Source organism: Akebia trifoliata, chromosome 5 (assembly GCF_017979445.1).
Source record: "Akebia trifoliata isolate Shusen 1 chromosome 5, ASM1797944v1, whole genome shotgun sequence".
Lineage (NCBI taxonomy): Eukaryota > Viridiplantae > Streptophyta > Magnoliopsida > Ranunculales > Lardizabalaceae > Akebia > Akebia trifoliata.
In genome coordinates, this window is record NC_141379.1 from 1271602 (window position 1) to 1396117 (window position 124516).

The 124516-nt window shown below is 34.5% G+C and overlaps 9 protein-coding genes across 14 annotated transcripts; 3 read left to right on the top strand and 6 right to left on the bottom strand.

Moving 5' to 3' along the window:
- The first annotated feature begins 1804 nt into the window (after window positions 1-1804).
- Window positions 1805-7761, top strand: LOC147400833 (gamma carbonic anhydrase-like 1, mitochondrial). Its single transcript, XM_086441865.1, has 2 exons — window positions 1805-2224; window positions 7121-7761. Exons 1-2 carry the CDS (start codon window positions 1870-1872, stop codon window positions 7498-7500), a joined length of 735 nt encoding a protein of 244 aa, XP_086297991.1. The 5' UTR covers window positions 1805-1869; the 3' UTR covers window positions 7501-7761.
- Window positions 7762-11530: 3769 nt separating this feature from the next.
- On the bottom strand, window positions 11531-16657 carry LOC147400834 (uncharacterized). Of its 3 annotated transcripts, none has more exons than XM_086441868.1 (3): window positions 16306-16656; window positions 13770-13893; window positions 11531-11664 (listed from the first exon to the last, which is right to left on the bottom strand). In XM_086441868.1, the coding sequence occupies exons 1-2, from the start codon at window positions 16455-16457 to the stop codon at window positions 13815-13817; spliced, it is 231 nt and encodes a 76-aa protein (XP_086297994.1). In that variant the 5' UTR covers window positions 16458-16656; the 3' UTR covers window positions 11531-11664; window positions 13770-13814. The 3 variants fall into 3 exon arrangements, with proteins under 3 accessions (XP_086297994.1, XP_086297995.1, XP_086297993.1); XM_086441869.1 differs by lacking the exon at window positions 11531-11664 and adding an exon at window positions 11997-12947 and having other exon boundaries at window positions 16306-16657; XM_086441867.1 differs by lacking the exon at window positions 11531-11664 and having other exon boundaries at window positions 11997-13893; window positions 16306-16654.
- A 12503-nt stretch (window positions 16658-29160) lies between these two features.
- On the bottom strand, window positions 29161-30237 carry LOC147400835 (AP2/ERF and B3 domain-containing transcription factor At1g50680-like). Its single transcript, XM_086441655.1, has one exon. The coding sequence runs from the start codon at window positions 30235-30237 to the stop codon at window positions 29161-29163; it is 1077 nt and encodes a 358-aa protein (XP_086297781.1).
- Window positions 30238-40014: 9777 nt separating this feature from the next.
- Window positions 40015-47586, top strand: LOC147400836 (CBS domain-containing protein CBSCBSPB5-like). Its single transcript, XM_086441870.1, has 15 exons — window positions 40015-40255; window positions 40573-40740; window positions 43188-43356; window positions 43463-43595; window positions 43690-43860; window positions 43943-44021; window positions 44140-44253; window positions 44392-44458; window positions 44578-44683; window positions 44783-44841; window positions 45552-45661; window positions 45746-45882; window positions 46896-46981; window positions 47079-47168; window positions 47269-47586. The coding sequence occupies exons 2-15, from the start codon at window positions 40613-40615 to the stop codon at window positions 47446-47448; spliced, it is 1629 nt and encodes a 542-aa protein (XP_086297996.1). The 5' UTR covers window positions 40015-40255; window positions 40573-40612; the 3' UTR covers window positions 47449-47586.
- A 7512-nt stretch (window positions 47587-55098) lies between these two features.
- LOC147400837 (calmodulin-binding transcription activator 4-like) lies at window positions 55099-76726 on the top strand. Its single transcript, XM_086441871.1, has 12 exons — window positions 55099-55480; window positions 59436-59561; window positions 59728-59843; window positions 60612-60700; window positions 62074-62119; window positions 62606-63035; window positions 64957-65108; window positions 65451-65885; window positions 67232-67911; window positions 68449-69031; window positions 74795-75094; window positions 76349-76726. The coding sequence occupies exons 1-12, from the start codon at window positions 55468-55470 to the stop codon at window positions 76445-76447; spliced, it is 3069 nt and encodes a 1022-aa protein (XP_086297997.1). The 5' UTR covers window positions 55099-55467; the 3' UTR covers window positions 76448-76726.
- Window positions 76727-77640: 914 nt separating this feature from the next.
- Window positions 77641-80704, bottom strand: LOC147400838 (nuclear transport factor 2B). The gene is made up of 2 exons (XM_086441872.1): window positions 80298-80704; window positions 77641-77948 (listed from the first exon to the last, which is right to left on the bottom strand). The coding sequence occupies exons 1-2, from the start codon at window positions 80592-80594 to the stop codon at window positions 77874-77876; spliced, it is 372 nt and encodes a 123-aa protein (XP_086297998.1). The 5' UTR covers window positions 80595-80704; the 3' UTR covers window positions 77641-77873.
- A 1300-nt stretch (window positions 80705-82004) lies between these two features.
- On the bottom strand, window positions 82005-85743 carry LOC147400839 (mediator of RNA polymerase II transcription subunit 30-like). Of its 3 annotated transcripts, XR_015178279.1 has the most exons (4): window positions 85179-85743; window positions 83615-83716; window positions 82800-83140; window positions 82453-82721 (listed from the first exon to the last, which is right to left on the bottom strand). XR_015178279.1 is itself a non-coding variant. In XM_086441874.1 (3 exons), the coding sequence occupies exons 1-3, from the start codon at window positions 85509-85511 to the stop codon at window positions 82348-82350; spliced, it is 534 nt and encodes a 177-aa protein (XP_086298000.1). In that variant the 5' UTR covers window positions 85512-85727; the 3' UTR covers window positions 82005-82347. The 3 variants fall into 3 exon arrangements, 2 of the variants coding, with proteins under 2 accessions (XP_086298000.1, XP_086298001.1); XM_086441874.1 differs by lacking the exons at window positions 82453-82721; window positions 82800-83140 and adding an exon at window positions 82005-82446 and having other exon boundaries at window positions 85179-85727; XM_086441875.1 differs by having other exon boundaries at window positions 82453-83140.
- Window positions 85744-87478: 1735 nt separating this feature from the next.
- On the bottom strand, window positions 87479-93831 carry HK3 (histidine kinase 3). The gene is made up of 11 exons (XM_086441873.1): window positions 92471-93831; window positions 91883-92152; window positions 91440-91609; window positions 90818-91030; window positions 90535-90721; window positions 90385-90436; window positions 90051-90280; window positions 89827-89925; window positions 88464-89608; window positions 87983-88342; window positions 87479-87811 (listed from the first exon to the last, which is right to left on the bottom strand). The coding sequence occupies exons 1-10, from the start codon at window positions 92963-92965 to the stop codon at window positions 88078-88080; spliced, it is 3126 nt and encodes a 1041-aa protein (XP_086297999.1). The 5' UTR covers window positions 92966-93831; the 3' UTR covers window positions 87479-87811; window positions 87983-88077.
- Window positions 93832-103918: 10087 nt separating this feature from the next.
- Window positions 103919-110444, bottom strand: LOC147400841 (cell division protein FtsZ homolog 1, chloroplastic-like). 2 transcript variants are annotated; one of them, XM_086441876.1, is made up of 6 exons: window positions 110108-110444; window positions 107828-107927; window positions 107518-107747; window positions 105304-105471; window positions 104964-105218; window positions 103919-104373 (listed from the first exon to the last, which is right to left on the bottom strand). In XM_086441876.1, exons 1-6 carry the CDS (start codon window positions 110381-110383, stop codon window positions 104128-104130), a joined length of 1275 nt encoding a protein of 424 aa, XP_086298002.1. In that variant the 5' UTR covers window positions 110384-110444; the 3' UTR covers window positions 103919-104127. The 2 variants fall into 2 exon arrangements, with proteins under 2 accessions (XP_086298002.1, XP_086298003.1); XM_086441877.1 differs by having other exon boundaries at window positions 104964-105197; window positions 110108-110440.
- Window positions 110445-124516: the final 14072 nt, after the last annotated feature.

The window sequence follows — 124516 nt, forward strand, 5'->3', positions numbered from 1 at the left end:
ATTGTTCGTAGACCATGCAACAAAATGATGTTGGCGGATGGTCGGATTTGGGTTTTATTTTCAACATGGGCTTTAAGATCAGTATCACGTGATGAAATTGCACAAATTAAGGTCAAAGCGGCATGAAGAAGAGCGAGAGGAATTAGTTTGGCATGTGTAAATGCTTGTGGCTTGCAATTCTGATAGTGAGGGTGTAGAAAGAGACACGACTATGAGCATTAGACAAGTGTGTGTCTCACTTCAATCCTCTAGCTTATAAATAAAATATCCTTAAACGAATAAAGGATATATTTTTTCAATTTTTAAGTAATGATGATTGAACGACCATTAACTTGATTTAGATAAAAAATAATATTATCTTAATATTATGTTACTTAACAATCTTCAACATTAAGATTTTATATTTTTCAACCTTCAAACCTCAAGTGCTATGAGTCTAACTAGTCTTGATTACTTAGTAAGATTTCAAAATCTTATTAACAGTCATTGAACTCACTTTGTAGGATCCAAAAACATGATCCAGTGCCACGGGATTGTAGAGGATAAAATTCTATGAATTTTGAAAAAATATATTATTTTTCACCGTTGAATTTTAATTTTAAATTTAAGAGTTTCGTGGAAGTTCAATAGTCATCCATCTTCAAAATTTAAGTCCAAACAAAATTGTTTTTCAATTTTTTTTAATATCATTTTAATCTGAATTTTTTCATAAAATCTAAGGGCTGTGGTGTTGGATTGTCAATGTGGTTATTCATTTGAGCTCAATGACCCTTAGAAAATCTTACTAAGTTAGTAAGAAAAGTGCATTTTCAAGTGCTATCATGGTAATTTGAACTTTAGATTATGAATTTCATTTTGATAGAAGACATTTAGTAGGGCTTGAAGATAAGGGTAGGGGTGTTAATGTATAGTAGAAATTCGAATTTGAATTTGAAAAATCGGATATTATCCGAAATTTTTGGATTCGGATGTTATTTTAAAATTCGAATAAATTTCGAATACGAATTCGGATGTTGCGAAATCCAATCTGATAATATTTGTTCCGATATAAAATATATATTATGTATTCATGTTTTACAATAAAATTTTTATATATATATAAAGTGTTGTGTATTCATGTCATACAACAAAACAAAACTTTTAAATCTTTATCTTTTCTCAACAGAAACGCAAGAACCAATAGATTAAAAATCGGTAAGGTGGGTTTCGACTATGCGAGTTCCATACCCACTGTCTTCTCCGGCCGGCGAGCATCCATGTACACATTTTCTCTCTCTCTCTCTCTCTCTCTCGGTAAAATCCTTTTTTTTTTTTTTTTTTTTACTGTACAAACTCCATAACCATCGTCTTCTCCGATCGACGAGCTTCGATAGATACTCTCTCTCTCTCTCACACACACACACACACAAAATAAAACCCCATTTTATACGATTTTAAGACTAAAATAATTGAAAGATTTAAAAAAAAAATGAAAATCAATTTGTTTTTTTTTACAGATTGAGAACGATGGTATTTTATAAGATTTTTTTATCGGATCGGATATTATCGGATATCCGATAAATTTTTCAAATTCGAATTCGAATATTTGTTAGTGATATCCGATCGGATTCATATTCGAATTCGGATATAGTACTATCCGATCGGATAGCTATCCGTTGACAGCCCTAGATTAGGGCATCTAGGTCATTTTTATTAACCTTTTAAAGTATTCCAAGGTCAAGGGGTACGACATCATTTTGAAACACACAGGGGTATCCCAGATATCCACTAAAAGGTTAAGGTGTTGCTCTCAAGTCTAAACTCTAGAGTAAATTACTCCCAAATCCATTTAACACCTCTCTCTCTTCTGAGCACTGTTAGAAGATAAAAATGGTAGCTTTAGCTCGCTTGTCCAGAACCCTAAAAACTTCTCTTTCATCTCAATCTCTCCTCCTCTCGCGAAATCTCTCCACAACAACATCACCAACAACAACTGAAGATCGAGTGAAATGGGATTACAGAGGCCAGAGGAAGATCATCCCATTAGGGCAATGGCTCCCTAAGATTGCAGTCGACGCTTTTGTCGCACCGAACGTCGTTTTAGCTGGCCAAGTCACCGTATACGATGGATCTTCGGTTTGGAGCGGATCGGTTCTTCGTGGCGATCTCAACAAGATCACAATCGGTTTCTGCTCAAATGTGCAGGAGCGATGTGTTCTTCATGCTGCTTGGTCATCACCTACAGGTTCGTTTTTATGGATTTTCTATCTAATTTGTTATATTTGATTCTTAGTTGCTTTTTTTTAGGCTTAATTCGTGTGGAATTATAGTGAAAAACGAAAAATATTGGGAAACTCCGAATGGGAGTAGAGGTTGATGAATCTGAAAAGATGTATAATTGCTTTGAAACTGCAGAAAACGAGATTAATTGGGATCTGTAAAGAATGCATATTATATTTGCGAACCCATTTCAGAAATAGTTCTATCTTTGCCAAGGTAGCAGAACATGTTATAAAAAAACGATGATTTTTATAAGCGAAAGCACTAGGAAAAAATTGGTGAAAACCAAGGAACATATCAGATGCCAGACACAAAGCAGGATTGAGTCAATAGATTCAGTGTGAGAGGGAGGCAATACAAAAGAGGTGATCCTTCATGGAAAACAAGAAGATTGGCACTCATTTTCCCTCGGCCCCTCGCGTTTATAAAAGCAGACCCCACTTTAAAAAATGAAAATACCGAGTTCATTTGGCAACCTCTTACCGTATGCATTCATAACAAATCGGTAACAAGTTCCCTGTTTTTAGGAATGGGTTTGGGAAGTGGTCACTGAATGGACACACTTGGTATTTTCGTGAGGGTGCGTTTTGTGAACATATGGGGAGTAACGAGTCTGAGTCAAAGAATAAAAGAAGTGCCAGAAAGAGTCTGACTATATGATCTTCTAGTTGTAAATCCTGTTTTTTCTATTGATAGTGAGTCGTTATGTATTGTAACGAGTAGGAAGGGTGAGAGCTAGTTATTCTTGTAAGGTGGAAATTGTAGTTGTTCATAAATATGAAGATGTTTTATAGCTAATACAGTGAATGTAAAACTATTATTGAAGTTTGTCTTAAAGGAGATACAACTCCCTTGAAGTTTTTGAACTTGACAATTGCAATCACCATGAATATATCATCCTCTTGACCATATGACTGAGGATCATATCATTTAGTATCAAAATTCTTTCTTGAGCTAAGAGTGTTGGGATCAATAGAGTATCTAGGTCATGAAGCTAGAGGGAAAATCTCCTTAAAGAGGTTCTTTGGAGGAAGACCCTCTCAAAGTGGCCACTTTTGTCTGAATAACATTTAAAATTTCATTGCTGTCGTTGGAGTATCTAAAGAGGATTTGCTTACTGGGGTTTAGTGCTATATGAGCTGAAGGCTTTGAGTTCAATCAAGGATCTGGATGTTGTGAAATCAAAGGTTATGACGAAAAATCCCCTCGAAATGGTCACGTGTGTTTCGTAAGTTTTATTGCTTTTATGTGATCTTTAGAGGATGGTTGTGCTTATGGAGGATTTCATAACCTTGAGGACAAAGCCATTTCTAAGTGGAGTGGAATGATGAAAACCAATGTAATGATATTGGTAGTGGTGGGGGAATGGATGTGGCATATGTGGTGGTTACTTTAGTAAAATAGATAGTTATAGTGTTTATTTGTTAGTTGTTCAAATTTAAATAAAAGAAGGATTTATTTAGTTAATTTCGCAAGCTAGTTATAATGATTAGCAAGAGGCATGTGTGGTGCACGCCATCCTCTAATAATGGAGTTGCTTTCTCGGAAATGCTACATGGATTTAAAGATAAATAAATTATATTTTTAATCTTATTTATATCAATTTTAATGGTATTATTGAATTTCAAATCATCGTCATTGTTGTAGCCTTATCCCAAATCTTTGGGGTCGGCTAAATGAATCTCGTTCCTCCATTCCACTTTATCTACAGCCACAACTTCTGTTATTGGAAGTGTATTATAGAATTTCAAATCAAGATAAATACAAAATTCACATTTGGTTAGAACTAGTTAATAATGGATATCATGGAAAGATCTCCCTGGAATCTATATCTAACGGATCCATTTTTATTTCAAACTGAATTATAGTTGAAAATATATGAGCATTTACAAATCTCAATTAAAAAAGAAGGTTTGATAAAAAGATGCAATTTAGTTTTTAAAAATATATAAAATAAAATATAGGAAGCTCCAGTAATTTTCCCCTTGGAATCATGAGCTAATTCCTTGGGACGTTGATGGTGGTGAATCTTGATTTGAGTTCACCATTGGCTGATCTGGACCACCACTAGGTTTTGAAACTCTATGAAGGTCATGATTTGGTTAAGATTCAAGTCAATCCATCTAAGGTTTTAAATTTGGTAAAACTTAAAATTTTCTTTTCTTGGTTTCAAGCAATTTTGAAATTTCTAATGTCAAAAGTTCAACCAATTTCATCTCTCTCTCTCTCTCAACCAACTGTTGTCAAATCCCATACAAATATCAACCAAATAATTGGCAATTCGAGATTTCTTCAGTCTTGGCTAAGACCAAAACTAATGTGGATCCAGTATCTAAAATCATGGATACATCAAAATCTTAGCTATTAAGTGACTTGCTATCCTCCTTATTGTTTTTGGGCGAGTTTAGTCTAATCTAGGTTGGGAGTTGGGATTATGGGAGAAACTTATTTAGCAAGCACTACTGACCTGTGAGGTTTGGGTTAAACCTATTTCCATGTAGGTTGGAGTCATTCCAGTTTTTCAGGGAGTAAATAAACAGGGCAACTTTGGGGGGCCCAAATCTAGTTTTATGGCTTGGCTACCCCTTGTGCATTGTCTTCAGCTATTGATTTGTTCTTCAGGGGAAAAGGGTTGTGGATGCACGGATGGGCCATTGGGAATCCTTCATCCAAAAGTCAATTTTGTTTAAGAATGTTGGATGGAGGTCAATGTCTAGTGCATTATGTTTCGATCATTGAATACAACTTAACCATGCAATTCTGTTTGATGGTCAAAGAAGATACAAAACTATCTTACAACAAATACATTACTTCTTTCCTTTTAGTTGTATTCTTTCATTCTAGATGTATTTCAGCTAGATAGGAGATGGGTCCTACAGGGTTGCATGCTGGAGTTGAGTATTAACAATTGACAATATCCCTGGTGTGACATTTTATTGCACCCCTGCTTTCGTGGTCATGCTAGACTGACTTCGGAAATCCCATGGTTAATTCTAGTTGACAAGGTTAATTGTAACTCCCTTCATGCTTCAAACTCGTGGTTAAACATAATGATTTGTATAATTATGTATCGTAACAATAGGTACCATAATTTGATCCTACTGATATGAAGCATGAGGTAGTGAGTACTCTATGTATCACACCTATTCTAATGTATCATACTTCCTTTGCTTCATATTGTGTTTCCACGACCTTGCACAAGGAGGTAATTGGTGCAGATAATGAAAGTGGGGAATTGTCCATTCTCAGTTATGATAGAAGACTTCAGCAAGATTTTCATAAATTTAGTTACGAAGGCATTGTACTATTTTGACATATTTAATTAGAAACCTCCTTTTGATAACAATTATTGTTTAGGTTCTTTTTGATAACTTTCACATTCACATCTTAAATTATCTACATATTTTGGTGTGATTTTTAGTTGTTATTTGTATCCTATTGATAATTTTGGTCAGTACTTTAATTAAGAACTTTATGGTAAAGTTGAAAAAATTTGTACAATTCTGAACCTTGTGAAGAACTATGCACCATTTGAAATGTACCTTTTGAGCAGGGCTAATCCCACTTTAGCTAGATTGTTTTTTTTTCCATCCATTTGAAATGAACTTCTTGTCCTAGGACTTATGAAAAAAAAAAAACATTCTTGTCCTAGGATTCCTATATGGCTTGGATAGGTTTTGAGGGACCTTCGACCTCACTACGGTTATGCATATTAATTGCTGGAACTTATCCTCCATACTGGTTCGGTTCCTTAGCTTAATTACCAACATCAGTGGCTACTAATGATCATTATGTTCTGAGGAATTAGATTGTGCTCAACTGTTTTTTATCTTTAAATATCCTTGCCAGTTTGTTGTATTCTCCACAATTGCTGGTCCATTTTTCCATTCAACCTCATTTAGTTAGTTGTAAACCTTATCAATTCCTTTATGTTTTCAGATCGTCCCTCTCCATGAAAACATGCCTCCAACAACTAATACCTGAATTCATCATCATCATCGGATCTTTTCTTATTACGCCAACATCATTTTCTTAATAAGTACATCCACATCAATTTTTGGCCATTTAACTCTAGCAAGAACTATATATTTGGTCAAGGTATGGATTCATTTCTATTCTTACAACATCCACATCATTGTTGGTTTCCTCTCATCCTTTTAGAGCCTTCAACTTGCCGCAAAAGTACCTTGTTGGTGGTGCCATCATTAATCTTTGTTTTACAAGCCCAAATCATGTCAATTGACTTCCTCTTATTTTACATCCTATTGGAGGTATTCTTAGATTGCATAGAAACCTCATCATATCTGATTCTATAAACACTTTTAGATATAAAGCATAGCTGGTTCTTTCTCCTTGTAGACTATCACACTTCCTTGGAAAGTCGGAATTAGGCGAACGGTCTAGGAAAAAAATCAATTGGATGGTAAAAATCATCCAATCGAGTTTTATTATTTGTCTAAAATATTTCCCAGGTTGGACTCTGCTTCCTGCATATGCGCATAAACTATTTTTTTGACTGTTATCCTGGTCCATAAGGTGATGGGGTCCATAAATCATCCAGATGTTCATGTAGATTGTAAGGGAAGTACAAATCTACCTCGGAATATTGTGGCATTGATCCAATGGCAATGCTTCAAGGGCACCAAACAAGTTGATTATTTTCTTGCAAGGGAGTTTCGCTATTTCTATTTTGTTTATGGATTGGATTTGGCTTTTATGTTTGATCTATAGATTTGGTTTTGACATATAAGATGATAACTCACTGTTAGGCAAGAACAATTGATGTTCTAAAATTTCATTTGTAATCTCTCTGTTTGTAATCGTATAATTTCTTTTTCCTTTAATGCTTCCAATTTTTCAGGGCTTCCTGCGGAGACATCCATTGACAGGTTTGTGACAATTGGTGCATACAGTCTCTTACGGTCCTGCACAATCGAACCTGAGTGCATTGTTGGGCAGCACTCCATCCTCATGGAAGGTTCATTGGTGGAGACCCATTCAATTCTTGAAGCTGGATCTGTAGTTCCTCCAGGCCGAAGAATCCCAACCGGGGAACTATGGGCTGGGAACCCAGCAAGGTTTGTTCGAACTCTCAGCCACGAAGAAACCTTGGAGATCCCCAAACTTGCTGTTGCAATCAGCGATCTGAGCAAGAACAACTATTCACCAGAATTCCTACCTTACTCCACAGTTTATTTGGAGGTCGAGAAGTTGAAGAAGTCTTTTGGGATCCGGATTTGAAACACTTGCATTTTTTTTTTGCATATCTCAGTTGGAAGTATCTTCTAAGAAGAAATAAGCCCACCTACTACTACTCTCTTTAAACAAATTTATTTTTTTGCAAGTTTGGAGTACTATTTGTGGTTGGGATCGATTGAGATGGACGACCAACCGACCAACGAAAGAACCTTTGGAGTTCAGTCCATTGGTCTGTGTACCCTTTTTTAAAGTTATTCGCCTGGATTTCTTGGAACTGCTCTAAACAAAGTTTAGATTCTAATATTTTGAAAGTTTGAGGTATAGTTTTAAGGGTAAAGTTTTTGTAAGTTTTCCTTTTCTCATGCCGAAGAATTGGGGGTTCTTGCATCATGTCTCCTCCTTTGCAGGAAAGAAGATTGTTCAAGTTTGAACTTTTGTGTATTGGGTCCATAAATGATTGACCAAACATTCATGGGCAAAGAGATCATTTAACTGTGCATATGCTCGTGCACATAAGACTCCAAGCCTAACCCATGTCATGACTCGCAGAAATCGATCCAACTAATTGAAAAATGGTACCCGAAACTAAGAAGCTTTGAATTCAAGATTACAAAATCCAATCCAGTTATTGGTGTAGCTTGGTTTGCTTGTGCATATATATAATTATAATTATAAAAATTCCAACTAAAAAAGAAATAATCTAAATCTTAAATACAAACAATGAAAAAAATTATTTTGTTCGCCGAACTTAATATTTTGGTTCATCAAATCCAATCAAAATTTGGTGGTTCGGTGGGTTCGGATTCTTATCCATTTAGAACATAGTTTGATGAGGATCTGAGAACCCAAAAAGAAAGTCACATCAGATTCAGGGGTCGCTTAATAGAAAGAAAATGTCGGCAACAAAGCAACATTAACTAATAGTTCTCCAGATTTGAATCTAGAGAACCAACCAACCAACCTTAAGCTACGAATATCAAAATTCAAATTATGGGTCCACTCAACTGTGCGAATTAGATGTGGTACCAAATCTAAAGGTTTTATTTTTATTTTTATTGTCCTCAGCCGTTGGTCATAAATACTACTCAATGAACCAAAATTCCTTTAGTCCAATTGACCCCAACAAATTTTACCGAACCCCATGTTGAAATATTGCATCAAAACCTTTTTGTTGATTGCTTATCCGATTTTTTTCCAACTTTACCTAGTTTTGCTGACTTTTTCCGATATTTTCTCAAACCCCAACTCTGTCACTATGATTGTTTTAATTTGAACATTAAAATGGTTATTGGTTGGGTGTAAGAGTTCTTTACTTGTATTACTTGAAATAACTTGACGAACTATGTTCGAATCTTTAAGATCTGAGGGTGAACAATTTGTACCTACGAAAACGCCGAGATAATTATATACTCATAAGTTTGCCCCAAAAAATGAAAAGTAATCGAATCCAAAAAATGAAAAGTATATAATTATATATACTCATAAAACCCATAAAAAAAATATGTATTTTACATATAAAATGAAAAATAATACTTAAAACTGTTAAAATAAAAAATAATCTGTGATTTTTCAAAACTTTCGTGATTTTTTTTTCAAAAAAACTTGATTCAATCACGAATTTTTCAAAAACAAATAGCAGTTTGTTGTCACTGTTGTAACAAATATAAAACCATCCATCCAATTGGTGGGCACAATTTGGTTGGATGATAACACAATCTATTTGATCAACTTCAAAGTTTGGTGGTACATAACACCACAATATTAGTGATTTCTGCTCACAAATTCTTTTTGTCACAATGCTCACAAACTCTCTAGTGCGAGCCACCTTAAACCTAAGAAGGGTAGTTTTGTAAATTGGGGATGCATTCAATACACTCAAACTCATCTGATTCATAAATCCTAAATTCTTTGAGCGCTAACGGTGAGTAAATTTTTTTGAGTCATATTTTTTGACACAAAATTTTTCACTTGGTGAACGTGGCAAGGGCACAAAACCATAGACCTTTTTCTTCGGGATACACAAGGAAAAAAATCTACGGTTCTGTGCCCTTGCCGCATCAACCGAGTCAAAAATTTTGAATCAGTAAATCACTTGTGATTTTTTTTCCCATAATATCATTACTTATTTTTAAACTGTGAAACTAGTAACACAAATGATGAGAGAGAGAGGAATCTCATGAAGAATGAGAAAGCCAGTGAGATTATACCAAACACTAACGTTAACACCCTAACTGCATGTCCTACACCATCTTGAAAGGTCACACACACTGCTTAATTTATTTTAGAAGAAAAACAAAAATAACGATTAGGAAACTTTTCACTAAAACATAGAGAAAATGGGACCAGGATTAGGTTATGTATATGTAAGCAAGGCTAGTTGGCGAATATATGGTTTCTCTGTGTCTTTAGTGGGTGCAAATTAAATGAACCAAAGCTTCCCAACCTATAAGTGAAGCTAGAATATTATGAAATACACATTTGGTAGGTTCAAGTCCACAAATTTTTTTTTAATTATTATTATTATTTTTTTGTGATCATAAATTATTTTTCTTAGTAATGAACATAGAGAATATTAGATGGTATTAATTATTTTAATGCAAATTTTTAAATTAATTTTCTCATTAATTATGTAACAAAATATGCCTGCATAATTTAAAAGATTATTTTTTAAAAAGACTTGCCTCATTTGACTTTCTGGCTTAGATTCAGTCTTACTTTTATTTTATATTGCAAGCAAGTGGCATGTTACATTGTCAATGGATCGGAATCGGATTGGGTTAATAACGAACCAATCAAAATAAGAATCGGATTGGATCTCGATATTAGGATTCAAGTTCAATAGAATCGAGTCTGGATTATGTCGATTGGATATACAAAATATAAATAACTTTATACGCATAAAGAATGTATAAAATATAATTTACACTCCCAATTCTATTTCATATCTGCCCCTTATCAGTTCGGAACATAATTGATCCAAAACCAATCCGATAGGTTATCAAATCCTTATCAGAACCAAAATCCTTAGTCCAAATTCAAAGTTATAGGATCAGATTTCCATTATCAGTAGTTGATGTGATACACTTCAGACAGTATTTTGTTCTTGTTGGCCCATATATGCACTATGTTACCTAATAATTCAATTATCAACCACGATGAGTGGCGATTATGATTAGGTCAGCTCGATGATCATTGTTATTTATCAAGATGGAGCTAATAATTTAGCAACCTTTATAATCATTATTAAAAATAATAATTACAGTGATTTAGATATACCCCCAAAGGTTTTATTGAATATTTGAGATGCCCATGTTTTCAAATCATTGAAATATAGCAAATGACATAAATGCCTTTTATCTTCTATCTCTACTTAAAAACCCTTGATTTTAATTCAAGGTAAAAAAATTTACTCTCCAACAAGATTCCTTCCTACACTTTGAAATCTCAAGGAAAAAAAAATATGATTTTTGAAAAAGTTAATCAAATTTTCGATTGAAAGGTCGAGGGTTTTCGATAAACTGCCAAAGAGAGAGAAGACGATGGATTGAAGATGAGTTCGAATAATTTAAAAGGACATTTACCATAGAAGTTGAAGAATACATATTTTGAGAGAAGAATCGAGTGATTTGGTAAGAGTATGCAGATGAGGGCAATGAGGTTATTTTTTTATTAATCTCTCATATAAGAATGAGGTCAAAGGGTATATCTGTCAAGTTTAAAATATTCTCCGAAACAGTTAGGGGTATGATGTTTAAATCACTAAGGAGACAAAACAAGGAACCTTCTTGAGAGACAATGTCACCAAGACGTCAACCACGACATAGAAAACCAAATCTAAAAACCATCTTAAAAATTATATTTTCACACTCCTCACAGAAACAAAGATTTGGACATCTCAACCATTCTTATTTTTTCTAACGAGTCCTTCATTTATACGTTTTCCCTCATATATATTTCCAAGCCAACCCTTCTTCAATGCTACTTAGACTTCTTCTTCTTCTTCATGGTAGACCATGGTTGCTCACCACCATCACCGCAATAGTTATCGTTGTAACTATTATGTTTTTCGATAACAGAAGACTGCGGCTCTGGACAGAGCCGAATGGAGGAATAGGATTGGTTTAGCCGACCCCAAGTCTTTGGGAAGTCTTTGGGATATGCGTTTGATGATGATGATGATGATGACGATGACAACTCCTCATACACCTGCACCATGAAAGGCAAGTGCAATATTTTTTCATCTTTGTACATGTATCCATGTTCTGGTTGTAAGGATTGAGAGCGAAAATGGGGATGTTGGCATGGCTCAATCAAATCAAAGCTCCCTAAGAGTTGGGCTCTTTTATCTGATTGAGCCGTGCCAATATCACATTTAATCACTTTCCTTGCTAACTTCCTGCTTCGAATTTATAATTAACTGTTGGCTAAAGGTCTAAAAGGCTACTGCCCGTAATTATCAACATCATTGATGAAACAGAATATTTCAGAGTTCGGGAGGTGGGTCTAAAAAAAGTTGAAATTTTGGGGAAATTTTTCTAACAAGGCCTAAATTATTTTTGTCTGTGTTAAATTAATTAGAAGATTCAAAACATACACAATTATGATATACAATTTTTTAAATAGATTGATTTTGGGTATTATAGTGTAATTAATATCAATTCATCTATTGATTTTTATTGGATAAAACTAAATAAAATCTATGACCCTAATTGCTCACAACTAAAGGATAGAGGAGACAAGGATGTTAAAGTCTAAGAAGGATATAGTTAGAAATGAAAACATTCAAGAAAATTTAAGACCAAAGCGATAAATTAAAAGAAAATCAATCCGATGATTAGTTCACACTCATTGAAAATCGATAACAATCTCAACTAATATAAAGATATACATAATAAAGGTATACATGATAAAGGTCCTAACGAGGGATATGAAGATTAAAAATCAATTAAGTCATGAAAACATATCCAAAGGCACTTGAATTAATGGAAAACACATATTTAGAGGAAAATGAATGGAGGGACATGATCTGTTCTACCAATCTCGGAATAAGATTTTGACATTGGTGATGATGACTACTCAAATAACTCTGATGATATATCAAACCCATTTCATTGCTCACTCCAGTATTTCTATATTTTACCTCATCCCGTCATCTCCAGGTCTAACTTTTCCATATTCTTTTATTTTCATACAGTTTAAGGGCCACCCTTCTAGTAGGCAATCTACAGTTGTAATCTCTGTCAATGGTTTTGTTCAATCTTCTCAGTAGCATCTCCTCTTATACTATATGTCACGCTTATGTCCTTTCTAGTTTCTTCTCTTATTTTTTGTTTTGGGCAACGAATGTTGGTATGTTAACTTTGCCTGCTTGACACTACCCTACGTCACAAGTGCCCCTCTAAGAATTTATCCAGGGTTGACTACTTTCATGATTTGATCTGTTTCTAAGTCATAAGGTTCGCCATGGACCACTCGTGCCCTAATCAATCCTGTAAATGCAAGTATTTGGTTAGAGAAGATGCAGTTTCATTTGTAAAAGTATTGCATTATGGGAAAAATGCACGAACTGGTACAAAGCTCCCCTCACATGGGCCACAGCCTTTAGAGTCAAGTCATCAAAACTTTATCACAACAAAAAAAATGTAAATCGGTTGAAAAACCATAATCCTCCATTCAATTCTGCCTAAACTGATGTCTAATGTTAATTCAAATGCTGACATCTGCTTGCTCTCTCAATGATCCTGTGAGGGATGATTTGTGAATTGAAGCAACTGGAAGAAATAATGGCATTCTTTGGAAATATAAAACAAGATTGATAATTACATCTAGGTGAAGGAAAATTTTAGAATACTATAGAAACGTAAGTTCGAAGGATTGACAAGGAAAGCAAGGGGAAGAGGACCAACTATGCAGTGGGCTCCATCTGGATTTTCTAGGTCCATTGGGCAATCACAACTTGAGAGGGAATGATCGGATGAACAAGGAAGTTCACATTGGATGGTTGTGATGACCAAATTAGGCCGACTTTTGAGTATTTACATATCCAAAATACAACCCACTATACATTTGATATGTTCTGAAGATTAAGAGTCTAGATTGCTAATAATGTCCACAACACTCCCAAGATTTATCCTTACATGAAATCAGGATTACCAACATAACAAGTGGAAGTAGTTCTGACAAGTTAGAATGCATACTTCCTTTATTTCCCATATTTCATTTTGATTTGGCAGAGAAAGTACATCACATGAAATTAAAAACAAAACTCGAAATGAGAATATGAACTAAAAAAATAATTTCTGCATATTTACTCTGAGCAGCCTGGATTTTTAACAAATTGCATGCCCGTGGAAAACTCAGTGCTTGTCCTCTTTTGGAATATCTTTCTGAGCAACTTGTGATTCCACCTCCTTAGGTTTTGCTTTCTCAGTCAGCCTGAAATGATATTCATCACAGGGTTGTATAGGATATATATGTGATATTATGGAGAAATAGTTATCATAGATTAACCATAAAAGCTACCATTCATATATAAACAGCAGCACCGGAGTCGATATATGTTTGCAGGCTTGAAATGAAGGTTTAAATATCCTAGAAGACAACACTCAAATTATCGCATAAGTACTACCAGATGTGGTGCATGGTGTAGCTGCCAAGTGATCTCTGACCCATAAAAGGATCCACCTGACAGCCTCATCTCTCTTCAATGAGGCTAAAACGTCATTCTCTAACCTGCGCTGGATAGTACTGCTACAGCCATGTAATAAACAACTTGAACGCCAATTATCGAAGGAATCACAGGGGAGACTCAGATTTTCTTCCTCTTTTGTTCATTTTCTTTTCTTGATATGCAAAACATGAACCATATGCTGACAGTTATAACCTTTTAAATAGATAGTTTTTGCATGAAAACTTATGATAAATGTAAGAACGCATTATAGCCTACATACTCTGTTATATAACTTTATTGTCATTAGAAGGAAATGGTATGTCTGATCTCAAAATGGAAGAGTGAAACTGCAGTTCGGTTTTTCGATTTCTCAAGAAAATGTATTCATAACTTTGAACATCAAGGGATAAATGTCCATTAAATATTTCTTGAGGTGGTCCATTACAATATTGCAAAAACCCAAACTATAACACGAAAACATAAAAATTCTTGATCATGCATTTATACTATGGCTAAGAATGAAATATTCTTAAGAAAATTTTAGCATTTACATTCATCATAGTCTTATAAACTTCTGACACAGAAAGTTACAGGTCTATTTTCAATTAAGTGGCAGTGGTCTTGCCAAATCCCCTTTCTTGTCTGGGTACATACTTTGGAAAAAAAAAATGATAAAAGAATAGGTCACAGGGATGGAAAACATTTTGTGGGAGGTTTCAAACATGCCCTCTTTTACAGAAAAAGTCTCAAATAAAAAAATGCGATGAAACTACCCCGGTTGTAGATTGATTAATCTTTTAAGGACTAAAAAATTATGCACCAACTAGGTGTCGAAATTAACCTAACTAATATATTAGATTTTAAATTAGATAAAACACAGCCAAGGTCGCCCATTTCATTCTCTCCAGGTTCCCCAAATTGACCAACTTATTGCTCCTTAACCCCATCCTATTTTTTTCTTTAATGGGAGTCAATGGGAACAGTGAAACAAGTTTCCATTGGTCATTTTACTCCATTATCTTGAAGGCCAACACATCATCATCCTTTAAAAGCAAGAGGGCAACAATTACAATGGCAATTTTGGATCAATAAGCGGTTAATGCCCATAGGTCATGAGTTCGATACCCAGTATGAGCATTAATTCCTCAAGGTCCACCTGCAAGAGCAAGCACCCTCACTTACCTGGTGCGTATGATGTGCGGGTGTTGCACATGCCCCAGGACTAGTCCTTGGACAAGACCATGGTCTATGGACTGGGCAAAGCCCAGATAAATAAAAAAGGTGTGCTCTTTTCAGACGAAAGTCCCTCCCACATAGAGGAGGCCTGGGTAGATCACCATATCTCATTACTGAACCTCAATGACCCTGAAAGATAGAGGAATGGATCATATCTTGGACCCATTCCAGGATTACCCAATCTTATTCAAAACAGACCCAATGATCTGAATGAACACGAAAGTGAGTAGGTGAAGGCTTATGATTCAGGTTCACCCTAACCATTACTGTTTTTATTTTATTTTATTTTGATGGGAAAGCTAGACTTGAACCGACGACCTCAAAGTTGCTTTGCTATGTGTCAAACCAACCGAGCTATGCGTCGAAGCTCAAAAAGATAAATAATGTATGAAGAATGTTTCATGATGCATAAAGGAATGATAATTAAATAAGAAATTAACAGATAGAAATCCAAAACCAGGTTTAAATTTACATATCAGAACCAAAGACAAGCCAACCAATGTGTTTCTACTTTCTAGTCGATAGAATTCTTCAAAAAAGAAGAATTATCAGTCCCTGCTCCATGGATGGTAGATTACATTGCAGAATTCCACAGATTCAGGTGCAATTTTTGCGTTCAATTTTGTTTCTTTTAATTCATGTTTCCTGAATTTTAGATAAAATTGATTTAAATTCTACCGCTCTCATATTAAAAATTTAAATTCTAGTATTTTAGTCTTTCTTTCTTTCTATGTTGTCAGACCCTAATCACTCCAAGGAATTGTTACAGGTTCAAATCCAATCTAGAACATAGAAAGAAAATTAAAACTTTAAAAATTAAAACTTGAACCCTTTAAATTACAACATGAGTGATGAAACAGAATAAATCATGAATCACACAGAGTCACGATGAATCGATACCAAATTCATAACGACAGAGAATGAGGAAGAGTAGGGTTTACTTAGAAGCAGAAACAGATTCTTCTTCAAGCCATTTTCTAATGTGACGAACGTTGCGCCTGAAAATCACAGCAGATTGTTTGACATCGCTCCTCAGGAGAAGAACTACAGCGCTCACTCCAGCCACTGTGAGGATGAAATTCGTCAAGGCCATTGCTATAAACCCTAATTATTGATCTTATCTGAACTTAAACCCTACAAAACTTAACTGCAACCACCATGTATAACTCTAACTAGAGCTTTTCGAATGAAGAAGCCATGAATGAGAGCTTCCAGGAATAGTTCTCACCATTGAATTGGGGCTGTGTTGTTACCTCGTCACCATTCTACGACTACAAACCATCTTGGGAGAGATTCTATTGGCACACCAACTGTTAATTAGAACACACAAATCCTTTTGAAATGAAACTGTAGCTTGCATATAGATTGGTGTGTAATAAGTAAAACTTGTTGTGTAAATAGAATCTTTAAAATTACATCATAAGTGAATTTGTTATTTTAGTAAATTACATATATAACCTCATCATTAACTTAAGAGGACTAATGTTAAATAACTGGATTTCCCCAACAAATTAAACTAAATGTTCAAGTATTTTGAAGACTGATTTGGATATGGTTGTGTATACTCTGTAGCGGAAGTTTCCTGTAAGACCCTTTGAACTGTTTTAAGTGCATCACATCTGTGAATCAATAAAATCCAACACTTTAAAAGTTCATTTTTAAATACTAAGATCTATCAAAAAAAAAAAAAACAGATCCAAACCACGATCACAAGAGGGTTGAGATGCTACCTTTTGTATATTTGTCTCTCTCTCTCAGCAACAAAGAGAGTGTAATAGGATTCTACAAGAAACTTCTGCTATATAGGATCCGCTTCCTTTAGATATGCCCCTCCATGTTTTGTTGAATAATTAAGATTGTCGTTATGTGATTTTTGAATTCGAAAATCACCTTTACAAGAATTTGAAGTCGTCACTATTCCTTTTTGTAAAAGGGTATATAAACGATCATTTGAAATGCATTTTTAGAAGAAAAAAAAATGTCATTTTGACGTCATAGTGACTTTCATACAAATTATGACACCGAACCACCTAGGGTTTAGGTAAGGGTTCGGTTAGAGAGATGGAAAGGTGTTAGGCACCCATTTCTCTCCATCAAACGATGATAATCTTAAAAGCTTAGTCATTTTTAAAATAAAGTGAAAATAAAATAAAAACAGAATTGAAGGATCGACAACTTGTACCCTAAGAGAGAGATTTGATATTGGCATAGACTATAGGGATCACCTCATTGAAAGGGATGATCCTTATAGAAATCTTATCTTGGGAACATACTTTTTGAAAAGTGTTAACTAATAGTTGCGAGTTCATTCTCATGGGTTAAGAAAGGTCCAATCATCAATGTCTTCAAAATTAGTTGAGTAGGGTGTGTGCAAATCGTGCTTAAAGATTCAAAATGACTTTCTTTTGAAGATGGTTATAACCCTTACACTTTTGACTAAATCAAAGTCCGATCTTTAGAGGATTTCTAAAAATGAAATTAAAGAAGTGAATGAGGGGGAGTAGAAGAAGAAAGTGTAGAAGGGAGAAAGTTGGAATTTACGTAAATTGAAATCCTATTCTAAACCCTTCTTGAGGCTTGAACTTTCTTTATTATTATTCTTCTTCTTCTCCTTCTCTTTCTCCTTTCTTCTTTTTCTTCTTCTTCTTCTTAAGTTTTTATGTGCTTAGTAGAATTATAAATGTCTTTCTTAGAAAAGAAAAAGTGAGATAGAGAATTGAGTATAGATTGAAGAGAGCTTTTTTTTAGAATGTCTTAGAGGTTTGGGAGTATTAGAGATTGAGATAGATGACTTGAGAGAGTGGATTCAAACATGAGATTTTTGAGATGGAAATGGGGCTTTTTATAAGTTGTTAAGAGTTACTTTTAAGGGTAGAAATGTCAAAGGTGAAGGATTAAAGAATAATGGCATGAGATGTAGGCATTGGAGAGGTGTTATTTTAGGGTTGGGGAAAGGCGTTTGTGGAAGGTGGTGGAAACGGGTCATTCTTTACCCAAGTAGGTTGGATCTTTCAACCCATATGGGTTGAGTGTTAGGTGGGGTTAGAAGGAGTCAGTTTTAATTAGAAAAATAGTTGTGTAAAATGGTGGTTATTGATATTTTTGGGAGGGTAGAGGAGATGATGACATGTGTCCCAAATGTGTGGGGGTGTGTGTGTTAGGTGAGTTGATTGTGGGTGACTTGTGATGAAGGATTTGAAGAGAACTATAGGGGTAGGTTATGACATGGGTGTGGGTTGAGATGTAGGTATTTTAATTTTTTAGAGAAAGGTGATGGGTTGGTAGATGAATTAAGGGGGTGAGTTGTAGTGGTGATATGCATCTCATTTTGATAATCATTGATCTCTTATGGTGATTGGGTGTGATTCTTAGGTTTGGGTTGAGACTTAGACTTATGATTTTAGGTTGAATTTTAGGTCCAATAGACTTAGAGGTTGGGTAATGGTTTGATTAGGTTAGAATGCGTATAGGATTGGGTTGGGTTGAAAGGTGAGGTGGTGAGGGTATAGGTTTATGATGGGAAGTAATCCATTTTTAACCCATGGGCCAAGCACAAGGCCCTAGGCTATTATTTGGAATAAACTCGTTGAAGTTTTTTTTATTTATTTATAAAAATGCATCTTTTTGAGTTCTTTTCGAGTGGAGTCAATTCAAATTGGGATGTCTACAAAGATGAGTCGTGATTTTTTGACGCCCCCCGATGTAGCATGGGTTAGAACTACAGATTTTTTTCGTTTGAGATACACAACTGTACATCTCCATAAATATGTGCAGTTGTGTATCCCGTGAAAAGAATCTATGATTCTAATACATGCTACGTCAGGGGACGTATGCTAGAGGGAGCGTCAGAAAATCATTATGCCATCGTGTTTTCAAATTGATAACATAATCATCTTGACCTCTGTCCATGCTATACGACCAATTAAAATGAGTTAAGTCCCTCCTCTTCAACCTCCAGACCCTTGATTTTTCTTCCAAAAGGTTTGAACCCACTGTTTCCTTTATTGAAAATGAAATTCAACCATGTTTGGTGGTTCATGCATATAGATTTACAAACATATAAACAAAACTTGTGTTTATTTATTTATTTATTATTATTTCTATAAAAAAATTTTTTCCAAAAATTAGCCTTGTAACTCAGCATTCTCATCATATGATTCTACTTTTTTACTTGATTTTCCGAAAGAGTCGTGCTGGAGTAACATTGGAATTGACATTCTTTCACACATTGGTGTGCATAGAACCATAAATACTTCTCACTCGTATCTCGGTGAAAGTATCTATGGTTCTGTACACATCCATGTTCGCAATGTGTGAAATGATGTCAATTTCAATGTTACTTCAGCATTTTGCCTTTACGTAAACGAATTCAAGGGAAATAACATTTTGATTGTGGTAATTTGAGCTACCTAACAAACCCAATTTTACAAAATAGTGTAGCTCAATCGAATAACAATTGTGAAAATCTTACAGTTATCAAAAATGAGATTAATAAATGAGATATTTGGACTCCAAGAGCAACCAACCCCTCGAGGTGATTTTAAAACATTGAATAGAGATTTTCTAACACCCCTCTAACACACACCCCTTAACATGGCATGGTCTAGAATCATAGATTCTTTTTCTCAGGATATACAATTGCACATATTTATGAGGATGTACAATTGTGTATCCCAAGGGAAAAATCTATGATTCTTACCCATGCCACGTCATGAGGCGTATAAGGGTGTGTCAGAGGGGGTGTCACTCTAAAACATTTTTTTTGAATATTTACATTATTTTAAGTGGATAAGTATTTGCTACCTCTAATACTTTCTTCCTAATAGTCTATCTTTAGGCAAAATCTCATTTTTCTAATTTCTTAGGGAATTCAATCCAAATTTGGGTGATTATTTGGGTTCCATTTATATTAGAGAAACCCTTTCCTTACTAAGATAATGAGGAAAGGGCCTTACTAAATCTCATTCACCATAAAAAAAAAAAAAAAAGAGTTGAGATATATAAAACAAGACTTCAAGATTTTTATGGTGGATGGGACTTAGTAAGGCCTTTTTTCCATATTAAGTTTGTAAGGCTAGTCAGACTCTTGAAGCAAAGTTAATATTTGTATATTAGGAGATGTGCATCATAAGGGCCTTATAGTACAAGGATTGCCACTTGGAGGGGCATTAAAACACTTTTTAAGGACAAAAAATTTAAACACTTACCTTGGCATATTATAGAATAAGTGTTTTTATTTATGTAATTATCTCATAAGATTTGACTTTGGACTGAAAAGAATGAAGAGACGTGATTCGCTTAGCCAACCCCACATCTTTGGAATAATAATACTGTGTTATTGGTGTTGCTATTGTTGTTCTAAGTTCTAACATTATATTGGAATTTGTCTTAGGATTTCTAAAATTCAACAATAGAAGGTATGCGACTGATTTATTTAATATTAAAATTCAAATAGTTGATGTTTTTATTATTATTTATAATTTGAGATTTCATACTAATCTCTCTCTCTCTCTCTCTCTCTCTCTCTCTTTTAATAAATTCCATCGATTGTGTAATTTTTTTTATTATATTGAATTTATCATGAGTGCTTGACAAACATGGAACCTACACCTTTCCAAATCCGATTTTCTAACAATCAAGCTTATTATTATAAACCCTAGAATTTAAGCTTATCCATGAAATCAAACCCTAGTATATTTCTCTTGTGGTTGCAACCTGGGTGGGTTGGAGGGTAACTCAAGCTCAACCCAAGTGATAAAACCCTTAACCCGAGCTCAATTCAATCTGACCATGGGTCTAAGCTCACTAATCCAAACTCAACTCAAACTTCATCTTCTAAAATGGGGTTGAACTGCCTAAGTTATATAATTTTGAGTGGGTTGGCTCATTGAATATCCCTAATTTTATTTTAATCAATATATAATTTTATTTTATCTTAAAAATATACATCAAAAATAAAAATCGCTAATAAATAAAATCAAATACAACCTTTGAATTCATCATTGAGAGAATATTTAGATAATCCATACTTAATCAGCACTCACATTAATAATATTTAATTGTTCCCTAGTCATAACAATAAGATGAAATAAAAAATATAATATAATTATTATAATAATATTGGTATAAGCATCGGATTCGAGTTGAGCCGGGTTGCTCAATCCCTAAACCCGAGCCCAACTCAAATTGAGGTCGGATTGAGATATTCTAACCCAAAAGCAACTCATTTTCTACATATAACTCAGTCTAAGCTTACCCATCCGAGTTAAGCTTGTCCTTGATACAAAATCCTAAATCTTAATCTAATCCAAAACCCTAATCTCAAGATTTAGAATACAAGATAGATGCCCTGATCCCAAGACTTTGGTCACAAAGTAAATGACCTTTTTTGCCGCTAAAAATGATTTGGGGTTTGCTTTATTTTACACATAAAAGCAAGTCTATCCAAGGATGGAAGGACTACAGTACTCGCTCAATCAAATACAAAACGTAAAATCCCAAAGAAGATGAGTTTTGTGATCTGGGCATCTTACTTTGGGTCTCCTTGCGTGCCACGTGGAAGTAGAGATATTCCATGGATTACATCATAGGTTTGAATTCATCAATGGGCTTATCTTTAAGCCCATCATTAATTAAAAGCCTCAATCCAGTGGCTAAGGATTGCTCATCAGATTGAGTTTTGCTTTGTAAAAAAAAAAAATGAAGTACAGGATCAGAACTCAAAAGAGAATCCCAACAGTCCCAACTTGATGTTGTGCCATCTGATCTGTCAGTCTGAACGATAGAATCTCTTATCTCTTACATGGTCTCACAAAAGTCGGGAACTTTTCTAGTCCCCAGTAGATAATCAAATAAAGCAACAAAATCCTAGGAGAAGATTGGTACGGTTCTATGTCACAAATTTTGTGGGATCTATTTTAATTATTTTATCATTTAAAATTTTAATAATATTTTTTTATTTTTTTTTTCACTTTTATATCTTTAATTCTCTCATCAAATTATGATTTTACGTGATTTATGTTATTTCTTTTAGACTAATAAGACTCCAAACGTAACTAGACTTGACTAAAACCTACTAATTTTATATCGTTTTCGAGTCATGTTTGCAGGTTATGTTAAAATTGTCACTATCTAATCTATTTTTTTTTTTTTTAACCTGAAAGAGAATGTCTATGACATGTCACGGGTGAACTCTAGTCTCTTATATAGAGAGAAAAATTATAATTATACAAGACATTAATCTGGGGAGCACCTATGATCAATGTTTAAATCTCTGTTAAAAGTAATATTTCGATCATGAAGAAATTAAAGCAAAACAGTCTTAATTAATCAAATTATTTTGAAACATTTCGAACATTCAAAGTCAATTATTTCAAAACATTTCATGATCAAAGTTTCATTCCAATCTCAACCAAAATTGAAATATTTTAAACGAAATATTTTAAAAATGAAACGAAACTTTAAACCGTACGTGTCTATGATTGAACTTGGTTGTGATAAACAATAAGATCCTTTTGATAATTAAGTTCGTTAATTATAATAACCCCAAGAGTGTTTATTTAGAAAATGAAAAAATTATCGTTGCATGGTTGATCTAATCTGAATTCTAAATTCTTGAAAATGGTGGTTGCATCATAATCTAATATTCTGTTAATTTGCTAATATCTCAACAGTGTAGGATTATTCTGTCATAGTGGGAGAGAGTGAAAATGACACTAATCTTATCCATGCATTCAAACCTACTGTACATTTTTAGGACACAAGAACTTGAATCTTCCATTTCAAATAATAGAAAGTTAATGGGAATAATTATAGGCATTGAAAAGCAGATTAATTATCCAACGTAAGTAGGAGGGGAATGATTTATTAAGCATAAAGTATAAACCTTAACTTTAAAAATGAAAAATTTTAACTCGAATTTCCATTGAATCGAGACAACACAAAAACCCTCGAGTCAATTTGGATGAGTCAAACAAAAATATTTTTCTATATTTTAAAATAAATAAAATATATTTTTTTGTTTATCATAAAAATATATAAAATAAAGAGTCATGATAATCTGACACCCCGCCTCGGGATACACAAGAAAAAGATTTGTGATTCTACTCATCCTGAGGTGAATGATTTATTGTTCAATGATTGGGGGGGTCAGAAAATCATTATTCATAAAATAAAACACATCAGTGGACCTCACTCCTTATATTCTCACATAAAGAGAGATTGTGATTTAATCTCAAATTTTTTTTTATAATTTTATTGTTTTTACTCTTTTACCGTCCTTTTAAAAAATAATCTCTAAATTCATTATCTTTTTTTTATTACCCCTTTTTCAAAATACCCTGCCAACTTCATTGTCTTTCTTCTTCAAAATCTTTTGAGCCCAAAGAGGATGCCCATGCGGAAAAATTCTAATATTATATATAACCAAATAACTCAATCAAGATTGAGGCTCAACTTAATGTTTTTTTGTGCTGACTTGGTCTAATATTATATATAACCAAATAACTCAATCAAGATTGAGGCTCGACTTAATGTTTTTTTTGTGCTGACTTGGCCTAGTCGACTCAATGATTGAAAAACTAAACTCAGCAAGTTGGTTCCATCAAGTTTGGAGCCGAGTCGACTTGACTATGGTCCTATAAACTATGATTGATTAATAAACTAGATCTACCATCCTATTGGTGCATCCAACAAAGCCCACCAACTAATCTTGGCAAAGTATCAGATAATTCATTTGATTGGTAATGGATAAATCATACAAAAGCATTGGTTGTGAAATCTTGTAAAGTTCCCAATCTAAAAAGGTAAAAGGGGAATATATTTGACCATCTTAAGGACCCATGAAAATTCTTGTTGGATTAAAAGATATTTTACTTTTCTAGATATTTAGTTAGGGAGTATGGACCATTGCTCATTCAGAGGTTTCATGTTTATCTCAATCCCTACTATAAATAACTCTCACCCTCCGAAGAATTCATCATCGAATCAGAGACGAAATGGAGTCGAATCGTAAGAGTAGAGGGTTCATGAAGGGTGGGAAGATGGTCATGAATTTATGTAGGGCAGCTAAGGCTCCCTCATCCATGCAAATTAATTCCAAGATTAAGTCTACTGCTTCAACTACTAATGATCGTTTTCTTAATGATCGGGAACTTATGGGTCCTTCAAACCAGAAGATATTATTTGTGAAATCAAGTGGTAGTACTGGTGACTCTAACGGCCATGTCGATAGTTCCTACTTAGTTGGGGCAACCATTGGTGAAGAAAATGTAGACTCGATGGCGTCGAGTTATATATCATTTGTTCAACAGCGTTTTAGGCTTGAACAAGTTGATATGGATGGAAGGAAGCATTAGGATATGAAGTAGTGATCGATTGCTAACTAAGATAATTTTAGCTATCAATTGGTCTTTATTTTGCTAGTATTTTGATTTCCATAAATATTAGCCATCTTGATTATGATGTAATTTTGTTCTCGTTTTTTCGGCCCAAGCCTTCCTCTACCCGCTTTAATTCAAGTATGTTATTGTAGTGATTAGTGTAAATTGGATCCTTGAATCTAGTGATGGGTATCGCAATGAAGAAAACACAAGATTTAAGTGATTCGGCTACACTTGTGTCGACAGATGAGTCTTGACAAAGTTTCAATATGTTTGAGAATGATTGCAATCCTTGTATAATTGTATGCTTCCCAACATCAATTTTATGTTACAAAATGATTGAGTGAGGGTACGACGACGACGACAACAAAGCCTTGTCCCAAAGATTTAGGTTAACTAAATGAATATTTCTTCTATTTAGGTTGTAATCGATTTTGAGTTAGCAAGCCCAAATCATCTCAAGTACAACCTGGCTTTGACTGAGGTTTGGTAGTGAGTTATCTTGGGTTGGGTTTGAACTTAGCATCCCAGAGCAGGTCTCAGGTTGTTTGGACCTCCGTCTAGTACTTTCAAGCTCGATGGAGCGAGACCCCAACCCGATCCAACCAATCACCCAACTTGCAATTCTAGCCTGTGAAATATTCTCTTCAAAATATCTCATTATTATTACGGGTGCAAGTTGGTCTGGTGCAAACCGAGAATCAAACCAAACCGAGAGCTTTGAGGTGGTTTGGTTCTGAGTTACGAAAATGGAGAACTGATTAATTTGGTTCGGTTCTCGGATCAAACTTGTATAGAAACGAATTAAATCGAGAACCAAACCCTTATGCAATAAATAAATGTAGAGATATACAATAATTGTAATGAATTATTTTAGGAGTTAGGACATAAATTAATGATCTTTTATTGATAAAATAATGACTTTTTATAGATAGATTAGTGATTTATTCTATGAAAATTTATGTTTATTATATATTTATTTTTTCATTAAAATGTTACTTACAATTTATAGAATATTGACAACCCATAGAACCAAACCGACTTTAGTTCGGTTTTAGGACCGACTTATGTCGGTTCGATTCCAATTTGACCTCAAATCAAACCAAGTTGCACCCTTAATTATTACTTTATCAAATAAAGAATGAAAGCTTTTCATGGATATTAATTTTGCGTGACATGACGGGCTGACATGATCAATATTGATGGTATATATAACTTATTTGATGGACAAGTTTAGGAGACGTCCTTCTAAATGCAACTTGAAAGCATCTCCAATGGAAATGTTAGAATCTACATGTTAAAGGTGCCACGTAAGCACTTTTATCACGAGTAAACCACTTTTTAACAAGAAAAATGTTGAAGTGACATTGAAATTGCAATCCATTCACACATTACTGATGTGGATGTATATATGGAGTCATAGATGCTTTTCATCGAGATATGAGTGAAAAGGAAGTGGATCCTCTACGACATACAGTTCATGTAGCACCGTGTAGCATAAATCCAACAGATGAGAGAGACATATCGTGGAAAAAAAAATTATCATCTCAATCTCTTGTGATCATGATTTAGATCTGATTAAAAAAAAATTAGTTTTTTCCCTCCAGATCCATGTCTTTGAAAATGAAGAACTATTGAACACCCAATATTTTAATTGTGGGATCTAAGTGTATAGTTGATGTGGTGCCCTTTCATTTGTTTGATCTGTGCTACAAGTGCTACAGGAATCAGCACTATAGAGAATCCACTTTCGAGTGAAAAGCATCTATGGTTTTGTGCTCACCTCCACATCAACAATGTGTGAATCGATGTCAATTTTAATGTTACTCTAGCACGACTCTTTTAATAAGTTCAAGAACTCCAATGTATACACTACCCTACACATGTAAGTCATTTTTTTCTACTCAATTTTTTTTTAAATAAAAAAAAAAAATTTAACTATTAAAATAGTCATTGTTTTCAAAATCAAAAACATCAGCAAGCTGACGTGGTTAGCCAAACCACTAGCCACAATTAACACGCATATTAATATCTGACACACTTAACACAAACATTAATGTGTTTGTTAGAGTGAATTGGATTAATTAGATTTTGACGTCTAATACAAACATACACTTTAACGTGTTCATTGTGAATGTTTTTGAACTTTGGGGGTAGTATTAGCAAAATCTTTCTTTCTTAGTGCCCACTTAAATTGTCTAGATTGAGGATTCAAATCATGGAGATCAACCATTCAAATTTTCTATCTCGATAATTTAACTCATTGATCATAATCACAATGCTTCATGTTCAAACAAGATCGATGAATGTAAAAAGGCCGATCTCGACAATTTGAATTATTGATCTCAATTGATTCATTTTCAAAACACCGCGATTAGTAATTTCTAATCATTGATCTCGACAATTATAAAAGGTCAATCCCAACATTTTGATCGAAGGTTGATCTCAATGATTTGAATTATCGATTTTGACAGTTTAAAACATTGATCTCACCAATTGAAAGGAGGTGAGGGACTAACATTAGGGGTGTGTTTAGAAAGAAATCCCTTAGTCACTGGTTCATTACTTATTTTCCCTTTCGATTCCATCATTAATTAGCATGAGTTTCGTAAAGAATTTTATAAGTTTGACATATTTCCCTGAAAATATCCTCATTTGGCCCACCAATCTAAAGGGGCGATTTTTTAAAGACCGAATTGATAATTTCTCATGCAAGTTATAATTAACAAAACAATGCACAATTTTAGGGAAATTTCTGGATCAATTCCTATTTCAGAATATATTCCATATTATCGTAATTAGAATTAAAATATTTACCAAAACTATAAAGATTCTTACGAAATTTCAGTGATACCATTACATAAAATGACCCTTGTTATCTTTAAAATTACGGGGAAAAAAAAACTGGATAAATAAAAGAAGAGTCGTGCTAGGGTCATGACCTTGCCGTGGTGGTGGCACGAGCCTGTAGATGCGTTTTACTCGTATCTCAAAGAAATATATCTACGGGCATGTGCGTGCCACCATGTCAAAATGTCGCCTATGTGTCACATATTGAGATCACTCCAGTATTAATCATAAAAGAATCGATCACTGATTTATTCGAACCACCTAGAAAATTAATTCCCCAACTTTCACTTGTTGCCTACACTTCTCCTCATGGTTTTTAAACTCAGTATCGCGTCTCATCTCGTTTAGTTCCGATACCGAGTTGTCTCGGACGAGTTTTCCGATACGTTTGAGACGTCTCGTGAGATAACTCAAAAAATTTAATGTGAGACATAAAACTCGGTCAAAAAAATGACTTTGTGAGTTGGTCTCGTTCAGCTTTGATACCGAGTTAACTTGGGTAATACATCTCGGTCTTGGACGAGTTTAAAAACCATATAACGTGAGACATAAAACTTGGTCAAGAAAATGACTTTGTGAGTTGGTCTCGTTCAGCTCCGATACTAAGTTAACTCAGGCAATACGTCTCGGTCTCGGACGAGTTTAAAAATCATGCTTCTCCTTAATCATTTTCCTCGCAAATCAACTCCATATAGAGTACGAATTTGTTGTTAAAGTTGATGAGCCAGTGGCATGACACCACAAGTATTGCAAAAACAAGTATGATTGGTTGAGTGCACATGGTGCCATGCTATTGACTCATCAACTTAGCACATAGTTAACGACAAATATGTGTACTCTTATTTAATTTTAATACATCTATCAGCTAACTTTCGACCCTTTTCTACAATCGTGATAGTGATGATAATAGAAATTATGATGATGTGATTATGCTAAGTTTCATGTGAAATTAATAGCTAATGTTCATCAAATATCCAACCTGGGTCACAAAAATATTGGAAGAAAAAGAAAATATAGGATTTTTAATTTCTAAAAAATTAGGTTTCAGATTATAGAGAAATTCATATAATTAAGACTATAATAATTCTCAAATGTATTAAGACTATATGATTATTTTTCATTACACATAAATACATCTAGGTATCCTAACTCACAAATGATTAATGCTGGAGTGACCCGGGGGGGGGGGGGGGACACACGAGGGATATCTTGTCTTAGTGGTGTACACATGTCCATGGATGCATTTCCGCGAGATACACATAAAATGCATCTAGGGACATGTGCGTGGCACCACGTCAAGATGTCCCGGCTGAGTCACTCAAGCACTGACTCCTCACAAATTACTTATTTCAATGGCTCATTAAATGGAAATGTTATAGATTCTACACTCAAAATAGTAACCCATATTTAGTTAAGATTACTAATTCAAGCTCTTTGACTAACAAATACCTAACTAGCTATACATTTCCATACATGAGTTGGCTTAGACAAGAACGGTTAAGTCTTGTTGTAAAAGACTAAAACCCTAATAAATAAAAAAGACAAAAAAAAAAAAAAAATTCATCATCAACTGATCTGTACCCCAAAAAGTCTAAAACCCTTTTTCTCAACCAGTTGTGGAGGACCCAAACTCATCACCAGCTTCTCTTCCTCCTCCCATCTCTTTATATCTCTATTTGAATAAAATTCAAAATTCCCACCAAAACCCATTTTCATCTCCAACTTTCTTCCACCACACTCATCAAACCCACCAACAAAGCCATTACTGCTTTCACCTCCATTGTAACCTACATCAATCATGCAGAATGTTTCCTCCTCTTTAAACCCTTCACTCTTCTCACACCTATAAAAAGTAATAATGTCTTTTGACTTCAATTCCTTCTCCTTAACAAACCTATTCCAACCTCTTGTAAACACAAAGCTTTGACTACTCTTCCAATAACAATACCTAAACTTCCATGATCTCATCTGTCTATCAAAGAAAACTAACTGCACATCATCTACACCTCCAACTTTCTCATCTTCATCTGGTGAACTTTCAAGAACATGAGGAAAATATTTGATTGCATGTTTCTTTGGAATCACAAGCCTATTAAGTTTCCCCACATCACTTGGTGTCAACTCCTTTTGAAATAGTTGTTGGCAAGAAAACCCACCTCTATCATTCACACATCTCTTCCCCATATTGAATTCGACGTTATTTTCCATTTTCAGAGATTGGGTTCTCACAAAATCCATAAACTTTGATTGGTATGATCCATCCTTGATCATGTTTAATATGGCTTCCGTGGTATATAGATTTTGAAAGTTTGGTTCTTGAATGGTGGCGTTAGTCCAAGGGAAGTTACGATGAGAGTCTCCACTACGAAGCTTGATCGCCGCACTATCGTAAGCCATTGCAGCTTCGTTCTCCGATTTGAAGGTGCCGAGCCATATTCGTTGGTGGTTGGCATAAATTTGTGCACCCCAATGCCCATTTTGTTGTAAGACAACCCCTTTGAATCTTGCCAATGATGCTGATGAACTCTCATGTCTTTGACGCTTATTAGGACGACACGGGTTGTTGCTGCTGTTTGAATCCGATCCCTCTTCCATAACATGGATTCCTTCATTAGAAATCATGCTAACCATCTCTTCCTCCATAGAAATCCTAAACAAAATAATACAAAATTAGAAGAAACAAAAAATATGACATGAAATAGCAACAATCAAATAATTAAACTACACTTAATATTTAATAGAAGTAATAAATATGATCAAAGATGAGAACCAAATAATAACTAAACCGATAGGAAAAGAAGAGCTTACCTTGAAAACAAAGAACTTAGAAGGATGAAAGTTTTTGAAGAAGCAAATTAACAGATTTAATTTAAAGGAGAAGCTAAGACAAATATAATATTTTTTTTGCAAAGAATTAAGGGAGAAAAATCTGGGAATCAAAATAGGAGAGATCCTTTGTTGCATGAAAAAGGAAATTTTTTATTTGAAAAATAAATTGATTTTAGAAACTAGTCTAAATTTAGTGCAAATTAACAACTCTGTTCGAGTGGACATTCCTTAATAAAGGGTAAAAAGGTTATTATTAAGCTTAAAAAACAAAAACCCAAATTTTGTTTTTGTTTGTTTTTTTATTTTATTTTTTTGAGTCAGATTTTCTTACCTTAAACTATTTATAATTATTGTGCTTGGTCAGATAAGTGATATTTTGTTCTCTAAATTGTTATTTGCATACGTGTAAATTCCCAAATTATAGCATTTTCCCTGTTTTATTAGAAGAGAAAATCTAAGATATGGTGCGACCCATCAAAGTTTTGATATCAATTGATATGCATCCAACAATTGTCAAATATTTCTTGGCCAATAACCCAATGCCGGCCCCACTTGGTGATCTAAATAATTCAACAATAGGTTTAGTCGTCGTTACTCGTTAGGCCATAGTTTTAAAACCATTGGGTTGACTCAAAACATAACCGAGTCGACTCGACTTGTTTGGATTTTGATCAATTACATAATTAAATTCATCAAAAAATGGCCGAACACCGATTAATAGGCTGACTCGAGAAAATCAGTGATTTATTTTTGAAAAAAAGCCAATTTTTTAGAAAACTAATGATTCAATAATCGATGAATTTCTTGAAAATGGTGATTAAAAGGAAAAAATTGCCAATTTTCCCAAATATTGATGATTTTTTGACAATATCCCTTATACTTGATTTCATCAAGGGATCGGGTTCCGTAGACTCAAGAAAAGTTAACTCATATGTTCACTCATAATCCTGACCGTATGTGTGAGATCAAACAGTTGATATGAACGACTTATCCCGAGAATATATTATGGATCTCTAATATAAATCTCATCTGTTATATCTCCCATATACACGATTGAGATAGTGTGTGAACATATAAGTTCATTTTCATGAGTCCATGGATCCCAATTCTTCTTCAAGATACCGGTCCCTTTGCCTGAAATCTTTCCAAATTTAGGAAACCCCTCCCATCTAAGAACTTGGGTACTATGATTTTGAGGTGACTCGTCACCAGATTTTGATGGAACCAACTTGTCAACTCAATTCAGAAAATCGGTCATCAACTCATCAAATTGATCCAGTTCGGCTAAAAAAAATGCATCAAATCGAGTCAAAAACTGATTCTAGTTAAAAATTTATTCATTAAAAAATATTTTTTAAGTATTTATAAATGAATATATTTTATTTAACTCATCCAAGTTGACTCGTGGGTTTTCTACTCGACTCGACTTGGTCGACATCCATGTCAAACAAAGCCAAGTTTTGGAGTTTTAAGACTATGGCTTTTTGATCACTTCAGGGCTTGAAAGTATTTGATGGGCTGCGTGGGACCAATGGGTGATTGTCATATGCCTGTGATGAGTGGGGCCCACCATATGTTTTAAAATATTTCTCAGTGGGTGCCCGGGGGGGGGGGGGGAGCATTTTGACGTGGTGGTGTGGGCATGCCCATAGATGCATTTCTCCGAGATACAAGAGTAAAAAAGCATCTATGAACATGCGTGCACCACCACATCAAGATGTCTCCTGTGTGTCCCCTACTGAGGTCAACTCACACCCTTCTATGGGTAAGACTAATCCCATGGTCACATATACAAACCCATCGAGAAGTCCTATGTGCAACTGGTTGAGTCAAGGGTCATTATCCCACCTCAATAGTTCATTTGATGGAGAGCCTCGAATGTTGTCCTGACTAATGTTTTCTGGTATTTAATTAGGAATTTTTCTAACTTAAACTCGTGGTTGAGGTTCTCTATTAAACAAATAATTGAGATACCGAGGAAAAAAAATTAGAGATAAATTTTTTTTTCCTCTTAAGAACTCCTAGCATCTCAACTATATATTCAACGAGTAGTGTTATTATTTGAGCTTCACTTATAATAAATAGAAGTCATGTTTTGATTTTGTATGTGGTAAACAACTTGGTAATTCAATACTAGACCAACAAAACCGATTTAGTTGAAGATTATTCATAGTTACAGTCAAGAGTGGGCCTAACTCCTTTATTCATCAATTAAAGAGTGATTGAGATTTAATCTTTCTACGAATCTTAATGAATTTTTAAATATAATGTTTTTTCTCTTCTCTTTCTTTTAAATAATACCCTTCAATTTTATTGTCTTTCCTCCCCCCTTAACTTGAAAGAGGATGTCGGAGCCATAAGCACAAACAAACTTTGGTATATCCACAAATAATATATATATATATATATATATATATATATATTTTTACCTTGATTTTGATATACACATAATGATGGAATAATTAAGGAAAATGTTATCTATAAAATTAAAATTAATTAGTAAAGTAATAGAGTGTTTCTACTTTCTACATATTATAAAATTAATGCATTGCAATTAAATCAAAAAAAAAAAATTCATATAAGATGAGAATAAATCAAATTGTGCATTGTTGAGTTGAATTTTTCAATGATCAAAAATCAAAATGTTAATAAGTTAAATGTAGTAAAGATGAAGATATTGTGATGGATGAGTTAAAAGATTTTAAAAATGGGCTTAGACCCATAGCTCAATTGGTTGGATACATTGCAAAACAACTTTGAGTTCGTGAGTTTAAGTCAACTTACCTATTAAAAAAAGATCAGATAATAGAATTAGAAACGAATAATGCATTTATAAAAATGTGGAAGTAAACCCAATGGAGGCTCAACTGAAAAAAAAAGTTTAGTTTAGTCACATGCAACAAAAAATCGATTATGTCGAGTAAGATCTCAATTTTTCCACCCATAATTAAATAAATATTCATAGTTTTTTTTTATAAAGAAAGTACAAAAACCTTCTTTTTTTTATAACTTTACGAAAGCAACTAGTTGCCAATCATCGAATATCAATTGTACTCCATCATTTAAAAAATCTTGGTTTTCCTCCCTCCAATCAAGCATCGACAACCTGTTTGGTAAAACATTTTAACCATACTCAACCCTGGTATTATAGATAGAATATTAAATAACCATGAAATTTAAAATCAAGGGATTTCTTGACGATATTAAGGACAGATTGAAAATGATGTAGTGGAGATGAGTTTCAATAAATTAAAAATAATTTATTTAGAGGCTGATGGGCTATGATGATTGCTTTGGGAAGAAAAATGAGGGCATCTAGTACATTTTACATTAGTCTATAGTAGACGACTGAGGTCTAGGAGCTTTAATCAGTTTGAAAACACAGGGGGTACGTTCCAAAATCCTTATAATTCTCGTGAACGAACAATCAGCAAACATTAGATCATCTACGCCTCAGAAAAAATTTGAACTTTCTCATTCCCATCTAAAGTTTCTAAATTTGTCCTGTTTTTCCTCGAATTTCGATCGGATAAAAAAAAGATCCAAAAAACTTTCAAAATAATTTGCGCTCTTTAGCATCTTTTCTCTGAATTTATAGGGTTAGGGTTAAGGTTTCTTCATCAATTGTTTCAAAGATGATGAGAAGTCAAGATCAGCAATCTAGGGTTTTCTACGAACTCTGCGCTTTGATTCTCAGTATCCTTCAATCTCCTCTTACTTTTCCTATCTCAAATCCTCCAATCATGGCTTCTTCAAGCCGAGCTACAACGACAAGAGTGATGAAACAGGTGTCCCCGGCTGGATTCGCTTCGTTGTTTATTGGGATTTCGGTGGCTTTGATGCTTTGTGGATTGGTGACATTCGTGATTGGATTTATATTGATGCCTTGGGTTCTTGGATTGGTGATGGTTTTCTACCTGGTTGGAATCGTTTCCAATTTGTCTGGGTTGGGTCGGGCGATTCTTTGCCCCTCTTCGCGGAAGAAGATGCCTGGTAACGGTTTTCGTTCCTTTTTGAAGATTTTTTTTAATTATTTTTTATTATTTCGCTCACTAACTGAACAATGAGGTTGTGGATTCAATTCCTGCTTTACCCCACACAAACTGGAACAAAAAAGAGAGAAGAATTTATGATTTTTTTCCTATTTGGCTGCATCTATGAACTTGTCTTTCTGATTACGTTGAATTGATTTTTTTCAATTGTTAGATACATGATTGATGTAGATTAAAAATAAAAGTAAAAACTGGAGATCACGCCCGTATCTTCTTGGTTGCCAGACAATATCGTCCTAATTAGAGATATTTCTGTTGACGCGGGCGGGCTCATGTAGATTAAAAATGATTAGAAAAAAATAAAAATAAAAACTGGAGATCACGCCCGTATCTTCTTGGTTGCCAGACAATATCGTCCTAATTAGAGATATTTCTGTTGACGTGGGCGGGCTCCTGTGATGCTGGTTCATCATGAAGAGTGTCAAGTCCCGTGGTGCTCAGCTATGATGGTTGTGGTACTAAAGCCAGGCTACTCGTGGCTCAAGCTCTCTGTTTGTCTCATACACAGCCATGGATGTCTGTTGGGTATGCTAGTAACAAAACTTTTGGCGTATGTGCCTTATTATGTCCCATATCTTGTGTTGCCTTAATAGGCTATATGCAAGTCGAAGGTTCTAAAAGAACAAGAAGAAGGCCCGTAACAATGTGGGTTAAGGTAGTGAAGCAGATATGTACATGCTTTTAATAACAAAAGACTTGGATCTTGATAGAATTGAATGGAGGAGCATGATTCATTTAGGCAATCTCAAATCTTTGGGTTAAGGCTTAAATGATGATGATGGTGATGATGATCTTGCGTTGCTTTCAATTAACACAAATATCCCAGTCAATGTTGTTACCTCCCCTTGATGGTTTTGTTGAGAAATTTCTGTTTTAAGGAATGTGATAGGGCCATCCATTGGGTCTAATGTTTCCATGATCCAATTTTTTTCGTTATTGATTGATCGGTTCTCAAGGAGATGCACAATGTGAATTGTTTTCCCAACATAGTCACCAATGTAAGAACGGGGATAAGACTATAGTTTGGGTGTGCAACCACATGGAAAGAGTTGACATGTAGATTCTACTTGGGGAAGATGGTTTAAGTTCCTTTTAGGCATGGTTCAATGTTTCGTGCCTTTTCACGTTTCAGTGGAAAAACCGGCACCAAATATTGTTTAATCAGAGCCTTGATCTTGTGAATCATCCATTGGTTTAGCTTCTCGTTTTAACTGTAGGAGTTACTCCAAGCTCATGACCCCAATTAGGCAAATAATCTTCATGAGTGGATCCTCTTGCAAGAGTTGCATGTTGTCAATCTCACAACGTTTGGTGTTTACATACCGACCTGGGTAGTTGAGTTTTTGTCATATTGAAGATTGAAGAAATAATAACACATCTCCCTACTAGTGCAAAGGATTGACTCGTGCTCATGATAGTTTGAGCAGATTACCTTCCAAGTAGAGCAAGCCAGTACAATAATATTTGTGAATTTGATCTGTTTTTCATCTATTTTCATGACACTTGACGAATTTAGTTATTCAGTGCCGCGCTCTGATTTGTTATTCACTTTTAACCCAGTATATTTCTTCTATTTTATATCAATCTATTGCTTCCATGTGTAGAATATGTGATGTAGAAAAGATTCTGCTTCTACCATTTCCAGGGAATCTTGAACTGTAGCTTCGGTAGAGTTTCCAACTACATGTTTGTTTCTTTATATTGACTGTGAATATAACTTCTTGTTGCAGCATGGAATTTTTGGTGAAGTAGAATTATAGGAAAGAGAAGCAGCTTGAACCTCCTCCTCCTCCCACTCTCCAGCAGCATCTGTCGAAGACAGACAATTTAAAGGTGTTTGTGAATATTAGAATTCTTCAACTTATTGAGTAGAGAAAGTGAATGGCTTTCATCTTTTGGGAACTGATGTATTTGTTCTCTATTTTTTTAAAAGCTATTTTAATTGTTACAAAATGGTATGCTTTCGCCTTTGCCCCAAAGCCTTTTTTTTTTTTTGTCATCATTTCTCTTTGTAAGTCATTATTATTAGACTCAGGATCATGGTTTTAAATCTTGTCCGAGACCGAGACAACTCGTCCGATATGTCTCGGTATCATTCACGAACAAGACGGATAGACAAGTCAAATGTATTAGACAAGATTTAAAATCACAGTTCATTTTCTTCATTGTTGAATGGGATGACTCAAATGTATTGGAAAACTCATCCGAAATGACTCGGTCTAATTCATGGATGAGGTGAGACGTCAAAACGAGTTTTAAAACCATAATTAGGATCCAATTTGCAGTCAGATAGCAGTGTAGCACCGAGATGAGAAGACATACAGATTTCCTGGCGGGTGAGTTTTCTGGCTCTAGGTGTCCTATTATTTATTTGGAGTTGACGCTGTTGAGAATCAATTAAGGGTTTGCATTTTTATTAAAAACACTCCTTTTCGAGTTCTGACAACTCGAAATCAAGTTTGTTACTCACCAAACCCTACCTTAACAATTTTGTCACCCAGCAAACCATGGAGTGGAATCCACATATATATTAATTTATTACGTAACATACATTGGACTGGATTCTAACCGCATCAATTTTTGGCATCCAAAAAACATGATTGATGCCTACAAAGTTTTTTTTTTTTTTTTTTCAAGTTAATTCTTACTGTCCAATTGACGTTAGTAAGATTTGAAATATTACTAAGTTAGTCATGGTAGCCTGATTTATAAAATAAGGTTCGTTCAAAGTAGCAAGATTGTTAAAGCAAGGTAGTAGGGAGTTTTTGTAGTAATAGAGTTGCGTCAGGAACGGTAAATCTCTCTTACGTGTTAAATTCAACACTCATGGGTAGGGGTGTCAATGGGTCGGCTCGGTTCTTGAGGAGTTTAGAACTATAACCATTAATATTAGTTTGATTCTAGTTGTTGTCGATTTTGAATTCGATTTTAAAATAAATGAAACTAAAATCGGAATTGTCAAAAATCACAGGTACCCATCAGTTCTGATTCTCAAGAATCGAATGAGAAAAAAAATATATCAAATCATTATAACAAAAAAATTAATATATTATCAACAAAATTATTAACTTAGTTATAATTTATTATACTAAAGATACAAATTAATGATTTTTTTTTTAAATAAAAAATTTATTTTTGTTAAAAATAATAAATTTTTAGAAGAATAACTTATTTTAAATTTCAATTGATAATTTATGTGAAAATTTGAAGAATTGTATATAACATATATTTATTTTGAAATAAAAAGTACCTTAAGTCTTCTATAATATAAAAATAAATGACAAAATAAATCAATTCCGGGTATCCATGGTTCGATTTCGATTTTATTTATTTTAAAACTTAACGATTCTGATTTTTATCGATTTGATTTCATTTTAGACTCAATTCTAATCAATTTTAATAAAAAAATATTTAGAATCGAAATTTTTATTTTTGATTCGATTCGATTTGATTTTAGTTCAGTTTCGATTAAGTGGGTATCCATTGATACCCCTACCCATAGGACAGGTAAAGATTGACAACAATACACGCGTGGAATAAAAAAGGAAAAAAAAAATGCAGTGGGACCTAAAAAAGTCTTCATCTCAAGCCAGAATCATATAATCTGGAGACTCTGGACTGGATGACATAAAATCCTATCCAATCAAATGGAGATCTGACAAATGCAGATGGGGCCCATTTTCAATTAAATGTGACCTCATTTTTTCCCCTTATCTGCAACTTGGCCTATGCGGTCTCTCTCTCTCTCTCTCGTCTCCACCACGCACGCAGACATGGCGTGTATTTTTTTAATACTCATTTAGTCATTTTTTTTTTAATGAAATAATAAATAGAGATATTTACCATCAATTTATACTATTGCTATTATAAAAAAGTATGTTTATAATTCTATTATATTTCGTTTAACTATTTTATATAACAAAAGTTGGGATTAGGATAAATTCTAACGTCCAACTTACACTCAATTAGCAACGAGTAGAGAGGCTCAGGATTTTATAAGGAGAGTGACAAGACAATAAATGTCTGATATGGGACTAAACTCAAAAGATTAATTTTTACAATAAATATCATACCTCGCCATTTACCTAAATTCTAATTAGACTCTTTAGATCTTTGGTAATTTAAAGAGAAATCAATTTAGAATTTTAATAGAAAGAGACCCCCAAAAACACCATTAAAACTCAAATCAAGTTCTCTAATTGACAACTTCAAATTCAAATAAGAAGCTTCTTGAAAAAAAAAACAATGATTTATACCCCCATAAATGAATCTTATTTGATAAAAAATTGAAACAAACACACTTCCATTCATACGATAAAATTGGATAGCTCCTTTTACATAATCCAGATGATACTTCAAAGCAAGTTGTTTTCCAACTTATATGACCTCTTTTAGCTCTTTGATTTTTTATTTTTTTAAAACAATCATCTAGATCCATTTTTCAAATCTAAGGTTTCATGAGAGCCCAAATTAGATAAAACAATGGGCAACCCCGATTCAATCTCAACATTGTTTTGACGTTTTTCAAAGAGATCTCACAATAAGAAAATCAAATAAAACAAAATCCTCTCTTCAAATCCGATTAGGAATGTTTTTTAATTTTTAATTACTTAAAGAATGAAAACTGGTTTGTTCTTCAAATTGAAGAACACATGATCGAATAAATAAATGTCTGGATTGTTCAAAGCATAATCTATCCCTCGAGAAGAATAGATCTAAAAACCCTACATATGCAAAACGTTGATATTGGAAAATCCTATTACGCGATTTTTCGTGATTCCATGTTTGAATCTTACAGACGACACCAAATTGTAAGTGCAAAAAACTTACATTACCTTGAGATCTGTGATGATGGTTTACGATATCCTCTCTTTATGCCTCTGGGTGTGCCTGCAATAACATCTCTTTCATGCTCAAGTCAAAATCTTAGTATACAAATAGTGTAAAATTTAGAAGGAGATAACTCATGTCTTTTAGTACCTTTGTCCATCTATTTATTAAGATAAAATCCTAGGATCCCTTTGGATTTTATAATCGATTTGACTCTTATTCAATCTAAAAGATAGATCTTCATTGGTGATTTAAAATGTATCTAGTAAATATCCTATCCCCATACGCTCCTCGTTTTTTGAAACTTTCCCTCACCAGAATTTTAACCCCTTTTGATCTAATCGTTGATTTTCTCCAATTTAAATATAAACTCATGATTAGTTTATGATCGAGTCATCGAGTTTACCCTCGTATCTCTATACCAAACTTGAATCCCTAGATGTCACATGTTAACCCTTGATATCTAACAAGAAATATCCTACACACTAATGCATTTTATTTTTTTCAAAAAATACCTTCTTTTTTTTTTTTTCTATATAAAATGCCTCAAGTGCTAATTTCCAAGGTTAATTTAATGCATAACGAAACCCTTTCCATAATCCATAGTCGATACTCATTAAAAAAAAAAAAATAAAAAAAAAAAAGGATAAAAAGGTTACTTAAGGTAACTTTAAATTTTGGTATAAAAATGTGGAGGAAAGAAATAAGAACGGCTCATCCGTATCCTGTAAAACTGGAACTTTTTCTGTTATTCGTTGACGTGCAAGAATTGTATTCGTTCGCTTTTCAAATTTGGCGAAATTTTCCGCTCCATTGAAATTTGTCGCCTATCCGTTAGGGTTCTTGTTCTCAACCAGAAACGATTCGTCGGTCGGTTTTTCTTCGCCGGAGCTGTAATTTCCGGTTATAATCCCGACCTCGGTCGTTCAGATCCTCCGACCACTCGACCGGTATATCTCCATATATTTGATTGATTTTCCATGTTTATTTGATCATTCCTCCTCCATAGCTGGAATCAAATTGATTTTCTGTTAAAGAAGAGTTGTTCTTTTTAGGGTTTTTGGATAAATGAAACTTTGATTCAACTTCATTTGTTGCTGTAATCTGTTTATGGATCTTGTTCAAGAGGAAGATTGTTTGTCTAGGGTTTGCTTGAACAGGATTTATTTTTGTTGAAGATTAAGCTGTTTTCTTTTTTTTTTTGGTAGCTAATTTCCATTTAATGAGCTATAATTCTATTTGAGGATTGATTATTTTTGTTGCATAGGGTTGATTTTTTCGGAGAATAAATCGTTTAATCCACGAAGATGAGTGGTGGAGGTTCTTCTAAGAAGAGCTCGACTCTGACCCACTCATCGTCCCTGGCGAAGAAGAAAGCTTTGGAGAATGGAGGCATTGAAGCTGCACGGAGATCTTCTGTGTCGTCTCGTGCCACGTAAACTATTGAGATATTTTGTTTTTGTTATGCTTTTGATGCTTATACATGGAAATTTTTTGTTTCTTTATCATTGTATTTGATACGATTGGTCTGTTATTGGATGAATCGGCTTACTAATTTTGAGGTTTGTAATGCTTGAACTGCTCTTTTCCATCCATTTGAGGACAAATTGGTTGCTTCCTTTGGACCATTAGATTGAAAATTGAATTTGATTACTTCTTTTTTATTTTAGCTATGAAGATTGTTAATATCCATTTATCTTAATAAATTGCTTTCATTTTTTCTAAACTTTATTGAATTTTGTTCTGTTTTATGATTATAGCAATTATTAAGGTCGGATTGATTCCATTAGACAAAGAGGCACATTTCACAACACTAAAGGGTCTGTTCAAATTAATATTTCCATTGAATATTTGGGTTTTTTTTACTAGTCCAAAATTTGACTTACCTCTCCATGAATGCACGAGTGGTGAAGTTGAACAAAGTTGGTTCTATATGAATGTAAAGTTCCCTTCATCAACATATTTGTTCATGAATATCTGAGATTCTAACGAGTTTAATTTTTTCTGTGGTTACATTTCAAAGGGTTGTGAAGTTACAAATGCTCATATTGTGCTGTTAATGATGCCACTTTGAGATTTCAAATAACGAATTCCCATCAGAAGATCAGAATATTATCAATTCTGCCATCGAGATTCTCTAATACCATATTATTGTGGCATGCAGATTCATTGTGTTATTTTCTTTTCTTACTTGCTTAGGAATACCGTTTTATATATATGGGTAAGTTGGACTTGAACCCACAACCTCGAAGTTGTTTTGCAATGTTTCAAACCGACTGAGCTATGGTTCTAAGACCTTAAGGAGACCACTGTTTTAGTTTAGGGATTTGGATATGCACCCTTAGTTTTCTATATTTGTAATCTGGTTGTTTTTTTTCTTCTTCTATAACTAACTTTGCACATCCTACACTAAACTAGTTGTAAGTAGACCCCTCTGGAGCATGTCAGGTTGTGATTAGGATTCAACAGTTTGGGTCAGTGATTCTCTTATCCTCTTTTGCAGATCCTCTCTTTCATCTCCTTTCGCCCGACGGTATGGAACTAGATATTAGTAGAGCGCGTAGTGTAATACGCCTTAATGTCTGTATCTTGCTGGGCGCACTAGCACACTTGTCAGATATATAAAGTAGAATTAGTAATATTTTCAGCAAATAACAGCATTTTTTCCTTAAAAACTTGGAAATCCAAAGGTAAGTTACTTCTGAGCACATTAGAGGCGTCATAGATCTGACTTCCTTAAACATATTCAATGAAACAAGCCCTTGAACAAGACGATAAATTCAACCGAAGTTTTTGTTGAATTACCAGAGTAGAAGGTCTAACCCACAAAGCAATTCATGACATAAAGGACAGAAAAACTAATGATGAACATTCACGCAGATACCTTCCAAAACCAGCATATTTGATGATTAGTTTCTTTGTAGTGTTTCAAGATCTTTGAGCTGCAAACTTTGGAAGCCTTTTTATTGAAAAATGATCAACAAAATCTTGTGCAAGATGGGCTTAGAAATGGAAACAAAGGAACCTGATTTCCACAATCGACTTTTTCAATCCTCACACCCGGAGTGACAATGCCGAAACTTTGACGTCGTGGGTGACTAATGGAAGCACTTGCCTTTCAGTCCTTGTAGTGGAGAAGATTGCACAAAACAGAAACAACATCAATGATATGTGAAGAAAAGTTAGATGGAAGCGTCTTGCATATGTTTGGAATAGTGGAAAGTGCAGCCTTCTGATGCAGGATAGACTTCCATCTTATAGCCATCCACTCAAAAAGAAAAAAGAAGCTTACCATAGTCGTGCACACTGTGCATGGAATAATAGGAGAAGAGTTGTTTGAGATAAAAGAGGGATTGGACCATTTTTATATAAGTGAATCCAAAAATACTTCTTTGCTCTTTTATAAATTGGGAAATAGAACCCATGTTTCTGACGGTAAGGTTTAGACTATGATGAGTTGAAAAAAATGACAGTTCTACCCTTGTAAATTTAATGTAATTAAAAGTGAGGGTTAAGTAAGTAAAGCCTCTTGTTTTGGAGATTACATTGATTCATGCTTGAGATGTTATCTTCCATGAATGTCTGATATATATGGTAGGTTTGGTAATTTATTCAGAAAATTACTGCCTTTTTGTGCTTCCTTGTATTCTTCTTATGAATAATTTACAACCTGGTCCAATTTTTCATGATTCATATCTGTGGTGTAGAAATGGTTCCAACAAAAAACACGACCTCACATGCACAAATGCACACAAATGCCACACAAAACACGCACACACAGGATTATTTGTTAAAAATTGGCTTCCTTAGGGCTGAAGAAGATATGTAAAACAATGAATTCCTGGTAACAACTTCTATATTTTTTCCTTGTATCGAGAGCAGAGTAGTAACTGGTGAGCGTACAGTAAAACGATTGCGGCTGTCAAAGGCTCTGACAATTCCTGAAAGTACGAGTATCAATGAGGCATGCCGTCGAATGGCTGCTCGTAGAGTTGATGCTTTGTTGTTAACTGATTCAAATGCTTTACTTTGTGGAATCCTAACCGACAAGGTTTGACTTGATATCTGTTGTGGCATCTTTTCTGGAATAGTAATCTTTAGTAGTATTTCCTGAAGTTGCTTTTATTTTTTATTATCTAATTTTTTTGGGATTGAAGGACATAGCGACAAGAGTCATTGCTCGTGAAGTGAATCTTGAGGATACACCTGTTTCAAAAGTCATGACAAGGAACCCAGTTTTTGTTCTTTCAGACACACTAGCTGTGGAAGCCCTGCAGAAGATGGTTCTAGGTAATTAACGATCTTGATCATCATATCCATTTTCTTTTCTAAAGAGCCCACTTTTTTTTTCCCTGGAATCTAAATCCAATATTTGTATTTGCAGGAAAATTTAGACATTTGCCTGTTGTGGAGAATGGAGAGGTCATTGCTTTACTTGATATAGCAAAATGTCTATATGATGCCATTGCACGCATGGAAAGAGCAGCTGAGAAGGGAAAAGCCATTGCAGCAGCTGTTGAAGGAGTGGAAAAACATTGGGGGACTTCAATATCTGGTTGACTATTTCTGTACATTTACTGTCTTGTTTCTAAGAATTGTGGGCCTTATATCACATTTATATGTCGTTATCTGTACAGGTCCTAATACATTTATTGAAACTCTTCGAGAGAGAATGTTTAGGCCCTCTTTGTCTACTATCATTCCAGAAAATTCAAAGTAGGTAATATCCTCATTAGTCAATTTTATTTGTTATCTTTCCCAGCTATTTATTATGGGGAATACGGAGGGATGCAGCTTTACATCATTTGAATTGACTGGGAATGTCGATTTTCAGGATGGTAACAGTCTCGCCAACTGATTCTGTCTTAACTGCAACAAAGAAAATGCTTGAATTTCGATTAAGTTCAGCTGTCATAACAGTTGAGAACAAACCACGAGGAATATTAACGTGAGTACTTCTCGATCAAAATCTCATATGTTAGATCTGCTCGCATCTTCTCAGAAGAAAATTTCTGTTTTAACATTTTTTTTCTTACGGTGCAACTTTATAATCCATAAAAGTATTTCTCTATCGTAATTGTATTAGTTCAAAGGATATTTTGATGCGGGTCATTGCACAAAATCTTTCTCCAGATTCGACTCTCGTTGAGAAGGTATTACATTTATTTTAATGTGCTGTTAGACATTATTTCCTTGAAAGCAAAAACGTGTAATCGTAGAGCCTTTTCTTTCATGATTTCTTAGCACATCCAGTATTGGATTTTATAACCAGGTTATGACCCCAAATCCAGAATGTGCAACAGTGGATACACCAATTGTTGATGCTCTGCATACTATGCATGATGGGAAATTCTTACACCTTCCTGTTGTTGATAGAGGTATCTTTGCACGCAAACAAGTAGAAAGGAAAAAATTATATAGTTTAGCTTTATGACTTCTCATTATAATTTCTGATAAGGTTGGCTGGTCCTGCACAGATGGAGCTGTTGTTGCTGTCATTGATGTAATTCATGTAACCCATGCAGCTGTAGCCACAGTAAGTGATCGTTGTACTATTTTGGGGTCAATTGATGATCTAATCATGACTGGCTTTGATTTCATGCTTCAAGGATTTGAAATATTTGCATATATGCATCCTCAATGGTACTGAAATTACAACTCGCAAGCCCCATGAAAGTCTACATTTTTTCCACATATATTCAGCTGGGAAATGTATCCCCATTGGGGGACTTCCTGTTATTGATAGAAAACCGTAATTGTTCTTCTGATCATCATCGTCAACTACTGTTTTCCTATAGTTTTTATATACAGATCAGCATTTTTAGATCCTGTATACCATTCAGGATTTTTAATTTTTTTTTATTTCTGGGAACTGTCATGATGTCATCCTTGTTTAATGATGGAAGCATTTCCTTTTATTCTTTAATATCTATCTTGCAATTTTTTTTGGGTTTCTTTCCTTGTATTTTTGTTTGCTCATTATGAATTTCTTGTCTAGCATAGCTAGTATATCTTCCCCAAAATCTTCTCCAAGTATAAAGTTACCGTTTTGTTGAAGTGGAATTATTCATACAAATTTGAGGCACCTGTACAACAAACATTTCAAATATCTAATAGAATATCCAAGCTTAACTCATCCAAAACTTGTTTAGGATTTAGCTTCTTTCTTCTTTTCTGTTAAGAAGGCTAATGTTTCCTTTTATTTCTTGGGAAATAATGGGTACCAATGGTTTCTCTCTAAACTAGGTGGGAAATAGTGGTGGAATTGGAAATGAGACAACCAGCACTATGATGCAAAAGTTTTGGGATTCTGCCATGACATTGAGTCCTTTGGATGATGATGAAGAGGCACGAAGGTTGTACACTCTCATGTAACTGGAACACACGTTTCTGATTCTGTGACTCATTTATTTGCTTACATATCAGTAATAGTATTTCAGTGAGGAATCGATGAAACTGGCTTCGGACGGAACAGACCAAGGCAGATCATCATCTATTTTCCCATCTTCAAGCCTTCCAAGTACGTTTGGCTTCAAGATTCAAGATAAAAAGGGACGGATGCACAGATTCAACTGCGGTATGCTACCTGTCAATATTTATATAATTTTATGAGGAGATCAGAGTAATCTATCTTATGATTGTAATGATGGATCTACATAATTCTGGATTTGATTGTCTTTCAAGGGACTGGCACCCATCCTTTGATAGGTAACCCATCTATAGGGTCTTATCATAATTGTCTACACCCATCTTAATTACTGGGTTCAGCAACATGAATCCAATTTGACAATTTAATTGTCCTGAACCATATCTTCAGTCACGTCTCTCCTTATTATCTCCATCCATGTAATTTTTGGTCTTTTTTTCCCTTACTAGAGCCCTCCACTTGTGCAAAAATGCTTCTTATATGTGCTGTTATTGGTCTTGGTCATCTTAGCACATGCCACTCCATCTACATGGTCTCTCTTGCTCAAACCTGTTAGAACGATAGTCCCACGTCGCCTGTCGGAGCCTGACCCGTGTGATATATACAGAGAAGGCAACCCTCACCTTATGACCATGGTTTTGAGGTTGAGTTGGGCCCATGGACCTTGATATGGTGTTAGAGCTGGGCCCGTCTGTTTGTGGATGTGTGGAAGTGTTTCCCTGACTATGCACGTGGTATCCCACGAGAGGGAGGGTGTTTGAACAATAGTCCCTCATCGCCGGTGGGAGCTCAATCCGTGCGGTATAATATTAGGAGAAGACAACCCTCACCTTATGGACAAGGTTTTGAGGTTGAGTTTGGCCCATGGACCTTAATAAAACTTACATGGTTGGATGGTCTTAAATTCCGTGTGATCTATTCTGCTACTGCTATTTGGGTGATTCAAATTAATTAGAATAATCTAGAAATAGAAATGGTTAGGTTCATTGCGTCGTGTTGGATTTTTGTTCCAGGAGACACCTAGCCTAGATGGGTCATCTAATATTAGGTGCCACCTGGTAAAGGTGCCTTTCATTTTCTCAATATCTTTTTTTCTTTCATGTAGTAGTTTATCTATGTTGGAAGGTTATGGAAGTGACATTTAATTCTGCTACTGATTTCAGATATACGAAGTTTGACCGATCTTATAACATCTATTCTTCAAAGGGTGGGAGATGACATCGACCGCAACCACCTGCCACAAATTCTGGTATCTTGAACATGTTTCAGTTTTTTCCTAGGATTGTTTGCTTATTTGTACCTTATTTATGCCCATAGTTTTTCTTATTTGTGACCGTATTTTGTAGTACGAGGACGAAGACCATGACAAAGTCGTGCTTGCTTCAGATGTTGACCTTGTAGCAGCTGTGGACCATGCCATGCAAGCTGGTTGGAAGGTACAGTCCATTCTAAAAATCTCTTATAATAAATCATATTCGTAAATCGATTCTTGTGCAAACTCGAGGAACTCTGACTTTAAACAACAACATCCAACAGGGTCTAAGGCTTCATCTAGATTATACAGGAACAGGTGGCCGTAGGAGGGGTGGTGGGTCCGAAAGTTTAGATTATGCACCAAGAGATGCATGGGCTTCCGCTTATAGCACCGTAGCTGCGGGGGCTGCCCTAGTTGCTGGCCTCGGTGTATTGGCTTATTTGAAGAGATTCAGTTCCTGATTTGTTTTAGATGCTTACCAACTCATCTAGAAATTGCAGAAGCAAAATAAAGCTCGGAAAGAAGCTGCTGTAAATCCCAAAAATTACTATTTTTTTTCTTTAATATCTTGCATTAAAAAACAAAAAAAAAACCAAAAAGAGTTGAGTTGCAAGAATTTCACCTAGAAAAAGGCCAAATTGGGATTGGTTGGAGACAAAGGGTTGTGAAGTTTGACCATGTTTGGTTTTGTATACTTATAATACTAACTTCAATTGGTGGCAATTGCATCATTTAAACATAATCTCTTAATATGTGCAGACAATTTTGACATAGTTTCATGTGATGCTATTGGAGTCTGTCATCCCGTTACTTCTTAAACCAATTATTTATGTATTTCGGTAGTTCTTGGTCTACCACATCACTTTCCTACACCTTAAACAAATCGAATAAGCCATCCAGATTTGACAAACTGGAAAGTTGGTATGTGTCCTATTCATCACTTTCTTCTTGGACAAATTGATTATGATTCTGAAAAACGTATTTGTCCGCAAACTTTGATTTTTGTGGTGTTCGATGATTTTGTCGTGTATATTTAGAGGAAAATTAGTCTCTCCAGCCACCAAGATGAATGTAATTTACAAATGGAAAATGCCGTAGTAACATTGAAATTGACATTGTTTCAAACATTGTTGACGTGGACATGTTTATAGAATCATATATGTTTTTCATCGAGATACAACTTAGAAGCATCTATGGTTCTGTGTGCACCAATGTCCCAAATAAAGTCAATTTCAATGTTACTCCAGCACAACCTGTTAGAAATACACCTCTGGCACACCTTGGTAACATTTTGGTTTCCCTCATTGCCCACTGTGATGCCATATGCATAATAATGCCCCTTGGATGCATTTAGAAAAATCTGTATGTGCGGAGTATTTGCTCTTTGTCCTTTATTCACGATCATTGATTTGGTAAGACAACAGTTCAAAAAATTCTTCGTCAACAAAGTCCTTTATATTCACCTTTTATTTGGAATTTTAATTACCCTTCGATGGGGGCAGACCTTCCTTGGTATAAATCAATGAATTGTACCATGGTTTTTTAAGACTTTAAAAGATGAGATAAGATAAGGACAAAGTCAAAGTTTGGTTTAGTATGAATATTTTGATTAAAAAAGACTCACTCGGTCTATACGTGGCAAGGGCATAGAACCATAGATCTTTTTCTTTGAGATACACATGGAAAAGATCAACGGTTATGTACCCTTGCCATGTCAGCCGTGTAAGACCAAGTGAGTCTTTTCGAGTCAGAAAAGTATTAGTCTAACATGAATTGAGGTCCAAATGAGACCATAAAACTTTTCGTAACTCAAAATACAAAATAGAGGAAGCCTGAGTCAAAGATGAGGATATGGGCCTATATGGATATTGAGTGAATTTTTGCTCATAAAATTTTTCGTCACACTACTCACAAACTCTCCCGTGCGTGCTGCATCAAGCCTAATGACGGTAGTTTTGTAAATCAGGGATGTCATTCAATACCCGCGCTGTAGGCTCATGTGATTGGTGGATCTTGGATTCTGTGAGCAAAAAAATAATTCTATGGAGACTATATCTCAGATTTTCAGATGATCTTGAATTTGACTCGAGCAATAATAAGTTATTATCAAGATTCATCAAACAAGAAGCTGGACACCAACACGGATGTATACTACCAAGAATGATAATTTTATGTTTATTTCTCAGAGTTAGTGCTTGAATAACATTTTGGAGGACATTTGAGATCTCGATAAAAAACATTTATGGTTCCTACACACTTGCACATCAAAAATACCCCACCCCCCAAAATCCCAATGTTACTTCAGTATTATCCTTATTTCTCCTAATACATATAAAGAGTCATGCTGGAGTGACCTCAAGCTGGAACCTCATATCGTACCTCTTGATGTGAAAGTATGATATTAGGTCCTATCGCTTTTCATCGTATTCTTTCATGTCAAGAAGTGTGATAAGAGGTACCAACCTTTGAGGTCACTTCAGCATTATTCATATAAAATTTGTGGGGGTAGACTAAAGAACATGGTTTTAAAACTCGTCCGAGATCCAGATGTATCGCTTAAGTCATCTCGATATCAGGCATGGATGAGACAGTCAATTTTTTGAAAGATATTTAAGATCCCACATATATTTTTCATATTTTAAAATAAGATGTCTCAAACGTATTGAAAAACTCATCCGAGACGACTCGATATCTGACTTGAAAGAGACGAGACGCGAAACCAAATTTTAAAACCATGCTAGAGAGCACATGGGTTCTCTTAATGGTGCTCCTACCTGTACCTTGGAGGCTTAAATTACATAACAAAGAAAGAGAAAATTGGTTGTACATCAAATTTTATAGGAAAACAAAAGTTTTATTGGGTACAAAAAAAAATTAATGTAGATTGAAAATTGAAACCAGGATGACAGAGAGAGAGAGAGAAAGTGGACACGTGTAAGTCATAGGATAATTCTTTAGTAGAAATTGTTTCGAATTTTCTCCAACAGCGACGTTAGTTGGACGTAAACAGATCAAAAGCAAGACTGCATATTTTCCACACGACAAGAGAAGAAGCACATGACTAGCATTTAACACATTTGTTAATATTTGGTAAAAGGTATTTATATTTAGAAAAAGACAGAAATAGAAAACCAAAAATATTTTTAGGTTGATATAAACATGTCCATACCCCTCCACATTTTGATAATATTATAGTGATGACATGTCCCTTGATCTTGGCGTTTTCTAAGAGACTAACATAAAATGATCAAAATGCCTTTGTCTTCAACCTATAGCGGAAAACCCTTGATTTTTTTCTTGAAAATTTTTCAATGGAAAAATTGTTTAAAAAAAAAAGGAAAATTTTGAAGTAAAATTAAATTTGACATCGATTCTCACATTGTTGACATGGATGTATGTACTGAACAATAAATGCTTTTCATCTAGATGTAAATGAAAAGCATTTATGAGTATTGTGCACTTCCACATCAATAATGTGAGAATTTATGTCAATTTTAATGGTATTTTAGTACGATGTGAATTTTTTTTTTCTACCACAATTCCATCATTTTCAAGTTTTTCAACTTCTGTAAAAAAAAAAAATATTCCTTGTCGTCGTCACCCTTCTTTAATCTCTTTGAAAAGAAAATCTATGATTTTTCTACCCAAATCCAAGATTCGTCTTTTACTTAACTAAAAAATTATATCTCGTTATTGAGATTTGGAGATTGGAATAAATAGAATATTTAGGTTGAAGATGAGAGTATAAAATTTTATCCAAGAGATTAAAGATGTCTGATTATAGACAAATTTACTTGCGTATTTTTCAAAAATCCTTTCTTGTTAGAGATTTGAAGGTTGAAGAAGATAAAATCTCAAAGTCTATCTTAAGGTTTAAGACGAATTATTTCAAAAAGAAAATCACGGGATTTTCTATTAGAGATTGAAGATAAGGGTATTTAAGTCATTTAATTTATCATTTGGTAAAGGTGAGGGGGCTTGTCCTCAGTTTGAAAATATAGGGATATCTTCAATATTGACTAAAATTTCTAATTATCTTTTATTTTAAAAAGAGTGGTGCTTTGGGATTTAATGTGATTCTCGCCGTAGACATTTTTTACTTATTCTCAATCATTCATTTATTTTCTTTATTTTTAATTGAGATTAATATGTAATAGTTGGGGTGCCAATAGCAGCTCTCAAAATGACTTGTAAGAAACACGCACAAAAAAACAGTCGAGATGGAAAGATATTTCCTAGAGATTCTTTAAGAAATTGATCCCAAGAAGTAATATCTACGTGGATCTCTAAGAAATATGTTTTTCTATAAGAAAATCTTTCTTTACTAACTTAGTACGATTTTAAGCTTTACAAAGGGTCATTTTACTCAAATTAAAAATAATAAAAAAAACAAAAAATTCAAAAACTAATTATTTTGAACTTGATCCAAGATTTTGAAAATGGACGGTTAAAGAACTTTCACCTAACTCTCGAACCTAAAATAAAAATTTAATGGTGAAAAATGAATTTTTTTTTTTTTTCAAAGTTCATAGAATTTTGTCCTCTACAACACTGAAGAATTGGATCATATTTTTTCGATGCCACAAGTTGAGTCCAAGGACCCTTAGTAAGAGTGAAATCCTTACTAACTTAGTAAGATTGGTCGGAATCTTTTTCTATTTCTGTAAAACATTCCTTGGACCACCGTATACTTGGACCCAAATAGTGGCAGCACCAGCTTTTGCCATTTAACATATAATTTGAGTTGAATCAATTTCAATGTTACAGTTTTTGACCCCACCAGCATTTGTGTCGGATCCTATTAAAAAAGAAAACACCAAACCATGATAAAAACGTGTGTTTGTTTTTTATCCAAATCCATAGAATATTTTCGCCACTACTTTCATCAAGCACTACCACCATCATTTCTATTTAGAATTGTGGTGATGTAACATAGACATGAATGATATATTAATGTCTATGAATATGTACTTTAGTGAGTGTTGAACTTAATGTATAAATCTAAATCAGGAAAAGGTTATATAAATCAGAATATAAGAATAATTGAAATGAACTTATCAGATTGAGTGACTGAGACACGGAGAAGTTGTTGTTCTTAAAATCAAATTCAACTCTTTATGATGATATCCACAATACAGTCGATTTCAGGTGATCAATTTCCAAGATTCAACAGTCGCAAGTTTGTTAATCGCACACTAAAAAATAACTGACTTTCTATGAACTTGATCAAATTGGTCGGTGTACGAACAGTGAGAATTAGAATAACAGAAGAGAGAGATAGAAGTTTATATTTGCAGCCTGTAACAGTCCAATGAATTAAAGAGAGAGACTTTTGGACTTTTATTGGCCCTTTTCTAAATGTTGGGGAATCCAAACGATAATAAAGATTAATTCTAATGGTTGAGCCTTTCACGCGCACTCATGTGAGGCTTAAGTCAGAGTTTTGACCTTCCTTACGCGCACATTGCATGCGTACACACATACTAAGAGTTTTTGACGGGTTGGCCCCGAGTACAATGGATTGCAATCCCATAGTGACTTGGGCCCCTATGTGCGTGTGGGGCCTAGTCTCTTTCTCTCTCGTACTCAAGTAAGTAGGAAAGTGAGAATATTTAAAAGTTGAGCATAAGTCTAATATTTACTCGATGTGGGATTAAATATTTAGAAAGTTATCTCTACAACTCTCAAGAAAAAGAAAGAATCTTTGATGTTTCAACTATCACAAATAAGGAAAATGTTCTCTTAACTAAGGTTTCACTAAAAATGAAAAAATTTTACACCAACCACACTCCAGAGAAAATAAGGTATTGAGTTCAAATCTTTTTCCCAATAAAATCCAATAAATAATATTAACTATGAATCCTACAACAGTGAGAACGACACAAATAACTAGTAATCATATTATAAAATTGATTGATAATAAATATTTTAATGAAAAAATATTTTTTTTCTTTATTCCTTCGTATCGAATATTTATAAAGGACAATTTAGTTAGATTTTTTCATGGTGGATCAACGAATTATTGGGCCAAGCGATTTGAACTAGAGTATACATATTGCCAACGAATTTACAATCCCTCCATATTAACCCACTTATTTAGTTCTTCATTCCTTGCACTTATTATTATTCACTGTCATATATATATATATATATATATATGCTTCTCTTAAGGAACAATGTGGAACAAGCATAGTAACCAAGTTAGGATTTAAAAATTAATCAGATGGGATTCAATTTTATTAAATTCTAATAATTACACATTCAAAAATTATTTTAGTTAGTTTTCCTTATTAGATCTAAGCTATTTAATGTCATAAAAAAGAATGATTTACTTCAAGTAGATGATTTTGAAAGATTGAGAGAAAGATGAACCTCAATGATATCGTAGACCTGGATTCAATTCCCGTCAATAATGAATTATTGATCTCATTAGAAATAAGTTTATTGATCTAATAAGGATTTTTTTTTTTACGATAACAGAGAAATCCAAAAAATAATATTGATTTTAATAATAGAAAATATCATATATGTGTTGACTAAAGATGTGGTTCAAGATTAAGTTGAATGGCAAAGAGAAACCACCTACACAATAGACAAATTGTTTACTAACCTGAAAATGAAAGCTAACTAAAATAATAAATCCTTTTTACGCATGCGAATAATAAATGTTTTATTCATTTCGTTATCGTGGTAAATACATTTATGAGGCTCTCCATCACATATATAGTTGGATAAGAGGAAAAAAAAATAATAGTGTTTAGAGACCATTACTGACCTTCTAGGAAGACTAATGATAATCCAACGTTTTTTTTTTTTTCTAACGTTCTCTGACCTGGCAATTACAAAATCATAAATCTTTTTCTTGTGTATCCCAAAGCAAAAATCTACAATTTTGTGATGGGGGTGTCTGAAAAAATGAATGTTAGATTATCACAACTATTCTAGAAATAGGTACAATATTTGTTAAGTATGCAATTATATATTTTGAAAGTCCTAGCATCTCAATCTTCTGTTTGATGGAGAGTCTCAATCAAGGTGTTTTCCCAAGACTTTTCTATCATCAATCTGTTAAGAAAAATAAGTGCAATCAAACCAAGAAAATAAATTGAAAAACAACCACAAGACAATATGCAATCACACAAAGAAATACAGAGATTTTTCGTGATTTCCTCAAGATTGAGGTACTTCAACGAAGCACACCGACTCCGCTATGAAGAGAAAACTCATAGTTACATATTACATCATTTACTATTAGACTCTACAAACCATTCCATCAAAACTATAATTCATATATAAAATCGTGTAAGAAGACATTTTTAATATCAAGTTGCTTAATAATCAAATTATTGTGAATAGCAGCACTGAACACAATATGAATTCTGATGGATTTAATAAGTTTGAAGATTTAATTATAGTCCGGCCCATGTTCTTGATTGAAACCTAGCATCTCAACCATCGATTTGAAAATTGCTCGGAATAATAACAAGAACATAAGTTTTAAAAATTAGATAAAATTTGAAGAAAAAAATTATAATAGGAAAAGAGAGATTCTATTACCATACCAATTTTAGCTAACGCCCCCCAATTCATATGTAAATACATCTTGGGGTGGCGTTAACAAAAGTTGATAGGCAATATAAGCTCTCAAGGCCAAGTTTCGTTGTTGTTGTTAAATAAGCACGTGTCCTTTGAAAAAAACAACCAAACGCCTCAATTTTCCATGATTCTTATGAGACGACGAAAGATTCTCTCGAATATATCCTTGTACTAGATTAGGGGTATTTTCGTCATTCCGTTACTATAGAGGAAGTACTCATTTGTTTGCCATTTCTTTCTTAGTCGTGCTGTGCTGACATTAAACGTACTGCGATTTTTACATTTCTGACGTGGAGGTGCGCACATAACCGTGGATTTTGTTTCATCGAGATACGAGTGAACACATCTACGGTTATGTATACACCTCCAAGTCAGAAATGTAAGAATCACAGTAAATCTGGTGTCACCTAAGCATTAGTGCTTTCCTTGCCCACAGATTTATGACATCGCTGTCGGCGTTCCTAATTTCCAATTTTTTTTTTAAAATTTTAAAATATTTATTTTCTTCTCCAAGTCTTCTTTTTTAAAAGCAGAAAATATCTCATGGGGCCGCGCTCGTCTACTGGTTCTTAGTTCGAGTCCGTGTCGTTCTTCGAAATTGTTCTCTGCAATTCTAGGGTTTTTAAAATTTCCAAATTGTCGAAACTTCAACTAGGTGATCTCTGGTTCTTTCGATTCTTCTGTTAAAGTTCTTTTGATCTCGGACAAATTATCGTGCTTGGACCCGTATCTGTTCTTTTTCTGCTAAATTAGGAACTGAAACCATAGCTTCGATCCGACCGAGTGCTTAATTTATAATATACGCTCCTCGGATTCAAGTTAACTCCCGTGGAAGTGATTCTCGTTGCGAATCATACAGTTGAGGTTTCTAGAGATTGAAGACGATGCAATCTTCCGGTAAAAGATCGAGTTTCTTCTCCCACTTTAATTTTCAATCCATTAATTCTACTGCATTTGTTTTACTTCATCAAGCTAGGATTTTGGTTAATTTGATATTTTTTTTTTTTTTTTTGTACCTTCTCTTTTCATTGTCAATCCATCAATTCTACTGCATTTTTTTTTTTACTTCATCAAGCTGGGATTTTTAGATCAATTTGATTCCTTTTTATTTCCCCTTCTTCTTCTAGGCAGTTTGTGACATTTAACTTCCAAGTTGATGAAGAATTAGTAGTATATTTTAGAAATTGCAGTGAATTAGATTGCCAATTTGTCAATTATTTTCAGGTAAGATGTCGTTTTTATTGGATTTTACTGATTTTCAAATAGCTAATGCATTTAACAATGCAAAGGAATGTCGTCCTTGCAATTAGTTAAATTGAACATTACCATATTATATGGAAATTGAAAGCGAATAAGTTTCCTTTCAGGCATTCTTTACAATATTATACGTTTGCATACATTTATCTTTTTTTTTCTGGTTTGTTGAATTTGAGAGAATAACTTGTTCAATTAGTATCATTTTCTGATTACTATGGTTTTTGGTAGTATGACCAAGATTGGTTCTCACTGCCATTCCTTTGCGAATTGGAAGGGTACCTGTTTCAGTTTGGAATGTTCAATGGTATCTGGTGTGGAAGAAGGCTAAGTGAAGTTGTTAATTACCATGGTTTGTAGTTTCAGCCAAAATCGAAAATTCAGGATATTTCAAATTTTTGAGGGTATATTTTATCAAAAATTTTACCAAGTTCAGGCAAGTTTTGTACAAAATCAACAGTATGATGGTGTTGTGTTTTAGTTTCTAATGCTGATACCAAATATTTAAGACCTTGATATCGGCAGAAGTGGAGACTAGAAAGGAAAGACTCTATTTATGGGATTGGAGGAAATGGTCTCTGTTTGTCATCTCAAGGGAGGGGCTCAGGTTGGGGGGGGGGGGGGGGGGGGGGGAGTGTCCATGGCCAGCCAGCAGTTCCCTGATGTTGGTTTGGTTTTTGAGAGGTTGTATTCTTGTAGAAGGCATATAATGGAATGGAGAAACATAATTCGTTCAGTTGGCCCCCCAAATTTTTGGTATAAGGCTTTAATGATAATAATGGTGTAGAAGGCCCAGGATGAAAATATCTTAGGAAGTGTTAAAATGAAAGGGAGAAGGGATCAAAAGTGTCTGAAGGAGTAGAGGAATGTATTATGGACCCAAACAAAATGCTTTTGGGCTTGGATCAGTTGACTTCCCAACTAATCTGACTACTTTATTATCATGATTGTCTCCAGAAATTGGTGATGTTTAACAAAATGAACCAAGGAGCCCATTTGGTTACACTTAAAAATGTAACTTTTTATTTTTAGTTTTTTAACTTTTGAAAAGTTAATAAACTTATTTGGGTTAATTTCAAAAAACTACTTTTAAAAACAAAAAATCTTGACTTTTAAAAAAGCGAAAGGTAAAAGCTACTTTCTTCCATAATTACTTTCAACTTTCTGCTTGGTATCCAAACAGGGCCTTAATGATTTGTTGACTCATCAAATCATATAATAATTTGATTCATTTTTGTTATTTCCTAGTTGATTGTGTATTTTGGCGTGATAGCTATTTAGGTGCAAGCTATCTACACCCACTTTTTTGCTTGCTACACCCTCTTACTGCTTTAACCTACTGTTGTGGGTATATGCAGCAAAAAAATGTCTGCTAGTTTCACCCACCAATTTATTTTAAAACAAACAGTAACCGAACTTTTCAATAGTTTTCGGTAAATACATACTGAACATTTTCAAAAAGGTTCGGTAATAACATACCGAACGCTTTTCACATGGGATCTCGTGTAAGGAATTGTTCGGTATGTAACTACCAATCTAAGAACGATAGATTCGGTAAAAACATTCTGAAAATATGCTATCATACGGTAGGTACATACCAAATAGTTCTTTACATGGGGATCCCATGTGAAAAAATGCATCCGGTATGTACCTACTGAAATAATGCTGATGAGTTCGGTCTTGACTTATTGAATGTACTGGAAATTTTGAAAAACAAAAATTGATGCAAACGATAAAAGATAAAATCAATTTTTAACATGGTTCATTAGCAAAACATTTAAAAACAATTCCAAGAACAAAACATGATGAAAATAAATGATAAAAACTCACTTTTATCTATCAAAATGCTTAATTATACCAAATAATGGTAAAAACTAATAATCAGATTTTAATGAATAATGCCCACAAATGGATCATTTGATGAATCTCTGAAGAAAAATAGGCTGGTTATGTGGATTCAACTGAACTTTGATAGGGTTTTTTGATATGGATGTTTCAGTAGGGTTTGATATGCTTCGAAATAGTAGGAGGGAAAAGTTGCGTTTGTTCGGTGAGTGTTAGGTGGGTGTATGCAGTAAAAATAATAAACCCCAAAAGGGTATTTACGAACTTACAAGTTATTGACATTTAACGTTTAAGTGGGTGTGGCGAGCAAAACAGTGGGTGTAAATAGCGCCCCCCAGCTATTTAACCTGAGTGTGTTTTGGCCGCGTGTCCACTTGCAGAGTTGTCTTACCTTGATTTCTTCAATAAATGAAATTCCCGCCTTTAATTTCATTTCAGGGGCTGGAAATTTTGGAAATTCATGTTCTTGCTTTAAAGAACAGTTTTAACAGTTTTCTTCTAGTATTTCGAACAAAGGTTGGAACATTGTGTCATGTTGACAGCCTTCCACTTGCAAAAGTCAATTTTCTGGACAAGGAAATGGTGTTAAATTGGATTTTGGTACCACCCAAAAGACACCACTTGATAATTGTCGTTTTTCACATCCAGTGACCAAGTCTCGAAGCATCTGTGTATTAATTCTGTATTTTAAAAGAGCGAAGTTTAGGAAGCATTCTGGGTTTAGTACCTTGCTAACATAAATACTCTTTTAGATGCGATTCTGACCACAGGCTAGACACAACAATTGATCTTAAAAGTGAAACATCCTATTACCTAGACATGCATAAATTGAGGACCTCTCATGTATAAAGAAGTCAGATGGTTAGTACTCCTTCTAACTGAAAGAATAATTCTCATCTTAAAAAAGATTCTACTAAATTTTACTCACCCACAACCATAACATGCCTATAAGAGATCTAAGTAGCAATTAAAACTTGGTTATCCCCTTGGAGCAATCTCGAAGACGTAACTAACTCTAGCAAGCACGATAGAACATCTCTGAGATCAGGGAAAATGAAAGCACCTAACTGAGTGAGATTAGGAAACCTAGCCAATATGTACCAATAGTCTTTATAGCCTCCTGAAATGGAGGTAAGCACTCGGATTGCATTCCTCAATAGCTGGCTTCGGGTCCTGAAAAGAATATTTGAAGTTTAGAAGTAGGTCAATTAAAGTCGAGCACCAATTACGGAAATGAGTTTCAAAACCCTACCAAGTTCCTACCCACCACTATAGATTCCTAAATAAAAAATGATATTTGATTCTTTTATTCAAAATCTTGCCCTAGTGTTTTAAAGAATTCACACTATTTTGTACTTCACTCATTAAATATAATTACATGCTGTAAAACTCTCTTATGGTGGTCATATGATCATATCCATATTATACAATTTTCTGTGTCATTTTCTTCACCTCCCAAATTCCAATTGAAGATTTGTGGGTATGTTCTGTTTCTAATTTAGTTCCTTGCTGATGCTTCGCTCTGCATATGTAGATATATAAATCCGAAATTATGTAGTTAAAATTTTCTTTACAAGGCATGTTATTTTCCTTTCATAGAAATATGCATGATTTAACATAGTTCCAATCTTTCAACTTATTGCCCCTTTTCATAATATGAAAGAAATTCATTTTACAATAACTCTTCAAATCGCGTCAGGATGAAGTACTTACGAGGCCAGTTGTTTTGACTGCTGTTTTCTTTGAATGTCAGGATATGATATAAATGGGCTAGCTCAAGAAGCTCAAAGTCGTTGGCTGAAGCCCGTAGAAGTGCTGTTTATTTTACAGAATCATGAGAATCACCGGCTCACAGAGAGGCCTCCTCAGAATCCATCTAGTAACCTTCATATGCTTAATATCCTATTGCATACAATTATGATCATGTTGTTCTATTTACCAAGTCTATTACATAGTTATGCGGTTGTTATTTTCCAGCACCGGATGGTCTTAGCACATCCTTATAATTTTACCATTGTTGAGTTGTTAACTGGATCTGTCAATAGGTGGGTCTTTGTTCCTTTTCAACAAGAGGGTCCTCCGTTTTTTCCGTAAAGATGGTCATAATTGGCGAAAAAAGAAGGATGGAAGGACTATTAGGGAAGCACATGAACGACTCAAGGTCGGTTAAAGATTTTTAAAAACTATTTACAAGAGTTCTTTACCTGGTAATAAGAAAGCATTCTCCTTTTTCAATAGTTTGATGTAGTATTAGACGAGGTATTACAAATTTTTAGGACCTTGATACAATTAAAAAATCTTTATATCTATGGTGCTTGTTTTTGTTCTCCTAATGTTGTGCATATAATATATAAAAAATTATTTTTGTCTTCAAAGGCCGATTTAGGCTGAAGTTGTCTAGAAGATTTCTTTTGTAGAGAATGAAAAATACCAAACTGCCTTTATATTTTGTGTGATACATAATTTTTTGTCCATTCTTGGACACTTGCTACTTCTCGCATCGACTGTCAGAACTCAGAAACACAAATCCTGAGTAATTTTGTGTGCCACCATTTTCGTTTAGTTGGTTTGGTTTATTTTACAAAAATTTAGTTCAGTATATGTAAATATGAAGCACTGATTTTTGATAGGTTGAATGTAAACGTGAAAGCAATGTATTGAGTAAATAATAATTTTTAAATGAGAGTGTTGAAGTCTGCAGCATTACCCCAATTACTGGGGTCAGCAACATGAATCTTATTTCGCCTAAGTAAGAATCTTGGCATGCTTTTGAAATGTGTATTTGACACTGCAATATTGAGAGGAGGTTTTCTGCTAAGTTATGATCTATTATGCTTTGTTGCCAGCAAATGCACTTGTACGTTGTTCTCTGAGTTTTCCATATCTTTCAGCTTGATGTCATTCTTCCTATATTTTTGTGCACGACTAGGTTGGAAATGTTGAAGCTTTGAATTGTTATTATGCCCATGGAGAGCAGAATCCCAACTTTCAGAGGCGAAGCTATTGGATGCTGGATCCGTAAGTTCATTCATTTATCTGTCTGAGTTGTGGAAATTTTACAGTCTCTAATTTTTTTCGATTCCATCCAAATACTACAAAAATTAATTCAATAACTGAAAACATTTCCATTTCATGGTATGTTGGTTATATCCCTTGGTAGGATTCTTACGTTGGATAATTTGATTGTTCGGGGATGGATCACTCCCAATTGTTGTCCCCTTTGCTTGAGAGATAGGGAATCTGTTGATCATATCTTAATCTATTGTTCATTTGCGTATAATATTTGATCAACTTTCCTCGGTTTTTTCCATATTAATTGGGTCCTTCCTCGTAAGTTCGCCTCATTGTTTGTAGAGTGGACCAATAATGCTTTCCACACCAGAAAACGGATCTTGTAGGTTATGCTTCCCTCGGCTATTACTTGGGGGGTCTGGAACGAGAGAAATAACAAAGTGTTCAATAATAAGATTAGTAGATCTCATGCAGGTTTCTTGGAGATCTTGGGTTTTTTATACCTTTGGTTAAAACAGAACATAGAGTTCGCGGGAACAACTTTTGATGATTTCGTATATAGATGCACTCTTTATGTAATAACTGATGCTGTAGTTTTTCTTTGTTGCTCTTAGTGAGGCTCTCTCGGCCTCCTTGGTTCTTGTTTGCCCTCTTTCATCAATATATTATACTTTAAAAAAAAAAAAATCCTTCTGGAGAAGGACTTGTTCAAATTCAGCCAAAAACTGGTTCTCTGCATCAGATAAATTTCTTTTTGGACAATGAAAACCATTACAAAAGCTTTAGAAAGTTGTCATGAGAAAATCCCTTGGAGGACTAATATGCATGTATACTTGCATTACAAGGATATGTGCCAATAGAACTGATATGCATAGATACATTCCTATGCTTTCCATTACTACAGTCTACACATACCCATTCCCTTCTCAATCCCATGCAAATACATGCTCATCAATGAGAAAATAACATTTCACATGATATCACAAAGGAAGCCTCCTAGGTAGAGTTCTCTTAATTATGTTAGTTTTGTAAATCTTATGTATGCACTAGTGCACTCATGTTGTTATGTACAGCTTATTTACATGAATGCACCCAAATGTATTAGTGAGTAAGTTAAAAACTAATTAAGGGGGTTAACTGAATTGAATAGTAAAATAAAAATGCATGCTTTATACTAAAAGACTTATTAGTGAATATAGTAGATAAAAATCCAGAAAATATGTTTATGTCCAAGTCAACTACATTCTATACTCCATAATATGTTTTATCATTTATGGTGTTCCCATTTGTAGAGAAGGTAAATTAAAGATTCTAAAGGTCATGTTTGGTTACATGTCTACTAATAAAAAATGGTTACATGTGATTTTTTCCTTTTGCAGGGAATATGAGCACATCGTTCTTGTTCACTATAGAGAAATAAGTGAGGTGTGTATTGACACTTGATTACGGGAAAGTCAATCCTAGCAAACATTATTTCATCTTTTCCCATTCAATTTGACTTTTCATCAGCCCATGTATAAGCCTTTATTATTGACATTATCTTCACTCATGGTTTTGATTGATAAATTTGGTGGGGCTAATTCTCATTTCCTGGCCGAGACTATGATAGCCCTTTACTCCCTTTTATCTTTTTGGTGGAGATACTCATAAATCAGATGCCTGTTAGGGAAGCTATTTTTGAGGTTTTGGAAGTAAAATAGGGGCTCTTCGGCATAACCTAATTAACCAGAAAGGGTATACGGGAAGTCGGCAAGTCCTTTGAGGGCTTTGCTATAGGCATTCATTTCAAGTTTTCATTAACACTTCTTCATGTGCTGTTATTTTGCTGGGTTCACCATATGCAGTAGCTGTGAAGTGGTACATGATGTTAGTTTCAGTTTGATTTCACTGCTTACATTTTATATGTTGCAGGGAAGGCACAGTGTGGGATCAACCACGCACTTGTCACCTGCAGTTGGTGAATTTTATGAACCAGGTCAGAGGTCATTTAGTCCAGGGTCCGTGGAAGTCAATTCTGAGTTAGTTATTGGGAATAATGGGATGGATCACTTGGATAAGAAGGAAGAATCAGGATATTTTAGTAGTTCTCCTGACACAGAGGTTAGTCAAGCACTCCAAAGGCTGAAGGAGCAGTTAAGTTTGAACGATGATGACTTAGCAGAACTTTCTCAATGCTACAGGCAGAATGAGAAATTAAAGGATTCAGGAGTTTTAGATTGTGAAGGGCGGTTCAATGAGGATGAGCTTGAATCTCTACTATCCAGAGAGAAGGACCAACATTTTAGCAGGCATGTTGGGATGCTAGATGATTCGAACTACGGACTGCTTCTACAAGATTCAGGTTTGTCTTGTTTGTTTGGTGATCGTAATTGTGGAATAGTATTTGTCAATGTTTCCCAGATATGTCATGGAAACGTCACTAACACAACATGGCATCCATACATATACAGAACCCATTGTTGAGAAGCACATTGGAAGCGTATGCATTTAGACATCTCAAAGCTATGCATAAGCAAAATGCCTTGAGGCATGCCCATAAATGTGCATACCTAGTGAGGTGTATGACACCAACGAGATGTTCTCCCTATTGGATGAGGCGCATCTTGGGGAGTATGCCTCACCTATATATATATATATCTACTTTTCTTATTATAATATTTTTATATTTTCCTACTACTACTATATTTCTTTCATTTATCGTAATTAATTTTACAAAAAATTGTGGGAATGTGGGGTTTATGTCTCACTCCTCACGCTTCACGAGTCTCAGCTCCCTACCTTACGCCGTCACCTTTTTAAACACCTAGAGCACCCATTTTGGAGTATCTGGGTAACATGGGTTCTCGAATCTATGCGTGGTGCTCAACCTAGTGGATTAATGCAAGTACATTTAAAATGTTAGCTAGGTTGAATGGCTTCATGCAATTATCTAGGTTGAACTCTATATCCTTTTTATTTGATTAATTTATAACATTTCCTGCTCGAGGTTAGCAATAATTTTAGTGCCAGATTCAATTTTTATATCTGAAAACATGTATAAGAATTTGGATCCTGTTGATCAAATTTGACTAACCCATTATATAATTTTTCTTTATCATGTTGCTTGTTGGTTCTTTCCTTTCCGGTTTTGATCGATATTTGGATTTCTGCAGATTATCTTAATTTATTGTAATGTTCCTTAAAGAGAATTTACATGGTATATTTCTTCTTGGGTCATACAATATGCTTTTTTTAATAGATTTTCCATCGAAATTTCTTCATTTAAAAATAATAACCATAGTTTTGCTTTTCTTGAGTTTTGGACTTCAAACTGAAAATTTGTCACGTCTGGGATAGATCTTTTCCCCCTCCCTTGTACTGAATATGATTCTCCCTTTAGAAAATATGGGATGTGATGCATGACCACTTTTGGTATTTTCTTTTGCTTTTTCAGCTACCTTTAATATTGATCAACCACGGATATCCTTTTCTGTTCAATATTGTTTGATAACATACATGTATTGAGAACTACAGATTCAAACTTCCATGAATCCTTTTCTGTTTAAGAGGAAATTAATATAGTACATCTTTTCATTAAACTCCAAGTGGTTATTGGAAGGATGGTAGGCAGCTGTGACACCTCAATACTTTGAAAAACTTTAAGATATTGCCAGATAGAAAATATGCTTGGTTTAATTGGTAGATTTCACATTTGCTTAGTCTGTGAAAGATTATTCACATGGATTGCACATCCCCCCATTTGTTAAAATTTGGGTAAATTTCATTTTGACCCCTAACATTTTAACAATTGCACTTACCTCCCCTTTCACACACGTTGTTAAAGTTCAAATGCTCTTTTACTATTTTACCCTCTCATTTTATTTATTTTTCACTAAAAAAATTAAATTTTGAAATTATAAAAACATCCCAATCAAGCATTCACAAGGAAACCCATTTTTTCAATAGGATATTTTGGTTTATAAGAAAATAACAGTTTAAAAAGGGTAAAATAATCTTTATAAAATGTAGAAAATCTTTTTTTAATTGTTTGGTTGATGGCAAGTAGATGGAAGGGGGTAAGTGAACCCATTAGATAACCATAGGGGAGGTAAGTGCAATTGTCAAAATGTTAGGGGGTTGACATAGAATCATACCAAATTATAGGGGGTGAAAGTGTACTTTACCCTTAACATTTTAATGATCTTTTTTCTTTATAGTGTGTTCTGGAATAACTAATAAAAAAGAGGAAAGGGCTTCTAATTAGGTTAGTTATTTTCTTGCAGGTGATAACAAGAAGAAACATCATCAACAGTTCTTCCCTGAATCTACAGTTGAAAGGAAAGACCCTCCATTTTGGAAAGAGATTTTGGAGGTGCATCCAGGTTCAACTTGGATTGATTCACAAGACAATAATTTCAATACATTGGACAGAACTGTAAGCAATCAAAATAATATAAATGTTATTTTTTTCATTTGTTAATTATCATCTTATATTACACTTCTATGTACCAATATGTCAGAGTGGTTTGACTTGCTGGCATTATTTAACATTGCACATCCAACACCAAACATTTACGGTTCGGTATTATGTGTTTGTCTTCAGTAGTCTATGGGGAACATGATCACTTGATTTTCTTCTTCAAACTGCCTGTATATCTAGTTATTGTATGATTGTTTTTCTTTCTTAACTAAATAGTGTCATTGTCAAATATATTTAGAAACAAATTTTACTTTTTAGTGGGAGACTTATGATTCATACTGAGATTTACATTTGTAGGAGAAGCCACTTTCCTCAGAAAGTAGGGAAGCCTCTGCAACTCCAGCTGAACAGCCAGAAAACTGGACTTCTCAGTGGGTAGATTTTAGAGGAAATAATGCAGAAAATGAGAGTAACTATTATCCAACTTCTGAGAATAATTTTAGTCTGCAGCTTTCAGCAGCTAGGGAATTTCTGTTAGGCCCTGACAACTTTATTGCATCACCAACTTCAACGCCACTGCTTCAAGAAGTCGAAAACTCTGGAATTTCTGTATATTCACCTGGGACTAGTACCCGTGAAGCCAACCCTGACTACTACACAGTGTGGTTTGACCAAGAAAGTCAACATGGACATCCTCTTGGATCAGATTCAAAATTGACTCTTGCACACAAACAGAGGTTTAGCATTGGAGAAATATCCCCAGAATGGGGTTATGCCACTGAGGATACAAAGGTATGCAGCACAGAGTTTTTTGGTTCAGTGATGATTTCATCCCCTATAATTGCATAATGCATTCTCTTCTTCTAATCATAACAGTAGTGTGTCAGGAAAGAATTCCAAATCAATGGCTTAAAATCAGAGATGTTCAACTGATAGATAATGCTTACACATGCCGATTGTAATCTTTTAAATGGGGAAAAATACAAGGACGTGGGGATCATCATCAATAATGAACTTTTGTCTTCAAGCTATCTCTTTGTAGCACAGCCAACTGAATTCTTATTTTTATTTATATAACATTAAAAAAAAAAAAAAAAGCAGCATTAACCCACCTTAAAGAGCAATGATTGTATTTTTGAAACCTTAAAGTTTAATGATTATATTCATGGTTCAAAGTTCTGTTCTGTTTCAGTGGAACATTCCGGCTTCAGTAGATATCATGACGAAACATTACACATTCAATGGTTCGGATTGTCTTGAGATCGTTTCAATTTTCATTCTTTTTTTGATAATATCCCAAAATAGCTAACACTTTCTTTTTTATGTTGCTTGATAGTCACTCTTTTGACCCTATCAACTCTATTCGATCTTGGGTTGACATTTTTTCCTGGGACTCTGGTGGGTTCAAACATAGACATCAGGCCCAACCTTTATTAAATTCAAATATAATTAGACCTTTGCCACATTGTCATTATCATCATCAGGCAAATAAAGGAGAGTTATGTTGTGTTTGCAGCCAATGTCTAAACTTTTCCATCGCCTAACATTTGCCACTCATCTTTAAAAATTATAGTATTACCTTTTGTCTTCTTTTTCTGTAGAACCATAGTTGCAACTTAGTTGAGTTGCAAATGTAAAAATGAGTATTTAACTTGGTGCTTCTTTTGCTATTATTTAAAAAGCTCTGAGAGTATTATATAGTTATGATCTAGATTGCTACGGTACAAGTCGTGCGTATTGATCCTAACTGTTCATTTGATTGTTCTCCTCTTTGTTGTTAGTATTTCAATACATATACTGATTGAGCATACCTGACCTTCTGACCTGCTTTTGATTGGTAAATCATATCATGAGAAATAATAAAAAGAAAAGCATATCAATTATTCATTAGAATCATCCAGTTCATACTGAATACAAGAGGTGGTCCATTGCTCGGATAGTCAGAATCAACCAGGATAGGAAAATCTACTAATCCAAAAATAAAGAACAAAATGATAGTGAGTACATTGAGGAAACTTGAATTATGATTTGACGGCCCCAAGTACATCAAATTGTTCCCAATTGGAAATTTTATTCGATTAAGCAACCCTCATATTTCATTTACAATGTTATTCTAAACACTAAACTACTCAATGCAGATCATCATCACTGGATCTTTTCTCTGTGATCCTTCAGAGTGTGCATGGGCATGCATGTTTGGAGACATTGAAGTTCCTGTACAGATCATTCAGGAAGGTGTTCTCCGTTGTCAGGCTCCCCGAAACGTCCCTGGAAAGGTCACCTTGTGCATTACATCTGGCAACCATGAATCCTGTAGTGAAGTAAGGGAGTTTGAATATCTTAATAAGCCAAGAAGTTATGATCACTATAATTTACCCCAAAGAGATGCTACTAAAAGCATAGACGAACTGGAGATGCTTGTCAGATTTGCACAGATTCTTCTTTCTGACACTCTGCTACATAAAGAAAATAGTATTGAATCAGGTATTGATGTATTGACAAAATCTAAGATAGACAGAGATCCATGGGAGCATATTATAGACGCTCTCTTAGTTGGCAATGAGACACAGTCCAGTACCATGGATTGGCTTCTGCAAGAACTTTTAAAGGACAAGCTGCAGCAGTGGCTTTCATCCAACTATGATGAAGGCGACTCTCAAGGTCGTTCTCTGTCAAAGAAAGAGCAGCGCATAATACACATGGTGGCTGGGTTGGGCTTTGAGTGGGCCCTAAACCCAATTCTCAATTCTGGCATCAGTATAAACTTCCGAGATGCTAATGGATGGACTGCCCTTCATTGGGCTGCACGATTTGGAAGGTAAATAGAAAATAGTTTTGTGTTCTTTGCGGCCAAAACAGTAGCTTGCCAAACTGTTTAATTCTAAAGTTTTGAATACTAACGATAGCATTCTAGACCAATTTCCTAAAGAAATAAAAAATCTAAATTACTTTTCACATAGAACAGTCAAAAAACCACCCAAAAGTTATACCCTAATCATTAATGGGGTCCCAATCACGAGATTTCTGACAAGAAAACTTGAACCCCTCAAATGATTGTGGGCATCAGTTTTGTTGCATTCTTCAGGATGATTAAAAAAAGGATTGCCAAAACCTGCACAAAAACGAAATCTGAATGGATGTTCATATTTCATCAGATAGTTCAGTAGAAGATCAAATACATGGTGGATAGATAAGATGGGTGCTTCCAAGTTCCACCATGCTAATGCGTGAGCTGTCCTTGTGATTGGGAAGTTGTTCCCGAAGAATATGTTTCTGAACAAATTAATATCAGGAAGTTGAAATTTTTTTGCACTTTTGAGTTTAACAGTAACATAATTTTGTTCTTGTGACATAGGGAGAAAATGGTTGCTGCACTTATAGCTGGTGGTGCATCAGCTGTGGCAGTGACTGATCCAACCCCGCAAGATCCAGCTGGTAGAACCCCTGGTTTCATTGCTGCTGCCAGTGGCCACAAGGGACTGGCAGGATATCTGTCAGAGGTGGCGCTAACTAGCCATCTTTCATCCCTCACACTGGAAGAAAGTGAGATTTCCAAAGGGTCTGCAGTTGTTGAGGCAGAGAGAACTGTTGAGAGCATCTCAAAGGGTAGCCTTGGTTCCACCGAGGATCAACTCATACTCAAAGATTCCTTGGCTGCGGTCAGAAATGCAGCTCAGGCAGCGGCACGTATACAGTCTGCTTTTCGTGCACACTCTTTCAGGAGAAGGCAACACAAAGAGGCTACTACTACTTGTTGTGAGGAGTATGGTATCACTCAAGATGACATTCATGGGCTTTTGGCAGCATCAAGGCTGGCATTCCGTAACCTTCGTGATTACAGGTTAGATAAAGCAGCCTTGTCTATTCAGAAGAAATACCGTGGTTGGAAAGGGCGCAAGGACTTTCTAGCTTTGCGTAAGAAAGTAGTGAGGATACAGGTATTTCACCGTTACTCCATTTTTCTATGATTTTTGGATAACTTTGCAATACATTGGAAAATTATGAAGAACTGAAAATCTTGCAGGACATCGATTTTCGTTTTCTTGTAACATTATTGTTATTGGTATGTATAGGATGTGTGGGAGCAAACTGGTCTTTTCACTTCCACACGTTCCACTTAGTGTGACCCTAATTCTCTTTTATAAATATAAAAGAGGAGGCTCATAGAATATGATTTTCTATTGAGTCTCTTTCAATGCTTCTTCTCTAAATCTTTCTTTCTCTTCTAAACAATAACATGGTATTAGAGTAAGGTTTAGATCTTGAAGTTTGAGAACTTATTATTCTTTTCCTATTTCACTTTCTTCTTCTTTTTCGATCTACTTGGTATTAAAATCTTAGGCTTCTGATTATAATCTAGAGTTTTAATCTTCTAGTTGGTGAATACTCACAGTATGTGAGTATGTTTGAAGTTGGTGTTTTGTAGTTTAGTGGTGTGTTTTTCCTTACAAGGTTCAGATCTACTTTCCGAATATCCACGATTTATTAAAAAAAAGGGGACTTTAGTCATCTGTGATTTGATCTGTTAGTATATAGACCATATTCAATCAAATATGGTTATTGCGATCTGGTTCGTGAATCAGATCTGCTATATATATAAAACCCAGATCTGATTGGTATTTAAGATCTGGTTTATTTGGTGCGATCTGTTTACTGTGGAGTGATTTTTGATAGAGATGAAGTCCAACATTCTATCTCCTTCTAAGTTCTTTAATCTTCAAATGACCTCGATCAAATTAAATGGAGATAATTTTATCCCTTGGTCGAAATCTGTTGAGGTGTTCCTTACTGTCAACGAATATCTGAAAGATGATCCTCCTAAGACTGACAATCTTCACTACTCTAAGTGGGTTCAGGAAAATGCTCAGATTATGACATGGTTGTGGAATTGTATGGATTCCACCATTGGTGTCAACTTGATGTTCTTATCTTTTGCCAAGGAGATTTGGGCCCTGTACTATTCTAAAGGGTAGGAGCTGGAGTACTTTGTGAAGGAGTTGGAGAAGTACTTCTGTGTTGAAAGGGTGTTTGGCAATCAACTCTGTGAAATACTAGCAGAAGTATTTTTGTGTTGAAAGTTTGTTTGGGAACCATACTGACTTCTTATGACTTATGGAAAAAAGACCAGAATACCCTTAGGTCCTGTTTGGATATCAGAAGCAGAACTACTATTCCAAAAAGCATAAGCTGGAGTACTCTTTGAAGGAGTTGGAAAAGTATTTGTGTGCTGAAAAGACGTTTGGCAATCAACTTTGTGAAGTACTGGTAGAAGTACTTTTTTGCTGGAAGTCTGTTTAGGAACCATATTGACTTTCGGAAAAAAGACCAAAATACCCTTATATTCTACATGTTACTGTTTTTTGTCTTTTAGTGTCATAATATGTCTTCAAACCATACTGTTTTTGACATTTTAACTATAAATATTAATATAATGTGTATTTAAAATTAAATATACTCAAAATTTCAAAAAAAAATTGATAGCACCTTCCTTAAAAATTTGATGTTTTCACCTATCCCCTGTTGAATTACCATATATATAAAAGATATGTCTCAAAATTATCAAATCCTAATATATATCCATACTTAAACAAATCTCATACATACAATTTATATATATATATCTATCTAAGAAATAACATCATAACTAACACAGCTATTAAAATTAAAATTGTTATGAACTATAATATATTGCATCCTATTGATGCTTAAAACAACAAATCCTTGGTGGTCTTTTGTTGTCCATTTTTCTTCACATACTTATCAGTCACATCAACTTCGTCAATAAATTCAACTTCATCAGCCCATAAAAATCCTCCAGTATGATTCTAGAATTAAATAAATAAATTCCATAAGGCGATAATAAAAATAGATGTAATGTAAGGGAAATATGACAATTATTACCTTCCAAGATAGACACCTATAAAATTGTCTACCTCTATTTTATTTGGATTTAGTAGTAATAATAACCAACTCTAAACTAACACGAACAATAAAGTGCCATCGAAACTACAATCAAATATTTCAAATGCATGAAAAATCAAAATAGATAAATTTAAAACATCTTAGATGAATAACAAGTCAATTGTTTAAAAACATTTAAATTAAAGTACTGAATTTAAGACAAGTCATCCTTGAATATTAATATCATGCCGATTATAGGCCTCTCTTATAATTTCTGCTATGACTTCTCTCTTTTGTTCCAAAGCTCTATTTGTTTGGCGATGTAAATGCACAATTGGAATTCAACGATTTAAAGATGTGGATTCTTCTACAAAATCATCTTGATCATATTAAGCAAATTCCACTTCTGTTAAGCCTTCTTTTCGAATAAAATTGTGTAATCTCATGCAAGCAATCACAATATCCCGTTATGTATCAAATGAATATAAATGTGTGTTACACAAAATTGCCCATCGCGCCTTCAAAACACTGTTCAATGACATTGCGTAGGGAAGAATGTAGATGATTGAACAATTCTTTCTCCCATGCACATTTTTGAAAATCTTGTAGATGGTAACAAACACCTCTATATAGTGTCAAATAGTTGCCCATCAGTGGATACCCAGATCCAACCAGATAATACTTACCTAACAATCAAAATGAACAACTACAATCATTACAAAATATTCAAGTAAATAAAGTATTTTCTCGATTAATACTTTAAATACCGACCTTCTGGTGGGTGTGAAAATCTTGAATTGGGGTTAGTGATGGTTTTCAACAATATATTTGAGTCATTTGCTTATCCTTCCCAACCAGCCATGACATATATAAGAAATATGTTGAAAGAGCATATAGCCAACACATTCTGTATTATGTCATTTTGACCTAAGAAACAAAGTTGATATGTTGCAGGAACACGTGCTCCTATATATGTACCATGTATCACTCCTACACAATCTTTCATATGGAAATAATAATATATAAAACAATGCATCTATTAAAAAAATATATATTGGTGTTAATAACTAAGATAACTTAGTTAACTAAAAAAATAACTAAGAAGGATTAGTTCTTTCTATCTTGGAGTTTATGTTCTCTCGGTGCAAACTCTACAAGGAATTCAAGGGGATCTTCTTTGAAGACTTTGTTATGAGATGAGATAGGGTGTGTTCCTTGTCGCGCGAGTAGTTGGTGGTCGTGCATTGTTTATTTGTTTTGTGCTTTGCTTTCTTCGTTTTTTTCCTTTGTATTGGGTGGGTCTTCTCGACCTCCTTGTTTTTTCTTTTTCTAATAAATCATCTTTATCGATCAAAAAAATAAATAAAATAAAATAAATAACTAAGATACCTTAAAGAAATGTTAGTATCTTTGGCTAGTCCGGATTTTTGGAAGGATCTTATTCAAGTATCGGGGCACGATAAAAGTCCTACATAAATGTAAAATCGTCTCAAAAACTCTATGAAAATGCCTACTTACAATTTCTTCCGAATATTGAAATCAATTGGTAGTCAATCTCATACTTGTATTTTGTCATAATATCATTAGGAACATTGCCAAAAAGACTTGTAAAGAAACACGTTTTGTACTCTCTAGGTTTGCCTCATCACGAAGAGATGATAATAGTTTGTAAAAAATATGTTTCTCCATTCTAAATTGTTCATGACATATAAAATTATTTTCTGATAAAACATATTTAATTATTTGACTATCACTCGTCCAGATATCTCTTTTGCAATAAGTGTAGCAAGTCAGTTTATGGAAACTCCAAGGGTTCCACATTGGGTAGTTGTTGTTCGGATCCTTTGATTTCTTAAATGATCTCCAGGATGTGATTTGTGGTATAAGTTTAAATACCATTTAGACTTAGAAAGGTATTGTGATGCTGATTGGGCAAGTTCTCCATCTAATAGGAGATTTACATCTAGGTATTGCACTTTCTTGGGAGGAAACTTGGTTTCCTGAAGAACTAAGAAGCAAAATGTAGTTGCAAGGTCTAGTGCAGAGGTAGGATATAGAGCAACGACTCTTATGACATGTGAGCTAACATGGGTTAAGAATTTTCTTGGAGAATTTGGTGTTAAGATAGCTAGTCCTATGCGATTATATTGTGATAATTAAGCTGCAATTCATATTGCTTTCAGTTCAGTGTTTCATGAGCAAACAAAGCACATTGAAACATATTGTTACTTTATCAAAGACAAGGTTTTATGTGGGGAAATTAGTACACCATCCGTGAAGTCTGAAGATCAATTGGCAGATATGTTCACTAAGGCATTTAATTATAGTTGTCTCAGTCTTATTTGTTCCAAGCTGGATTTACTTGATATTTATGCTCCAGCTTGAGAGAGTGTTATTTTTTCTTTATTTTCTTTTCTTTAGTAGTTTATTTTCTGTAGTTTCTTTAGTTTATTTCCTTCAGTTTTTTGTTCCAAGTTGGACTTTCCAACTTAAGGGGTAGTGTTATTGGTATATATAGGACGTGTGGGGGCAAACTGGTCTTTTCCAGTTCCACACGTCCCACTTAGTGTAGTCCTAATTCTCTTATATAAATATAAGAGAGGAGGCTCATAGAATATGATTTTCTATTGAGTCTCTCTCAATGCTTCTGCTCTAAATCTCTCTTTCTCTTCTAAATAATAACAATTCTCTTAGTACTTTAATTAGATTATAATGTTCATAATCCTGAATATACGGGTCAAAATAGAGTTGGATGGCTAAATAGGATTTCTATCTAGGATAAAGCATAGATGATGGTGAATATATATTTAACATTTATAAAAAAAATATTATATGTTTGCTTTCTTTTTTAGTTTAAATTTTTGAGTAGTTGTCCAAAATAAATACAAGATAATGAACAACCTTTAAATCTCCTGCCAAATTTTTATGCTGAAAAGGACCCTAGAAGAGGTTTTTCTTTTTCCTTCTTTTTAAAATTTTATTATTTTTCCGCCTTCAGTTAATATATTTGTATTATGGAAGTTACCTGGTATTTCTGCATTTCTTTTCTACCATGACGATAGTTGGAAGGCACTTGCATGCTTTTTGACGTGACAACACTCCCCAATTAATTCGTGTATTGTCACCTAAAAGGAAAAAGAGTTGCATGCACACCCAATATTGTCAGAACGAGATTGAATGATGGTTTTTAAACTCGGTTTCACGTCTCGTCTCCTCCTGGCCTGATACCAAGTTGTCTCGGACGAATTTTCCGATACGTTTGAGACGTTGTGTGAGACAAATAAAAAAATTGAACGTGAGTCCTAAATCTCGGTCAAAAAATGACTTTGTGAGTTGGTCTCGTTCAGCTCTGATACCGAGTTAACTTGTGCAATACGGCTTGGTCTCGGATGAGTTTTAAAACCATGGATTGAATCACAAAATCATAAGATGTGGATTCAAAATTTTGGATTATTTATTTAAAAATATTTAAGTCACACAGAACAAACATGTTTTATTCCCAGAAAACAGGATACATGTCTTCCATATTTCATCATACATAAACATATTTTTCATAGTTGGCATGCATACCATGTCATGTCCAGGCAACAAACATGTTGCACAGACATGGATACATGACCAAATCCCATAATGGTGGCAAAGCATGCCTTGTATGAATATCTTTTTTCTTAAATGTTTAAATGGAAGAAATATTAAATAAAGTCAGAGTGCAAAATGATTTGTGAAATATTACCCTTTTAATTAAACAGTGAGTTGTACATGTATTTGTTTTGGTTCAGATCTATTTGTATTTTTGGCAGGCTCATGTGCGTGGCCATCAAGTCAGAAAGAAATATAAAGTGTTTATATGGGCGGTTGGTATTCTAGATAAGGTTGTATTGAGGTGGCGTCGTAGAGGAGCTGGTCTACGAGGATTCCGACAAGAGTCAGAATCCATTGATGAAGATGAAGATGAAGATGATGACTTCCTCAAGGTGTTCCGGAAACAGAAAGTGGATGTCGCTCTTGAGGGTGCTGTCTCGCAGGTGCTGTCCATGGTCGAGTCTCCTGCTGCCCGTCAGCAATACAGTCGCATGCTTGAAAGTTATCGGCAAGCTAAGGTAAGTAATATACATACTCACATATTGAAATTGAATTGAGCAATGAATTCTAGGCAAATGTAAGATCCAACATGGTATAGTTAAACTATGACAAATCATTACACTAAACTATACATGCACCGAGATGGAAGGATGAGAAGAAGGCACCCTAATGCTTTATGGTCCTCTTACCACATATGGTTTTCCATAGTGGAGAATAATCTTCTTGGAAAATGTTCAACTTTTCCATGGCTACAAATTTATTTTTGTATAGAATCTGGACACTTGGTTTGGTGGATGCTTTGGAGCATGTTTTATGCATCTCTTACTGTTACCCCTCTGAATTCTGTCTTTTTGTCTTCTCTTACCAGAAAATAATGCTTCTTCCACGGCCTTCAGTTTTCTTTTTGTGAACCACCTGTGTTTTCATGCACGAAAATGTTTCCTTTTCGTGGTTTTCTTTCCAACTTGAGAACTAATGATCTTGGCACAAAGGTTGATTAGTGTTCTGGCATGATAATCTTGTCTCTTATCCCTTAAACTGAGTAGATGTCTTTTTTAAGTTTTTTTCTTTTTTCCGTTCGTTTCTTCTGGAAGAAGAGGGGGGTTTAATCCTGTGTTACCATTCACAAGCTTTACCAACTTGTCTAGTAGGCTCCTTCAAATAGGTGTATGATATTCTTTGGTGAACTTGTACAATTGCTAAGAATAAGTGTCCTAATACAGCATATCCTTTCTTGTTCATGGTTATTAATGCTATTAGATTTCTTCAGGAACAAGTGTTCTAATAAGGCTCTCTCAATCTCTATAGGGTTTAAAATGGGTTGGATTTTATCCGAAATCCAAGTGTTCCAAAATAAAAAATGGGTCGGGTATGGGTTGATATTCCTTGACCCGAGTCGGATACAAATCTATCATTATATCCTCTTAGATCCGAATGATATATTACTTTGTAAGTTCTATTTTTATATTTTTCAGAGTATCTTTCTTCAATCAACAAGTATTGAGCATAGTAGCCAAGGCCTCCTTACAAAAAAGGAGAGGTCTTGAATTCAAGTCACCTTTAGTGATTTTTCTTGAAATAATATTGAACAATGCAAAATTATCCGATCAGAATCAATTAATTAGGTCGGGTCGGATTCGGATATAGATATAATCATATCCTGCCCGAACCCGATCCATTTTAAGCACTAATGCACTGGTCATACTTATATCCCTACCTATATTATGAGAACGTCGCACCCCTTAGTGACTTTATTATTATTATATATGCAGGCAGAATCAAGTGGTAGCCTAAGTGAAACAGTGTCAATTTCTCAAGGCAATGCTGACAATATGGAAAACAATCATGAAGAGTTGTATCAGTTCCTGTAGGAGTAAACTGGAACACTACTGCAATCACGATTTCTCCACAAACTCAATATTTTATTTCTCCCTGGTATTGATTTGTAGCATTCGTCACCCTTGTATGTATACATGTTCTTGTTTCAATAGTAGAGACGTGGGGATCCAATTTGGTAAAATTATCATACCATCATGACATGTAATCTCTTGCTTACTGTGTAACTCTTTATTGTAATTGCTCCTTAGGGTTTTAGTAAGTGGTGCTGATTTGGAAAATAATATTATTAGGTTCAGATTGCCTGCTGCGTACTCTCTCTCTATTTTCATTTTGTCCTTCTATTTACCCATGTTTTAAAACCATTTTTCTGCCATTTACCTATTGTAACTATGTTTTAAAACTCTTTTTGACATTTTGTCTGGTCAATGAACGAGACCTAGTTATCTTGGGCAAGTTTTCCGATACATTTGACTTGTATCATTCAACAATGAGACAAATGAACCATGGTCTTAAATCTCGTCCGATATATCGTTGGTGGACGATACCAAGACGTATTGGACGAGTCATCTCGGACGAGATTTAAAACCATGGTTGTAATTTTAGTGGCCAACTTATTATATCCAGTTGGAACCTACTTGGAAAATAGATTGTTTACTTCTCGGTTGATGAGCAAAATGTATAATGAGCCTTGGAATTCATCATATTTTATAACTTGAGGGTTTTACTTTGAACCCGTGGGAGGGTGTACCACTTTCTTTTGAAAAATTAATCTAGTTTATTCTTGTGGGCTTTGCTTACTCATGGACCATATCATCAAGCTTTGGGCTGGATTCAAATAAAATTGTTACATTTTATTTATTTATTTATTTATTGACGAGTGTAGATGGACTTCCAACTACAACCTCAAAGTTTCTTTAAATCAATTTTCGAGTAATAATCATGAAGAAATCATGTTCAGACATATTTGTAAAGAGACACGTTTTCCAACTCACCCACCCATTGCACACAATTGTATTGATAATTGACCATAGATTGCTATGGTAATCATTTTTATTCAAGAGAAGAGTGTGAGCCTCTACTTCGGGAGCTAAGTAATATTTCTCAAATTTCACATTTGTTTGCCACATGGAACACTCTTCACACCCACTCACACTTTTTTTTTTAAAGCAGAAAAGGAAGGAATCCTAGTTTTATGAAACACACAGACCCAACAAATTCCTTAGTATAGGAAACCAGGAAAAATCTTTCCATCACTTCATTCTACCACTGCAATAAGGGAATCACTGACAGTTTATAAATGGAATATTAAAGCTAAAGCAAACAAACCAAAACACCCCCAAGCCTCATTAGACAAGTTTAATAATAACTAAAAACAGAATTAAACAAACTCGTTCTGGTTCCTCACAGTCCTCACAAATGCAGTACCCAACCCACAACTGTTTGGTCACTCTTGCTTTCTTAAGCATAGTTCAATCGGAATATATCGTTCAACACGTAGAAGCTTCCCTGAGGGGTTGGTATCAGATGGAACATCTGTAAGCAAAAGCAGATTAAAAAAAATACTTAGTGAACATGATGGTAGAAAGAAGAAGGGGGAGGGGGAACATAAACATTGTTAAATAAGTAGTCTACTTTCTTTGCACACAAAAACAACAAAATGAGAAGGCACACGGGGGTGTCGTTAAATAAGGCTATCAAAGCCTCTTCGCAAGGCCAGCTGTGTGCAGGTATATTTCGAGAGGGAGAAGTGTGATATGAGGCACTAAAATCAGACCATCTGCATCTCCTCCTCTAGCACAAAGGTGAGATGGACCGAGTTGAGATGTGTATGGATACCCATTTCATATTGATTTCAGATCCCATTATACATCAAAACCAGGTCTATGGATTTGAGCTTTTTTCAAATTCAATTCATAACACATCAACAAAAGTAACTGATATGGTGCTGCCCCAGACTACCAAGTATTGTAGCCAAGAGAAAAAAATGAACAAAAGAGTTAGTTGTCCAGTTATAGGGCTCACTAATAAAGTCTTGAAAACTAGGTTGGAAACTAATGTTGAATTCATCAAGAGACTGTTTACGAAAGATTTCCATAGCCAAGTAATTGAAGTAGGGCTGGCAACGGATCAGTACCACTCCAATACCGATCTGAATTTTTTTAAACATGTACCTGATCCAATCCAAACGGATTATTGAACATGTGTACCAAATCCGATCCGTTTAATTTCATCATTTATCTGAAACTGATCTGATCCGAACGAATGCCTTACTTTCAAATGATCAATGTTCAAAAAAACTTAATATATACAATCATATAAAATTTTAAAAAATCTACTTTCCAACCACAAATATAGAGGGAAATAAAAAAGACTAAAACATTTTATCTATATTTATTTATATGAAACTAAGAATAAAAATATATTGAAATATGTTCAGATCAGATTTTTTTTAGTGGATTGAGGTAGATCCGAATCTGATCCAAAATTGTTTCGGATCTAAGGTTTCAATCCAATTGGTTCAGACCGGTTAGGACATTAGGTACATTTCGGATCATTGCCAGCCCTAAATTGAAACACAACTTCACAAATTGGAAGCAAGCAAAATCAATATAGTACTTCATGTAGCATGAAAACCAACAGAGTCGTCATGTTCAAGACCTAGTTTTCTTTTCTTTTTCTCTTATTTCTTTCTTCTTCTTTTGTTTGATAAGCTACTTTTCTCTTCTTTCCAATAGTTTAAAATTCACCCAAGAAAGTTCTCATGTGAGGGGAGTGTGTGTGTGTAGTATTGTAAGCAACCTAGCACTCTGCTAGACTTGGTGATACATCGCTTGTGTCAACATAATCTTCTAGTTTATTTAATGCGATCTTGCATTGCTTGAGTTGCATTAGCATCTCACTAAGGTTCCAAAAGAAAACAACCTTTCGCTTCACTACGCATAATACATGATACTCCTCTCTACACACTGGAAATCAGCTGATAGTAGAAATTGACCTCGGTTAATTATCCTAGAATTTTTATTTTAAAAAAAATTCTCCTTCAAAACATGGATGAATCCCACCAAGTAGTCCACTCAAAGTTCCCGTGGGTTCATATATGCCCATGTGGGAACACAATCCTCAAAAAAATTATTTAATTTTTTTTATTTAAAAAAAAAAAAAAGGAAAATTGAGAAGCCAAACAGAGGTTAGAAAAGGGAACCAAAAAACACTGGAAAAAAAATTTAGGAAATGAATTTATTTTTAGGAATCCTAACCAATCTTCTCCAGAGAGTCCAGACTATAAATTTGGTACCCACATACTTCCAGATTGAAAAATTGCTGATGGAATTTAAGATTTATAGATCGGTAGTTCAGCCCAGCAAGCCCGTTTGTTTTGTGAAGTAAATCAAAATTCGACTCCATGTCTGAATAAGGTAATAACTCCTAAAGGATCAATGGGTTCATTGTCGAATCCCTCCATGATTCATTTTATTACATTTTTCTTGGGCTGAGAGAGGGATCAAATAGTATAGTTCATTGTTTAGGCATCATAAAAAACTAAAGCTTTTAGACAAATCAAACAGGAAACAAAGCGAATTTTGGGGTAGGGAGGGAGGGAGGGAGTTGAGGGCATTAGGGTTTAACTATTGAGAGTCGGCAATGGGAGTAAGAATGGATTTAAGTTTCAATCAAATTTCAACTTCATGATCATACACAAAGCAATAATCAACAAAATACCCATCACTCGTTAAAGTATCGGGAACAAATCGATCAAATAAGAGCACCCACACAACAGAAAATAAAACCCTAAAATCCCATAAGTGGAGAAAGTGTTTTATTTTATTTTTATTTATTTTTTTTAAATTAAAAAAAGGGAATTTCAGGTGTTTGAAGAAATACCTGACTGAACTTGAGAGCGTGCTGTTCACCAGCGAGCTTGAGATTGCCACTGACGAAGACAAGCATGCCAGCAGCGGGACCCGAAGGCTGGCAATCTACGGTGGTGATGCTGTGCTGGCACTGCTGGAAGGGTAGACTTGTTAGTTTGGCTACGATGTTCTGTGAGCCCTGGATCTTCTGACCCTCGAAGGTCAGCATCGACGCCTCTTGATACAAGTTAGCGAGTCCTGCACGATTCGCATCGAACGTACTGTAGTAGTGTTCCACAAACGCCTTCGCTACTGAGTCAGGATCCATCTCTCTCTCTCTCTCTCTCTCTGTTTCTTGGTAATGGCGGCAGAAGAAATAAGAAGGTAAGACCGTACGAGTGGTAGACTGAATTACGGAAGAGTGCTGTTATTGGCACTCTAACCTTTACTTATACACCCCAATCAAGAATAAAAAGAGCTACTATGAGCAAACCAACTTTTACTTCTAACTCACCAATCCATAAGTAAACAAATCCCTAGTTTTAAAAAAATTGGTGTGGTAAGATGTTATGTGACAATAGAATTTCTCAATTAATATCATAGAGAAGAGAACACTTAATACGGTCTACGAGTGGGAGCGCACAACTTGTAGAGAAAGACTAACATCAACACTGATGGGTCCCAGGGAAAATATCTAGATCTCCTGCCGTTGATCTGTGTGACCATAAGAGATATTGAATGGTGGATGATGATCTAGATGGGAGGGTTGGGACCATCATTAGGTGGGCCCATCCATCTTCTGCTTCGTTGCTGCTCAGTTATGTCTTTTAGGACAGTAATCATAGCCAAATAGGACGCTGTAAATTAATAAAAATATAAGTGAATAATATCTTGGAAGTGTGCTTAAATCAAATTTTAAATTATTATTAGTTTTGAATTATTGTGCTAATAGAACATATGGGAAAAAAAAAACAGTTTTAATGGTTATTATGATGAAAATAATGTCATTTTTCTAATATATTACCATATTTGCATTTTTTATATATAATTATGATAGATTTTAGGGTGATTTATACACAGTCGGAATTTTGGTCGATATTTGAGATACCCCGTGTTTTGAAACTAAGGACATAACCTTTGACCTTGGTCTTTTTTTGAAATACCAGAAACTATGAGAGCGAGAATAGAGAGAGCAAATAATTAAATAAAGGAAAAATTACTTAAAGAATCTTGACAAAGAGATCTTTTTCTAAATAATTCCTAAGTTTTTGATAATTTCTTAATAATTTATTTAGTAAATTCTTCTTTTCTTAATCGTCTTTAAACCTCATCTCCACATTTCTCATGATCCTTTACGGTTTGAACTCATGGTTTTCATTATTTAAAAAAATATATAGATTTTAATGGCTCAATCGAGTTTCAGAGACTTGATTTAAGAATGAAAAAGTTATTTTCAAGGAATTTTTTCACTTTTTTTTTCCTCACTTTTAGATACAAATCGATCAAAAATAATTCTTTGGGATTTAAATAATATAAACAAGTCATTTTCTCAAGTTTTTAAGTCAACCTTTTCATGTTTTTAGTCTAAAAAAAACTCAAAAAATTGAAAATGGGTGTGTCTTACCACTGCCGACAGTAAATAAAAAAAACCGATAAATTCACCATTAATGAGAGACCATTAAGAAATAAAAAGTTGACAAAATGTCCTATCAAGCTACTCTGCAAAGCTTAGGGACTATTTAAAAATAAATCCCCCAGTAAGGGTCCTTTAAATAATTTCCCCTTAAATAAAAGTACACTCTCAACTGGTGTAAAAAAGTCTGAGTACAAAAAGTAACTAAACACCCCACCCCCCAACGAGTTTAAGACAAAATCAACTCTAGTATCAAACTACTAAAGATACAGAGATGATAATAAACCTACTCTTCCCACAATTGAAGACATGGGCATTGAAATTGCAAAAACACACACTTCAAAAGGTAGATTCTTGGATTTTTTTTTCTTTCTATAAGACAATCACATCAAAACCTTCTTTAAATACCTAGGGTTCTAAAGGTCTACCAACATGTTTGCTTTGGGCTTCATGCAGAACGAGGACTTTGCCATGTCGATATGTCACTAATAAGCTCCCGAAGCTGATCTATGAGAAGTTTGAGTAACTTGTTCTTATTTGCAAGCTCCTGCATTCAAGAAATAGACGGGGGATCAGATGATTAGAAATTTACAAATGGAGACCTTTCTTAAGATCCCATTAAGAACACATTAGCTCTCCTAGAAGTATTACATTTGAGGATAGTTTAGACTCGAAGAGAAATGTTATAATTATAAAAATTACATTACTTCAAATGGAATATATAAGGGGCACAAAAGAGAGGATAAAAATGAGGCCCATTTAGAGGAAGATCACAACAAACATGGGTTCGCGTTCCTTTGTTTAACAGTCCAAACATAAGCCCTGCGAATAGAATGGAATTAAGAGTTGATCCCTTTTAAAGATGGAGAACATTCTTATTGTTGTTGTTGTAGAAGTGACCTTCACTTTGGAGAGTTAAGACTGGTATTGATCCTCCACTGAAGAGCTCGAATGGAGTTGAGTGAGTTCGTCTCCTCTTACTCCCTCTTCCCTACCCTTTAAGTGTGTCTCTGGTCGTGGTCGGGAGATATTCCAGATAGAACCCATATCAATTTGAGGAATCTACACCAACAATCTTGTGTGGTAGAGGAGTTCCGCCTACACTATTGTTACTTTCAACACCAATTTCAATGAAGTACCCAGTTTCAACACCAATCTCAATGTAGTGTAAAGAACACACTAGGCAGCTGGAGTCATCATACGTATCACACAATTCCTAAATACATGGAGTCTCCTGAGTCCTGAGACATGCCAACTTTCTTTATAACTGATTAATTCGATAATTAACATTATTGAAGATTTACCAAGAAAAAGACATTAAAGATTTTTGTTTTTGTTTTTTGCTACAGTGGTATCCCCGTTGGCAGAGGGTCCAGGCGCCGTATCTGGTCTTACATCCAATCCATAGGCGCATGGACCATGTCCGTCAGGACTAAATCCACTGGGTAGATGTAGCCGACCCACCTTTTAAGTCAAGAATTGAGGCTGCTAAGTTTTGAAAAAAGACATAAAATATTGCCGACACTGTAGATGGATTTGATGGAGCCTTGGCAATGCAAAGTGGGCTCATTAAGATTGCACCATATAAGCATGCAACAACATTAGATGGAAGTTTAAACATACAAGACAATCAAATATACAAACAGTCCCCTATAAACCTTGTAAGTGAAACATTAACTTTATTAGTTCAAAATTTTCAATGCTTTGTGAAATACCTTTCTTAAATTGGTGGCCCGCTCTTCCAGCTTCTCAATTTCAGCTTGTTCTGCTTGAGATTCTGACCCAGCGACCATGGAACCAGCATCATATGCTTTTACCTATGTAAAGAGAAAACAAGGAATTTATCAGAAACAGTGGTTTTTATCTTTTTTTTATCTGTATAGCGAACTTATTCAAACAAAAACAAAAAAAGGAACTAAGCATATAACCAAAAGAGGCCAGTGAAAAAGATTCTCAACCACCAAACAAAAGAGAGAGAGAATCAGGGAACATGATTACAAATGAAAGAACTTCCTTCCAAATTGAATACTAATTTTTTTTTATTAGGATGCCGGATCAACTGAATAGTAAGGGTGTTTCACCTTTAAAATAAGATCTTCAACACTGTTCTCTTTTTGACTCAAATATCTGACTGTTGCATATTCCTACCATAGGATAGGAGATGTCTTCCGAAGCACTTGACCACATGGAAAGAAGCCCATTGTAGAATCCTTCAATCATCCCAAAAACTTTGTTGGGCATCAACACACCTAATCTCGTAAATTCAAATCCCTTGCGATGGGGAAATGAATTGAAATATGGTCCACAGATTCTTCACAACACTTGTAAAGCACATACAAATTCAGAGTTTTCACTCTTGATGTCGAAGATGATCTACCATCAATATTTTATCAAATATGGTTGCCCTCCTTAAGAAGGTGTTTCACCCAACTACTCAATTAGCCAAATTATCACAATACCCATTATTTTCAATTTAGAGCATGTATAGCACATGGAAAATGGACAGAAAAATGGTTTCTCTTCAAAAACGTGATTTCCCAGTGTGTGATTGCGCATTTTCACTAGAAAATGGATTCCCACCCAGAAAATATTTCTCCGTTGGGCAAATATTTTCGCACCCCATACCCTACGAAAATTATATTCCCACCTCCCAACGTTATTCTCTCACGATTATCACACCTCCAAAACAAACAAAAAAACCCCAACTTTCCTTTCTGACATTTTCCTATGTGCAATCGAAGAGTGATATTCATTTTCACATGATCATTTTTCTTAGGAATTTACATTCCCTAGAAAACGAATCCCCTGCAATCAAACATACCCTTATTGGCATGTCCACCCATGACTCGGATCAGCACGACTGGCCCTGAACTCTAACTGACCAGAAGTGTTAATTGTTTGCTGGAATGAGCAAAATATCCAAATAAACCTTATCCATGCCACTTGAGCTATACTGTTGGCAAAATTAGAACCAAGTCCTTCAAATCCACTTCCACTGTCACCATTTTGATGTTTTATGGAAAAAAGATTCAAATTCAAATGTCTCCAGTATACAGTGTTGACCCAAGTCAAAGGGGAAACATCAATTAATTCAAAATGATGGGTGAATTTCTACATCAGTCAATTAACAGAGGAGATGAAAATAAAATTAGATGGATAAATGAAATTTACAGTTGTTTATTTAATAATTCTCTCTCATTTGTATTAAATAGTTAATTAAAACAGAAAAGAAACTATTTTTAATTTGAAAAAAAAAAAAATTAGAGTTTTGGTTTATACCTTCTGAGAATTGGGAATGGCGGTAAGAACAGATCGAAGAGAAGAAACAGCAGATTTGTAACGAAGACGAGCGACATCGAGAGCTCCACCGCCCATTTCCAAGTGTTGTTGAGAGTGAGAAGCAGCATCGCCATTGCCATTAACGCCATTAGATGAGTGAGAAGTAGCAGAAGTGGTCGTAGTAGACCACAAGGCGGGGTTGCAGAGCTCTTCGTTCATGGAGGAGAGGATCTGATATGCTGCTTCGATCGTGTCCTCTAAGCTCTTTAGCCCCTCTACCGCCAATTCTTGTGTGCTTCTTGCGTTCGACATCACTGATTTCTCCTCCATCATCTACATTTATGAACCCTAATTTTAATTTTCAGTCACAGAAACCACGAAATCTTCACTCTTCCTTCTAATTAAAAATCCCTATTTTCGCCCAGTTGTTCGAAGGTAAATCATAGATGGCATCAGTCATTCAGAATCTCGATGAACTCGCCAAATCAAGAACCAACCCGCTTTGGTTTTGTATATCTTGGTTCGTTGGTTCAGTTTGGTGGTGCATATTAAGGGTGCAACTTGATTCGGTTTGGGGCCAAATCGAAACCAGACCAACATAGATGAATTCCACTAAACCAGACTCAAAACCAACCGAATTGCCTATAGAACTGAACTAAAGCAAATAGAACTAGGATCGGTTTGGTTTGGTTCAGTTCAATTTGGTTCTATGGGTAGCCAATATCTTATAAATATGCTTGGAAACAATTATATTTTTAATTAAAAATAAAGACTGGTCGTGAAGTGAAATTTATATAATTAAGTCATTAATCTATTCATAAAATAAGGTCATAAATCTATTCTTAATTCCTAAAAAGAAGTAAGTCATTAAGGGTTTCGTTCTCAATTTGTTTTGATTTTATACAAGCCTGGAACCAAGAACCAAATCGAATCGATCGATTCTACATTTTTTTTACCTAGAGCTGAACTGCAATTTTCTTGAAACCAAACAAGACCAGACCAAGTTGCACTCCTATTCCTTTCCTTGTATATAATTGAAGCTATGTTACGCAATTTGTTTTTACTGGTTCGAACCACGAACCGATATGAAGCGAATCAGTTTGTGGTATGGTTCATACTAGGTTCGTAAAATCAAGTGAACCACAAACCCATTGAATTTTAGTCGGGTTCGACAAATCAAGCTAACGAACCGAATTAGGAAATCAAAGCAAACCCAAAAACGAATTTTCTCTGCCTACCCCTATGGACCGAGTTCATTTTAGGTTGGCGAACTTTGAACCCTGAACTCGAATTCGAACTGATTAACAAGGTAACATCGAATTGAAGTCTTCAACTTACCAGTATATATATAATGTTTACAAAGTTAGACAAATAGATTTTAAAAAGAAAGCAGATTTACATCACTTTGATATATTTATCTTTACTTTTTGGTTCGTCAGAATCAATGACAAAATTCAACAAATTGAAATAGTTGGATTCACAAATTAGTTAGTATATGTTCATTTGTTTCGCACAAATTTCTGATTCTGTATAGTAAGAACGAACAATGCAAAATGTAATGTGGCACTCATTCAAATCCACCGATCACACGACCCATTATTGCTCGATGTTAGACCTATTGACCGAGAATCAGCTTAAAATTTGTGATTCCTTAATGATGGATTGGAGAATTTTGCTAATGATGTTACAAGCTCAAATCCATAAGGTTGGAAATTGCCAATGAGACAGATTCTTGGTGTTTTTAAGTTCACAAAGGTGATCCAAACTACAACATTGGCAGGTCAGTGAGAGCCAAAAGAGTGTCTCACATGGAATTTCTTAGAAAGAGGCCTTGGTGCCATGATCATGCAGGGATCGACACTGGAGACACCATATGGTGCACAAGTCACGGTCCAACTAATGCAATTCTTTTGTGCTCGTATTTGTCCGCTACCAAGTACAATGTTTGGACCAATTCAAAGATGACTGCAACATTTGAGCACATCGAATTTGGGGCACCATTAGCTTTGCATCGGACCAACATCGTCTATATTTTCTGCGCCCAACCACTTAAAAGGCACCACCAATAGATGGAGAAGCCTAAACAATTGTAACTCTATTTGTAAAAACTAAAAAGGTCTAATTCTATAAGCAAAGGCACCATCATCTATAAAGGAGGAGCAATAAAGAAAATAAACAAAGTTTCTTAGTAATGCACTAGGAGATTTCGATCAATCGTTCAGCCTGAATTTGCATTATTAGTGGAAATGTCAGATTTGGAAAATCTACAATTAGTCGTATGTTTTTTGATGGAGAAGTCGTTGATGCAATCTTCCTCACTTGCCGCAAGTATTTATCTATTATATATCCATACTGAATCAACATCTATAGTACAAACTCAATTTACAGAAGAAAAAAGAATTATGATCTCCTCAAGAGACCTGACTAAATTCTTACAATGGAGTGAGAATCTGTTTTCCATTCATACCCAGAGATCTTATGACACAAAAGTCCATGGGACGTCTTCCCTGATCTTTTCAGAGACAAAATTCCCAGATTTGAACAATGCTGCTATTGTTGAGGAACTATTTAAATAACATTAACATTTTGATCGCAAGCCACCACACTGAATAATGCAAGGTGAGTTCAACCTCCTGGAAGAATTCCAAACAAGGCGTCAGATAATATGCATAATTGTTCACACGTAAGCATCCCTCCGAGGCACGCTCACAATATAAATATTATGTTCTCATTTTTCCATGTAAAAGCTTTCGTTTGAAGGGAAAACTTTTGAATAAGTCGAACAAGGGTAAGGGAGAGCTTACTTTTTGGAACAACACAAACCCAGATAAGCATCCCAATGAGTCCCAGAGAATAACCAGCTAGTATCCTCATCAAGCCCGATTTTCTGTGCTTTCTATTAGGTATGTGTTGAAGGTGAATTGATAAAACGTACAACTTCTCGGTACAATTGTTCTCCTTCAAATGGTTTCGACACGTAGCCATCCATGTCATACTTCAAGCACTCTTCGTGTGTAGCATGGATCACATCCGCGGTCATGGCCAATATGGGTATATGCCAATTTGAGATGTTTCCATAAGCTTCCACTGATACCTCTCCTCCTTGTTGGATACGGTTGTTAATATCATTTTCCATATCCCGGATCCTTCTTGTAGCTTCAAACCTGAAGGAAGAAATACAAATTTTAATAATAAAATGTGGAGAAAATAAGATCAAACACAAGACTAATATGCTGAGCTGACTTATGATCTCAAGAGCTTTTATCACAATGGGTCTAAACATACCCATCCATTTCAGGCATTTGGATATCCATAAAGCACGCATCAAAGTTGTGTGGTGGTTTAAGCATTGCAATCGCCTTTTTCCCACTATCCACACATTCCACTTTGGCTCCATACTTCTTCAAGGCACCGGCAGCTACTTTAAGATTCACTTTATTGTCATCTACTACAAGAATTTGTTTCCCTTGAAGAAGATACTCAAGAGACTGACGCAGGAACCCCCCATTACGAAAAATTCTTTTATTCCCAACACCCATTGCTCGTTGTAATGATGCCGCCAACATACTTGCTCTGAGGGGCTTCATGATGATTATTGGGGTATAGCCACCACATTTTGCAGTATTTGTCTTGGTAGAAGAGGCCATGGAATTTGCTAGAAGAAATAGTTTTAGAGGATCGAAAAGTTCATACGCACTTAACTTTTCAACAAAGTGATCTGATAGGTCAAGATCCTTCTCCCAAACTTCTTTTTCAACAAGTAAAATGTTAATAACCGTTGTCCCATTTGTCATACAAGAGAAACCTTGGTTTAGGTCAGCGGCTACTTCAACTTGAATTCCTAACCGTTGGAGATGATATCTTGTCACCTTGGCACGGACAAGTCTGGGGTCCATAACCAATGCGGTCATCCCTTGAAATTCGGAGGATGAAGATTCCGGTTGATTATTAATTTGCTGATTTCTGTACTCGTTTGAATTGGAGTGAACATTGGTGAAGACGGCAGTGAAGGTGAAGGTGGACCCAATCTGGGGTTCACTCACAAACCCTATCTCCCCTTTCATGAGTCCTACGAGACATTTGCTTATGCTAAGTCCAATACCCGTGCCCCCATGAGTGCGGGAAATGGATGGTCCCACTTGCATAAATGGGGTGAAAACACGAGATTGTGCTTCTAAAGGGATCCCCACACCTGTGTCCTCAACCGATACAATTAAATTAATGAGCTCGGAGGGGATCGACGAAAAATTCTGCATACTCGTGGGTCCCTCTTGATTGAAAGTCTTAAAACCTCCCCAACTTCGGCGCCTATCAGCCACAGGGAATCCACTCAAGGTATTCTTTGATGACACTTCCGTTTCAACTTCTATTGAGCTTACGACCTCCTCAACAAGATGGATGGTCACAAAGATGTGTCCTTCCTCTGTGAACTGCAAAGGGCAGAAAACTAAAAATTAAAAAGGCCAAATCTTTAAATATAAATATCATTTCTTGATTAATAATAAATATATTTAAATCCCTTTATATAATCTATCGTTCTCTTTCATAGAACAGAATTTTATAATATATCATCTTATTCCACTTGTGGGGTTCAATAACCAATGATCAGCTTTATCTGATTATGATCGAGAAACCACTGAACACTTACTTTGATTGAATTCCCCATGAGATTTGTGATAATTTGCCGAAATCTCCCCGGATCACCGATTAGAATTTCAGGAACTCGATCCGAGATGTACACTGCCAACTGCACTTCCCAATACATTTGAAGATAGAAATTGATCAATGACCAGTGATTAGTAAGATCCAATTACAACATTAAACATCACAAATTGAACAACTGAATTATGGAATTATGGAATTATGGACTACCTCTATTCCCTTCTCTTGTGCCTTTCCAGAGAAAAGTGACAAAACATCATCCAAGATTCCTCGCAAATTAAACCGGACAGCTTCGAGTTCAAGCTTGCCAAATTCAATCCGGGCCTGATCCAAAACTTCGTTTATAAGTGAGACAAGAGCCTTTCCACTGGCCTGGGCAGTTCTCACATAATCTTGTTGTGTCGTGTCTAGGTCTGTGTCCATGAGCATCTGCAACATCCCTAGAAATAGAACAAATTCAAATTTTATCTCCAATTAGAACTCTAATGAAATTTAGATTCAAAATTTTACAACAGAAATTCAACATAAATCTTTGACTCCTCACCTAGAACACCATTCATTGGGGTTCTGATCTCATGGGAAACGGTTGCAAGGAACTACAAAAGATGAAAGATAACATTAGTAAATTGGTTTCAATGGAAACAACAATGAAATATAAGTGAACCTTGATTAAGGAAATTCAAATATTAACTACCTGGGATTTCGCAACATCTGCTGCCTCAGCTCGCTTTTTAAGCTCCATCATCTGACGATAATCCTCCTCAACTTTCGCAATCCTATTCACTGTAGCATAAAATATATGCCCAACAAGCAATGCAATCACAAGGATACCAATAAATGTTGTTATTGCCAACCATGGCCACGGTGGCTTCTGCTTGAATCTGCTCCAAGAACAGAAAAAATTTCATTAATCATTCCAATCACTTCTCGCTCTAATCAACAAGAATAGTGTAACATGGACGAGATTTATTGGTTACCTGCAACGCATTTCATGTTTCCTAAATGGGTCTCCAAAGTTAAGAGTGCTAACGCGGTAGATCCCGTCGTCTGTTACATTTGAACCATACATGCTAATTGGTTTTGATACATTAGTGGTATCGTACACATTTACAAGGATGGTTTGTTTGCTGGCCAGCTGGTGAAGTAACTTCTCCACAAGTGATTCAATATCGAAGATTCCACCTAAGTACCTGCTTGGCAGTAAGTGCACCATAATTTACACTCGTCTTTTTTTGCTTTTTTTGAAGAATTCAAGGAGATTCACATTTTATTCAGTAAATTGCAGATTCCAATATTATTCAGCCAATGATTATTTAAAATCAAACAACTAATTCAATGTTTTAATCAACATATTGTGCAAATTTCAGGTTATGCTCCGTTTTTAAGACATATGTGAAAGATGATGATCCATTTGTAAGATGCCCAACCAATTGGACAGTTCGACCAACAAAACATCTTTTGGATGGACTGCTTACAGCCTACCATACAATTTACAGTACAGATAGGACTCAAATGTTTACTCCCACTGATAAAGAAATCCTGGATGGATATACTTCAATGTTTTTAACCAATTTAAATTTTTAGAGAGATGACCCATACCCATCAGTCACTTGGATCCGCTCATCAGGAGTTGCATTTGATGGGAGTTCTGACTTGTAAACGGCAAAAGTTAGTATAACCCCAAGACGATTTGATTTGATTAGTCTGAAAGGAGCAGTAAGAACTCCCTTTCCGGATTCTCTCGCACGTACGACATTGTCACGATCTTCCTGTAAATAACAAAAGTTTTCCAATATTGAAGATCAAAGAACTTGAACAAGGTTAATTCAAAGCAAGCTAAAATACAATCTTTTCTCGAAAAGATTCCGAAAGTGGGCAAGAAACTTGCACCAAACTTAAGGATTTGAATTTCTAGGTATAATAAACCTCTTAAATTGCAACTAGACAAGGAAAAATATCATTTAAACAGTCCCCCAACATTATCAATCGACGACTAAATACTGAATCACAAGAAATATACAGAAAGTGAGCAAGAAATTAACCTTTCCCGATAACATATCAAGAGAAACCACATGCGAAACGGTATCCTGAGCAAATATAACGGGGGCATATTCGTCCTTAACAGGGGATGGCTCCAAATTTTCAAAGGCATAGTTTTCCTCTTGAACTGGTGTATCCATCCTCTTGATAGTCCACCCTTGTTGTTTCTCGAATTGTTCCCGTTCGGAGTGGAGTACTTTAACTGCATAAGCCACGCCACTAGTAAGCGGCCTCTCAAATGCAGTTCTTTCTGTGTACCTCGCAAAAGTCGTCTGTGGATCCAAAAAGTTAGTTATTTTGAGGTTTGGGTTCCAGAGATCAGCGAGCGAATCACTCAAATCTAGCTCTAAATTAAGCTAAACAACTCAAAATTCATATTATATATTGAAATTCCACTTATTTTGAACACTGGGTTCTAGAGATCAGCAGGAGAAACACTCAAATCTAGCTCTAAATTAAACTAAACTCAAAATTCATACTATATATTGAAATTCCATTACTAAGCAAGCTCTAATTGAAGCAATTGGGCACTTAAAAACGAAATTGAGAATCAAATAATTGCTTAGAAATAAACAGAAAATCAAAGATACCTGATCAATAGCAGAAGGGTTCTTGCCATGGTGGAAAGTTGAGATCATGATGGACAAAGCTTGAATATGGTTCATGCTTACATTAAACTGATCTTGTAACATTCTCGCCCGCTCGTCGCACATACTTGCAAGGGTCTCCTTTCTCTTCTCAATCACTTGAGAGTTCATATACACGAAGATCCACGATGATACCATAACCCAAGTAAGAACCCATGAAACCAATAGTTTCTTCCACCATGTTTGTCGAATCTTCTTCGATCCGATATACTGGTAATAATGGTGTTGAATCTTCCAACCTCTACCTGAAATACTCTCCCACCATCTGAACCATCTCTTCCCTTTAGCACCATCAAGATAGGCAATTTTCTCCATAATTCCTCCACTAATGAACCAATTCATGGAGATCTTAGAGAGAATCCAACAACATATCATCAAAAGTAGATGCCCCACCACCTTCAAATCAATCCCAAAACTAAGGAGATAACTTAAGCTCATACATACATGAACATATACAAGTTAACCAGAAACAGTAAAGAAGAAAAGTGGGTCTCTCACTGTTTGCTATTTTAGGAATAAATCCAAACCCCAAACCCCAAGCATCAAAATCTACTAAATACTGCCCAAACTTCAAAATCAGAACCCAAACACCCAAAGATCATAAGAGGTTTTAGGAAAAACCCATTACCAAATACCAAACGAAAGAAACACAGAACATCCACACTTTGAGAGAAAAATAAGAGAAACTAAATAAAAGGTTCACTTCACCCAACTTCCCAGTTCCCACACACATGAAAGAACAAAAGAATCAAGAATCCCAGAAGAATCTTATTTCTGTCTCTACAGAAATAAAGCTCTCAACTTTCAAGTTAACTTACCTCCAACCAATACCCAAGAGTGAGAAATGAACCAAAACCCACTAAAAAGATTGAAAATTTAATCATGAAGTGGGATAACCAACATAAATAAACAAAAACCCAACAAAGAATCTGTCAGAAAAATCTATTTTCTGGACCTTAAATTCCTGAAATCAAACAAGAAGAAAATCAAGTATGTGAGAGTTAAAGGTTGACTCTGAAGCATATGTGGGTGATAGATCTAGGCAGAGAAGAAGCAAAGGATGAACAACTGTAAGAAAGATAAATAGCAAAGAAGATTGGATTCATGGGCTCTGTGTGAGAGCAGAATCTGTGAAAGAAAGATGGAGAGAATATGGTGGGAGAAATGTCCGCTAGCGGAAGCAGAGTCCATTATCTCAACTATCCACCCAAAAATATAAAATAATGATAATAATTAATAAAATAAAGGGTAAAAAAGGTATCCAACCTCCCACTTAGCAAAAATCTCTGCTTTTCTATATTTTTTAGTGTTCATATCACCATCCATTCAAGTATACAACTTCTTCACGCTATCCCTCTGGTTTGTTCTTCAATCTAATTGACCAAAATGCCCTTGAATAAATGATAAAATAACTAAAATTACATCAGCAATTTTTTATTTTTTATTTTTTCTTAATTATAAAGAGTTGGCGATTGGTATTAGATGCCTGTAACTTTATCAGAATTTCCAAAAGGAAACAAGAGTAGGTACAAAGAAGATAAGGTCCCCATGATAAAAACCTCTCAAGGTGCTTTTATGTTCTTTTGTCTTTTGGAATCTAAGCTGGCTACATAAGAGAGTGCAGTTAAAATTTCTAATCCAGCAAAGTTCGTTGAGGAGCTGTAATTGCAAGCTTTCTTTCCTCCTATATAGTACCAAGAAAAAAAAAAAAACTCAACTTCAACATTAGCTGTAACCAATTTCCTCTACACACCCAAAACTCGTGATTTCTACACTTGTATGAGATCATGACTAGGAATAGTTCAATGGGTCTCACCCAATCATAAGGTGGGGAGGTTTCCAATTGTATACATTATGGGTGTAGCAATGATGATGTTTTTTATCTGTAAAAAACTGATGGGATGATTGGTGATTAAAGGTGTTTTCTGAAGTGGGTTTTTTTATTGGGTGCATTCCAGTCGTACAGAATAAGTGAAGGGAATGTTGTACTAAGAATATAATGGGTGTTTTGAGATAAACATTCAGTTGTTTTTTTTTTTAATAAGACCAAAACCTGCTAAGGGAATAGTTTCAGATGCTTTGGTGACAAAATGAACATTTTAAAAGGATTTACATCCATCCCTATTAGTTCAACAAAATATCATTATTAATTCGGCTTAAAGTATATGATGAAAGATCCACACTAATGTCTAGAGTAATGAGTGAGATGTATCGAATCAAATTTGATTTAACGATTGGAATTAATTATCCTTTATTTGGGCTTGGGTATACTTATTTTAGCACCAGAAAAGGATTTGCTCTGGGATCATAACATTTGAAGCCAATAAATTTTGGCTCCGATAAATTTGATACTAAATTGGACAATTTCAATCGAATCAGTAAAAAAAAAAAACAATCTCAAATACTTTTTTCACCCCTTTTAATTTTTTTTTCTTTTCCCACACAATGATGAATATCCAACAACTAGTGATTTGAATTTTAAATCCAAATCAAATAATACCCAAAGTGGTCTATTGACACCCCTATACTTTGGTTCCAATCTTCATTCACCTATCTGACCAACACGCTCTAGTGCTCGTTTTGCAAGTCCAACTATTTATTCCATATGTTCCGTTAATTCTAATCATTGTTGTTCATATTTCACTATTATCTTACTTCCCTTTAAAAAATAAGATTACAAACTTCTATTTTTATAAATTATCAGGACAATAAACACTAGTCTAGATTTACACTCCACAAAGAATTGGTCTAGATGCTCTTTCCTTTGTTCGTATATCCGATCAAGCTCGTCTTAGCTCTCCTTGTCGCTCGCTCCAGGCCCCACTTGAATTTTTTCCACCAAACCCTTTAAGAAAAAAAAAGTTTTCCATTATTAAATTGTAATATTTTCTTCATAAGTATTCTCTACCAACTAAAATAACTCTTGATATGTTCCAACAATTATTTTTTTGATAGTTTTTTTTTTTTCTCTCAAAACCTTAATTTTTCTCAAGGATAAAAAAGAAACAATTCTCTCCAATAATGCAATCCTTAGAGTTAGCAAACCAAAAGCCTCTTTAAAAAGTTGAAAGAAGAAGGAAAAAAACAGGGGAAAACTTTTTTCAATAATAGTAATTTACAGCTGTTATTTACTGTACCGAAGAATATAGGAAGTAGTTGATGTAGACGAAGCACAATAGTGGCAACATTGTAAATTCAGATGAAACAAATGGTAATAATGTAAAGGGCACTTTAATCAAAGCTCGTCACGAAGTGATTAGGCCATCACAACTCACAACTCATAGCCCACTCCTTTTCGGTGTCCTCTGAGAAGTTCAGTTGAAAGCGACTTCCCACGTCACTGAACCGGCTCCCCAAACCCCACCAATCACTGGCACTCTCTCTAACTTAACATACACGTGTCAACTTAGGAGAATTATAGGATAATTGGTTAGACACGTGGCAATAAGGGTATGGTCAAATACAGAATTTATATACTCCTTAAAATACAACATACGGTGGTCATGTAGAGAAAAAAGTAGTTGATTTGACAGAAATTACCAATTCACCACTTCAAAGATGTACACATCAAAATCAATGTGTTTGGCCATTTATAACGGTACCATTTGGCCACTTATTATGAATTCATAGTAGGGTAAATTCTCAAATAAGTACAAAAGTTTTGAATATTTTTTAAAATCGTCACATAATTTTGATAATTTGATAATATTTTATCAATATTAACAACATTTTAAAAATATCAATAACTTCGATAATTATTTGAAAATTTATTATTTATAATATGATCTGATTAAGGACTGAAAATCATCCATGAGGTTGACTTTTCGTGAGATTATGTGGGGGAATTTTGAGGGATGGGTTGATTGAATTTTACTGACCAGAGAAGTAAAACATCATATCCGTGTAAAAATTGGATGGATGGACGTATTTACAATCATTTTTCTTGATCTCAACAACTTCTGAGGACATTATCACACTCAATCTTCCTCTTTTGAAAAAGGTTGTTCAAGCACAATAGATTCAAAATTCATGTATTGTTGTGCTCTTTGCATGTCAACTTTGAATATTGTTTTGTCATTAATTGAATTTTTATTTATTTTTGTATGTCGTGTACTCCTCACGTGTCCATATTAAATATATTCTTGCCATGAATTGATTATTTTATTATATTTGTAATTCAAGTTTAAGAGAGAAAGAATCTCATAATGAGTATTAGATGTTTCTTAAAATAAGTCATATTTGTTGATTTCAATTCCTCTTACTGTTTATTTTACTAAAGGAACATATAAATTTATATTTATTAACTTCTATCCTTTTTTCAAGAAACATTCAATGATATCCAATTGAATAAAAAATTATACTAGAGAATCCATTTTACCGTCGATCGATTCTCCATGTATTTTAATATGATTAATTTAATAAGTTTTGGATTTCTTTAGACTGGTTTTGACTTTATTGTAAATTAAATTACAATATAATTAGCCTTTACAGCAAAGCCCATAATATATTCCTTTTATTTGGTTGCAAAGATTATTACTGAGGTATGGATTATTTATCTACAGTTCTATATCTTTATTCTCCACTAATGAAAGAATCAAGGTGTCAACTAGCTTAGTTGGTAAAATCTATAGTGATACACCATTGACCTCAATTCCTTTTCCTCTATCATCGAGTTACTAATCTCATAAAGAACACACAATCAAAGATCCAACAAAAAAAGGGAAATGTGAGTAAGTTGATCTAAGACAATTGGTGTCATTGATTAAAAAATGGGTGCATTAATGAAAATCAAGACGAGGGCATTTCAATCATTTTTTTTCTTGGTCGGTTACCATACCAAGGTGAAGAGCATGTTAACTTTGAGGACATCTCCAAAGACTCGAGATCTAATATGGTATTCTGTTCCTATAAAATAGAAATGATGTTTATGGGGCATGTTTTAGTTAGCGTTTAAAACACCCAGACTCTTAACCAAGTTGTGCACGTAGTCTCATGTGTTTAAGATCTAATCAAACCGCGCAACGTAGCCATAGATAGAAATAGGACACCGTTCTGGATCGCAACTCATCTCCAAATTTACACAAATGGTAATGGTGTGATTAGAACTAGAGCCTTTCATTTGAAGACCTTAAATTCAATTAATATTTACATATACTCCCCTAAAGCTAAAACAACTCCTTCACAACCAATACAAAAGTATTTATGTTTAAATGATAAGATTACTCCTAATTTGTAAGAATGGTTCATATAAATTACTAGAGGATGGTCATATTATCCGGGGTAGATTTATCATGGGGCAGTGGGGGCACTTGCCTCCCCCCCTTAAAACAAAATTCACACTCTCACTTGCCCCCACTAAAATAAAATAAAATTTTTACTATTAATGAGCTATTGTTACAAATAACAATTACCCGACTCGACCCCTGCATATTATACAATAATAGTCAATACAAAATATCCAATATTATTAAAATATAAAAAGTGCCCCTCATTTATAAGGGAGGTGGGGTGCGATTTACTTGAAGATAAAATATAAAGGACAATTATTGTATACAATGGTATTTACACCAAAAAAATATCTATCAACATCACAACTGTGCCATTTGTATATTAAATACAAAATCATGACAGGTTTCTCTACTCTTCTGTTTTTCCCCCCACAATCAAGTTCTCAATAATTAGAGTAAAATTTTAAAAAATATATCACAAAAAAGATTTTGTTATTTTTAGAGAGAGAGAGAGCTACTAAACCTTTAGGGAAAATAAATACATGAAAATTAGGTTTGAGGAACTCTAAGAATTGCTGCTTTTGAATTTTTATAAGCGGAGAGAGGTAGACAATAATTTGCAATGTTTTAATAAAATTATAATTTTAATAATTTAACAAATGTATATTTCATAGTTTTAAATCTCGTCTGATACGTCTCAATATCGATCACCAACGAAATGGATAAACAAGTCATTTCAAACACTGAAATCATCCTCAAAAGTCGTTGATTTAAATCAATTCAATGTCTTATCGAATTATTATTAAACGAGACAATTCGAATAAATAGGAAAATTTATTCGAGATGACTCAGTCTCGTTAACAGACGAGACTAGACGTCAAAATAAGTTTTAAAATCACGCTACATTTAGGATTATTTCATTTTTTTTTTTCTTTTTATACGCAGAATTGCAGGTCTGTGATATAGCGAAATGAGAATGAAAAATGTGGTAGGGTTGCAACCTTGTTGGGCAAAACCCATCAAATGAGTTGCAAATATTTTCATTTTTTTATTCATTAAACGTCTAAAGTTTGTGAATGTTTGATGTAAAAGTGATGTTGACCTCATACCTCAATTATTTGATATTCTCCACAACATCCATAAACAACAATCAATTTAGTTCAAATTATCAAAACTATAGAAGACATGACTTGGAAAGAATTAAATGAACAATGGTTGTTCAACCCTCAACTTTTGGTTTTGGTGATGATGATGATGACGACACCTATCAATCGATGGTGACCTTTCGATTGAATGAATTTTCTTTTAAATGCCTATGATCCAAAATTGATAATTGAACTCAAATTCAAAACCACAAGTACAGTGGTTTGGATTAGACCTAGAATTCAATCAATTCGATTTGATAACCTTTGGATCAATCACTTATTGATTTTATAAAATATGAGAAACTATAAAAATATTTTATATATTTAGTTCTTAAAGTCAGGATTGATTTGATCCAAACTTGACCTTGTAAGGATTTAATTTAATTCTTATCGGATTGGTCCCAAATCAAAACTTGATTTTATCCAAAGTTGACCCGTTGATAGTTCTACGGAGAGATGTCAATGGGTACCAATTTAACCAAATGGATAGGATGGCTTTAGGTCTCTTTCTATTGGAAATTATTGGAGTTCAATCTCTTGGGCCTGAATCGAGTGAAAATCAAAAGAAGATAAAAATCAATATAAATTAAGAATCGAAATTCTTTAAAGAAAGATTTGTTATATGGTTTTGTTTTAATACCATTGATTTGAGAATCAATATCAAAATTAAACCTTGAGAGTTTGGCTCAATGGCAATTTTGGACCGATAAGCAATTAATGCCTATAGGTTGTGAGTTCGATATCTAATATGAGCATTAATTCTTCAGGGGCTACCCGCGAGGGCGAACATACCCTAAGACTAATCATTGGACTAGACCATAGTTTATGGATTGGAAAAGTCGAGATACGGGTCTGATCAACTGTCTATAAAGATACCCAATCATCAAATAATAATAAATCAAAATTAATAAGAATCAAAAAGGAAAAAAAAAAAAATTTGATTGAATAATGCTGAAGTGACAGGTTGGAATCTCATATCACACTTCTTGACGTGAAAGTATATGGGAATCATAAATATTTTTCATCGAGATGCAAGTGAAAAAAGTATCTATGCTTCCTATCCACTTTCATGTCAAGAAGTGCAATATGAGATTCCAACTGGGGCCGTTCCAACACAACTCTTTTGGTTATGGTTCTCATAAGAATCAAATCGAAGCTAACCCATTGATAACCCGCCCAAAAATAGGCCAACCAATATAAGAAAATTCAAAGTTTGGATAGAGCAACTAAAACAATTTAAAATTTTATTTTTCATTAAAAAAAATTAAAATTAAAAAAATAATAATTAAAGAGCTTAAAGTTTCATACATCCCCACCACAGACCAAGACAAAACCTACTTACACCCATAAGCTAATAGTTTTTGTACTAAAAGAGGTGTTAATGTCAAAGCCCCCACAGGACATATGTGCTGACGTCACCATTACGTCAACAAAAGAGAATAAAGGCTAAAGCTTCAAAGTGGTCGCTTATTAGGCTTTTCTTTTATCTAATAATATTTTATTATTATATATTATATATTTATCGTCTGACACGTCAAGTCTCGATGCTTCCTGCCGCAAAGGCCAATGGTGTGATAAGTGCTCTACACGTGGCAAGTTAAGAACCGAAGATGACTTTTGACGTGGAATGATTTGATCTAAGGTAATAGGGGGCGTGTGATAAATTTCTTTAAAAAATATATATATATATATATTATATTTTGTATTTGTTTAATGGGTTAATTTAAAGCTGTAATCCTCTAATGGGTGGGCCACCACAACCATTAAGGATGTGTGACAGTGATGCGTCCACGTGATGGATTGGTGCGAATCGGCCAACTTTATTCCTCTCCCGCCATTATTTTAGTTTAATAAGTAATTCTAAATCTAATAAGTCTTTAATCTCAGTTATGTGGATGACTCATAGTTGAAAAAGTCTTACTATTTGGATGACGTTATCCAACGTCCATGATCAAGAAAGATTCCTTAACTTGGACGGACAAGATCAATCAATCAGTACATCAAAAGTGGGCACTAAGGAAACAAGGATTTTCATGTGTTGGTGGGAATTTATTGATAAGAGAGTGAATTACTTTTTTAGGGTTGCACACTTCAATCTCACGAAAGTTTTTCAACATTCACAACTGTCGCTATTTTTTTTTGTAATCCAGGCAGTATCGCCACTTAGGTGAGAGTGGTCTACTTGGGCCGCATGCACCATCCCACCCTGTCACATGTTATAATAGGTAAGTAGTCACTTTCTGTGGAGGGATATATAGAAACTCGAAGTTAGGACTTGGATAACAAACCTGCCACTAGTTTTATTGCTAAGCTAAGCCTCAAGGAATTGTATTGTAAGTTAATAACCACTCAAATATTTTTTGCAAAAAATTACATTCTCTTTTACAATTTAAAATTGATAATTTAAAAAAAAAATGCTATATTTAAGGAATTATACTTTGATAAATATAATTATAGCTCCAGTTAGTCAGGGGGGAAGCCAAGATTTTGGTTTCATGGGGGCAACTAATAGAAAAAAAAAATTGTGGGGCGCAACTAATAGAGGGAGTTTTTTTTTTTTTTTTTTTTTTTTTGTGGAGGCAATAACGACGGATTTTCTTATTTATCGTTGTTATTTGTTGCAACAACTCATGTATTTTCATAGACTTCAAAAATTCTTATGAAGTATAGTGCCCCTATTGCTCTCAATGTAAATATGCCCCTAGCTCCACTATGATCCATAACTTACTTATATTTTCACTCGTTCTATATTCATTACTTGGTTGTATTCACACTAGTATAACTAGTGTTACTATGCTACTCACCATCTCCTAGTGCAAAATAGTTTTTGATCAATATTATTATTTATTAGTAATTAAATATTCTATATAAGTTTTAACATTTGAAACTTCTACTTTGAGGGTTTCAAATTAATTATGTAATTTAATTAATATTTTAATTTTTTTAATTATATTATCTATTTATGAGAATCTTCATGAAGTATAGGTTTCTAATATTTTGAAAATGGATTGTTTCAAGTGTTGTGATTAAGCAAAGAGTGTTGATTTTATAACTCAACCTGACATAGTAACTCAAAACCTCACTGAAGTTGTAGGTGCAAGAACTTGTAGATTTTTTTCCTTGAAATACACAACTACACATGTTTTATGGGGATTTGTAGTTGTGTATCCCAAGGAAAATCTATGATTGTTATAGGATACATGTTAGTTGAATTTTTAAATCACCCTATTAGGTTGAGTTACAAAATCATTACACTTAAAATGACTCAAAAAAAAAAAAAATCAATTTGTACTCAATTGACATGGCAAGTGCACAGAACTATAGTGCACTTGCCATGTCAACTGAGTACAAATTTTCGAGTCAGAAAATCATGACTCTAAACAAAAATGAGGTATGGAGCCAAAGCGACACCCCAAACAAATAGATCCAATCACCAAGATAGAGACGACAGGTTACCAATAAATTATGCACTTGCCATGTCAACCGAGTACAATTTTTCGAGTAAGAAAATCACGATTCTAAACAAAAATGAGGTATGGAGCCAAAGCGACACCCCAAACAAATGGATCCAATCACCAAGGGAGAGACAACAGGTTACCAATAAATTACAAGCCCTTTTAACTATTTCATTGTCAAGATTCCGTGCCACAAAATACAAAAAATTGTAAGGCCTCTCTCTTGGTTTGCTATCGAAGAAACTAATTGCCCATTTTGATCAAAAGCTATACTCTTGAGAAACAACAAACATAAAAGCTAATGCTATTATGGTCCCACGAGCCAAAAATACCACGCCGCACTCTATGGACTCTCGTCTTTAGTTGGATTTAATTATTTTTTTTCATTGGGGGGCAGAAAACCACACTTTTTAACTCCATAGTGCTCAAGTCTAGTTGTTGCTGCAAAAGACCACTTAGATGTATTTTTCGGTACGACCAAAAAATGTTGGTGTCAAATTTTTATGTGTCATGTGGGCCCAATGATTGTGCAACGTGGCACTTTTGTAGGGACAAAATGCACGTGTGTTTCCTCCCCTACCATCTTTATTTCTTGACTTTTAGAAAGAACCAAGTGCTGTTTCGTCTGTACCAAACGAGAGCACTCGACAACTCTTCAATCCACTATAACATGCACTAGTGGCCCACCTTTAGGCCCACTAACCAGATATTTATATCAAATTGAAACTTGGCAAATTTTCGTCTTTCTTCTTTTCTTTTTTTTTTTTATATCAAGGGCTTTATGAACAGTATGATGGATGGGTCCCAAATCCATGATCAGAAATGCACCAATCCAATGGGTCTGACTTTTTTATTTATTATACAAGTCCAAAAATTGGAGCCCAAATATTCATGGAATAGTGGGCCCGAGAGCCTACCACGCAGTAGATAAAGAACAAGTTCAATATAATTGCCTTAGTTGTTATGGGTGGGGAAGCCCATTAGGGCACACTGGCACGTGACTGTCTGACCTACCCTTGTGGATCTACTTCTCAAAAAATCAGCCTGGTTGGTGGTTCTAGTTGAGAAATTTTCATTATGGCATCAAACTCGGTAATGGTTCAGTTGGAAAAAAAAAAGGGTGGGATTGGTAGAGTTTACGCTTTAAAAGTGAGCTTTTAAATTAAGAGAAACCTAATAAAGTGGAAGTGTGCACACAGTTTTAACATAATTAAGAAGATAAATTGAAGTACTTTATTAAAAATTATTTTAAAAAATGCTGAATTTATGCCAGCTTGGATCACACATCATCGCAACAATATTTCTAACACAAATACCAAAGAAAAAAAACCATGTGCACATATGAGATACGCTAACAATCAACATGCCAACAAGATGTCAATAACTTCCACAACCATGTTTCTTACATAAATCCTTAACGAACAGGCAAGCACGTTGGGCCTTCCCATACATACACAATTGATTGGATGGTCGACATCCATTCTAACTGTTTAGTGGCCCAGGAAATCTCTTAAGTGGGCCTTTTCGGGGGGGGGGGGGGGGGGGGGTAGAAAACAGCTAGAGTTGAAAAGTCTCATTGGAATATGTTAATAAAATAAGGCATGGAAATTGATATAACACATGGGAGTTCAAAATAAGGTTCAACATGATCGACTGTCAACACTCCCATCTCATCTACCTACATAGAAATCACGAAACTCAGTAAAATATATGAAGAGACCCGTCAGGACAACCAAAAACTGTTTCACAAGGTGTTTGTAATACAACTTAAATTAGAAGAAGCCTCTTTTACTTGGAGATGTCAGTGATCGGTCTGATGCTGCAGTGGTAGGCAATGGATCACTTCTAGCATTTTTTGATTCACGTCTTGATGATTTAGGATCCATCAACAGCGTCTTTTGGAAGGTTTGGGAAAACCCAGTTGCGATTATCGTCACGTGGACCTCACCTGTGTATCTATCATCAATTACAGCACCAAAGATTATATTGGCAGATGGATCTGCCAAGCTAGTCACTATCTGCATGCCAGATAAATGGAGTTGTGTCAATCGTTATGTCTGAAAGAGGATTACTTGCATTCATAGTAACAGAGTTCCGATTCAGCAATTATTCGGTGACGGTCCAATTCGGTAATTCGGAAAAGTTTCCTAAAAATTAGGGAAAATTTTGGAGATTTTACAAAATATTTTAATGGATTTCTTACCAAAACCTATCATCTTCAACTTCTTTCTAAATACTATCCTCTTTTTGATGTTTGAATGTTGAAAAAACTAAAAATTTGGAGGTGAAGGGTACAAATATTACCATATTCTATGATTAATTGAGGGATTGTCGATTAATTCGTCAATTCGCTGAATTAATTGGCTAACCCCTCATTTAGAGAATTTTACAATTTTTTTTTTGAAAAATTCGGAGAATTTTGTGACTTAGCTTACGTCAGGAAAGCAGAAGCCATCCTTGCATCTTTGCCATATATCTGGCAAACATGCAGGGACTCATGCTGAACATTCAACATGACTTGAGTGTAACCACCACACGATTCTTGTTTCGGAAAAAAAGAGAGTAAAAACAGCATTAGTGAAGTAGGAATGCCGTGAACATCAAATACCTGTGACACTCTGTTCACTTCTTGCAAAGTTAGGTCCTTCCCTCCAGTAATATTGTAGACCACACCTGTTGCCCTCTCTATGGACCTTTCAATTAATGGAGCTGACGTTGCCTGCATCGCTGCCTCTTCAGCTCGATTTTTGCCCGTGGAAACCCCAACACCAAGCATGGCAGTTCCAGAGTCTCTCATTACAGCCTTCACATCCGCGAAATCCACATTCACTAAGCCTGGAATCTGAACCATTGCATAAAAGATCTAGAATATTGGTGTACAAACAATAGCAAAGTTCTTCAAATAATGGATATGAGCCCATGAGCTAACAAATAAGGCAGAATCTTACAGTGATAATGTCAGAGATCCCTTGAACACCTTGGCGAAGCACATCATCAGCCAGAAGGAAGGCTTCTTGTAGGGGTGTCTGTGCAGTCGCTACGTCAAGCAACCGATCATTGGGTATGACAATAAGAGTGTCCACTGAAGCCTGTAACTTTTCAATAGCTTCCAGAGCCTGTATTATGCCAAAGAGATCAGATATAGCGAAAACCTAAGGGTCTGTCTGATAGACCATAATTTCAGAATAGTAACAGTATATTACTGCAAACATAGCACATAATGGGAGCGAACACAACATTTGATGGGTCAGAAACAACCCAGTAAGACGAACCTAGTAATCCAATCTCTCTCTTTCTTTTGTACAGTTAGAGAACATGGGGATTGGTGAATAGACCATAAACATAGAACATCAAAGGCTCTGATCAAAAGGGTGATCCAATAAGGACAATTTTTTCCCCTAGGAGATCTAGTGGAACATAATCATCAAATTATGTCACACCGCCATGCATGTGCAATTGCGCATCACATGTGCTTCAATGCATTTGATGTGCATCCTTACCTTCTACTCTCATGTTCTAAGGACAAAACATATTCAGTGGTAGACAGAAGATGGTAAGCTACAATATGATACCGACACCAGCTAATTCACAATGCCCAGCATAACTATATGGACATGATATGATATTATATGGATACGGATGCCAAACACAGAAACAAAACTTCTACTTTACAATTTTTAGCATTTCTCATTATAATGTAAGTTATTTCGTCTCTCTTCAATTTTTCTTGTTTTCTTGTCAGCAAAAATGGAAAAACAGTATATGATAACAAGTGTTACTGTAAAAAACTCTGGAATTTTAGAACTTCCATCACATTTGTATAATGTTAAATCTAACAAAGTGATAGCTTAAAAAAGCGAAAAGTTAAGGCACACCAGCAAAATTTGGCATGCCCACATACGTATCCCTATCTAGGAGTTTTGGGAAACTAAAAAATATATCCCAGTTTCCCATATCAGCACGTGTATCGGGCATCTTAGATGGTAAGCATCATCATCATCAAAGACTAATCCAAAAAACTCGCGGTCACTTAACACACTCCTTTTCTCGATTCAATTCCATCTAAAGCCATGTCTTTTATTATTGCAAGCACGTTTCAAAGTTTCAAACTGTTTTAAAATGTTTCAATGCAACATTCCACTTTTGGATGAGACTAGAATGAACATTGACTTCGAAACATTCAATGTTTCGGGAATATTTCAAATTATCCCAGAAAGTTTCAGTCGAGACTTGAGACCGTTTCGGTTTTTCTCCTAACCAAAACATGCCCTCGAAACGAGATTTTAAACCTTGATAGCAAGTGAGATTTTTTTTTGCTAAGCAAGCAAGGGGTTAGTGGTTAATGGAGGTGAAAGTGGGTTCAACAGGGTTTGAACCTAGGTCATGGGATCGACTCTCCTCAAGCCTTTGCCACTTAGCTAATGGCACCTTCATAGCAAGTGAGATTTTAGATAGAAAAAATGCCATTAAAATTGTGCTGTGAATGAAATATAAAGGGCCTTTGAGAATTTGATCTCAATGTAAACAGAGGAAACGTCAGTGTAGTTTGACCCCAAATTGCTGCTCTCTTTGCCTTTCTAGTGTGGAATCAGTGGATCACATCCTTCTCCATTGTGAGTTTTCTGCATCTGTTTGGTCTCATTTCCTTACCCTTTTCGAGGTCTACTGGATGACTCCTAACTCGGTGGAGGCTCTTTTCCAGAGTTGGGACCAGAATTTGTTTTTTGGGAAGAAGGAAATCTCATGGAAGTTTCTCTCCTTTGCAGTCTCTTGGGGGCTGTGGCTTGAAAGGAATAGAAGAATCTTTAAGGAGGCAGTCTCATCAAGACAGGATATTTTGCTGAAGGGTCTTGGGCTTCTTTTCTATTGGTGTAAACTTTGTACGGAGTTCAGAGGGGTCTTTTCCGAGGATTTTGTATTTCGCCGGGACTCCCTATGTGAGGGATAGGTGTTTTGTTGTTTTTGTTCTCCTTGGTTGGTCATCTCGAGCGGTCGTTGTATATTCTTTTCTTGTTCTTCTCTTTTTAATAAATTTATACTTAAAAAAAAAAAAAAAAAACTCAGTGCAGTATGACTACATAGGAAATTAACAAAATCAGAAAGAAGTCAAAGAACATGCATGAGAAATGGTCAGCTTTATATATAGCCCATAAGAAAAAGACCTGTACAGTCCTTCGGCGACCTTCAAAACTGAATGGATAAGTGACCACTCCTACAGTCAAATAGCCAGCATCCTTGGACAATCGAGCAACAACTGGAGCGGCCCCAGACCCAGTCCCTCCACCCATTCCAGCAGCAATAAAAACAAGGTCTGACTCAGCAAGAGCTTTACAGATCGCATCTTTCGACTCCTCGGCAGCCTGCTCGCCTAATTCTGGATTTCCCCCAGTACCTGTATTTCTGAACAGAGATCTATCAGTTAAGAATAGAAACATGACATATAGCACAGAGTTGAACAAAGTAATTACTTACCCAACCCACGAGTCAATTGATCCCCTATTTGAACTTGTTTCTTTGCATTTGATTGCAGTAAAGCCTGAGCATCAGTGTTTATGGCATAGAACTCAACGCCCTGAATGTCAAATGAGAATTATCAAAGACTTGAAAAAGAAATATATAGCATGAGCCTTACAAAAAGGTTACAAAACCTAATCTAACACGCATTTTTTATGATTAAACAATTCTATTAACAAGAAAAGAGAAACATAAAGAATTTATGAAACCAGATTTCCTAATACAACACCGCTTTTGGTCGATGACTGGTTTACATGAAAAGGGAACTAATGCCTCGACAGGTGCTTATTGTGAGACTTTCCCTTAGGCAAAAGAAAGAAAAATTAAACAACTACGGCAGACACCTCATACCAAGAGACACCAAAAACAGGCGCTAATCGTGACTAAGGCCTACGCCTCACAAGTTAACTTTTCTTTTCTTTTTTTCCAATGTTTTTTAATACAATATTTTTATAAAAAAAATTGAATATTTTTTTTTTCTAGGCAAGTAGGATTAGTGAGATCAATAATTAGTAGGTGCAGGCAGATTTTCAACCTAGGTTGTGGTATTAACAATTTAACACTCATAGACTTTAACCAACTTACTATGACTAAGGCCTATGCCTCCCAAGTTAACTTTTCCTTTCTTTTTTTCCAATTTTTTTTAATACAACATTTAAACAAAATTGAATATTTTTTTCTAGGCAAGTAGGATTAGTGGTCAATAATTAGTAGGTGAAGGCAGATTTTCAACCTAGGTTGTGGTATTAACACTCGTAGACTTTAACCAACTAAACCAGCTCACACCTACAAAATTGAATGTAAAATAGTAACTTATTTTGTTTAGCTAAGCCTGTTTTTAATGAGTTCAATAACTTGGTGGTTCGGTGCTGGCAGGATATGAACCCAAGTCTCTATCTTTAATGAAAAATTGTTGAATTGTTTTGATTCACAAATAAACTTTTGTATTATGTAGCATTATGTAAAGAAAGCTACTGAAAATAGCTTGGGTTTAGAAATATGTGGTGATTACCTTAATTATTTGTATATTATATTATTTATTAAAAAATTCCATGCATGTAAAATTTACACCTTATTCCTCGAGATTTCAACTTCGAGGCTTTGGATAGTATAGTGCCTTACCACACACCTCAACGTCTTTAAACATAGGAACAACCTTTTCAAAGAACTCACTTTGTTGGTCTATGTATTAAATGTACAAAGGAATCAGTTTCAAGTTAGAAATATGCTTTCCCATAATGATAAGAATCATGAACAAGGAGTCATAGTTGTGAAAGTTAGTTTTATCAAGCCAAGCGGCATGCATAGGGAGCAAGGCGTGCCAAAAGCACCTTAAATGGGTCCAAGTGAAGCAACTTGAATGAGAAGCACACCGTTATATACCTTAGCTGTGACTCAATGCAAGAGCAAGGGGCATGAGACGCGCGCCTTATTGAAATGTGTTTCTCTTTCCTACTTCTATGAGCTATGAACCCATGACTACCACAAAAACACTCCACCCCACCCTCACCCTTTCTTCTCCGTCTTTATTATCTCATTTCTATGATATTGCCTTTCATGTTTTGAATCATGTAATAGACCATTGCATACTTGAATCGTGGATGGTGATTTTGCTCATTGAAATTGAAGTGTTCAATACTTTCATATGATTTTATACTACTTCTTCGTGGTACCAACTTTTAATTGATGGTAAAAGAAACTGCATTTACTCCTAGCAATTCTCAATGTGATCCATGTATTAAATAAGTCAATTTTCGATCAACTTCGTGAGATGTAAAGCTTTTTTTTTTTCAAATATTAAATAAAAATTCTAAATTGAGAAATTTGTCCAATTATCATAACAAAAAAAACTATCAACCAATTTCAATTGATGGCAAAAGAAACTGCATTTATTCCTAGCAATTCTCAATGTGATCCATGTCTTAACCTAAATCAACAATGGACAAATTATAGAAACTCTTAGCGAAGCATTAAATGAGCCAATTTTCGATCAACTTCATGAGATGTAAAGCTTTTGTAACAATTCTTAAATAGAAGTTCTAAATTAAGAAATTTATCCTATCAGCCACTATCACAATGTTGAACAACCTATGACCCTAGATGATTCAAACCAAAAAAAAAACCTAAATCCTAAAAAAAAGAGTTTAAATCAACAGAAACAAAGCACAGATTCAATTGGAACTAAGAAATCAAAGCAAATAACAAGACCAAATTTCAAGATATCAATCGAAATCGAACCTGAAGACCGGTTCCAATCATCCGATTGACGGCATTGTTCCCTCCTCCACCAATTCCAACGACCTTGATTCGAGCGGTTTCCGAGGCGGCGGAGAGAGAGCAGCAATAACAACTGTTCTTCGAAACGAGGTCTCGACATTTGAAGGACTTAGAGATGAAGAGATGAACAATAGAGGGTCGATTTGGGACACAGAAGGAATTTCTTTTGGCGGATGGGGAAACTGAGGGATAATGTTTTGGACGGCTGCGAAGGAATAGGTTCTCACAATACTGCATTTTCGCTTAGAAGAAACCTCGCTCGCGAAAGGGTTATTGACCGACGATGGACCAGGAGAGACTGGACCCAGTAGAGCTAAAGGAGACACGTGTCTTCCTCTTCTCCTAACACTATCACAATTCACTACTAACCTTTTAATTTAATTATTTAGATATACCCCTCCATGTTTAGGTGATATTTAAGATACCCACCTATGTTTTCAAACTGATGACATGGTCCCTTCACCTTTGTCTTCTCTAACATATCAATAAAAGATTACTTAAATACCCTCATCTTCAACTTCTTTTATGATGATTTCTTTTTTTTCCCTCATGTTAAAACCTAAAGTGTTTATCTCTTTCAACCTTCATGCCTCAAGAGGAAGATTCTTATTTTTAAGAGCTTAAATTCAAGGCGAAGCGCTTCGTCCGGGTCTTTTTTATCCCACAAACTCGGTTAGGGGCGGCTTTGAGTGGGCTTTATCCGTATGAGCGGAGCGTTCAGCGGTGTGGGCAAGATCTGGAGAGATTTGTTCATGAAAACATCCCTTTTTCGTTGCCACCGCTCAATCCACCCTTGCAGAAAGTTGGTATTCAAGAGACGAAAAATATGTCAAGAAGGTGGAACTAGGAATAAGAATAGGGATCCATGTCGAGCCATCCTGACGGACGAGCAGCGTCAATTGAATCGGCAGACACAAAGACGAGTTGGCTTTGTTGGATTTGTTGTCCTACGTACCCAAACCAGTGTATAAAGTCTAGAGAAAGGAGCTTCTATCTCTCTTGCTTGGGCGTCAGCATATCCTTCTCATAAAACCGACCAATAATTTCATGTTTTTGCATTTTTCTGCCGCAGTTTACAATTATCTACCAAAATACAAAGTTCTCTTCTTTTTTTTTTTACTTGGCAGGGGCAGGGCCTTTCTCGCTGGGCGAGCGCATCCGATTCGTCAGTCCTTTCCTAAACAACTTCCCGTTCAGTTGCTGAAAGATAGATGCTGATAACGTTTCTAAATGAGATTGAGTTCCACGGATATGCAGGATAGAAAGATGAAATATAAGTTTAAGTGGAAAAATCAAGGTTTTTATACGGGTAGTTAAGAAAGTGTTGAAAATTACCTAAGTTCCCTTATCTTCAATCTCTTGCTAGACACTCTATTTGTCCTCAAAACAAAACATCTTCAACTATTGTGACAAAAATTTTAAATCTATCAACCTTATCTACAATCAGTAATTTTCAATACTATCTTAACTACTCGTACAAAATCCTTGCTTTTTTTTTACCCAAACTTACATTTCTACAAAAATAAGAATCTTCCTCTTTTGGCATGAAGGTTGAAAGAGATAAACTCTTCTAATTTTAACATGAGGGTAAAAAAGAATTTACTATCAAAAAAGTTGAAGATGGGGGTATTTAAGTTATTTTTTATTGATCTATTAGAGAAGACAAAGGTGAAGGGAGCATGTCATCGATTTGAAAATATAGGAGGATATCTCAAATATTCACTTAAACATTGAGGGGTATGTCTAAATAAATAAACAAATAAATAAGGTTAGTTGTGAAAACATGCCCTTTGACGCCCTTGACTTAGGACTTCTATGGAAGATTGATACTATTTAAGTAAAACAACCCCCCTACCTATCCACACCCCCACCACCTTTTCGTAAATATTTGAGAAATCCTGTATTTTCAAATTGATAAAATATCCCTTGACCACAGTCTTCTATGAAAGAATTATGAAAGAGTTTATTTAAAAGGGTAATTTAATGTTTCAATTGTTTCAAAAACCTAAACATTGAATCGAAACAAGATTTTAAACCATGATGATGATTAACTAATTTGACATGTGACTTGTGAATGAGAAAGATATTACATGCATATTAAATTCGGGTAATTCGGACAACCCGATGTCTATGCCTAAACCCAACTCAATTTGGTTCGATCAAAATTTTGTTTGCCCAAACTTAACCCAAAGTCGAATTGAACTCATCGGATTCGGGTTTGGTCCGTTCAAGTTGCAGCCTTATTTGACCTCAATCTTTTGAGTAACACTAATAAAAAATGACCTAAATACCCTCATCTCCAACCTCAAATCAAAATTTCATGATTTTTCTTTCAAAATCTTAAGATTAACATACTAGTGAGACAAGCAATAGATGCTTGTTAATTCTTAAATCAACCCATGTTTGTGTATTATGGTCAAATCACTAGCTCCCATCTTTCATTAAGGTTTTTTGTTTGTTGATGTAACCTTCATAAATTTCGTCTCCATTGCCATTGTTATTGATGAATCTTATTTCAGCAATTCTAGGCTTACTTCCATCACCTGAACAGCTTGACCCTTGACTCTTTTTTTGGATCGGTACATGAGCTACTAACTTGATTCTTGCTAGTTAATATATTTAACTTTTCCCCATAAAATAGAAATAGTTTGTCTTCAAACCCCATTATAGGCTATAGTGTATTAAAGGCATATCCATGTATGACAAAAATGCTCTGTTCCTGCTATCATTCACCTGCGAGTAGGTACAAAGTGTTTTACGACCTGAAATAAATTAAGGAATTAAGGTTTATTTATTTATTTATTTATTTATAAGAGGGGTGACTCTACTAGAGATTGACCCATGTTTTCAAAGTGATGACTTGGACATAAAATGAGTTGGATTTTATTTGAAATTAGAGTCATCCAAATAAAAAAAAATGGGTTGAATATTGTTTGATGTCTCTTGATACGAGTCGGATCCATGTTAGATATGGATCCATCCCTAAATCTGCCTATATCTAAATGATAGATTGCATAATTTCTAGAATTTTCAAAATAGAATCAGGATCCAAAACAATGTCCCATTGCGATAGAATATGAATGGAGTTTAAGTAACATGTTTTAATTAGACTTTAAAACACATCGGACTCTTAAACAAGTCACGTAGACACCGTTTGTTGCCATAGAAACAAGACACCATTCTTGATCATGACTCCTATATACTTCTCTACTACTTCAATATAACATGAATTGTTATAAAATAAAATAGTATAGCAATTATCAAAGATGTAGAGAAGAAAATTTGTTGAAAGGTCTGAAATTATCTGGCTTGAATTAAGTAATTTGGTCGGATCGAATCCGAATTTAAATTAAGTGAAAGCAAAATAATTTAGATATGATTTTATCTAGTAGGATCCAAATCGGATACGGATTTGAGTCAAGATGAAAATTTCTAAAATGGACATTGATATACCAATATACACATATCCGACTAGTTCCAACCCATTTTATGCCCTATAGTTCCATGCAAACATCCATGTCAGTGCAGTGTCGTGCGTAGTCACATTAGCATTTTCCTTCACTAAAATGTGGAGGTACCTCTAAATCAACCCTAATAAAAAGACAATTCAAAAAGTGTTTACTTAGACAGTACCATTCGTGTCACAACATATCGATCCTCTCCGAGAGTTTGAGCAAACAACAACTTGGTCTCATCCATTGGAAAACACATGAGGGTGTCTCTAATATTTGTTGAAACATGGAGGTACACCTCTAATTTTTATTTATTTATTAGTACACATCTCAATCACCCAAAAAAAAAAAAAATCAGACATAATTTAAAAAAACAAAAAAGAATAATGTTGAAGTAACATCAGGCTGGAACTTCATATCGCACTTCTTGATGTGAAAGTGGATGGGAACTATAGATGTTTTTCATTGAGTTATGAGTAATAAAGCATCTATGGTTCTCATTCACTTAACGTCAAGAAGTGCAACATGAGGTTCTAGCATGAGGTCACTCCAGCACGACTCTTAAAAAAACACACCCCACTTAAAAAAAAGTGTACCAAACGAATTGTTCCGTGACCTCTTACATTTATTACAAATCGGTATTAGGAAGTCAAATTGTTATTCGATAAGAGATCACCAAATGGACTTATTCAATATTTTTGCTTCTTAAGTGGGCATATTTAATTAGAAGGGTAGATGGAAACAATATCAGTCTAAATTAAATTGACCTTTTCAAGAGCTCGAGTGAATGACACTTGGTGTCATCAATTTGAAAATTTAGGTATCAAAATATTCACAAATACCTCAGGTTGTGTTTGGATTAAGTGAATAAAAGAGAAACTCATTAAGAGGAGAGAATAGAAGGGAAGAGAAGAGAAACTCAATCTCTCTCCACCATGTTTGGATTGAGGAGAGAACTTGGGACAACTTTGGAATTTTAAAATATCTTAAAAGAGATCTACGGGTAGAGTTGAAATTATAAAATATTTTAAAAGGGTTTTTCTCCATTTCTCTTCTCTTTTTCCACTTTTGGAGAGAAAGAAAATTCACATTTTTTTTTCTCTCCTATTCTCTCCCCCACTTAACAATCCAAACAAGAGAAATGGAGTGAAGTTCATTTATTTCCTATTCTCTTCTCTTCTCTCCATTTTTCTCAATCCAAACACAATGTAAATCACCCAAAAAATAAGACATAATTCAAATTGGGTGATTTAGACATACTCCCTGATGGTAAATATTTGAGACACCCATATGTTTTCAAATTGATAATATATGCCTTGACGTTGAGAAAATAACATTGATGCCCTCATATGTAATTTCTATTTAAAAATTCTTGATTTTCAATCCCACAAGTGATCATGTTCAATCTTTTCTTGAACCTAGGTTTCTAAATCTCTTCCAACCTTTAGATATCAAGAATAAGATGGGTTTTTTTTTGAAAAATTAAGAGTTTTATACAATAGGTTAATGAGTTGAATGGGTTAAGTATACATTTAAAGAGCCAACCAGCTAAGCTGGTTAAAGTCGACAATGTCAATATTACAACCTGAATTCAAAATCTGTCTTTATCTACTAATTACTAACCACTAACTTGATTGTTTATCCACACTTTTTTTTTGCTTAGCGGGCCACATGTACCATCCCACGGCATGTGTGTAGCAAGTAAATAATCACCTTTTAATTGAGGGGCATATAAAGATTGGAAGTCATGACATGGGGATCAAACTCAATCAATCTTGCCATCTTAGCTAACTCCTGGTGGGTCACACACACACACACAAGAAGTCTTAAACTAATTTGCCCTAAAGGTTGAAGAACTAGTGTATGATTAATTTACCAAATTAATGCCCAAGACGGTAACAAGTGAAGAAGAGATTGATAACAACAAATTGAAACTTGCACATTGATGATCTTGAGGTGTTGGAAGTTGAAGGAAAAATCACTGCTCGATCATATTAAATGCCCAAACCTAACATTTTTGGGCATCTGAGGGTGTATATATATATTTAAGGGCATTTTAGGTATAAATTTTAATTTCCAAAGTATATTTATTGCGCTTTAATGCGTGCCTTTAGGGCAAATGTTAACAAGAACCAACATTTTTACCCAAATCAAAACAACTCAAAGATAATATTTTTACCCCAAAATATGAAATCCCCTTGGTTATCTATCTTTGTATTTGTATGTCATTTCATGCCGTGGGTTTGGAGAAGAAAAATCTTGTAGTGTTGGGAAAAGGAAGATAAACTTATTCCAACTAGCATAATTTAACAAGTGGTGTTTTGTGAATAAAAGTTGGGATGACAATAGAAGATAATCTTTTTCTTTCTTTCTTTTTTGGGACAATGACCACAAAGACTTACTTTTTTTTTTTTTGAAAAATATGAATAAAAAAATCCCTTCTAAAAAATTAGTGATTCTTTAGTACTCACTTTATCAAATATTGGTCTAAACATGATTTTTGAAGCAAAAATGTTGTAATTATCCTTTCAAGGATTTTTGAAGTTTAAAGAAACATGTTTATTTGAGGTATTCCTATGTTTTAAAATTTATGATATGCTCCTTGATCATGGTCGTCTCTTATATATCAATATAAAAAAGATCTAAATGAAGAAGAAAAAAAATCCCTTGTTTTCTCTTTTCAAAACTAATAATCTTTAACTCACGTAGATGATGATGATGATTGCAACAATGATGATAACAATGATAGCAGAAATGATTATGATCAACATCATCATCATCAAATTGACCTGGTCTATGTATATTAGATTCATTAAAATATATAAATAATTAATGTTCATCAAATTGATTCAACTAAAAGTTTAACAAGTCGGCTCAAATGTGTTAAATAAAATTATATTGAATTTATGAATATCTTTTCATAAATAAAAATTTTATTTTTACGTTTCATAGAAATATTAACAATAAAAAATTTGCTCTAAATTTTTTATTTGACCGAGTATATTTTTAGATCAAATCACTTTGTAAAGTTGTTCCAAGTTCTTAAAAAAATCTTCAAAAAGTCCTTAGTAGATTAATATTTTATGGAAAATGTTGAAGAAACATTGAAATTGACATCATTTGGGACATTGATGACGTGGATGTGTCTATAGAACCATAGATACTTTTCATCGAGATACAAGTGAAAAGCATCTACGGTTCTGTGCACACCAATGTCCCAAATGATGTCAATTTCCATGTTATTCCAGTACAACACATATTTTTTAAGTGAAATTTAAATGGTCCATATTCTTTATTAGGGGTGGTACTCAATACATATTCCCATTAAAGAGTTTTAGTCATTTTTCCTTTTTATTTCTTATTTTTTTTATATTGAGTTGTGCTTAAGTGACCTCATTTCGCACTTCCCTAAAGTGGAGGTGTGGACATAACCATGAATGTTTTTCAGTAGTATCTCAACAAAAAAAACATCAATGGTTCCTACACACCTTCAGGTTACCTGAAAGTGCGAAATAAAGTTAATCATTGAGATCACTAGGCATTATTCTTTTTTATTTAATATTTTTTGTCTTTTTAAATTACAACTATCCACAATAGTCAATCAAAAGCACAAACAATTTTAAGTGATGTACAACAAGATGAGCCCTACATAATTGCAAAAAACTTTTAAAAAGACCTCCATCAAATAAGGCCAGAACACAACATATTAAAATGGCAGACATGTGGGGCGGTTTGGAGGTTCCCTCTTTGGAGATAGTCATCATTATCTTCATCTTATTTTTTGTTTTTTGTTTTGATTTTGACTCACTTTGGAGATGGTCTAACCATGCCAATCTAATAAGAATGGATATCCTCTTTCGCCAAACAAATATGACTTTTTTTTAGAGAACTTTTATTGCCACACTACATTCCATTATCACACAACAATTTTCTAATTAAATATCTAAGTGATAGAATTAATTATTATTTTTATTTTCACCCATTATTAATACATTCTTCTTCAAACCCACAATCAGAGAGGGAATGAGTAAGAAAGAAACTATACTTTGAAAAAGAAATTTTTTGGAAAAAAAAAATTTCAAAACAAAAAGGAAAGAAATAGTTAAAGAATTTTTTTGAAGAAGATGAAACTCCATTTCAAGATGAAAATGGGTTCCAAAATGTTTAAACAGAGAGAGAAGAAGAGAATGAGAATTTTCTTTGAGTAAGAAGAAATCGGATCGACAATTTTGGAAGAACCCTCCTCGTAACTTGACATGTGGCTCATGTCCATAATTTTAGTTAATATTTGGGATACCTCCATGAAGTTATGCCGCTTCAAATTTTTTTCTTAAGAAATCTTACAATAAAATGGATTATAAGGGTTGAAAAAAGAGGGAGAGAAAGTATCGATTAGTGAAATGGACCCTAATAAGATTAAATTGAATAATATTGATTTTGAATTATTGATCTAGAAGTAGCATTGTTGTCACTTAAGATTTTGAATTATCTCATTTTCTTCGATTGAAGAGAAATAAATTAAAAGATACTTGATGTTCATTTATTTTTATCTTTACTTTATGTGTGGTGGGACAATAAATATTTTTTTTATTACTATAAAACATCTTATGTGACAGGGCAATCTTATAATTATTGTAACAACTCAAAAGACGATAGAAAACATTGTTTTATTTAGCGGTGATTAAGGCTAATCTTGTGATTAATACACGTGACACAATGAATAAAAAGTATAAGACTGACTTGTTAATCATTTAATTTTTGTCAACTTTTATAGGTATATTTCTATGAACAAAAATTTCTCCCCTTAAAAATTTTATAGCTCTTGGAGAAGAAATCCATATTTTTAAGTAGAATAATGTAGAAGTGACCTTGAGATTGTATCCCATATTTCACATCTTGAAGTGAAAGTGTGTAGGAATTATAGATGTTTTTCATCAAGATACAGGTCAAAAGCATTTATGATTTCTAGTTCCTACACACTTTCACTTCACAATGTGCGATGTGAGGTACAATCTTGAGGTCACCTCAGCACGACTCTTTTAAATTATTTGTGGCAATGGCCACTTTTCTTTCCTTCAGCAATGGGTTGATCGATTCGACTATTCTTTCACAAGAAAGCTAAGATTTTGGTTTGACTCGACCGACAATGACATTTGACTCCAAAATTGAGGCCAAGATTGAAAGCGGACTCTACAAGTTGTATTCGTAGAATTCTGATACCAATTGTCTAAATCTCAACCGAGCCTGCTCCCCGAGACCTAAGTTTATCTACATAAATAAATATATATATTAAAAATTTTAAGAGGGATTATAGAAAAAATCCTAAATGTGCATTTATTTTTACATAAAACAATTACATACTTACTTTCAAGTTGGTGCATTAAAAGGACAAGTGAATCTGAAATCATTTTTAGTGTCTTTTTAATTTGTAGCAAGACATTTGTAATAATTTGATCATAGATTTGAACCTACCTATTGGAAAATGATTATTTGTTGATCTTGGATGATCGTGATCAATCACTTTCTTCCTTTGAATTGGATAATTGAGAACGATCATTTTATTTAATTCGAAGTAAATTATATTATTTCTTCAATAATATTTTTATTAGTTACTCGCACTAAATTGTTTTTTTTTTTTTTTCGTTGCAAAAGCTACAAAAATATCACAAATCAAATATTCAAAAATTATTTTGTCCCAACCCAACTAAAGCTCTAGAATGCAACTTGCCTAGCCCCAAAGTTAAATAATTTAGTTGAATTTGGACTCATTAGTTAGATTAAAAAATCTCATAAGTTAAGATAAGACCCTTTCATGTGACGTTACTTAAAATAAAATTGATTTTTTTTTTTGTCTTGAAGTGTTGGAAGATTTTGATACCTAATGGATAAGAGTCATTTAAATAAAATGTTTTTTTTTTAATTATATATAATTAAAAAAAGGCCAACTAGTTTATCTTGGACTATTAGTTGGTGTCCCACCAAATTTTTACTGAAATTATGTACACCCACATTCATCTAGATTGAAGATTTTATTTTGATCTAAAATTTCTCATCATGGGTGAATCCCATGTTCGTTTTTTTCTAGAGTCGTGGTAATCTGACACCCCTTTTGACATACACTCCATCACAAAATTGTAGATCATTTGCCTCGGGATACACATTTAAAAAAAATATAATTATTCTAAGTATCTCAAGGGAGGTGATCTGTGATGGGGGCATGTCAAAGGGGTATCAGAAAATCATTATTCTTTTGTTACGCGTTAAATCTCCTAGAAAATCATAATAAAATTATAATAGATAGGCCTGTCGAGTAAATCTCTCAAAAATTTATTCAACCTTCCATTGTGGTAATAGTACACTCAAAATAAATAATGATGAATGTACATGATTTTAGTATGTGGTTGAGTATCGGCTGATGTGGAAAGGGCACAAAATCACACATATTTTTCCTATGTAACCCGGTGAAAAAGATCTATGGTTATATGCCCTTGCCACATCAGCCACGTACCAAAATCTCATGCATTCATCGTGACTGTAGTAGAATACTTTTTGTCTGGTTCGAGGAGATGCGAGTTGTCCCCGAGGGCCAAGACCAATCTGTCCCTTGGGCTTCCTATAGGCCGTGATGAAGCACCTTGTTTTCGTCCCCATTTAGACACGAGCGGCACTAATCATCATAAACCACTAAATTATGGCACGCCCACTTTATTGACTCACTGTGGCAATTTATTTGATGATCATCATGTAAACCACTAAATTATGGTAGGCCCACTTCATTGACTGTGGCCATTTATTTGATGCCCTTACCTACACCATTTATTATCCTGATCATGAAAATGTGTTAATGAAATTTTAACGATAATTAATCAAAGATCATGATCGTCATCGAGATGTTAATCTCGAAGATAATATTGAACTCAACCTGAGAAGATAATGGCTCAAAGAAAAAAAACGAAAAAAAATCGGCTCTCGAAGTTCTAACTGTTATTTTGTTGTTAGGGACACTTGGCGGCAGCCTTTAATATTTGGGTGATTGTAGGGTACCCCTCTACGTTTTGATCGATATTGGAAGGGTCTTGTTAACCGGTGGCCTAGGGTACATGTTAAAGTGTATTAAATAAACTTTGGGACTTGATTTTTGTTCTGAAATTACCCTTAATTTTTTTTAACAAAAAAAAACCCCAAATCCTTAATACTGAGGTGCATTTAATACACTTTAACGTGTTAATAAGACCCATATTAGATATAGAGTGATTTACTAGGCAAACCTATTTGTTGCAATTTTATCACAAAAACTCCCCTACTTTATCAAGTTTGTTACTTCAACATAGGGCTGGCAATGAATTGATTTTTATTTGATCCAATCCAATTCAAAAAATTTGGATTTAGATAAAAAATTTGGATGTTTGGATTGGATTTGGATTGAAATATATAGACCCGGTTGTAGATACGTGGGCTTCGAACATTTGGGGAGGTTTGAGCTCATTTACACAGGTTATGAGTTGCCACCATTTAATTAAAGTGTAAATGGACACTATAAAAGGTTTTTTAAAAAAAATGTATTTTTTGACTTGTAGTGATTTGCATATCCAAAAGATAAAAGGGAAATGGTCTACATATAACTCTAAGGTAATGAGGTTCGGTTGAGGGACAAGAAAGGTGTTAGACACCTTGTCCCTCCTATCCTAAGATGGTTACCAATATATGACCATGGGTGAAGATTAGAATTTTTTTTTTTTTTTGAGTTTTACAAATAAAAAAAATTATAATAAAAAGTTGAGAAAAATTAAATATAGTCTAACTCTAGAAAATAAACAAATTAAGACAATGAGCAAGTTAAAAATAAAAAGTGTTTGCTGAAATTTTTTGTGAGCTTATGATTTTGGTAGGAATCTACATAAATGTCACTTTCTTGGATCCCAAGATTTTTTTAGAGGGTTATGTGCTCACTTGGGAGCATCTTTTTATTTATTTAACCTTTAGGAGGTGTCAATGAGTTGGACACTACCATAAAAAGACTAAGGACCTTATGTATGAGATGTGTCCTCTTTGAGGCTATTTTTTGACCCTTAGCTATTTTAGAGAAAATATAGTGATGTATGTGTACATAATGTATGCATGTAATGGATTTAGAAAGAGAAGACTCCTCTAAAGAGGGACTACTCTCTAACTCTTAAACCATTAAGAAAGGAAATAAAAAAAATCTTAAATTCTAAAAATTTAAACTTATAAGGAAAGTAGAGAACAACTAATCTATAAATTTAAAGCTTGTTAAGAAAATAAAGAACAATTACTCTAATCTAGAAATTTAATTCTTGTAAAAAAGGTAAATAAACAATAAGCAATTACTATAATGCTCTTGAGAGCTTATTAAAGGTTTATAGGAGAAGATTGCCTCTGTGGGGTTTTATTCTCTACCTCAACGTCTCACTAAAACAAATAAAGATCTACATTGTTATAAGCAAAGAAAATATAAAATAAAGTTGCTTAATGTAAAGAGGGGACTAGGTAGAAGATGAGGGTTTAAAGGGGATTACATGAAAAAATCACAATTAAACCCCACATTGGTCTCTTCTTTTTTCTTGTTCTTATTGGTTAGGAGTTTCTTGGGTGTTTGAGAAGGATTTTAGATAGAATTTTGATAAGCTAAAGAGTTTTAAAGAAAGATTTTGATAGAATTTTGGATCACTTGAACTTCTTTTCTTTTTGCTTTCGATGGAGGTCATATTTATAGGATTTTAGAAGACCCTTGGGATAAGCTTGTCCTAAATCCCAAGGTTTCCAATATTTACAATAAAATCTCTAGAAAAAATTCAAATTACTTCTCATTTCCTTGGACTTGATAGTCTTTTACTCACCTATTGGTCTCATCAATTATGATGATTAAGAGGATATGATAGTAAAATGCCATAGTTTATAGAGAATTTTTTGATAAAAGTAGAAAGATTCCAGGTCATTGGCATTGGGTCAAATCTATAAAACTAGATTAGATGGCATGTAAATAGAGATTGAGATTTTGGACATTAAGGTCATTTTGCCCAACTAGTTATTTAATAACCTAAGGTCAATTTAATCTTTACTCACAAGTTTTAGAGAAATCTATAGGTGAGAGAAAGTTGTTAAATCAAATTCGGATCAATTATAATCCAATCTGGTAAAAATCTAATTTGATTGATTTTCTTAATACCACCCCTTTCGTCTCCCACTTTGATAAAAGGAAAATTTTTTTCTCTCTGTTTGTTGAGAAGGTGAGAACCCAAAAAGTCATGAATCATAACTCTTCCCCAGGTTAGAGCTCCAACTCACACACTCTCTTTCAAAGACTCAACAACGGCCATGCTCTCTCATTGTCTCAGACAACGTTCCTCCAAATCAAACCCTTGACAACAACCATTCCATTTGATTGTGAGTGTAATGAAGGATGGAAGAACGTTTCCCTTGCTGTAGTTGTGAATCCATCAAACCCACTAGGGGTTTGATTATATTACTATTGGAGATTAAACTTTTTGTTTGTTCATGATGTGGGATTCTTTGAGATAGAAGGTTAGAGGATTGATTGGAAATTATTGAATAGAGTAATTAAAAACTAAACGTTAATGGTGGATTGGGTGTTGAAAATAGATGGTTACGGAACTCCCAAATCAAAAACTAAAATTCAATCGTGGATTTTTTTTTTTCTAATTTTTTTAAAAAGTTCTTAACGTTTTGTCCTTTGTAACCCTGTGCCATGGTTAGAATCCATTCCAAAGTATGCTAAGTAACAAATTAGCTCTATAAATTTGAAATTTATGATGTGGATCCACACTCCAAGGTTTACTTGGGTAACAAACTTGATAAAGTGAGGTTTGGTGAGTATCAGACTTCATAAAGTTAGGTTCTCTTGGAGTTGTTAGAACTCTAAGAGAGTTTTTGTAATTAAAATGCATTAGTTGGGTTTGCCTAGTAAATCTCTCTTAGAAATATCCTTTGTACTTTCAAATTAATTTTACCTGTCCCCTTTTGACTTAGGTTGACTTACTAATTTATCAAAATTTCAATTTTTACTAAGGGTCATTGAACTCACCTTGCGTATATGATCTGATGCCACAAGGATGTAGAGAACAAAATTTAAAAATTAAAAAATAAACTTAAAATTTCATCGTTAAATTTAAATTTTAAATTTGGATTTTCACCAACCATCCATTCTCAAAATCTTGAATCAAGCCTAAAAAAAAATTGAATTTTTTTTGTGTTCTAAGTTTTTCCATGAAATTTAGAGGGCTATTGTGTTGGATTGCCAATTTGGTAGTTCATTTGAGCTTAATAACCCTTAATAAGATTTCATGTCATCCTTAAACAAAAAATCCCTTTATTTTCTCCCCGAATCAATCATCTTTAAGTTGTTAATAGTGAAATACATCAAACTCAATGTCTTATACTTCTATTTTTTCCAAAATCCTATAGTTTTAGTGAAATTTGAAGGTGAAGTAAATAGAATCACAAAATTGAAAACTAGTTCAACATAAAAATATATTATCAACTGTTAAACTTTAATGTGAACTATGGTATAAACCCTTGATTTTTTTTTTTTTTTTCTAAAAAATCTATCCTTTCACATCACCAGAAATTCTATCTTATTCTTAAGATTTAAAATATACAATTGTAAGATTTGAAACGAGGGTTAAAGATTAATAAAAATATTCTTTAAATCAAAGAAGATAGAAATTTAACGGATAGAAATAAGTGTCTATTAAAGTAGACAATCTCGGGATCTTTTGAAAATACCTTTTTTAAGGTGGGTATGTCATACAAAAAACGAGTCTGACTTTGAAACAGTTAGCCAGCTTCAAAATTTGATCAAATCTTCCTCGTTACAAGACACATGGCATTTTGAATTCATTTCACACCCCTACATTTCTATTAAATTTTGAAACATCTC

Excerpts from the sequence above, each read along its gene's own strand:
- LOC147400833 (XM_086441865.1), top strand. The coding sequence starts at position 1,870 with ATGGTAGCTTTAGCTCGCTTGTCCAGAACCCTAAAAACTTCTCTTTCA. Across the intron at positions 2,225-7,120 it reads TGCTTGGTCATCACCTACAG|GGCTTCCTGCGGAGACATCC; the intron begins GTTCGTTTTTAT and ends CCAATTTTTCAG.
- LOC147400834 (XM_086441868.1), bottom strand. The coding sequence starts at position 16,457 with ATGGCCTTGACGAATTTCATCCTCACAGTGGCTGGAGTGAGCGCTGTA. Across the intron at positions 13,894-16,305 it reads GAATCTGTTTCTGCTTCTAA|GCTGACTGAGAAAGCAAAAC; the intron begins GTAAACCCTACT and ends ATATCATTTCAG.
- LOC147400835 (XM_086441655.1), bottom strand. The coding sequence starts at position 30,237 with ATGGAGGAAGAGATGGTTAGCATGATTTCTAATGAAGGAATCCATGTT.
- LOC147400836 (XM_086441870.1), top strand. The coding sequence starts at position 40,613 with ATGAGTGGTGGAGGTTCTTCTAAGAAGAGCTCGACTCTGACCCACTCA. Across the intron at positions 43,357-43,462 it reads GTGGAATCCTAACCGACAAG|GACATAGCGACAAGAGTCAT; the intron begins GTTTGACTTGAT and ends TTGGGATTGAAG. Across the intron at positions 43,861-43,942 it reads TTGGGGGACTTCAATATCTG|GTCCTAATACATTTATTGAA; the intron begins GTTGACTATTTC and ends TTATCTGTACAG.
- LOC147400837 (XM_086441871.1), top strand. Across the intron at positions 63,036-64,956 it reads ACTGCTTCTACAAGATTCAG|GTGATAACAAGAAGAAACAT; the intron begins GTTTGTCTTGTT and ends ATTTTCTTGCAG. Across the intron at positions 69,032-74,794 it reads AGAAAGTAGTGAGGATACAG|GCTCATGTGCGTGGCCATCA; the intron begins GTATTTCACCGT and ends TATTTTTGGCAG.
- LOC147400838 (XM_086441872.1), bottom strand. The coding sequence starts at position 80,594 with ATGGATCCTGACTCAGTAGCGAAGGCGTTTGTGGAACACTACTACAGT. Across the intron at positions 77,949-80,297 it reads ACGCTCTCAAGTTCAGTCAG|ATGTTCCATCTGATACCAAC; the intron begins GTATTTCTTCAA and ends TTTTGCTTACAG.
- LOC147400839 (XM_086441874.1), bottom strand. The coding sequence starts at position 85,511 with ATGATGGAGGAGAAATCAGTGATGTCGAACGCAAGAAGCACACAAGAA. Across the intron at positions 83,717-85,178 it reads CCATTCCCAATTCTCAGAAG|GTAAAAGCATATGATGCTGG; the intron begins GTATAAACCAAA and ends CTCTTTACATAG. Across the intron at positions 82,447-83,614 it reads GGGCCACCAATTTAAGAAAG|GAGCTTGCAAATAAGAACAA; the intron begins GTATTTCACAAA and ends TCTTGAATGCAG.
- HK3 (XM_086441873.1), bottom strand. The coding sequence starts at position 92,965 with ATGAGCTTAAGTTATCTCCTTAGTTTTGGGATTGATTTGAAGGTGGTG. Across the intron at positions 90,437-90,534 it reads CAGATGTTGCGAAATCCCAG|TTCCTTGCAACCGTTTCCCA; the intron begins GTAGTTAATATT and ends CATCTTTTGTAG. Across the intron at positions 89,926-90,050 it reads CACAAGAGAAGGGAATAGAG|TTGGCAGTGTACATCTCGGA; the intron begins GTAGTCCATAAT and ends TGGGAAGTGCAG.
- LOC147400841 (XM_086441876.1), bottom strand. The coding sequence starts at position 110,383 with ATGCAGTATTGTGAGAACCTATTCCTTCGCAGCCGTCCAAAACATTAT. Across the intron at positions 107,928-110,107 it reads TGATTGGAACCGGTCTTCAG|GGCGTTGAGTTCTATGCCAT; the intron begins GTTCGATTTCGA and ends TTTGACATTCAG. Across the intron at positions 104,374-104,963 it reads AAGTGAACAGAGTGTCACAG|ATAGTGACTAGCTTGGCAGA; the intron begins GTATTTGATGTT and ends TCTGGCATGCAG.